Source organism: Carassius auratus, chromosome 49 (assembly GCF_003368295.1).
Source record: "Carassius auratus strain Wakin chromosome 49, ASM336829v1, whole genome shotgun sequence".
Lineage (NCBI taxonomy): Eukaryota > Metazoa > Chordata > Actinopteri > Cypriniformes > Cyprinidae > Carassius > Carassius auratus.
Window position 1 is genome coordinate 3,610,760 of NC_039291.1, and position 136,478 is coordinate 3,747,237.

The following is a 136,478-nucleotide window of genomic DNA, read 5'->3' on the forward strand; positions in this document are numbered from 1 at the left end:
GAGAAGGCAGCACATGGATGAGTCGAGGAGGAGAACCTTGCCGCTGGGAGACAACCACTCCCACTCCGGTGGTGGAGGCATCCACTTCAACCACGAAAGTGAGTTATAAGTTTGCGAATCCTAGGAAGTGTTGGAGTTCTTTGATGGTAGAGGCCAGGAGGTGATGGCTTCAATCTTCCCCTTGTCCATGTGCATACCAGTTTCATTTATGATGTAACCCAGGAAGTGAACTGAGGACTGATCGAATGTACACTTTTTGGCTTTGAGGAAGAGGTGGAATTCTCTGAGTCTTGAGAGGACGGATCTTACATGCACGCGATGTTCGGCGAGGCTCTGGGAGTAAATAAGGATGTCATCAATATATACGATCTTCTGTAGGAGTCTGATCTTCTGTAAAACATGGACACTGGGACAGAAGGTAAGAGCGAGTTAGTTTATTTGAGGTTTTTGAGTAGAGTACAGGAGAGATGCAGAGGATATGGTGAACTATTGCAGCTGGTTCTGGCAGGACAAACAGGATGTGGATATCCAGAGCTGTCAGTGGGGTGACCAGGGGGACAGACACATTGCACACACTTCAGGGTTCACACAGGAAAGGGGACCTTGGAAAATTGAAAACTGGGACTTGTAAGAGAAGCTGGAGAGACACTGGTGAGACACAGGGATCTAGGAGAGGAATCAATGATAGTAGAAAGTTTTGTAATGAGTCTTTACAGGTAGCCTTACTACAGGAGCAGTTCCACTATGCAGCTACAAGATCAGTTGATGAGAGTGACTGAGGTGTGTGCTTTTCTGTGGAGGTGAGCTGATGGTTTAATGGTGCACAGGTGCAGGTGATTAGAATTCTGGTTAGGGAGTGTGTTGGGATTGACTGATTGGTGAGCCTGACCGACTTGTGATAACTTTCCTTATTTGAATCAATTTCAATGGGACTATTTTCCGGACTATAAGTTGCACTTTTTTCATAGTTTGGCTGGTCCTGCGACTTATAGTCAGATTATTTTTTTTTCAAAATTAATATGACATGAACAAAGAGAAATGAACCAAGAGAAAACATTACCCTCTACAGCTGCGAGAGGGTGCTCTATGCTGCTCAGTGCTCCTGTAGTCTACCACTGAAAACATAGAGCGCCCTCTCGCGGCTGTAGAGGGTAATGTTTTATCTTGGTTCTTGGTTCTAAATAAATGCGACTTATAGTCCAGTGCGACTTATATATGTTTTTTTCCTCATCATGACGTATTTTTGGACTGATGCAACTTATACTTAGGTGCGACTTATAGTCCTAAAAAAATACGGTAGTCAAATACTATTACTCTTTTTGAATTGTAGAGTTATTCAGATTATACTCATATTATTTGAATCATGTTCAATGATTCAAGTGCTTCTTTCCTCATATGAATTAAGTGCAATTAGTAATTTTTTATTCATTCATTTCTTTTACTTTGTGATTCATGTTTAATTACCCAAATTCTATGACTCCTTTTTGAGACGTTCAATGGTTCAACTACCATTCCCACTATATGAATCATTTTCAAAGATTCATAATTCACTTCCCAGATTTAAATCTACTAAAAAACTAAGGTAATCTAAGATACAAAAATAAACTAATCTTACTATTTAAATTGTGTTAAATCATTCAAACACTACCTCCTGAATCAATTTCAAGTAGTTATTTTTTTTTTTTCAGATTCCGTTCATACTATTTGAATTAAACTGAATGAATCAGGTGCTATTGTATGCTTAGTAAGTTAAATTATTACACTACTATTTTTACTTTTTGAATCATGTTTAAAGATTTAGATTATGCTTCCCCTTTTTGAGTCAAGTTAAACAAACTCAAATACAATTCCCATTATTTGAATCATGCTCAAAAATTCGAAAATCTATTGCATTAGGATCAAATATATCTCAATCAAAAGCTGCTTGCCTTTTTGAATAAAGTATGATTCAACAACTAAGCTACTCAAACAATTTGAATCATGTTCAGTGATTCATATGCTTCCTTCTGCATTTGATCAATTCAGTGAATTAGATAATAATATTATCCACATCTCTATGTTCATACCTGAAGCTTGCAGAAACATTGCTGTATCCTGTATTGATGGCAGGTTGATATAAAACTGATTGCACATGTCCAAACCCCCAATGGAATCATGCTTAATAATTCAAACGCTACTACATATTTGAATTTGAATTGTTCAAAGTCTTAAGAGTTCCTTTATATTGTCTTAAAGTCCCTTATGTTATCTTTTCAGCAGTGGATTCTGCTCCTGAAATATCATCTCTGTTTTGTTATCACTATGGATTATTAAAGAAATGATAGAGGCAGATGTCATCCGCAGCTCTCACTTGTGCGACCAAGCAGCTGGGGACTTACTGAGCAGAATTTGCTGACAATGACAAGGACCTCATTCTTTGAGTGCAAGCCCCTTGAGGTTTGGAATAAATTTAATTTTCTTTTGCATACATATTCACAGCTCCTCTCCACACTTCATGGTTTAGAGATGCACTCAGGAAATCTGAATACAACAGCATGACCGATAGCAAAAGTTTGGACTGACATGACAGCTGATCATGTTGGAAATGAGAAAGTGTTGTGTGTTCATGACATCTTAAAAACTACACATTGTAAAGCAGGGCTCTTTAAATAATAAGCTTAGCCTTACAGAAAAAAAAAAAAAAGAAAAGAAAAAACGTGTACATTTTGAAACAGGAAAGTTTGACAATGTACTTATTAGAAGAGACATTTGATTTCATTTGATGGTTATGGTAACTAAAAACTACTTTGTGAAAAATAGTTTAATTAATAATTAAGATATAAGAAAGTTGCTAGGTTCAAAGAACAACATGAAATCTGAGCATGCCATCATAATGGAACAAAATACACTGTATGTAAATATAGACTGTTTATGAGAATGCATCCCACAATATGACCCAGCCAACAACTAGTTTTGTTCAAATGAATCAGAAAAGTGAATATATTTTGTGTGATATTTTGTTGTTTTCAAATCATTTACTGGACATTATGCAGTGCTGTTATGAACAGCTTTTAATTACAGGTTAAGTTACAGGTTTTAATTTGCTGTTTTTACCTGTCAACAAGCTCTCGTTATCCTGTTAAGTGGCCATATCAGATGCAGGATGATTCTGCAGAACTAATAGGGCTGCTGTCCTCAAAGTCCTCCTCATTGCTAAACGCTGCTGCTGTAGTGTGTGACTTTCAAGTCTCTGGGAGACCAGTTCAATAAATCTTCCGTCTCAGAGAGAGACTTTAATTTTCTGGACCCCTCTCCATTTCTCTTTTCAGCTCTTGTTTTTCAGATGACACAAGCACAAAACAAATAGCCCAGGAGTACCCGAGAATGAAATACAACAAGAGAGCACTCAGAGAGCGGTGAGAAATAACTTTGTGACATACAAACTGAGTGGTGCGCCAAGCCCTTGAGAGTTTGGAAGATCGGGGCTACAACTCACAAAGGCCCACCTCACACACCTGAAGTGCTATTAAGTCTAGATTCATGAAGGCAAATGCCGACAGAGCGAAGCCTCCTTCAAACATACTGACAAGAGGAGCAATTTTTGAACAAAGAGTGAAGAGCTGAAGACAAGAGTGCATTTCACAAGTCAGACATTTATTTAGATGTTAAATTAGTCCTGCTTATAATCCACATGATATTTAGCTTGGACATGAGTGCCCAAGACTATTAATATACTGTACACTACACTAATATTCAGCCAGCATCATGATTATTGAGTTCACAACATCACTGCAAAGAAAACAAAATTGATGAAAAACAGGACAGTATCAGTTAACTTTACTATGGAAGCCCTTTGAAAATAAATGAAAATAATTGTGACATTTATCTCAGAATTCAGACATTATTTCTCACAATTCTGAGAAGAAGAAACAATATATATATATATATATATATATATATATATATATATATATATATATATATATATATATATATTTATATATATATATATATATATATATATATATATATATATATATATATAGTAGGGGGTGTAACGATACGCGTATTCATATTGAACCGTTCGGTACGAGGCTTTCGGTTCGGAACGCGGTACGCATTATGTACCGAACGGTTCATTGGACTAATTAATTATATTTGTAAAATAAATAAAGAATTTTGAAATATAATGATATGCATTCAACAAGGTAGCCCAATAACCCAAACGACGTAACAGGCAAAGCCCCTGACACCCCCGAAGAAGAAAAAAACACCAACTTATATGTTTATGTTAGGCTACTCAGTCAGGCTCTCGCTCACTCAGTATGAGCTGAAGGCTCGTGCAAAATGGCCAATGCGTTTAACAGACCAGAAATAGAAGATCCTCCAATAACCAACCATAGACAGTAAAAGCAACAGGTCTGGGGTCTCATCTATCAACCTTGTGTACGCACAAAAACTTTGCGTACGCCAGCTTTCACGCTCACGGTCGGATGTACTAATAGTGAAATTAACGCAAGAATGTGCGTTCCTCCAAGCCAATTTCATGTCTGGCGTACGTTCATTTCTCATTGTTTTTGTCCGTTGGCGACTCTTACAGGCATTGAAGTGAAGTTGCAAACATTACACAACAAATTGTTCTACAAGTTTCGCACCACCACCTGTGGGAAGCATTGCAATTAATTTGCAATTTATAAAATAATTTACATATATTGTCTCACGAGCCTTATTATAATTATAATTAATATTATATAAATTATGCAATTAAATAAGAACATATAAAAGCATGACGGTATGCAAATTGATACAACCCTTAGTCTATGGCAATGGCAGCTTTGGCCTTATAAGAGGACATTGCTAATGGCATAATCCGACGAGAACGAGTTTTTAGGGACCACAATGATTTTCTGGCCCAGGATGATGACTGGCTTATCATCCGTTTCAGATTTCCAAGGGCTATCCTCTTGGAGCTCTGTACTGAATTGGGTCCGAATCTAGAGAGAGAGACAATGAGGAGCCACGCAATACCCGTTCCCTTGCAGGTGCTGATAACACTCAGGAATAAGACCGCTCAGGAATAAGGCAGTCGTCTTTGAGCCGGGCAATGCCAGCGGTATGGGACGGGATCATCCGCATGTCTACCAGGTATATCAGGTTCCCATATGATGCAGTTGACCAGCCAAACATTAAAATGCAATTTGCAGCAATAGCCGGTTTTCCTAATGTTATCGGAGCGATCGACTGCACACACATTGCTATAAAGGCGCAATCTGAAGAAGAATTTGCATATGTGAATCGGAAACATTTCCATTCAATAAATGTGCAGATAATATGTGATGCACAAATGCGCCTAACAAATATTGTGGCAAGGTGGTCAACCCATGATTCATACATCCTTACAAACAGCATGGTTGGGATGAGGCTCCAAGCTGGCAGGGTGCGTGATGGGTGGCTTCTTGGTAAGTGCATTTAAAGTTATGATTCTATCTAATTGTAGTTTTTTTTTGCATATAATTATTAATTAACCCTTCAGGAGACTGCGGTTATCCACTAAAGACGTGGCTTTTAACCCCCCTCACCAACCGACAAACTGACCGAGAGTGCAGATACAATGATGACCGTTCTCGCACTTGTTCAGTTGTAGAGCGGGCGATTGGGCAGCTGAAGTGTCGGTGGCGCTGCCTTGACAGGACTGGGGGGGATGTTGTTATACCGCCCTGACAAGGTGTGCCGCATTGTGCTGGCCTGTGGTGTGCTGCACAATGTTGCGCACAGGCATGGCATACCACTTGGTGAGGTGGCAGCACTGCCAGATGACCTCGACCCAGGACCAATTTATGTGCAGGCAAACCAACATGTGATTGCGACAATATAAATGGTAATTAGAGACAATAGTTAACTTTTTGACCAATTCCTTTAATGAGTGGCTTATGTCTGTGAGTGCGTCAGTGATATTTTTCAGGTGACTGTTAATTTCCCCGATGGCCATAATGATTTGCTGTTGTGACTCCAAAACAGCATGTGTCAAGACACGACCAGATGGACGGGCGTCAGCACTGGGAATAGCACTGGAAACGCTGGGCACAGTGGGCGCTGGCTGCTCAGGAGGGGTGGACTCCGAGTGCCCCTCTTGGGCAGTGGATGTTTCGGCTGTTGCGCCATATGGGTCTAAATAAAAAGGCAAATGTTAACTGTAATTTAAGTACGTTCCATTTTTAAGGGGCACACACATTTGCAATAAATGAAATGGATCCGTAAAATCTCTGGTGTACTTTTGGTCCGCTACACTGAATGCATTTGACAATGAAATATAGGTACGCTATGTACCAAAGTAAAAACAAATGAGAAAGTGGTTACCTTTGTCGCAATCCTGTAAATCGGAGTCTCCCACAGCAGCAGATACTCCAGAGAGTAAAGTGTCACCCATAATTGAGGCAACTCTCTGCTCAAAGGGTGTAAGTTCATCGACCCCTTTACCACTGCCTGTTCTGCCCACACTTTGTCGGTGCGCAGCAGTTCTCCGTTTAACGTCCACCTTTATATCAGACCATTTCTTTTTAAGCTCATTTACAGTGCGACTTTCAGATCCCACCGCATTGACGGCTTCAGCCAAACTCTCCCACTCATATTTTTTCCTTTTGTTATTAATTCCAGAGGACAACGTTCATAACAGTGTTAATTTCGTTGACTAAATATTTTCGTCATTATTTTCGTCACGAATATATTTTTGCAGACGAAAACGAAACGAAAACTAAAATAGAAGGCACTGATGGAGACTAAAACTATGACTAAATTGATTGACATTATCGTCAACGAATAAAGGACGAGACGAAAATAGACTGTGACGAAAATCAAATCAGCAGACGGGAGAGATGCGAGGAATGAGCAAAAGAACCGGCAAAACAGAACAGACTGCATGAGAGAAGAGAACCAATCAGAGCCTGACTTATTGAGACGTGAAGCGAAGGTTTTCAGTTTTTATGAGCTCCCGGGAAGTCGGCATTCGAAGAGGTGATCCCTATCAGGGACTTTAAGCAACAGCCTCTGGTGGAACGGCAACGCCATTCTGGCGTTGTATTGCGCCTGCGCGAATTTAACTGCTACTTTGTGACGTTCTAATTTAACGGTCTACTAGGGGAGAACAGCTGATTTGCCGGAGTCGCTACAACGTGAGAGGTTAGGTAAATAAATGTTATGTTTTTAGACTTATTTACATCATACAATATTAAAAACTCCTCTTCTGACAAAAGATTGTCATTTAACGCCAAAAGCAATCCTTCTCTTGCTTTTTTAAATTATATATTTTTTTGGATCTCAATAAATGAATTAATGCTACGTTGCGCTGTTCTGTTTTACCGTTGCTTAGTGACTTTTACGTTCTTGGCTACAGCGGTGTGACGGCAAACTTCCGGTCGCTGTAGCCGTTCCATTCGCAGCTGTTGCTTAAAGTCCCTACTGTCTAAAAGAGCGACAAAATGTCCACAGCTCACTTCACGTTTGACGACGAACAAAACAAAACAAAGTGTAAAGCACGCAGAGCGCTCATTCGTGGCAAGAACACAACCAATTTGAAAAGACATTTACAGACGAGCCACCCAGACATTTTCTCAAATGTAATTTTACAACGATGTTCTTTTGTTTATTGAGCTAAGCAAAATTGGAATAGTGCAGTGCGTAGATGTTGTAGCATTAAATATTACGAACTGAAAAGTACTGTAAAATAGCCCCTTCTTCAAATTAGATGCGAGCACAATACTAATACGTAATATCATGATAAATACATTTGATTAATACTAATGTTTAGTATATTTTATAATGTTCTACTTGTTGACAATATCACAAATATTTCTATATTAGTCATGTGAAACATGAATGTTCACATCCTATCATCATTATACATACAAATCTAGCAATATTGTAGTATTTAAAACATACAATATTGCTAGACAAATGAATACCTTATAAAATCTTGTTACTTTTTTTATCCACCTAGCTGCCAACTTATTAAATATTTACTTTAAATGTATGCACTTATTGTTCAGCTCAGCTGTAAGCTTTAAGGTCCTGGACCTAACGTTATTTTTATTTTATTGATGGTCAATTGGCAGCTAGTTATTGTTTACATTATCATGACAGTGTTTGTTGCTGCATAAAAGCTTTTGTATCGAAATAAAGACACAGTTGTGTTGAAATAAAGTTGAATTTGTGTTTTATATATTTTGGTTAAGTTTGTTTCCTATACCAGCTGTAAAAAATTGTCTAGTAAATCTGTTATTGATTTTAGTCTTATTTTAGTCGACTAAAATACCAAGCAATTTTAGTCGACTAAAATACCAAGCAATTTTAGTCGACTAAAATAAGACTAAAATTAAAACAAATCAGATGACTAAAACTTGACTAAAACTAAAAAGAATTATAGTCAAAAGACTAAGACTAAAACTAAATTAAAATTTTGTGTCAAAATTAACACTGGTTCATAATAAAATATGTTTTCTAGTCTCTACCTCCGATAGTAGCACCTCCAATTCACTTTCCGTAAAGTTTTGTTTCTTGCCGCTTGCCTTAGCCATTTTCTTACTGCTATCTTTTGCCAAAGTGGACTCATTACCATATTCAAATTGATTTAATTAGGGGAGGAGACTGGGTGGGGCGTTGTGCTCATGCATGTGCGCTCAATTTTACGTTAATTGGGATGTACAAAGAGAATATGCGTGGAATCCTTTGTACGCAGAGATTCATCTGTTTTTTTTTGTGCGTACGCACATTTACAGCTTTGTCCGTACGCAATGTTTTAGTATGAATTCAACGCAAGTCTTTGTACATGAGGCCCCTGGTGTTTGGGTGCACCTTACCAATCGATCGGGGCATCCAAACAGGCACGGCAATCAAAATGGACTAGTACTGTACTGTGTCGGAATTTCCTGAGCAGTACGATACAATTAACAGGCCTGCACGTTACTAGATAGAAGAACTGTTATAAATAGAACGTATGCACGGGCAGTTTTGAAAACTCCACCTACTTTGCTCTTGGCATAGTGCAGCGCAAATCGCGTTGTATCTGAAGGGCAATGCTTAGCCCAGGGTCCAGCGCCACGCATACAGCGTCCTGTGTGAAAGACCCTTTAGCCACTTTGCAACGAGCCTTCAGCGCGTACTGAGTGAGCGAGTGCCTATAGTGGAAAACGCAGGTTTTAAGAACATTCGTAATTGAGTCCCGTTACAATATTCCTTCACGAGCCCATTTCAGCCAGACTGTAATTCCTGCTTTGTTCCAAAAAACATAAGCCCTGTAGAGAACCAATTGAGTAAAAACACACAACTCAATATAAAGAGTTATAGAGTTCCATATAAAAAGTTACATCTTTGTATTTGTTCATAACTACTACAACAATATAACATTTTCATTTTTTATATAAGGAGCTGTTTTTGTTTTATGCAGTATGCTGCTAAGAAAACACCATAGAAGATGGGTAAAGAATAGCTCCATCATTGTTCAATGAAAAAAAAAAAACATACTTTGTTAGTATTAATAAATATAAAAACTTTTAAAAATCAAGGAAATTTATTTGCCAATTTTTTCTTTTTGCTGTATCTAAAACGTACCGAACCGTACCGAACCGTGACACCAGTGTATCGTATCGAACCGTGAATTTTGTGAACTGTTACACCCCTAATATATAGTCACGTGGTGAAGAATCACTCGACAAGGGGTACGTGAAATCAAAAGCCCCGGAGGGTGGATTTATTGAATACAGTGATGCCTGGTAAAAGGTGATGCTCCGCTTTATGGTGGCCGGTGCTTCCCGTGTGCTCTTTGTGCTCTTCTGTGCCAGTTAAGGTGAAAGTGGGTGTCCAGACGTGCTCCAAAATGGCTGGGCTGTCGGTCGAGACCGTCGTTTGAGTGCAGCGTGTGCTCCTTAAGAGTGTGCTGGCTGATGGGGAGCAGCTGTGACCGATCAGCCAGTGACGAGGACGTGACTTTTAAGTCACGATTAGTAACTTTTTCTTCTCCCCACTATGCTGGGCGACACAATACAGCAGGCCATTCTCTATAACAAAATGTGGGAGAGGGTGGGGCCGGGGGAGGATGTCCTCTCCATCTACAACTAGCACCTGGCTCCAACAGTGCTTGAGTCGGTCGTCCTCCCGCTGTTCCTTGGCGCACAGCCGTGACTGGATGAGGGTGACCGCACTGCCTGAGTCCAACAGGGCCCAGAATCGTCTTCCATCCACCTTCACCTCTGCTTCGGGGGCTCCCGCCGGCACTCGCTGGTGAAGGATGCAGCCTGCCAGCCAGGCTCGCGGAGGCGATGGTGGATCTGCACTTGGCATGGGCTCATCTCGCGGTGGGGGAACCGTCGTCCTGCTGACTGGTCACGCAGTGCCTTCGAGCGGGCGTCGCTCCTGGACCACCCTCCGGGGGAATGGCGGCAGCCGGTCCCCTGCCCCGCTGTGATGGACAGCATCCGCCAGCTCAATTGCCTCCACTAGTTCCCGGATGTCACGTGGGTTCCTCACGGGCTGGCACCCGGGGCTTGTATTCCCACTCGTGGAACTGTTGGGCGGCGCTCACAGGGGAAAGGCCCAGTCTCGCCAGGATCCCTCGCTTAACTTCGGCATAACTGTCGGCACTCGTCAAGGGAAGCGAGAAGTAAGCCCTCTGTGCTTCACCGGTGAGGAAGGGTTGCCAGCGCACGTGCCCACTCATCCTCGGGCCAACCCTGTCGGTGGGCGGTGTTTTCGAAGACCTGAAGGAAGGCTTCCACATCGTCATTGGCTGTCATCTTGGGTAACAGGCGGGTGGCTTGTGCCCGAGGCTCAGGTAGCGGAATGCGCTGGGCTGCGGCCGCCCGGACAGCGGCGAGTTCATCCTCCGTCCTGCCCAGGCATGTGGCAAGGTGTTCCACTATTTGCTGCTGGCCGATGCTTACTTCAGCGAGGCGTTGTAAGACGTCCTCCATCGCGGGGACGCGCGTGCCACCTTCCGTGGTGCTGGTGACACAAACGGGAAAAGGGAAAAAAATTAGGAGTTGGGGCGGCGGTCTTGTCGGTGATTCCTCACTGTTCTGCCCGCATTCTCAACCATTGTGAAAGTGGGTGTCCAGACGTGCTCCAAAGTGGCTGGGCTGTCGGTCACTCACTGCTTTCTTCACCAGTGTTTGGTTCAAGACCATCGTCTGAGTGCAACGTTTGCTCCTTAAGAGTGTGCTGGCTGATGGGGAGCAGCTGTGACCGATCAGCCAGTGACGAGGACGTGCAGGTGTTTTCCGTTGGTTTCCAGGGCGACGCTGATTCCTCTGGGAGTGCTCGTCACAATAAATAAATAAATAAATAAATATATATATATATATATATATATATATATATATATATATATATATATATATATATATTTACAGTTGTGAGATATAAAATGTACTCAAAATCTATAACATTTTTCACCTTTTTTTTTACTATTGTATTTAAGTGATTCTGGCACAGAAAAAAAAAAAGGTAATTGCATAATTCTCTCTGACAATTGAGTCTTTTTTGTACAATATGGACTTTTCTTCTCAGACTTTTTCAGTTTATATCTCGCAATAAAGGGAAAATTCTGAATTATGCGAAAAAAGTAGAAATTATCTTAATTATTATTATTATTATTTATTTATCACTTTACACAAACAAGCTTCCATGGAGTTTGCATTAATTTCTTTAAAGGGGGGGGGTGAAATGCTCGTTTTCACTCAATATCCTGTTAATCTTGAGTACCTATAGAGTAGTACTGCATCCTTCATAACTCCAACAAGTCTTTAGTTTTATTATATTCATAAGAGAAAGATAGTCTGTACCGATTTATCCCCGAAAAACACGAGCCGCTGGAGGCGTGATGTGTGGGCGGAGTTAAAGAATCACGAGCGCCAGTAGGCTTTTGAGTTGAGAGCGTTTGGAAGCTGTGACGTTACCGTGAGGAAAAAACCATCATCCAAAACAAACCATGGCTAACAGTCAGATTCAGCGTATATTAATGATTCATTGACTCATCGAGACGGTCACTTGTCGTCACCTCCTGGGATAACCATAACCTGCAGTTTTCTCTAAAACCTTCTGCTGGCATGACTCTTTCATGGCTTTTATTATTGAATGTTAAACAACAACCAAAAATAATAGCGATAACCGGTGTTTCAGCAAACCCCAATTCAGTCTGGCTGCAGTTTTTGCAATTATTCATTATTCAATCAAAATCAATCAAATTTTTTTTCCAATTATTGAAAATCTTCATCTACAAGTCACATTTATGGAAATGGAGGTAAAATGGATCGCAAATGGGTGTTCACACTGACTTTTTAAATACCGTTGACGAAGCTTCTTATACTGTACATAATTTTATAGAGGATAAAACCAATATTAATCGTACATTCAGCAGATGCAAATGCTTTAATAGTGAATTTAAAAGCTAGGTCAACTCTAGCTAAGCATAATGTATGTAATGTGATTTTGTTTTATTATTTATTATGAATCCTAGACTGGTTGAAGTCTGGGTCCGTGAGGGGGGAACAAAAGTGAAATCATATTGATTTTGTCTGCATTTAGGTTAGAAGGTTGAGTTACTTTGTTCCATTTTAGAGGCATAGATTTGTGGAAAGCTGCTTTTGTGTATTGAATTAAATACTGGAATAAAGTTTGAAAGCTGATCTCCATCTTTGTAATTCAGGGCAGCTCTTGACTGTCTATCCAGTGAACGCTGCACATTTCTCTCCTCTCTTTCCCCTCAGGCCAATGAGTGTGAAAGTGCATCCTGGGAGTTTTCCTGGACGGGCGGCAGCAGCACAGTGTGATTAATATGGGTGTCACCTGGCAGCTCCATCGTACCTCATAACAGCATCCGATCTGAATAACCCCTCGGCTAAATGCCCCCTCCCCACTGCCAGCAGCTGCTACGTTAATGCCATTATTAACCCTTTTTTCCACCTGCATCAGACATTCTTACTTACTCCCAGTGACACAAGCTTGATATATGACACAATATGGCTCTGATAGAAACTCTTATATCACAATAGGAGCACGAAGGCAATGCCTCGCAGCTGGAGAGATGCAGACAATGGAAATTCAAAATCTCGATAAAAAGAAACAAGTATAATGCATCTAAAATGTATATATATATATATATATATATATATATATATATATATATATATATATATATATATATATATATACAATATTGGGATAGCAATATAAATTGGCAAATCAGTTTGATCAGATCTTGTTGATATGAAAGATTGACTGAATAATATTAACCCTCTAGTGCTGTTCGAGTTGTGGTAAAATTTTACATATAATTTAACTAAATTAATGTACTAATTTTTAGTTCTATAATGTTTTATTATTATTATTATTATTATTATTATTATTATTTAATATTTTGCATTTTTAGATTTGATGGTACTAAATTATATTTATGATCCAATTATTACGTTAAACACTTTTTGAGCAGAAAAAAAAAAAGTGAAAATGAAATTTCCAACTTAAACTGTTGTAAATATTGAATACTTTGGAGTACCCTTACGTGGCAGATTATTGCTGAATTGAAAAATAAAAAAATAAAATAAATTACAGAAGTCTATTTTGATGATAATTTATAAAGGTGTGTCCCAAATTTTGAGGCTCATATCTCAAAAATGTATAGCTTTCAGTAAGATTTTGTTTGGGCGCAGTAACAAATGTTTCGACTAGATTAAATTTGCTTCTTCAGGACAATTTAATCTGGTCAACTCATGTCCAAGATTTATTTATTAATTTATTTATTGATTTAATGGTGTGTGTGTGTGTGTGTGTTCATATAGCAAGTGCCACATGCATGTTTTGCATCAATTGGATAAAGTAAAATAAATAAATAAATAAATAAAACAATTATAATATAAAAAATAAAAACTTAAAATGTTTTTACGAAATAATAAAATAATGACTGAACAGCACCAGAAAGTTAATGGTGAATTCAGGATAATTGGGACAATAATAGACAAATGGCAAAAACTGTCCCAGTTCATGTAGCCACCATATTAAGTTGTCCGTCAATGTACAATTTATACGGTCTCTGACATGACATGGTTTTATTAACACATGTCCATAGAAATCTTGTAAAAAATATAGGGAGTAAATCTAATGCTTGTTTAGGTCACACTTCTAAAGTCATGACAGATGCAAGTCTGTGTGGATGAAATTTGCTCTGCTCTATGATTGCATCTGATTTCAAACATTTACTGGCCAGCCCAATGACACTGTAACTTCATCATCAGAAAAACAACATACAATCACAGATGTCAAAAGAATCAAACCATGTTAGTTAATACATTACATCTTTGACTATCCAAAATTATTTTTTCCTTGTTTGACCACTTAATGAGCTCCATAGCTCATTCATTATTTAAACAACGAGACTCTTAAAAAGGTTGTGCGATCCTGTGGAAGAGAAAATTGCATTTCCTTTGCAAGAAAATTGGCTGTAAAGAGCACCAACATGAATTCCCAGCTGAGCTGTTGCACTTTGCCTGATAGGAAACAATAAAAAGGGATTTAAAATGTATCATATCAGATATGATGTATTTGTTGCCGTGTTTGAGTATAAATAATGGTTATAAATAAGTACCTGCACTTTGGCACTTTCTTAACACTTTCTCTTGGTTTCATGATGCTCTACTGATGAATAGAAACAGACAGATATAAAAAAAATGAGCATCCCACAAACCAAAAAAGATGAGCATAGACAATAAAAAAAAAAAATGAAATTGAAAACGCTTTTGGTAAAACAAATGGTAAAAATGTAATGCTAATGACTTTGAACTCTGGATCTCAGAGTTTCTCAGAAGTGAGTTCTTGTGTCGGTTTGAGCACAAGTTAAGGGCCAAATAAAATTTTGCTCTATTTTTAGAAAAGCATTGATATTTCAAACAGAATCGATCCAAATTTTGATCTCAGTGTTGAAAACTGATCAAAAAATCTCTCCAAAACTCAATGGAAGTAGTTCTCTGGCCATATACTTATTCCTAACTAAGAGGGTGACAAATTGCCTTTTTCATTTTTCCTTCTTCTAATTCTCCTTGATTGATTGGGTCCATTTGTATGGTGTTTGTCAGCCTCTGGTGACAGATCGATCTGTCTAAAACATCCTGGAAAATCAGGAATTTCTCAAATTAAGTTGTTCATTTTCAGCCCAGAGGAATAGGAATATCAGGTTCAGTTTCACATTCTCCAAATTGGTACAAGGCCAAGAAGAGGTGAACTTTAAATTAACTTCAACATGTATGTCACATTGCTGAAAGGAGAATTACTTTATGTTGCAGGAATGAAACAAAAATAGTTTTCATAGATCTACTGGGATTTCTATAGGGACCACAACATTCAGTACATCAATATTCCTATAAATATATAATATGCTTTATAAATGTACACAACTGTGTACATGGGGTATATATATATATATATATATATATATATATATATATATATATATATATATATATATATATATATATATATATATATATATATATAGTTTAGAGTCTAGCCGCTGTGATTTTCAAGTCTTCTGTCTCCGTCCCATTTTCCTAAATATTTTTGTGGAGACTGTTTGTCTGCCGGTGAGTGCAGTTTCTGTATGAGGCAGATTAAGAATGAAAAAATATGGAAAATGCTCCCCTCAACGAAATTTGTCCTAAGGATTATACAAGCCTGCCAAGAATCTCAGGCCATGGTGGAGGACTCGATCCCTGCTTAGAAAGTTTTTTTCTGCTGGATGGTCAGTAGGTGCAGATCCCTTTTATTGTATTTTAATTTTTCATCCACCTGATCCAAATAGCTCCTTCTGAAATTATATATTTTTATTTTATTTTTTTAATCATCTGTTCTTAAGCTCTCTAGAACTGATTGTTGGTGATTTCAACATAATCTGGTTCCACTCATATAAAAGGGCACATTTTAGATCTTGTTTATATATTTGGCTTAAATATTGTTTCTGTTCTGTCTGAGGATCTTTTTATTTCAGATCATAATTGTATTTTATTTGACATATCTTTCAATTTTGATTCATCACCATATAGTCGGGTAATTAATTCTGGCATCTTAAGAAACCTTTCTAAAGAAAATGTTTGTGCTGCGAAGATAAATATTCTCTGATAACACTAGAAGATCTCACTAAACTAGTTAGCTCTATGAAAATCTCCACTATTTCACTGGATGTCCTACCCACTACTTTGTTTAAAATTGTATTGACACCGTTGGTCCCTGTGTGCTTGCCCTAATTCAAAAACATCTGGTCAAGTTCCAGTTTATTTTAAATAAGTTGTTGTTCAACCTATTCTCAAGAAAATATTATTGAGCTGTATTTCTAAGCTATATTTTATGGCTAAGGTCCTGAAAAAAGTAGACGTTAATCAACTTGCAGCTGTTTTAGATGGGTATAATTTGTTTGATAAATTCCAGTCTGGTTTTTCGGCATTTGCACTCCACTGAAACTGCTCTTCTAAGAGTTTTTAATGATTTGTTAATGCAAGGTGATGCAGGGGAATGCTCTGTTCTGGTTCTATTAGATCTTACTGCTGCTTTTGATACTGTTGATCACTGTATATTAGTTGAGATGCTCAGACAGTATGCTGGTATCCCTGGAACAGCCTTGACTTGGTTCTCATCTTACTTGTCAGATAGATCTTTTGTCAGTTAGCGTTCACAATTATGCCTCATCAACAGCATCTCTCTCCTGTGGGGTTCCCCAGGGTTCTGTTTTGGCACCACTGCTTTTGCTTTGTATTTGTTGCCTTTGGGGCAATTAATAAGGACTTTTCAAGGTATATACCATCATTGTAATTCAGTAATTCAAAGTTGAAACTATTACTAGTGGTCCAAAATGCTGCTGTTTAAGTTTAAGTTTTGAGTTTAAACTTGCTTTTTTATTGTTCGTCATTATTTTTTAGTTGTGTGTGTGTGTGTGTGTGTTCCAAATTATTATTTTTTTTGTACTAAGTAAAATATTTTATTTTGCACACATGATTTAAACATCATGAGCATTTTGTTCTAAACACTGGCATTTAAATAAGCGATCAAATCCTATCTTGCATAAATCAGCAGAAACGCATTAACACATGAGAAGTAGCCCCACCGGACTGTCTCATGCTCTGCAAAGAGTGTCCCATTCATTCAGTATCTGATTGCAGCACATCAAAAATTCATTACTGGGATTCTAATTGAGCTTGTTCCCCAAAGGAAGATCCCTGTATTCTTTAGCCACTCCTCGGAAACAAGAGTGCGACACATGGATCACACCATAAGGGCTCATTAGGATGCAGAGGAGTCTCTGTTCTGCTCCAACAAATGCCATACCGGTTGGGGTCAGTTTTTCCAATCTGTCTCTGTATACATATGATGTAGGGCCTGGATAATGGGGATGTATTGTTCATGTTGGATTCAAAAGGTTGATCTGGAGATGAATAATATATCACAATCTAAAAACAAACATGACATCTAACAAACAAAAGTATGGACAGACAATACAAGTAAAAGATTGTTTGATAAGCAAACAGTACATACAGATTCTTCAAAATTCACCAATTCAGATTAAGACAAACATGATGTTGAGTAAATAATGACATTATTTTCATGTTTGGGTGAAGTGTTCCTTAAGAAATGGAGTCTCCAACAAGTGCAGTTGTTGCTGAGAGTTTCCACGGTTTATTTACCACCACAGAGATGTGACTACATCTGTGAATCTCATCAAGGGAGGAGGAAGATCATGATGGTTGTAGGGAGAGCTCAGTATCTTCCTTGCACTCCAAGCTCTTTTTGGGGAGCCTGCTCAATGACTCCATTGATGATACGCACTTCTTCCTGTGTCAGGGTCCTCTCCATGTGACGACACACCACACGGTGACAGTGACTCACTCTCTTCTTCCTAGGAGAGTAGAAAAAGTGAAAAAGATTATTTAACAACAGTTCTATAGACCTCAAAATTGCTCACCAAAATGTTCTTTACAAGTAGCTGCTATATTCAACATCTTCTGAAGTCATACATCAGTTTTGTGTGATGAACGGATTGAAGTCGTTACTGGGTGATAATCTTCAACCTCAGTGAGCTGTTCAACACCAAAACTGGATCTTTGTGTCAGCAAGTTATGAACTTGAGAACCGGATCAGAGTGATTCATGAACCAGTCATTCAGATCAGTTTTGTAAACTCAAATCAACAATAGCTTTTATTTATTTGGCTCCCAAGTTCAACTCACTGGCTCATTATTCTGGTCACAGCAATTATGGAGTTAATTGCTCAAAGGAGCGGAACATTATCAATGATAATAATAATAATAATAATAATAATAATAATAATAACATTTCAATCTGTTTTTAATGTAAGTTGAAACCCAGGTTCATTGGAAACTGGAAACAAACTGCCTGTTGTTTAATTTGTGCAAAATTATATTACATTGTTTCTTGCGCATTTCATTGCACTTTCAAAGTGAAAGTCCAGTAAATGGTGCTAAAACTATGTTCAGAAAGTGAATCTGGCAACATTTTATTACACTACATGGTGTATCTCGGCAATTTGGATATTAAATGCCTGCTGAGTGGCGCTGAAGAGTTTGCTGTACCACGTTTGAAAATAACGCACCACTTACACTAAATGTAGCCGACATTGTTAGTGAAAGCAAACTTGAGATAAAAAACATTTACTGAAGCAAGCAATCCATTTTAGTTTGCTTTTACACGTTGTTATACACTTTTATTGTGACTTATGTTTCACTGAACTTGTACCTGAGCGCTTCACATCATAAGAGCAATGCTCTACTAGGTGCGCTATTGAGCAAGTTTACAATATCAGAAAAGCCAATAATATGGAGCTGGTTAAGTGATGCAAAGAACAAATGTATTAGTTTGCAAATCATGCATCATGGTAAAAGTTTTTCAGGGCTTAACATAGTACTGTGCAAGGAACCATGCAAAAATAAGTTTTTATTAACCGATATTCTGTCCCTGGAATCATCATTTGTGTGAAAAGGAATACACATTTTTGTTGTTTGACTGCCTCTAGTCAAGTCAAGTCACCTTTATTTATATAGCGCTTTAAACAAAATGCATTGCGTCAAAGCAACAGAACAACATTCATTAGGAATACAGTGTGTCAATAATGCAAAATGATAGTTAAAGGCAGTTCATCATTGAATTCAGTGATGTCATCTCTGTTCAGTTTAAATAGTGTCTGTGCATTCATTTGCAATGAAGTCAACAATATAGCTTTAGATGAAGTGACCCCAACTAAGCAAACCAGAGACGACAGCGGCAAGGAACCGAAACTCCATCGGTGACAGAATGGAGAAAAAAACCTTGGAAGAAACCAGGCTCAGAAACCAGTTCTCCTCTGACCAGACAAAACCAGTAGTTCAATTCCAGGCTGCAGCAAAGTCAGATTGTGCAGGAGAATCATCTGTTTCCTGTGGTCTTGTCCTGGTGCTCCTCTGAGACAAGGTCTTTACAGGGGATCTGTATCTGGGGCTCTAGTTGTCCTGGTCTCCACTGTCTTTCAGGGATGTAGAGGTCCTTTCTACACATTTTAGCTAAAAACGTCAGTGAATTGAAGGTAGAGGCATGTTTTTCCAGTGAGCCTATGTTTGTAAGTTGTCTTTATATGGCTTCAAATTCTAAAGATTACTTTAATGTTGTTTTTTTTTTTGTTTTGTTTTGTTTTTTTCATTTTTGGAGAGTTACAGCTGTCATTAGATGCAGTGTTGTATGAAGATTCTTCAGAATATCTTCTGCAGGAGTCATACAGGTTTGGAACGACTTGATGGTGTGTAAATGATGGCAGAATTTAGATTTTTGACTGAACTGTGCCAATAATGTTAGTTTAGTTGTTGCAGTGCAGATATTTATGCACAAATAAGTTATACAACAGTGTATGTGAGGTCAAGCTAATACACAGATCAAACTTGTTCAGCGAGCTGCCAGTCAACAAACTCTCATTCTCTCACACATGCAGTGTGCCTCGTCTCAGGGGAGCAGCTGGATTTACAAAGAACAAGAAACTACAAAGTTTTAACTTACACAGTGCTCTCCAGGGAGAAGACCAAAGTCAAGCATGATTCTCTCTTTATTGTGCATGCTGTATGTAAGCAAGACTGCAGAAGACTGAGGAAAAAAAGCCAAGGGTTTGGAATCTTTACAAAGCAAACTTAGTGAAACAAAATGGCTAACAGGCAACTGCAGTAAAGCAGCTGCTGGGATTCCAGTGCAGACCAACAGGGAGTTACGAGGCTACATCGGATTCAGTTTGCCCATATTGGATTTGCAGTCAGAAGGCCCGGTGCCCATCCGGATGTAAACTGACAGAATCCAAATCCAGAATCCAAATCCCAAATCCCATTTCATAAAATATTGTGTTCAATGAAATAATAAATATATTTTTATTTTATCTAATCAATGAGATTAATAATAATAAAAAAAATGCTCAATGTCATATTTATTTAATGCATTTACCTTATGTGAAATTTCATTTCTGCGTGAATTCTGGTGCTGTAACCAACTCGAAATCATCACTTTACTCAAACTTAAACTTTAAGGTGTCAAAATGAATTACAAATCATCATCATTTAATCGATTATTCATTAAATTAGTAAAATATCTATGCAAATAACTACATAATAGTATAAATATAATTATTTTCACTGTACAGCAGCATTTTCACAGTTTTTCATGATTCATTTATTATTATTGTATATGTGAGGATTTCCAGTCAGGATTTAGACCGTATCATAGTACTGAAACTGCTCTCCTTAGAGTTACAAATGATCTGCTCTTATCATCTGATCGTGGGTGTATCTCTCTATTAGTTTTATTGGATTTTAGTGCTGCGTTTGACACAATTGACCACAACATTCTTTTGCATAGACTTGAACACTTTGTTGGCATCAGTGGAAGTGCATTAGCATGGTTTAAATCGTACTTATATGACCGCCATCAGTTCGTAGCAGTGAATGAAGATGTATCATATCGATCACAAGTGCAGTATGGAGTACCTCAAGGCTCAGTTCTAGGGCCGCTACTCTTCACGCTTTATATGTTACCCTTGGGAGATATCATCAGGAAACATGGTGTTAGCTTTCACTGTTATGCTGATGATACGCAGCTCTATATTTCCTCGCAGCCCGGTGAAACACACCAATTTGAAAAACTAATGGAATGCATAGTCGATATAAAAAATTGGATGACGAGTAATTTCTTACTGCTAAATTCAGAAAAAACAGAGGTGTTAATCATAGGGCCTAAAAACTCTACTTGTAATAACCTAGAACACTGTCTAAGACTTGATGGTTGCTCTGTCAATTCTTCGTCATCAGTTAGGAACCTAGGTGTGCTACTTGATCACAATCTTTCCTTAGAAAGCCACGTTTCTAGCATTTGTAAAACTGCATTTTTCCATCTCAAAAATATATCTAAATTACGGCCTATGCTCTCAATGTCAAATGCAGAAATGTTAATCCATGCATTTATGACTTCAAGGTTAGACTATTGTAATGCTTTATTGGGTGGTTGTTCTGCACGCTTGGTAAACAAACTACAGCTAGTCCAAAATGCAGCAGCAAGAGTTCTTACTAGAACCAGGAAGTATGACCATATTAGCCCGGTCCTGTCCACACTGCACTGGCTCCCTATCAAACATCGTATAGATTTTAAAATATTGCTTATTACTTATAAAGCCCTGAATGGTTTAGCACCTCAGTATTTGAATGAGCTCCTTTTACATTATACTCCTCTACGTCCGCTACGTTCTCAAAACTCAGGCAATTTGATAATACCTAGAATATCAAAATCAACTGCGGGCGGCAGATCCTTTTCCTATTTGGCGCCTAAACTCTGGAATAACCTACCTAACATTGTTCGGGAGGCAGACACACTCTTGCAGTTTAAATCTAGATTAAAGACCCATCTCTTTAACCTGGCATACACATAACATACTAATATGCTTTTAATATCCAAATCCGTTAAAGGATTTTTAGGCTGCATTAATTAGGTAAACTGGAACCGGAACACTTCACATAACACCGTACTTTCTACATCATTAGAAGAATGGCATCTACGCTAATATTTGTCTGTTTCTCTCTTGTTCCGAGGTCACCTTGGCCACCAGATCCAGTCTGTGTCCAGATCAGAGGGTCACTGCAGTCACCCGGATCCAGTACGTATCCAGACCAGATGGTCGATCAGCACCTAGAAAGGACCTCTACTGCCCTGAAAGACAGCGGAGACCAGGACAACTAGAGCCCCAGATACAGATCCCCTGTAAAGACCTTGTCTCAGAGGACCACCAGGACAAGACCACAGGAAACAGATGATTCTTCTGCACAATCTGACTTTGCTGCAGCCTGGAATTGAACTACTGGTTTCGTCTGGTCAGAGGAGAACTGGCCCCCCAACTGAGCCTGGTTTCTCCCAAGGTTTTTTTTCTCCATTCTGTCACCGATGGAGTTTCGGTTCCTTGCCGCTGTCGCCTCTGGCTTGCTTAGTTGGGGTCACTTCATCTACAGCGATATCATTGACTTGATTACAAATTAAAACAGACACTATTTCAACTGAACAGAGATGACATAACTAAATTCAATGATGAACTGCCTTTAACGATCATTTTGCATTATTGAGACACTGTTTTCCAAATGAATGTTGTTCAGTGCTTTGGCGCAATGTATTTTGTTTAAAGCACTATATAAATAAAGGTGATTGATTGATTGATTATTATTATTATTATTATTATTATTATTATTATTATTATTATTATTATTAATGTACTGTTGAAGTGTTTTAGTAGTGATTTAGTAGGAATGGAGTTCTGAAATATCACACAGTACCGTTTAAACGTTTGGGATCTGTAAAATGTTTTAGGCTGCAGTTATTTTATCAAAAATACAAATAAAAATATTTAAAATATTATCAACAATTTTAAAAACTTTCTATTTGAATATATTTTCAAAATAATAATAATAACAATAATACAAATACATACATCTAGAAAAGCTTGTCATCACAATGATCTGTTTCTATAAGAAGAAATATGTATCTTGATCTTTAAACACCTCGCTACATAAAAAAGTAAACGGTTGAAGTGTAAATGCTTTTGCACATCTTGTGTCTTTATACCAATAGAGTCTCTCTCGATAAACAGCATGCTCACAGTAAAGAAGCTAAAAATATCTAGCAGATGAGTGTGATCCCTGGGGAAGCTCGTCCATGACTGATCGACACATAAGGAATGATCATACCTGCTGCTGTGTGAGGAGAGAATGATAACTCATCAACCACTGTTAGTGTGAACAAAGACAGCTACGTGGAAAGCAATTAAAGTACACCCCAGACCAAACTGAAAAAAAAAGAAAAAAAAAAACCATAAATATACAGCTGTAAAAAAAGGCAGCTAAGAATAAATATGTGAAACATGATGGCTTTCTACCCACACATGCTGTAGAAAGGGTTTCTGCGAACTTGTGGAGCTGACGGCTGGCACACACATTCCGTCTAGCAGCCAGAGATCGACTGCGAGAGATGCGCAAACCAGCCTGACAATTGTAGGATATCACAGGCTGCCACTGGGACATGTACGCTTTCACGCATCTCAAAGAGCCAAAGCAGATAATTGGATAAAGTGATTTTTGTCTAGAATTGAAATATCTTTCTTTCTTTTTTTCAGTTGTTCCCTTTTTATTTCTCACATCAGAATTATAGAAAGAATGCAGTGCTAATTTGGGAACCTGAACTAAACTAACTACAACTAGAAAACACCCTGATTCGAGCAAAATATTTCACTACAAAAGAAGATGAAAATGCAGTGCAAGGACTTCTGCTTGGGGACTCCAAGGAATGGAGTCATTTTTGAACCATTCGAATGACACAATTATGTAAAACGAATCATCCTTCTCAATGTTTCATACCAGAGAGAGGGCAGATTTTAAGAGTATTTCATTATATTCTCTCAGCTAAAGCTGCAGGCGCAATGCAATCTGATATGTCACAGATGTGTCACGTCAAGTGGCTACTTGTCGGAAAATGTGGGTTGTTACTGGACGAGCTGCATTATTATGAAAACTGAAGTTAGTAGCATTGCTATTTTTAGCTAGTTACAGCGGAGAACATGACAATGTGCAGCTAGCAAAGTTAACAAGACCCAGAAGAGAGGCAACCATGCTGAACATTTCACCATCACATCGCAAAATCGCATCTAAAACCTTTTTTTCATGATTTCAACTTCAAAACTATGTATATAATAAATCAATTAAGATTATATTTAAAGCTGGCATGTTATTTCCATTGAGGATCATTTCAGCCTTGGTAAAAAAAAAACAGCTGCCATTTTCAGTGAACACACAGGTGTTCAATAATTCAGTGGCCACAGAAGGTGAACAGTGATCCAAACACACACAACAATTCCATTTTATTGGAGCTGACTCTGTTTTATTGCTTGGCAAAATTTGGTGTGGGAGTCGGAGGGTGCAGTTATTCATACAGGCTTTGCCACGAAAGAAAAGGTGTGTGTGACAAACTGCAATGAGGCACATAAGAGAGAGAAAATTAAATAAATAAGACAACAACAGAGCACAGATATGAAATCTGTTCTGAGTGACAGAAGAAGTACTGAACCTTAGAGATAGAGAGAGCGCAGACGTTTGTTAGCTGTTTGTGATCAAATTACCGGAAACCAATTCGACTTGACACTGACTGAGAATTTGTTTTATCAAAGAAACTCTAAACAACTTCTCCATGCAAGAGAGGGCAGAAACCTCATCTCTAGTCTCTTTTGCCAAAGCTGGCATTATAATATATTTTCTTGATTAATTTGCCCAAGTTGCGCTGAAAATTTGAGTTTGAGCTTGTGGTACAAAGAAAAAACATAGGTTTATTGTCTGTGGTGAATACTTCACCAGGTAATTCCAACCTTCAATTATGGATGTTATTAAAGCTCAGTGCAAACATACCACAAAGCCTCATTAAACAGCTTTGGTAATGTGATAAATTAAGCACTTGCTAATTTTCAGCCCACAGTCTTAATGTGAAAATGTAATGTACATAACTGAAAATACTATATAGAACTGAACAGATTTAGCGTTTGCTTGCTTTTCACAGTTGTAATTGAAAATCTTCAGCGCTTTCTAGAAACACTTACAATTTAATATGAAGGTCACATCCTATAAGCTTTTACTTTGGAAAGCTGGACCAGACAATGTTTCATACTATTATTGTCACAATACCGAATTTTCAGCAGTCATAACAAATACAAGTAGGGGTATGTTTACACAACAGCAATATAGTGTTTCTGAAAAGTTTCACATATAAATGACACCATTGTCAAAACGGTCCCCGTTCACACAGATTCACGAAAACGACTAAAACACTGTAGAATGCATGTCAGGCCAGTAGTTGGCGATGTCATTTTACAAAGAAACGCTACGTCTGCACACACACCTATAGACTGAACATGTAATTTGCATACGCATGACTACACAACGTGATACTGGCATCATTTTCAATAAAATGCAAGTCAGTGGGTACCAGCACTTGAGTGTCAGACAAAGCATATACAGCCAGGATGGTCTTAAGAAGAGAAACGATTGGTCTGTGCAAGAAACTGAGCATTATTACCAAAGTGTTGGGGGTAACACATAACAAGTAACACAATGCGAGTTACGTAATCAGATAACGTTTTTCAAGTAACTAGTAAAGTAACACATTACTCTTAAATTCACAATTAAATATCTTAGTTACGTTTTCAAATAGGTAATGCTAGTTACTTTGTTTTCCTGTGTATTGACTGACAGTTCTCCTGTCCTCATTTTGAGAGAAATCAGAGACACCTCCTTCAGCCGGAAGGTAACTGATTTCACTGTTGGATGAAAGCATGTTTGCAGTTGCCAAAAAAAATATAACTTTTGGGTTTTTTGTTATTAGAAATAAGCAAGCCAATTCCAGGTAAAAGAAACTAATGCAAAAGTAACATACTTTCCAGAAAAAGTAACCAAGTAATGCAATGAGTTAATTTTTATGGAGTAACGTAATTATGGTAATGCATTACTTAAAAGTAGCTTTCCCCAACACTGGTTATTACCTGTAATCTAGGGTCTCCAGAGTAAACAAACTAATCATTCTTCTGAACTGTGAACTGGATGAGCCAATTCACTTGACTTAACTGTCTGAATCAGTTTGCCACTCGAGCAGCAGAGATCTACGAGTTATTCAATCAAAACTCACTTTTGGACGCCTGAAGGCACAAGTAACTGTACACTTGCATATGTGCAGTCACACGTAAAGTAAGTGTAAATAAAAGTATAGTCCATTTGAGGTGTATGCAAATGCAGGTGCTCTACACATGCACTCTAGAAAGCTTCATCTTTATTCAGTGTCTGCACTGTTTTTTTCTCCAAAAGTTATGAGTGATAAAATGTCTTTGTAGACATGTAGCTCTTCTCAGCTATAGTCAATGCAGCTGACTGTTGTTGCAGTCTCCACTATTTTGTTGTTGTTCCGTCTCTTTAGTTTCATTTTCTACTGTGAAACAAGAGCCTGGGCCACTTGCCACAACAACTGATTAGTGCAAAACCAAGTCAATAAGCATGTGGATCCACCACACACAAGCCCAATGTATGCTTTGCTCATCAGCATTCTGTGACAATTTTGTCCATGCAGCCCAATTTTTGTGACCATGTGGATGGTCCACATACTGTACAACAGCCCAGACGTAAGGTGAATACTGAGACTGAACGAGTCGACTAAGTGGTACTGCATGCATCGAGGCTGTCCATCCACGGTTGAGTATACTACTGTATGAAAGCTGAGCAGATGCAGATGTGTGCGAGACGGAACAGAATGTGGAAAGTGAAGTATACATGGACCTAAAAAGTACGTTTAGAAAAATGAGATGGTGTGCATACAGTACACACGTATTATTCTGGTGTTGCAATTTGCAATCACGCGCACTCTACATGGACCTTTTTTATAGTTTTCTTTCAATAAAAATGTAGTCTTGCCTGATATGTTTTTTACTCAAATGCTGACTTGCATTTTATGAATCACTGAGGACCAAGGTCTCAGCTAAAAATCTTCATTACTATTCTGCTGAAGAAAGACAGGCCTGAAGGTGAAAAAATTAACATCAAATTATTTTCTTTTCCGGGAGAACTATTCCTTTAATTATTAGCCAACAAATGGACATGACAACAGTTAAGTTACAAAACAGATAAAGCAAGATTAAGTTTAAAGCACAACATTTCAGAGGTGTCTCAAAACATGCATTTCAGAATATCCATTGCTGTGACAGTGGACGCGAAAACAAAAGCACATTGATATGCCAAAATGAAAAAGCACGCTTCGCATCCTCAGAGCCCTGCAGAAAACTAAAGGCAGTGGCACACAGCGCTAAAGGCCATGGTGACAGTGAGTAGTGCTTTTCCATGTCTTCTAGGCTCGCAGGTTCTGTCACTGTAAGGAGCTGTAATATCAGGGCCTCATTTTTGTGAAGGTTTCAGCCTGGCTTTTGCCTCTCCATCCAGTAATTGGGAGCAGTATTCCAGTATAATGACTACACGGTGCAATTTAAGAGACATAGGACAGACACGGCATGACTTTCTGTTCTAAGATATAAAACCATGGCAGCTTTTGTTAAGACATCTAAAGACAAAGGTAAAAAGTATGCTTTTCCTTTATTTGTTTATTTTATTATGCAGCTAATTCATTTGAATGGATTTGGATTAGAGGCCTCTGTGGTCTCAGACCTACCGTTTGATAAATAACGATTCAGTCCAAACACCACATTTGCATATATTTGCATCTTATATTTGTTTTCAGTTGTCTCTTTGTTCCAGCCTTTTCATTTATTTTTCCAATACCATTTTCATAAATATAAAGTCTGTTGTAAATTGACTGAAAATACAGTTTGTATAAGAAGAAAAGCTTCATGTCCTGATTTATTAGTCTCCAACATGGCAGTAACAACATATGCTGGAATATTTAGGTCATATCAGAGTCTATAACGTTTCCTTTGTCTCTTGGGGAGCCATCGGTCCCTTTGCATACATCCTATATATACAGTCACAGATCACGGTCCATATACAGCTCTTTTCGTGCCATTTTATTTTGTGGCTTTTGGAACTAAAACAATCAGCTGTCATGTCTAGGCGGTTTGATGGTTTTAACTGAAGCATTATATTTTGAAGCAGCTGTTTTTGCACTGATGCAAGACTTAAAATTAATTTGTTATGCAAAATCTTGTCATTTGATTTCAGTTAATCAAGATATAAATAAATAGAGCAAATAATCAAAAGAGATTAAGAAACTTACTTGTGTATTTAATTCACTGGATCCTCAAAAAAAGACATTATCACGTTTATATATATGCATGTGTGTTTTATATACACACACACACACACACACACACATACATATATATATATATATATATATATATATATATATATATATATATATATATATATATATATATATAAACAACTAGTTTAGGCTTAGTATTTATTATTATTATTATTATTATTATTATTATTATTATTATTATTATTATTGTTATTATTGTTATTATTATTATTATTCAGCAATGATGCATCAAACTGATCAAGAGTGACAGAAGTATTTTACATTGAAATATATTCTTTCAAACTTTCTATTCATCAAAGAATCCTGAAAAGAAAGAAAAAATCTAATAATTATTTCCGCAAACAAACGTATACTAGTAGAACTGAGAAATGACTGCATGTGTGGTTTATCAAGTCCATGGATACAAACACTTGCTGCATGGAAAGGATCCATAAGTGGAAGCCATTTCAGCTCAAGTAATGGCAATATACAGGAGGAGGGTTTACTAGACCAAAGCCATTTCTGGAAGCACGTCCACAGAAAATCCCATGATAATCAGTTGATTTTCAGAAAGCCTGATATTCTGAAACATGACACTTCCCACTGGTTAAAGCTCTCAGAAGAGAGGAGAGGAGCAGACAGAAAATCCAGTCAATGGGCTGCTAATGACTTTAACCAGTGAGTGCTGTGAACAGGCTAACAGCACTAAAGCAAAGTGTCTTCTCACGGAAAAAAGAGATAATGTTTTAACAAATGTGCAAGTTTTCTCCATTATCACTACCCCCCCCCCCCCCCCCCCCAAATAAATAAATAAATAAATAAATAAATGAATAAATTAGAATACTTCATAAGACCAATAAAAAAATAAAATAAAATAAAATAAATAAATAAACAAACAAACAAATAAATAAATAAAAAGTTTTAGTGAATTGTTGGCCTTCTGGAAAGTATTTTCATTTACTGTACATTTACTCAATAATTGGTAGGGGCTCATTTTGTTTTAATTACTGACTCAATTCAGCGTGGCATGGAGGTGATCAGTTTGTGGCACTGCTGCGGTGGTCTGGAAGCCCAGGTTTCTTTGACAGTGGCCTTCAGCTCCTCTGCATTGTTTGGTCTCTTGTTTCTCATCTTCCTCTTGACAATAGCCCATAGTTTCTCTCTGGGGTTCAGGTCTGGTGAGTTTGCTGACCAGTCAAGCACACCAACACCATGGTCATTTAACCAACTTTTGCTGCTTTTGGCAGTGTGGGCAGGTGCCAAATCCTGCTGGAAAATAAATCAGCATCTTCAAAAAGCTGGTCAGCAGAAGGAAGCATGGAGTGCTCCAAAATGTATTGGTAAAGGGGTGCAGTGACTTTGGTTTTCAAAAAACACATGGATCAACACCAGCAGATGATACAGCAACCCAAATCATCACAGACTGTGGAAACTTAACACTGGGCTTCAAGCAACTTGGGCTATGAGCTTCTCCGCCCTTCCTCCAGACTCTAGGACCTTGATTTCCAAATGAAATACAAAACTTGCTGAAAAGAGGACTTTGAACCACTGGGCAACAGTCCAGTTCTTCTTCTCCTTAGTCGATGTAAAATGCCTCTGACATTGACCGTAGTTCAGCAAATTCCTTGACACTTCTGTGTGTGGTGGCTCTTGATGCCTTGACCCCAGCCTCAGTCCATTCCTTGTGAAGTTCACTCAAACTCTTGAATCTATTTTGCATGACAATCCTCACAATCCTCTTCCACACTTTTTCCTTCCACTCAACTTTCTGTTAACATGCTTAGATACAGCACTCTGTGAACAGCCAGCTTCTTTGGCAATGAATGTTTGTGGCTAACCCTCCTTGTGAAGGGTGTCAATGATTGTCTTCTGGACAACTGTCAGATCAGCAGTCTTCCCCATGATTGTGTAGCCTAGTGAACTAAACTGAGAGACCATTTTGAAGGCTCAGGAAATCTTTGCAGGTGTTTTATTTGATTAGCTGACTGGCATGTCACCATATTCTAATTTGTTGTGATAGTGAATTGGTGGGTTTTTGTTTAATGTGTGCCAATATCATCACTATTAAAAGAACCAAAGACTACTTCATTCTGTGTACAATTAATTTATTTAATACACGAGTTTCTAAATTTGTGTTGAATTCCTGTAATAAATGAACTTTTCCACGACATTCTAATTTGTTGAGATGCACCTGTGTATGCTGTAATACAATAAGTATATGTAATTATAAAATGTATAAATTTACATTTTATAAATTTATAAAATAAATTATTGTATATAATTTAATAATTAAAAGGATAAAAATGTGATTTATTAATTAAAATGTAATGCTAAAATATATGTTTATTAATTTGAATACATTTTAAAGTACAATATTAGTTGGATTATAACACATCACAACACAGTAATTTTCCAGAGGTATTTCATTTCTACCACCCATTAACTTTGCAAAATATATTAGTTAGAAGTTACAAAACAAGATTTACACACACACACACACACACACACACACACACACACACACACACACACACACACACACACACACACACACACACACAGACACATGGTCATATGGTATGACAAATATGTTTTTATAGTATTCCACATAGTCTTGATCCAATTATATTTAATAATTAATATTAATTTAATGGCTATTATTTTTTATGTATTGAACTATATAATTTTAAATAAGTATCTAATAGTTTTTTATATTATTTTCTAATTACAATAGACTGTCATAAAACTGTTTAAGTATTTAAATAAATTACTACCCATTAATAGCTTAACTTAAATTAGTGTACATAACAAGCTGTACATACTGATGACTAAAAAAGCAAAATCCAAAAGCAAAATACTAAATTAAACAGTTTGAGAACAGATTTGATTACTGTGGATATAGTCACTACTGACAAGCCACCTTTAGAAACACTTCCATAAACACAGTGCCATTACTAGGATTGGCCGCTAAGAGGATTTAGCATCGACTTTCATAGTCTCTTATTATAAGGTTGACTATGAAAGAAACAAGAAGATATTCTTTCCATTAAAGGCATGGCAGCATTTCTCTCCAGCAGCATTGAAGGACTGAAGAATTGAAGAAATTAATTTACATTCCATTAAGAGTTCCAGACTTCGGCATCCAGACCCGCAGCAGACAAGCCTCTTATCTGTATCAATCCAACACCTAATTTATTTCCTAATCATACCTGACAACGGCGATGGTTACGTAGAGTACCTCTTGTTCTATGTATCGAGAAACCAGACATGCGGACGGATGAGGGCTATTTCAAGGATACTTGTGAGGTCATGTTTAGTTGACTGTTACATAAACACAAATAGGGGCAGCACTTCACTTCGCAGAGAAGAACAATAGTCTTGAGCTGGCCCGTCCCTGTTATATCAGTATAGAGTTTACAACAGACAACTGAAGGGAGAGATATTCAGTTATTATTAAAGGAACAGATCACCAAATAATAAACATTTGCTGAAAATGTACTTACCCTCAGGCCATCAAAGATTTTGTATCTTTAATTTAAAAAGAGATTTGGAGAAATGTAGCATTGCATCAGTGTCTCTTAAATGGATCATCTGCAATGAATGGGTGCCGTCAGAATGAGAGTCCAAACAGCTGATAAAAACATCACAATAATCCACAAGTAATCCACATCACTCCAGTCCAGCAATTAATGTCTTGTGAAGACAAAAGCTGCATGTAAGAAACAAATCCATCATTAAGACTTTAACTTCAAACTTTCTGGCACAAATTTGAGTCCACTATCCATAATTTTGTTTTGTATTGTGTAAAAGTCATCTCATCTGAATAAGGGGAGAAATATGCCCACATAAAGCATGGTTTACAGGTGTAAACAGTCCAATATAGTTCTAAAAGAATATGTGAGTGGACTTTGATGTTTTTTCACTGGAGGAAGCATTAGCATGGAGTACATTTCTTACTCTTACTATTATTATTTTTCCTATTATTATTATACACAGATTTTCAGTAGCCACTCCGAAAAAAAAGAAAAAAGGACTATAGTCAAAATATAGTCAAAAACAGGTGTTGGTCATATCATTAGAATATTTATATATATATAAGTTGATTTATTTCACTAATACCATTCACAAAGTTAAACTTGTTTATTATATTAATTAATTACACACACACTGATATATTTCAAATGTTTAATTTTGATGATTCTAACTGACAACTAAGAAAAATCACAAACTCAGTATCTCAGAAAATTAGAATATTGTGAAAAGGTTCAATATTGAAGACACCTGGTGTCACATTCTAATCAGCTAATCAACTCAAAACACCTGCAAAGCCTTTTAATGTTCTCTCAGTCTAGTTATGTAGGCTACAGAATCATGGGGTAGACTGCTGACTTGACAGTTGTCCAAAAGACAACCATTGAAACATTGCACAAGGAGGGCAAGACACAAAAGGTCATTGCAAAAGAGGCTTGCTGTTCACAGTTTTTTTTTTTTTTTTTTTTTTTTTTTTTTTTTTTATGGTCACATGACAAAAACCTCCCAGTTTACAAGTTTAAACTGGGAGTGGCACATCTTACCCACTGGCACAACTTACCCCACCCTCACCTACTTATGATTTACTCAGAATTACAGGTTTTTAGCGCACTCAGTTCACCACAAGAACACACAAACCTGATGCTCTGCTCCAGTTCTGCGCTCTGCTCGAAATACGCTCCCTTCCACATCAGGGGGGACACATAAAAAAAGAGACAATGTTCATGAGAAAATAATGAACCTAATTAAAAGGAAAGTGCCTCTGATGATGAAGAAAAAACTTTGGGGAGATCAAATTAAAATTCCAGCTCAGAGGGAAGTCTACAGGCATAGAAGAAGTCACTGAATTATTAAGATCTGTCATTAAAGTGGGGAAGCACCTCGATCAGGAAGGGTGACGGGACGGCATCTTCAGCGCACCTAACGGCTGGTCTAAAATAGGAATAAAAAGTGCTACTGTTGAAAAAGAGTGGATTTGAGCCACAAAATGCAGCTCTGTGACGTTCAGTATTGTCACAGATTGACTGCAACAGAAAACATCACAAACACATAATGTTCAAGCACATCTGAGACTTTGTACACAAAGCATTAGAATCTGAACACTGATGTATGCTGATTTGTTTGGCTGTTTACATGCATTTCATTTCTGAACCCAAAGGATTGTGTCATAATAATTAGGTAGACGTTACCTTTTTAAAATAATTTATATCATGGCATGAACAGCAAGTGCATGTGAAGTCTTCATCAATGAAGCTGAATTAAAGATTGATTAGAAGAAGGGCAACATGAAAAAAATCCTCAATGGATATTTCATGTTTCATATTTCAGGGATAGTATGAGTAAGACAGACCTAGTCGGATAAAAAGCCAGTTTGTATTCTACTGATTACAACGGATAAAGTTTTAATCAAGAGGATCCTTTTCAATCTTTAATAGGGTAAAGGCTGTGAAACACATGAATTATTAACGTAGTGTAATTCTGCATATGTATGGCCCCCGCTCTTCAGTGACTATCAGATCAGATACGCTCTTTTAATATAGATCCAGAGTCAAGTTTGTGCATGCATTAAAATGAACAATAATGAGAAACAAATCAGTCAATAGCCACATGCTATTTAGGAAATAGAACACAAGAAGACGTAAGAAGAAACAAACTAACATTCAGTTGAAAGTAAAGAAGTAATGTAACCCTCGTAAGGACCAGCCACCTTCTATACATTGATCATCTGACACATACTGTAAGACCTGACTGTCTGGCTTTACAGGGAAAAGTCATATTCCAGTGGTACTGCACTTAAAGTGAGCGCTAATAAAATTATTACCTCTAAAAACAGTTAAAAAAATTAAATAATAAATTACTAAATCACTAAATATTTATATTTAACCCATGTTTTGTTCAAAACACTATAACACATTTGGTGTTCCCGGACAAAAATGTCCTGCCTTTTAAAATGGCTTTTAATAATTTTTTTGTAATAAAATTAAAAACAAAAATTGCAAGAAAAATTACACTTAAAAAAAAAAAAAATAGTGTATATATCTCTTGTCATGTTTTATCATCAAATATTTGATTCAATCTTATTTACACACACACACACACACACACACACACATACATATACATATATATATATATATATAAAAACATAAAGACTTTGTCTTCGCAAGGCATTTACTGATGGACTGGAGGGGTGTGGATTACTTGTGGATTATTTATCATATTATTATTATTTATTTATTATTTATCAGGTTTTTATCAGCTGTTTGGATTCTCACTCTGACGGCACCCATTCACTACAAAGCATTCATTGCGGAGCAAGTGATCTAATGATACATTTCTCCAAATCTATTCCCATGAAAAAACAAACTCATACAGGTTAGATTACCTGAGGACTTTTTTCAGCAATGCATGAAATAGCTTTCTGAAAACACGGTGCTCTAGTTAACAGAAATTCAACTCCTATTTTCCTATATTTTTTTACTATTCCACTGCCCGCTTCACATCTTTGTCAAAAAAAAATAAAATAAATAAATTGGGTGCACTATTTCTTAAATTCAGATTTAAAATATAAGGATAAATATATACCACATAATAAATGAATGCATACTTTTTAAATGCAGCATTCAAATTTTATAAAGCATTTACAAAATGTTTTTCCTTAGCAAGTAAAAAAAAAAAAAAAAAAAATGGTGGCACACAATTTTATATTTCAAAATTACACAGGTGAAGTCAGCAGTATTTTGGTAAGATATAAATTCAGACCTACAGCAAAAACTACTAAGCATGCACACATCAATATAGCACAATTCTTCTTACACTGTACAACAATAATTATTATATTTATCCTTATATTTTAAATCTGAATTTAAGAAATAGTGCACCCAATTTTTTTTTTTTTTTTTTTTTTTTTTTTGACAAAGATGTGAAGCGGGCAGTGGAATAGTAAAAAATATAGGAAAATAGGAGTTGGATTTCTGTTAACTAGAGCACCGTGTTTTCAGAAAGCTATTTCATGCATGAGACGCAACAGGAAACGCGAGCACAACAGTCAAACACTTCCATCTTTACATAGAAATAACAGTGGAAAAGCAGCGCAATCAAATAAAAACCGGTAGCACTTTATTTTACAGTCCTGTTCCTCATGTACATACTATGTACATATTTTAGTAATTGCAATAACTATGTAATAACGAGGTATTAACCCTGAACCTACCCCTAAACCTAACCCTACCCCATGTAGTTACCTTGTATTACCAGAACTTTCTTAGATAAATACACTGTAAGTACACTATAACGGTTAGTATAAAGGTTAGTACTAACCCTAACAGTTTTTAATCCATGAAACACAGGATACATCCACATTGGAGATGGCAGGAAACACTCAAACATAACAAGTAGAACCAACAAACACAGAACGCAAAAGGCAAGGACTTAAATACTGGGGATAATTAACAAACACAGGTGCCAGGAATCATAATTAGACTAAACGAGGACAGGAAAAAAAAAGACCATTTAAGGAAATCCACGAACAAAGATGGGCAAAACACAACAAAACAGGTCCATGATACTGACAACATGTGGTGCACTTAAAATAGAAATTTCGGTAGCACTTTATTTTACAGTCCTGTTCTTATTATAGTAATTACAATAACTATGTAATAACTAGGTACTAACCCTGAACCTACCCCTAAACCTAACCCTACCCCATGTAGTTACCTTGTGTTACCAGAACTTTCTAAGATAAATACACTGTAAGTACACTATAAGTACATGTTAGTACACGTACTGTAAAATAAAGTGTAACTGAAATTTCCTAACTAGAGGGTTAATAAAGAAAAAGTTACTTGAATCATGTTCGAGATACATTTTCAAGTTGACTAGTTAAAAATCATTCTGAAAGAAATCGAGACCTTGACGAGAACAAAAAAGTTGTGTGCGGTGCATGTTGGTCAGAAAGACTCTTCCTATCGAAGTGGGCCAGATATCATGCCAGAAGTCAAAAGTCTGGCTAAGCAAGATAAAAAGAAACATAAACCAAAGGAAACTCAGAGTATTATTCAAAATATATGTTTTAGCATCTATAATTCCTTTTTTCCAAGTAGATTTGTTCCTATGCAGCATTTTCCACAGGTCCAGAGAAATAATCCGTATGACAGACTAATGGGTAAAAACAGTGCTGTATCATAAATAATTATGACAAGAAGAACAAAGCACTAGAAGAACAAATGACTTATTTACCAGCTGAAAAGAAATGCAAGGATGGAATGGACTGCAGGCCTAAGGGAAACATTAGCATGGATATATGCACACAGATCTAGTACATTTGTATGGGACCAACGGGAAACAAGCAAACTTGGTCACATAAACATAAGCTCATTTGTTCCCAAATGGATATGAGTGGAGAGCCAGCAGTATTTTGCTCTGGTCATGCCCACTGTGGTGTGACACTGAAAGGCTATCAATTCTTTGTCAATATGAAGCAGATCCACTGAGTGTGTGACAGTCGCCTACTCACAATCTGCTTAGCCAGCGAGTGGCTGATAAATCAGTGAATCATGTGAACGTAAGCACTGTGTGGCCATCCATGTCCATCATAGAATATCATCATGTCAGGGCCTAGTCTTATGATCATGCCTTTAGAGCTTCACCTTGACATGGTCACAAAATAATAAAATTTAGTTCCTTTTCTAATCCCAATGAAGGATAAGTTTAATGCAATCTTCTTGAGTCATGAACTAACCAGAAATGTTTAAGACAGTGTTTCCTTGCCATTGACATAATTTAACACAGCTTTCCGTGTTTAACTGTTATAGGAGGCACTATTACACATCTTCTGATAGAGTACTGAATATCTGGATCAAAACACAGTGAAGAAGAAACAGAAACAGATCACGAATGTAAGCAGATACATATGAAAAATGATGCATTCACCAAATATTTATGAATGAAATGTTGACCCAGGAAGTGCTATATGACTGTGCAAGCTTTAGTGTTGATGGAAGCGATCTGCTCTCTCTGTGTTTTGACAGAGACAATTTATAAGAGACATGCCACTTTCTCAATTCTCAATAAAACTATATAATTAAAACTCGTAACGGCAAAGATGTCGGTTGTATGCACATGTCCAGCCCCTCCCGCTGGAAAGCCAATCATCTGCTTTTAACAGTCAAGCCGGGAAACATTTAAGCCTATCGTCTGGTTCCACTGACGCATACGCACAGTTGAGGTTTTGCGACAGTGGAGATGATTTGGCGACAACTAACGTTAATGGTTAAAATATTTAAGAAGTTACCTTTTATTCTCCTTTGGGAAGGCGAAAAAGGATCGCCCACATCCCACTCTGTTATTCCACCCATAGAAGGCAAATAAACGTGGCATATGTATTTATATTTTACTTTAAAGTAACGGAGTAACCTTAGAAATTTACTAATCTCTGTCTTGATGCTAACGTTATTTTTGTCCACCAAAACAAGTTACTGTTTGAAAAGGCAGCAGATTTGATATGCAGTGTATGTGTGGGTTGTGTAAATATAGATGGTAACGTTATATAAATTGTCTCTGGTTATATGCTGACTGTATCCCTAACGTCAATGAGCACAGCATTTCTTCAAGAGTTTTTAAAAAATATATTTGTTTCACAGAATACATAACATTATATAATGAGATTACAGGAAAATATGTCTGTATCAGGGGTAGACAAGGCAAAGAAAAAGTGAGACAAGAAGAACAAGACACAAGAAAATAATAATTCAAAATATTGTACTGTACACTGATAAAACAAATAACATTAAGCATTTGTTTAAGTGCTCCGCACAACACCGGCATTCTGGATAGTGATGTAAATGAAGTTGGTGTCGTGAACTCTTGCACATTCGTAGTAAAAGTACAACCTGTGGGGAAAAAGGCATTTTAAACCTTATTTTGGGGCAAAGTCTTCAAACCTTTTCAGCGATTTTTTCAGTTTCTATACATACAGTTTTTATGTTCCTGTGACCCGTGAAAGTGCAGTTCTGACTCTCTGCCCATTCATTTAGATAGGAGCCTGGTCTTGTAAATCTGAAATAGCTGCCCGGAGCCATTTCCAAGATGGCAGCCGAGTGGCACGACTTGCCTAAAAGGACTTTGGTTTTGATCATCGATCTAGATCTGATCCGGATGAAATCTTAGAGAAAAACATGATTTTCCCAGCTTTTTAAATAGGAGTTGGTCTGGATGAACTGGCTGAACTTTGATATATTTGAATAACTTACACTATTTGGCACTGTATCAGGTGTTAAAGTGAGTCTCATTGTACTGACATTGTATTAAATTTACCCAACCCGATGTTAAATAAATGAACTCCTTCTGTGTTCAAAAGAAAGAAAGAAAGAAAGAAAGAAGTTAGGAACGACAATGTCAAGAGCAACAGCAGGTGTTGTTGATACAACTTCATCTTGATGCAAATGTCCACTAATGGGATGCACTGCCTGATACAGATGCATATTCCAGACAAGTATCTTGTAGCAACTAACAATATAGCAACTTCCAGAAATTTCATCACTGTCATTGTGGACAGGGTTTTTAAATGCCATAACCAATAGCCATAGCACAACACCCTCTTTCTTCGGGAAGAGCTGCATGTGCATCTAATATAATAAGTGTAAGATATAGGTTCATGAAACATTTGTCAGTGGACTTGTTTGCTGTGCAGGGGGTTAAATTGCTGCTTGGTTTCCTGTATCGATCCAGTTCATGCAACAATATAATGAATAAGTTACCGTGAATTTGTGCTCGGGGAGGCCAGATTTTCATGGATTTACCTTTATGGACCATTTCTCTAGCAGGACCCAAAGAAACAAAGACATACAATATATGAGCTATGTAATCTGCTCCTCTTTTCAGAGTTTAAGAGATATCTGTAGTGCCAGAGCCAACAGATATTGATAAAGTGGGGATCTTGGGATTTGATGGCATATTTCAGGCTGAGACTATTTTAAGAAACAACAAATGAAAGTATTGGTTTCATACATTGATGAAAACATATTGGTACTTGGTGACCATATGTCTTTTTTTTTCTGGACAAGACCTGGCTGGGATTTCTAAATTGCCTGAAATGTCCAGGTTTGTCTCTTATTGTTTTCATACTTGCTGAAGCTATATAATTGTCCAATCAAGATGGTGGGATCTACAGAGAACAGTCAAAGCTATGCATATACTTAGTGTAAAAACATGATAATACCATGGAATTTTATGTTACTGTAGCTGATAAACATAAACAGCATATCAATATATATTTATTATATCTGAATATAATAATTTATTCAAATAATAAAGCATAATAACTGCAACTGGGTCTCCTTTCAAGAATCTGGATTGAATGCCTTGATATGGATTTTCATAAAATTTTCATTAGGATATATTACTGCAGCATATACCAATGTTCTACCTCTGAGATTAAGTTTGGGTCAATCTGGTTTGAACTAAAGGTTTAAAAGTGAAGAGTTTTATTTCTACAGTCAGCCAACACAATAGTTAGGTCAACTTTATTTATATAGCACTTAATACAACTTCAATAATGAGACAATGGTGTCATTATTCAGCTCGGTGTATTGTTGTGTTCAATAATATGAAAAAAAAAAAAAAAAAAAAAACATTCAGCAATAAAGCACATCTACAGAGAAGAAGGAAAAAAAGTTTTATTTCAAACAGTTTCCCATAACACCTGTGATCGGTTAATCAAACAGATGTTAGCTAGATGCCTGGAATATGAAGCCAAATATTGTAAAAACTTGTCAAAGATGTCCTACATGTTCAGAAATAATTTCAATTGAAGACATAATGAAGACATACAGTTTTAGAGGTCAACTCAGAAAGTCAAGGCGATTCAAATTCAAAACAACTAAATCCTGCCACCATCATGCAAACATGAAATATCAAACATACAGTAATAGTGCATTTTACTGCTTTTCCATTGGCCGATGGGTATGATCTTGCATGTTATGCATTGTCTTATTTATAAACCGCCAAACCCAGATCTAATGTTAAAAGAAGTTATACTTGCATTTGAAAGGAGTGATGGGAAGTTCGATTCTTTTCCGCGAACCGGTTCTTTCGGACGGTTCGATTCAATAAACCGGTTGAAAAAAACGGTTCAGCGATTCTTTTACGCTCAACGTAATGACGTCATTGGCGATGAAGTAATGGCGTCCCGTCTATCAAACATTCAAATATATAAAGTCAGTAATCATAACTTTAGTCGGTTAAAAACCTCATAATCATGAAAAGTTTATATTTGAATTTTGCAACAACATCCAAATACAGTAACAGCAATAATGTGCATATGAGGATTTAAGTCTTGAAGATATAAAGTAAATAAATTAGCTGTCATCAGCGCAGAAACCATTATCCACTTACTAAACATAATCCATTGCGATGTATTTGTTATTAAATGAACTTACATTTCGCCAGATTGCCCTTCATCCAAGCCCTCGAAATACCCGCGCTCATAAAATTAGTACAGAATCAAAATCAATCACCAAAAGAATCACGTTGGTTCAGACATGCTGTGAGTCAGTTGGCTTCACGCTGAATCGCGCATGCGCAGTATCATCAGTTCATCGGTTCTCAATTCGGACGCGTCCGACAGAAACGATTCTCGGTTGAGTGTACTGATGATCCGAAAACCGATGCAACCGGTTCTTGACTCGAGAACGAGAATCGCTCTAACCAGCACGTGCTGCAGTTCAGTTTCATCAGCTGCTATACTCGTGTTCATTTTCTGTTTACTACAAACTCAATTTGTGAATGTGTCATCATTAACTATAAATACAGTACATATATATCATAAATCATCCCTTATTCCTATTAAAATTAAGAGTCTTAGAGTCTTAATTATTGTCCAACTTCCCTGAAAACCCATTTGGCCTATACATTATATACAATATACAGATTGGAAACATTCATCAAAAAAAAAAAAAAAAAAAAAAAAATATATAGTTATTTTATCACACTTTCCGGCGTTTAACAAAATACTTACAAAATTACACGCATGCGCAGTATCATCAGTTCATCGGACGCGTCCGACAGAAACGATTCTCGGTTGAGTGTACTAGTGATCCGAAAACCGAAGCAACCGGTTCTTGACTCGAGAACGAGAACTGCTCCAGCAGTGGGCGTGTTTGTCATTATCTGGCTCGGCTCGGTGTTCATCTTCAGTTCGGTCTTCACTGCATTTCATTCAGTGTACTGTTTGAGTAAATGGATTACCCCGGGATATTGGTTTATTCTGACTCAGAGGGAGTGTCAGTCACGTTAAACAAAGTTAACAGCTTAAGTAATTTGTGGATTAATGCTTATTGGAGACGTGAACCGTTTCAAACGATTCAGTTCGATTTGGTGAACTGGTTCAACCGTTTCACTAAGAAGAACCGGTCAAATTGAAAGATTCGTTCCATCACTATTTGAAAGGCCTTTGAAATGGGACAGCCTTCGTCAAGCGGCTGTGATGCATGCGCTCTTTGAAGGATGCAGCCTCTGAATTGAAACACAGCTACTGGTGTACTGTCAACGAGTCACATGTAACATTTGCTAATAACCACAATTCCTCAGTTTAAAAACATAAAACTGTACCAAAACATTGCAATCAAATGAACCAATAAAAGGACCCCGGCCCTACCTTTAATGTCTAGCACCAACCATTCAGACTTTTGTGAGCAGCTCCAGTGATTAGCAAGAGGGAATCTATCTCATGGGTGTCAGTGAATATGCAACAGCACTAGGGTGTGTGCATGTCAGGAGGGGCAGTGGAGTCTTTGTGCTTTCAGCTGAATCTGATTGAATTCCCTCAGTCACTGAGTGAAAGGCATTACTGAATGGCAGCAGACGTGAGCGGGGTCACCACCGTCTGCCTGCCTTTAATCCAGCAAACGCTCTCCATGCACTGCCTCCTCATTACTGCACCAGACCCGGTGACAGTGCTATTGGAAACACACACACACACACACACACACACACACACACACACACACACACACAGTGTCATACGGCAGTACCTTTCTTCTTTTTTTCATATATTATGCTTCTGTTGTGAGTTTTGTTCTCATAATGGAGTGCTGCCCATAAATCACAGAGATAGTTCTGTAGTACAGTATGAACACCTGTGATTTTCAATAGTTAGTTTAATGAGGGGTTCTCAGATGTATAATTAATTGTCTAAACATTATAATAATTAGTCCATCTATCAAAATGGGGAAAATTGTGCCACCAAATCAAGCCCTAAATGAATCCAAAATGCTATATAAAAATAAATAAAACCACTTCCATAAATCACATTAATGTTTTGACGTGAATTGCAAGAAAGTCTTTACTGCGATAGGCATAATGAACTGTCAATGCAGGGTGTAGCGGAGTAATCATGTTTTCATTTTTATTTTATTTTTTTAAAGCCTGTGACTGTTTCAAGGTCAGTTAGTCTCTTAAAATATTGAACAATTAGACTTTTGTTCTGACATGGCATGGTAAATATAATGTAAATATATATATATATATATATATATATATATATATATATATATATATATATATATATATATATATATATATATATCAGAAATTCAGGAAGCTTATAGGTGCTGGAACCTTCTGTAAAGAGTTTTTTAAGTAAAACACAATACTTTCAATTACATTCAGAACATTGGAAACACTGACTATTAGAAAACATCTCTCTGTTGCTTCAGAGGCCATAACATACTAAGTCCAACTCTCAATAACCTTGGCTAAAACAATAAAGAGTTCAACATGAACTGTTGCACCAACAAAATAATACATAGTTCAACATAAAGTGTAAAGTCCACGCTAGCTGCTATATGTTTTGTGTTGAGGTGATACTTGAGGCTCGATGTGTGCTGCGGTGATGTGCGAACCATAGACAGTAAAAGAAATGGACACAGCGACCCCATTGGAATTCAATTGAGACAAATGAAGCCCAGTTTTAGCGTTTTTTAGCACTTCCGTTCCGCGCAGACTCAAACGAAGCTTGACGACGTCAGCAACCTGTCTGACGGATGTAAATCTTCTAAATGGCTGTGCGTGCAAACTGCCATCGTTAATCTTGCAGAGACGGCGAGCTTGAGCGGGGAGTTCTTTGGCGTGAGTGAGCAGGAGTAAGTATTCTGATTAATTATTTTGTATAGTATTTTAAAATGTAATGCCAGTACGCCATATCAAGTTAATTGCCTGCGAGCTTCTCCACCTGTCTGTACGGTAATGCGACAGAGAGCCTATTTTTTACAAAAACTGTTTATATGGGGCCATAATGTAACATAGAAGGTAATGGAGCCCTTTATACATTGTCGTGTATCTTTAGAAATAAATAATGGACAAACAGAGTCTTTAAACGCCTCAGATGTAAAGTTATTCGCTGTCAAAGTGACGCCAAAATGAATGGGAGTCAATGGGAATGCTAACGCAAGTGAAGTTCTGCTAAAAGATGGCAGCCCCCACCCGACTTCAACTTCCGGTCGAGTTCCTTGCCCCTTGGTGCGAACGCTAGCTGGTGCTCCAGTATAATTGGTTATATATATATAATAAAATCTGGTGCAGCCCAAATATATATATATATATATATACATATATCCATGTTTCACACAAACACACACACACACACACACACACACACACACACACACACTTTAACATATAGCATCATACCTGTCCTTTTTATTGATTATGTTAGGAATTACAAACATTTTTTGTATTTCAAGTCTTCTGAAATCTTATGTTTAAATATGCAAATAAGGCATTCCTAAGTAAATGTGCACTGATCTGCATACAAAACAGAAATCTGAATAAGCTCGCTATATTCTTGTTCACTTTGTTAACATATCAGAGAAAAAGGTTTTTAAATTGGGGACTTTTATATCTCTTTTTATCACTCTATAAATCAGAAAACACTGTCAACAGCCAGAAATTATTTATGAACAAACCCCTCCATAAAACCCTTCAGAAAAAAAGATATAGGAATAAAACTGTAAAGTTTGATGTATTTAAGTGTTGTCGTAATGGAGATTCCTGGATCGGTGTATGAGAAAAATAAAAATAAAAATGAAAAGCCAGCCTTTTACGATATGTATGTAATTGGAATCTACAGATGTAAATGGATAAAGTGCAATAAAATAAACACTTAAAAGTGTATTCTGGATGTTTTCTTTCCACTGACCAGTGCATAATAAAAAAGTTTTCACCTCTAATGTCTTGCTTTAAACCCATTTGAAACCAACATGAATACAAAGAGTACATTTCTAAGAGCATTTAAACTATATTTGAAACTTTTTTTTTATTCCTTTTCCTTCTCTTGGATGCTCTCAGTCACCAGATGATTACCATAAGCCACAAACACATGGTCAAATCACTGAATCATAATACAATCCTGCACTAATGCCTCGGATAACAGAGAACACAAAAAAGAAAGAGAAAAAAGCAGAAAGAGTAATTGATGATTGGCTTCCAGTTACATTTGCTCTGTGAGAGGGGCTCTTGGGAGCCAGGCTCTCAGTGGGATCTATCACATACATTAGTAGCAGAGGCTCTCTCGGTAATGAATGACTCTGAACACTTTGAGAGCGAGAGAGACAGCTGACATTAGCCCAGCAATCCACCCAGAGCTTTATTCCCTTCTCCTTCCTGTTATTCCCCTTAATTATTTATGCCAATTTATTTTACAGTTGCCAATTGCCAGATGGCATTTCCTCTTCTTAATTGCTTGTTAAATGTTTCACTTGACCTTTTTTAAGGGGATAAAATCTCACTTACCAATTAATACTCCTTTTAAAAATAGTTTTTACTTGGGGAGATTATTGCTCCAGCGTTCTCTGACTTTTTGATTACCAGACAGCACATGCTGCTGATTTTACTTGAGATTTCAGCTAACAGCATCTGACGACAGATGTTGCGTAAAATTTGGACCAATCTTATCAGATTTTGGTTTGACCCGCCCTTGCGGTCTCGCGCTGCCAAACCCCCTGAGATGTCAAAGTGTCGGTATTCACAGACATGAATGTTTAATACTGCTATTGTGTTTTCACCCAATCAATAATCGGCAGCGTGCTGTCGGGTCTCCGCAGTGTCAGACAGCAGTTATAGAGGTCTGATGGTGTCAGGTAGTGAGATGGAGGAAGTGGTGGGGTGTGATTATTTTTCCTGTGTTGTACAACCGGCAATAGCGTGCCCACATCTACATAAACAATGGAGAGGTCAATCAGATGCAATGCACATTTTATTGTGTGTTGCTCAGTTATCGAATGGGTCAATCACATGGTCTGGTGACCATATACTTGCAGCCTGTCTCCATGTACGGCAATCATAAAATCGGTCAGCCTAACCGGTAAAGCAGAGGAGCGGTGCTCTAATGCCACCTATAAACAATGATTTCCAACTTCTGCATTGCTGGGAGATGATATTAAAAATCCCTAAGCAGGTAACAGCACTTGACTGAGAGAGTCTGAAACAGCCATCTTGGATCTATATACATTAAAGAGATGTAAGCATTTATTGGCTGTGAAACCTGAATCAACACAACCTAACACAACAGCTTTTTTTTTTTTTTTTTTTTTTATAATTATGCTAGGAAGCAATTTAATTAAGAAAAAATAAGATGATGGTAATCTATTGCATTTCAGTCTTTACTTGCCGTACAGAGTAATTTACAAACTGCACGCGCAAAGCTGCTTCAACACTGCCAAATGACAGAAGATATTTTCAAGGTTTGTTTTCTACATGATATTACATGATTCAGGTTTGACATAATTCTTACATGTAAAGTACATTTAAGCATTTAGCAGATGCCTTTATCCAAAACAACTTAAAGTGCTTTGAGGCTATACATATTTTTACCAGTATGTGTGTTCCCTGGGAATCGAACCAACAACCTTTTGTACTGCTAACACAATGTTCATCACATGCTGGTGATGAAAATAACATCACATCACACCTGTGCATAAAAACCAAAGCATACTTTGGACTTTAGAAAGCAGTTGTCTTTGTGGGGAGTAGACAGCAAAGCAGCCTGCTAGGGTCTGGTAAACAGCTAACGTATCAACTTTGAGATATTTTCAAAAATGTGTTTTCTCAAACGGTTTACTTTTGGAAGGAGTGTTGCCTCTGATCAAAAGAACAAACACTCAATGGTGTGTTTGCAATTTGTATTACAGTAATACTTCATAATGGATTTTTAATCATCAACTATAATATTTGCTCAAAGATGGTGGTCAATTAAGACTATTAAATAAACAATGTTAAACAATGCATTCATCTCCACTGATTGCATAGTTTGGTATATTAAAATTGTATCATGTTTATTCAAGTAACATGTAAATAATTGAAGAGGTAATTATAAAGAGGACTACAATACACTACACTCAAGTGGCAGACATATTACAAAACAATCGCTCGGATTATGAACATTATGTTCACTCAGTAGTGCTACCTGACTGTGTATAAGACGTTGGAACTTAGCGCCTGCTTACTTCTGATGCAACTGTATATTAAAGGATTCCTAATATTTCATGATATATCTGGCTATTTTTTTATTTATTTGTAACATAACTCTAAAAATGTAATGATCATTTCACTCAAAATAGGTGGGCTAGCCTAGAATTATCTACATTTTACATACAATGGTTCCATTAGTACCAATTTCTGAAGTTAATTCTAGTTTAGCAGGACAAGAGGAAAATGTCTCCGTTACGTATGTAACCCTCGTTCCGTGACGTCGAGAGTGACCAACTGAAAGGAACAACAAGATTACAGGCTAAGCCTATCACAAACATCCTCTCAGCATATTGGCTCCTTGCTAATTAGAAAAAGGTGCACATGGAGACTTATTTTTTCCTGCAAGGCCCCATGGGGTCAGGAGCTGGACATGAAGGCTCGGCTGTCTAACCTGTTTAACAGTATCTGGAGTTGCAGGTAAAACAGGAAGATGCAGCTGATGTACATCAGCCCTCAAGTGTCCTGAAACATACTGACATTTATGAACATAGACCCTGCAATACGTGTTTTTTTTTTTTTTTGTTTTTTTTTGCATTGTTTAATTAAATTTAGTTTGTTTCGTCATCTAAACAGATTTGAAGAAATGTAGCATTAGATCACTTCCTCTGCAGTGAATGGGTGCCGTCAGAATTGTAAAAACACCACAATAATCCACAAGTAACCCCCCCCCCCCCCCAGTCCATCAACAAATGACTGGAGCATTGAACAGCTTTGTGTTTGTAAGAAACACATCTATCATTATGTTGTTTTGTTTTAAAGAAGGCAATATTATCGATAGATGACACACTTTTATCAGAAAGCAATATTTATGGATGGATTACATGTGGATTATTGTGATGTTTTTATAAACAGTTTGGACTCTCATTCTGATGGCACCCATTCACTGCAGAACGTCCTTTGCTGAACAAGTGATGAAATGCTAAATTTCCCCAAATCTGATGAAGAAACAAACTCATCTACATCTCGAATGGCCTTTGGGTGAGTGACAGTTCAGCAAATGTACATTTTTGGGTGCACTACTTCTGTAAGAATTGCATTTGAATATTAATTTTAAGCGATGATCCATGAAAAAAAAAAAAAAAAAAAAAAAAAAGAAGCTATTTAAAGATGACCAGCAAAGAGAATAAGATATTTATGGCCAAGGGATGCAAGCATGCTGTCTTATTGGAGGCTGAAAAAGAAAAACTCTCAAAATCACTAGAGACAGTATGGCGCCAGGGCCTGTTGGTCAGTTTTTGCTGGAAGCCATTAATCGGTGCATCTCCAAGCTAATTACAGCCACTCAAATATCTATCCACTTCCCGCTTTTTCCAAAGGCATATAAAAATCTATTCATCCCACTCACATTCTTCTCTTACATTTGGGTTTGTTAGTATAACATCTGCAATGCTGTAAGTTTTCCATTTGGCCCACTCTAAAGGTCTCGGTTTGGCTGAATGGAGCCATATCGATTGGATTTGGTCTGGTCGGGCTCCAGGTAAGGATGAGATGTGCAGGGATAGGGATTACTGTACGGTTTCTGCCAGAACGCACTGAAAGCACCTCGTGTAAGGTGATCCAGACACAGGGAGAGGAAAAATGCCCTGCAGCGTGTGATATGAGGAAACCTCCTCTGAGAGGAAAATGGATAAGGCGTGAGGTTTGCAGGAGGAGTTTTTAGCAAAGGGAGAACATCTTTCCACAGCCACTCAAAGTTTCATGCAAAAACCTGGTTGAAGCTGCGGTAGGGAACTTTTGACCTACAGATAAACAGAACTGCTTGCATCTTGCTGAAGAACATTGTATCCGGAACTACTTCTCTCTGTTTATGTCTATGAAGAATCACAAAGGTACTGGGTTACTCCGCCGCGGTACCCCCGAAGCAATCTAAAATAGTCTGAATGTAAACACTTATTATAGGTGCACCCTAGTGATTCAGGACAAGCTAAAAACACGTTTTGGAAAATGGATTCATGGTGTACTCGCTTATTATATACATTTTTCTACATTTTGAACACAAACAAAGTTACGGACCGCAGCTCTGATTGGTTGTTTCTTACCGGGAGCGATGGAGTTTCTGCAAATGGCAATAGGACTACTGGGAGGAGCCAGAGGAGCTTGATTTTTTTCACAGATTATCTTTCTCATATTCTACTGTCAGGACATAATGACAGGTTTAACAAATATGTAAAAAAATATTTTTTTTTACAAAAGTTCCCTACAGCACCTTTAATTCTAAACCAACATGATTACATTTTATTTTCAGTACAGAATTAATGTTTAATTAATGTTAATAATGCAAATTAATGTTTAACACTATACTAAAACCACAAAATACATTCTTGGGTATATGTCCTGTAATTTCAAAATAGCAATGAGCTATATTGTTCAACCAATGTTCACACAAAGAAAGCAGATGTGGTTTCAGTTACACAGGTAGTCAGCTATGCATTTTATGGATGACAGTTTTATGAACCGAGGAGAGGAGGTCATTCTGACTTTGATACGACAAACTGGTGCTTCTGAATCAGCCTCTTTAAATATGTTTTGTTATAAGTTAAGTGTTTGCTATTGACTGTTGACAAGTTTTGTGCATTGCATGTGTGTGTGCACGCGTGCATACGTGTGTAAGAGAGAGAGAGAGAGAGAAAAGAGAGAGAAAAAGAGAGAGAGAGAGAGAGAGTCACATCACAGTGGAGTCAGCTGTCTTAACCGTCTGTGGTTTGTGTACTGCAAACACGAGCTTCATCACTGTGCCTGTCACGCCACTCTGTTACTCTTTCAGGCTTAAACTGATGGGAAAACTAAGGACATTATTAACTGTCTTTATACATTTATTTTGAAAGATGAAGCTCATGATTACAGAAAGAGGTGTTACATTTCTGACGAATTCTTGCAGTGTTTAGCCAATCACAATGCACTGGGTCAGTTGGCCAATCAGAGCAGATTGCTCTTGTCAGAAGGAGTGACTTTGCAGAAAACAACTCAGAGAGGCGGGGCATAGAGGACCTACAATAATGTACAATACTTGAAAAATAATGTGTTTTTTGAACATTAAAGCATTTCAACATATTCTGTTACACCACACTGTTACAGCAAAAAAAGAAAATAAATATATGACCCCTTTAAAAAGTCAACTTGATGCTTCCATATTTTTAGGTTCTCTCAAATAATGTCTTAACATTGTCCTAAGTAAAACTGAAATGGAAATTATTAGTTCTCTAAATGCTACATAAATCAATATAGGCAACTATATATTTCTTGTTCAGGAAATGTTCAGTTAGTAAAACAATAAATTGATCTACCATATTAACTAACATTAATGACTAAAAAGTAAACAGCAAACAATAGTCCTAGAACAGTAACCACATAATTTAATCATGCTACTAGGCAGTTTGCTTACAGTCATCAGACTGCTTAATATGAGAATCTGAACTGGACTTAAAAGACTACACCTTTTTTTTTTTTTTTTTTTTTTTGTTTATTTATTAGTGTTCTTAGTTATTAGCTATTTAATCTATATTTTTGCAATGAATTACTGTGTGAATCCCCATCGGTCATGTAGTGAAGGCCTCCTGTTCTCTTCTAATTACTGGGATTCAGTCAGTCAATAAAGCTTGTACAGACTCTGAGACACTTAAGGAGCATCTAAAGGATTAGCACGTCAAAATATCTTAACCACAACAATACATGCCTAACCAAACGGGTACCTTCTTAACGGCAGAATTTCTGCCAGACTCCTTCATCACTCTCAAAAACGGTTTTAACCTGGGTGTGTTGAGCAAGGTTTACTGCAGCTGGTGCAGGCAATCTGAGAATTCTACGCTTCTCTGAGGGAACTCATCAATATCTCTAATGCTGGGTTAAGTTAATCTACCCCGTACATTACAGCACAATGTAAAAATAAATTCACTCAAAGAACTCAAGTGCAGGATCTACAAGAGCATCGGAATGGAGAATGATAAAACCGCTGCAGTAACCAAGTGTCTCATTTGTAACTTAAATCTCTGAGTCTCAGCTTCTGGGGCTCAATGTATCGGAATATTTAACAGACATGTCCTGGATCAACCTTTGATGTTACTGCCACTCGTAAGGCTAACACTAACCTGATCACTAATCCCAACCATTAACTACCCCCCAAATCTGAGGGAATGGTTCAGCTCTATTGGTTGTTATACACATTCCAGACCTACACAAATTTGACCCAAGTTTTTTCCTTACATGGTTATCACAAATTAAACATTCAAAATTAATGTCCAGAACTGTGTAATCCTGCACAGTTTATTTTTTTTCAATATCAATGCTGAATGGAAATGTCAAAATTGTAATACAATTTTGAAAATTCACTTTAAAAATGTTCACACTGAGTGCGCTAAATTGCAGATAATTTATTATATAAAATAAAAGCATCAAGGTGGCTACAACATAAATTCCTTTTCTTTCTTTTTTTTCTAGAAGTGACCATTTTGTCTTCTGGGACAAATAGCTTAGTTTACAAATTGTTTGCACAATATAATGAAAAAATATGAAAATATTGAATATACATATAGTGTATGTAAAAATACATGGACATACACTACAACACACAGATACCAAATAAACGTCTCAGGTTAAGAATGTAACCATGGTTCCCCGAGTAGGGAATGAGACAATGCATCCTCTACGGGTCGCTATGGGGAACACCTCGTCATGACCAGTGTCTGAAGCAAAGGCCTAAGCTACATACCAGTGTTAATTTTGTCAGCAAATTCGGATTTAGTCTTAGTCTTTTGAATAACACACCATTTAGTTTTAGTCACATTTTAGTCATCTGAAATGTTTTAGTCTTAGTCTAGTTTTAGTCGACTAAATATCATAAGAGTTTTAGTCTTAGTCTAGTTTTTTTTTTAGTAGAACAAAGTCAACTTAGTTGACTTGACTAAATGTTTCCATCAGTCTGTTATGGAATGGTATTTATAAAATAAACATAAGGCCTGCTCTCAATGAAAAATATACATGCTCTCTGAAAAAGATATGCATTCGTCCTAAATGATATGCAATGCATATGACATTCTTTCAAGATGAAGTACAGTATTATTGAAATAGACAACCACCTATATTATATTTGTATTGTATGTTCATTATATTTCTTTATTTGTGATATTTACACAGTTTACATTTTTTTAAGTTTGTTTTTGTTCATTTAAAATAGCACTGCATAGTTTTCACTGTAAAATAAAATACACAATCAAACCAAAATGTATTCAGACACCTTCATCATTTCTTACAATATCACAGTTTATTTGCTGTAGTTTAGAAATTGGTAATAAAATATGACAATAACTCAGGGTTAAACTGTGTCAGAACAACAAATTCATCTTGATAATGTCTGATGCAATGCTTAATTTGGTTCAGTCTGTGGTGTGAAAAGGTTGCATTAGCAATTAAAGAAATAAACACTTAAGTAAAACATGCTCAGGTCCCTAATTTTTTTTTTTTTGTTTTTGGTATTTTTTAGTCACTAGTAAAACAATATAATCTATTCTATCTGATTTTTGGATTGACTTTGGATAAATTCTTGTTAAAACTACAAAGTAATTTAATCAAGAGCAGTGAGTGATTTACTTTCATTTTCATACATTAAAGACACTGACAGCAGAGCTAGTAAATTAAGAGACACTTTAAGAGACAAATGCATCCATTATAAAGATACACATCCGATTTCTTTCCAACTCTTTACTTTCACTGAAGACATAACTACAGACCTTTTCGAACACACTTTCCAAGACGGGTATTTCGACATATTTAGTATGTATTTGTTGTCGGTACAAAAGCAAGAAGACTTTGAGACGCGTCTCTGCTTGCTCCCTGAACACCAGAACACCGCGCTGCTGAATTGAGCTCTTTCACTTTTCGCTCTTTTTCGTATGTTTATTTACAATGCGATTTGTATTTGTTCGTTCAGGTGCAGGAGGACGCAAACGTCCTGAAGGAGAGCTCGGTTCAGTCTTGCGCGAGTAACCAGCTGCTCAGTTCAACTGTCCCGCATCGCGGGGCTGAAGCCAACTTGATGTGTTCAATGCTCGGAGCACGTTATAAAACGTATTCTTAAAATACACATTTCTGTTTTAATAAATGCTCATATTAAAACATAGCATTACACATAAGTAGGTACAAAAATAATCAGTGATACATTTACGACCCCATAAAAATTTGGGTCGCAATGGCATTTCAAAAGGTCGCAGTGTAGTTCCCTGTGTAAACAACTTAACTGTTATGAAAACGTCCTCGAAACTGTGCGAATTTCTGCAAACTCATATTTGTTCTCTTTTCTGTGTAACTGCTGCTGCGTTTGTTTAGCTGTTGCGCTTGCATTTGCCGTGGCTTTTTAAAATGGATCGGCTGCTTCTGCATAGATCAACCTACCCTCAAAGATTCGCTCTGATTGGATCTCTTCTCCATTCGTCCCTCCCATATATTTTCGTCTCATTTTTATTCGTTGACTAAAGTGTCAGTTATATTTTGTCACGTTTTTCGTCATCATATCTGACTTTTTATTTAGTTTTTATTTAGTTTTCGTCCATGAAAAAGGTTAGTTGACGAATATTTTTCGTCATAGAGTAGGGAATGAGACAATGCATCCTCTACGGGTCGCTATGGGGAACACCTCGTCATGACCAGTGTCTGAAGCAAAGGCCTAAGCTACATACCAGTGTTAATTTTGTCAGCAAATTCGGATTTAGTCTTAGTCTTTTGAATAACACACCATTTAGTTTTAGTCACATTTTAGTCATCTGAAATGTTTTAGTCTTAGTCTAGTTTTAGTCGACTAAATATCATAAGAGTTTTAGTCTTAGTCTAGTCTTAAGTCTTTTAGTCTTAGTCTAGTTTTTTTTTTAGTAGAACAAAGTCAACTTAGTTGACTTGACTAAATGTTTCCATCAGTCTGTTATGGAATGGTATTTATAAAATAAACATAAGGCCTGCTCTCAATGAAAAATATACATGCTCTCTGAAAAAGATATGCATTCGTCCTAAATGATATGCAATGCATATGACATTCTTTCAAGATGAAGTACAGTATTATTAAAATAGACAACCACCTATATTATATTTGTATTGTATGTTCATTATATTTCTTTATTTGTGATATTTACACAAAGTTTACATTTTTTTAAGTTTGTTTTTGTTCATTTAAAATAGCACTGCATAGTCTTCACTGTAAAATAAAATACACAATCAAACCAAAATGTATTCAGACACCTTCATCATTTCTTACAATATCACAGTTTATTTGCTGTAGTTTAGAAATTGGTAATAAAATATGACAATAACTCAGGGTTAAACTGTGTCAGAACAACAAATTCATCTTGATAATGTCTGATGCAATGCTTAATTTGGTTCAGTCTGTGGTGTGAAAAGGTTGCATTAGCAATTAAAGAAAGAAACACTTAAGTAAAACATGCTCAGGTCCCTAATTTTTTTTGGTATTTTTTAGTCACTAGTAAAACAATATAATCTATTCTATCTGATTTTTGGATTGACTTTGGATAAATTCTTGTTAAAACTACAAAGTAATTTAATCAAGAGCAGTGAGTGATTTACTTTCATTTTCATACATTAAAGACACTGACAGCAGAGCTAGTAAATTAAGAGACACTTTAAGAGACAAATGCATCCATTATAAAGATACACATCCGATTTCTTTCCAACTCTTTACTTTCACTGAAGACATAACTACAGACCTTTTCGAACACACTTTCCAAGACGGGTATTTCGACATATTTAGTATGTATTTGTTGTCGGTACAAAAGCAAGAAGACTTTGAGACGCGTCTCTGCTTGCTCCCTGAACACCAGAACACCGCGCTGCTGAATTGAGCTCTTTCACTTTTCGCTCTTTTTCGTATGTTTATTTACAATGCGATTTGTATTTGTTCGTTCAGGTGCAGGAGGACGCAAACGTCCTGAAGGAGAGCTCGGTTCAGTCTTGCGCGAGTAACCAGCTGCTCAGTTCAACTGTCCCGCATCGCGGGGCTGAAGCCAACTTGATGTGTTCAATGCTCGGAGCACGTTATAAAACGTATTCTTAAAATACACATTTCTGTTTTAATAAATGCTCATATTAAAACATAGCATTACACATAAGTAGGTACAAAAATAATCAGTGATACATTTACGACCCCATAAAAATTTGGGTCGCAATGGCATTTCAAATGGTCGCAGTGTAGTTCCCTGTGTAAACAACTTAACTGTTATGAAAACGTCCTCGAAACTGTGCGAATTTCTGCAAACTCATATTTGTTCTCTTTTCTGTGTAACTGCTGCTGCGTTTGTTTAGCTGTTGCGCTTGCATTTGCCGCGGCTTTTTAAAATGGATCGGCTGCTTCTGCATAGATCAACCTACCCTCAAAGATTCGCTCTGATTGGATCTCTTCTCCATTCGTCCCTCCCATATATTTTCGTCTCATTTTTATTCGTTGACTAAAGTGTCAGTTATATTTCGTCACGTTTTTCGTCATCATATCTGACTTTATATTTAGTTTTTATTTAGTTTTCGTCCATGAAAAAGGTTAGTTGACGAATATTTTTCATCATAGTCTTCGTCAACGAAGTTGCTACATACCCAACTTAATCGTTATGGCCTCGGCCCGGGGTAGAGCTGAAGGCTTGAAATCAGGAAAGATTCCTTTAAAGGGACGCTACTAAGAACCTAGCATTTTATACCAAGCCTGTCACACAGGGGCTACCGCTTGCTTTTGCATAAGCTTGCTGAAAGAGCTGTCTCGAAAGATCCCAGTAGTAACAACCCATTTAGATATGAATCTGAGGACACATAGGTGGAGTGGCGCCCAAGATGAACGGGGCTTTTACCAACTCAAGAAAGGGCATGAAGCAACCAGGCGAAGCCATCACCATATAGGATTTTAGAAAGAATGCAGAATACTAGTGTGTAAACTTAGCACAGTGTGGATTTCAGAAAGTGCACAAAGACTTGCTAGAAGTGTATAAACCAATACATAAGGAACCAAGGCCTAATAATCTCAAGAAAGGGAACGAGGCAGAGTGTGTAACCCTTACCGTACATGATTTCAGAGTCTGGCGTGCACATTTACCACTTTAGAAAGTTTAGCATGTTCACGTGCACACCAACCACCCTGTGGTTTTCAGAAAGTACACAGAGCTTAGCGTGTGTACCTAAAGGTTCCTAAGCATCGCAGAGGCGCTGAACTGCACAGGAGAGGCAAACTCAAATTTTACAAACATCTGGCAAAATTTTACAAACCCCTAAGACTTCTGTAACTGGCACCTCCACTTCCCGCTGGATGCGACAGCACAACTAAATGGCTGGCTGGTACTGACGAGTGTTTAGTAAACACTGTAACTGAACACTGCAAAAGAAACTCACAGGGCCCTATTTTAACGATCTGAAACGCAAGTGTCAAAGCGCGAAGCGCAAGTAACTTTGTGGGCGGGTCTCGGCGCTGTTGCTATTTTCCCGGCGGGATAAATGGCTCTTGCGCCCGGCGCAAATCTAAAATGGGTTGGCCTGAAGTAGCTTCATTATTCATAGGTGTGGTTTGGGCGTAACGTGAAATAAACCAATCAGAGCGTCATCCAACATTCCCTTTAAAAGCAGGTGCGCAAGTTCCATTATGGATTGCTATTATTATGGCGTATTTACCAGGCGCATGCCAGGAGCGGTTCACAGCCGAGGAGACTGATGTTCTTGTAAGAGCAGTGAAAGACAGAGAAGTTGTGTTGTATGGGGATGGGAGAATAATTAGCCTGAATAATTGGTGAGCTAGTTTTATGCCTATTTTTTTCACATCTTCGTGGCACACCACAATGATTTCCGTCATCTCATGTGTTAATATTTTTTTAGTGTAACAATTTATGATTTGCAAAAATAACTGTTGCATCTGTGTAGATTACATGAGCAAAGTGTATGCGCGTTGTGCACGCTATACATTATGGCCAAGCATGCGCCCTTAAAATAGCATAATGAACAACGCGCAACGCGCCACTGACTTTAGACTAGGTTTTTTTCTGGTCAGTGGCGCAATTGTTTAATGGAACAACAAAATAGCACCAGGGATCGTTTGCGCCGGAACACGCCTCCTTTTTTGCGCTGAACCGCCCAGGGAGCGCAAGTTCATTCACTAGTTTAGCGACGTGCTTCTGTGGAGGGAAAAGCGCGCTTTGCGCGGGTGCAAAATAGGAATGACACATGCGTCGGTGTACAAAGTCAATTGCGCTGGGTGCAAGATAGGGCCCACAGAGTTTATTAGTAGACACATAACCACCAGCAATTTAATACACATAAGTATATACAGAAAGTGTTACATACTCACCCACCCTATTGCGCTGGAGCCCCGCTCAAAGGGCGCCTCCTTTTAGTCCGGACCATCAGTAAGGTGGTTGCTAACATAGAACCAGCCAAAAACACCAGCATAGGAGATTGTTATGTGAGAGGTTTCCACCTAACCTCGAGCTGGTGGTTACAGGGTAGTTAGAAAGGGGGGAATAAAAGCAGAAGTTAAAAATCCCCAAAGGGAACGAGTAGATACCTAGGTATCGCTCTGATTCGGAAGAGAACGCTGCCTCATCTGCTATCACATACCTTAGGCTCTGCTTACCTTCTTGTGACTCACGATTCCTCTTACCCCTGCCCCCAGGTGGGGGAGGAGCGCGAGTTGCGACACTAGCCTTCTGTGCCCATCTTTGATCCTCAGATTGAGATAGGCCAGGACCCCTATGTTGTTCGGCTTGGACCTGGACTCCACCATGGGCAGGACTATGGCGGCCATGGTTGTTGCGGAGAGACATCTGTGGATGAACTCAATGCTCATGTTTAGCCTTCTGAACTTTACAGTATTTCCGTTGAGACGGTGATCAGGAGGTTCGGTGATCTGAAAGCAGCGGAGCACGCCTTCGTCTCCCTGAACTTCTCGATCACCATCTCAACGGAAATACTGTAAAGTTCAGAAGGCAAAACGTGAGCATCATGTTCATCCACAGATGTCTCTCCGCAACAACCATGGCCGCCATAGTCCTGCCCATGGCGGAAGCAGCCTGCTTGGTAGCATGGAAAGAGATCTGTGGTGCGGTGCGGCTCGGCTACCTGATCAGGAGAAAGGCCCTTGCCTATATCCAGGTTTCTTAACAGATCTGTCTGATATGCTTAAAGCACCACCATCGTGTGTAATAAAGCCACAGCCTGACCTGCTGCTGAGTGTGCCTTGCCATTTAAGCGAGATGTATTTCTTGATGGGGCTTAGATGGCAAGGAGGGAGATTAAGAGAGGACGTCTCCCCCACAGAAAGAACGCTCTCTTTACTCACATTTCACTGCTAGTTATATATGCTCTATATAATTGTGTTTGTGACAAATAAAAATCTTGAAACCACTGGGGGCATCCTCTCATAGCCGCTCTCACGCATCGCCTTGATGTCTGCACAACTCTAATACTGAAACTGATGGATGCAAGAAGAAAACTGCCTCTTTCATTTATTTTCGATCTCTGTACGGAGACCAGTCAGAAATGGAAGGTTCACCTGAGCTGGAGGGCTATGGTGAGAAAGAATATGCTTATCGAGGCGGCCTCACGGTGTCACCTTGTTAGCGCACTTTTATGGCAAGTCCAACTGTGCCGTGCCGCGACCCATAACCTCCAACAACTCTACATTTGCAGGGCAGGAGGATTGAGAAGGCTCAGCCTCAGCTCACAATGCACGCAGATTGCCTCTTTAAAGACATTGCGTGCGTGCTCTTGACCCAAACAAATGACGCAAAGATCGTGTGTATCATTGTATGCACACATTATCAAACATTGCTAGCCATGTCGCCATGATAGACAGAGAAAGATTGCTCCAGTTCTTTCAGATGCACTCTTCAAACAGAACAGCCAGTGAAGACGAAGAAGAGAATGACGTGTTCTCCCAGTGCTTGTTTATAGTCACGCCGGTAGTGACATCAGAGGCTGTCGCATGCCAACTATTTTTTTTATGAATGCTTCAGACACGGGTCACGACGAGGTGTTCCCCATAGCAACCCTTAGAGGACGCAGTTTGAAGTTCCCTTGAACTCCTAGATGCACCCCCCCCCCCCCCCCCCAATAAAATAAAAATAAAAATAATGTCATGTGACTAAGCATCAAGACATATGACTGAATAATTTGGTCAAATAAAAAAAAAGTATCTCTGGTCTAAAATACCACAACCTCATCTGTGTGCTCAAAACTGCAACTAATTTATTATATTTAATAAAATCACAACAGGTGCTTTTTTTTTCTCTGGACGATTTTAATCTCTTAGATACATGTGACTGAAATATTGCTTTATTCGTAAACTGTTTAAAAATAGCTGGAAATATTTCTAGTGACACAACAATCTGTGTGCATTGAACTACACATTTAATTATTTGTTAGACATGATGTAGTGTAATTTATTTACTGTTTTACCTTGAATGATCTTTTCACAGACAAATGTAACTCCAGAAATGGTAAGTGTCTGTCCAGACATTTAACATTTATAGGGCCACGAATGTATTGCACAGGCGTGCTTTACTATTTACCTAACCCAAACAGCAGATGGATGCAGTGAAGAAACCAACAGACACAGAAGCAAACGCTGGCTAATTAGTCGAAACCATTCAGCATAATGTTTCAGTTTCTATTATCGGATCCATTAAGGTTGCATATGGGTTGGTGGTTTGGATACCTTGAGAGACAATGAAAGCTACGGATAGAAATGCAAACAAAACTTCCTGCTAACATTTTGATAGCTTTAGACTGAGCCTGGGATCTATAATGCTTTCATGCATTCTTCCAAAGGGAACAGCTCTGTTTCATGAACACTAAAAAACTGTTTCCAATGCAATACAAAACTCTTGGAGGTTGCAAAGTGTCTGCTTGATTATTGAGGTGTAAACATCCAATTCAATCATATTTGTTGTATTGTTCGGTGTGAGAAGAATCTCATTTCCATAAGCGAGGCCTTTTGTTTACCACACACTGCACATTTTCCTCCATCTGTTGAAAAGAAAATTAATTAAATTCAACCAGGAACTGTTGTGCATTCACATTTAAATTGCGGACAGTTGTTTTCCTCGCAAAAGAGTTTGCTTGTGGATTGTGGCATCAAAAATCTCATAATGAGTATTGTGTTTCCTACGTGAACGGATGGTGTTTATTTCAGAGGGAAATTGAGGACAATCAGCTGCATCAATGTTTTCCCATTTTTTGAGGCCTCTGGTGGCACACATCAGGGATGCAAATTGTTCCCCCTCCCCATACCTGTAACTTGTTTACGCAATCCACTGTAATGAAGCCCAAATGCTTTTTAATGGGAGTCTGAGACAGTGGAAAGCAATAGCATCCTGAGACAATGCAGCCGCTGTCACAGGCCGATGGGGTTAGAAATTGACCCAAATCACTGGGCAATCAATCCGTCAGTGTCTCTCGCCCACCACAAACACATCCTCCACCTCTATTTTCTCTCTTTCTCTCCCCCATCGGCCTGTATCCTGCTGTCGGATGAGGCTTTGGCACCAGCCAAATCACCGGTGTGTAGGCCTATCTGCTATCATTATTACCTGGTTTATGATGTGAGCTGATAATATTCTTCCTGCTCCTGCTCTCCAATCTCCTCCACTGGACTCATTCATCACTACAGCCAGGTTATTTCATTCCTTTGCTGTTTTCATTACTGGCTGCTCTCCACTGGAAATCTTTAGCTGATTTGTTACTTGTCCAATGTGATACACCAGTCCTAATCATACTGACCAGGGGTGCGTTTCCCAAAAGCATAGTTAGCTAACCATGGTCGTTAATTCCAATGAACGTAGCGAAGGAACTTACGACCATATAGTTGCTTTTGGGAAACACTCAAGTTCCAATTAGGGCTTTGATTTCTTAACAATATAGGACTGTTGTTAATGACGTCATGGGCAGGTGGTGGAGTAATCACTCAAACTAATCAATCGATTGAAGATCTATTTAATGACCATGGCACCTGATGACTATTTTATTGGTTTTTGTTCCCTGTTATTTTGCATCATTGTGGGTTCCCTCTTACGTCACACTTCCCCTATTCATTTGAATACATGCGCACACTTCCGGCGCTGACTGTTGACACACCAAAATATATAAACTGAAACATATATACTGAAATGGAAGGAACGATATAGATTGTACTGCATGTTCATTTTGCTCATTGTGTCCAAATGCATGATCTACTGAAGTCCAAGTAACTATGCTTTCAACCACAGTTCGAGAGATGTAGCTCCAACCACACACGTTTGCAATGCTGTTTGCACATGTACTTTTGAATTATGATTTCAGGAAACACCAAATCATTTGGGAAACGCACACAATTAATGGATCATACAATTAATAAACCCTGTAAAGGTGAGGTCACATTAGTGAAAGTTTGGAAAAGTTAATTGTTGGTCAATATGACATGGCAGATGACTACTAAAAAAGAAAAAGTAATAATAAAACAATAAATTATATATATATATATATATATATATATATATATATATATATATATATATATATATTAATAATGCATTATTAAATGTTAAAATTAACATGAACAGTATATATAGTATATATTTTGACCTCTAAAGGGACTGACATTGGTGATGCAACGCTAGTTTGTTTAGCTCCAACCAACAGAGGCTCTGAGGTGATATAGTGTGTGATTTATATTGTGTGTGTGTTTGGATGTGCTTATGCATTTTTCTCAGTTGTTTGTTAACGAGAACTGCAATCAAAGCCCATCCTAAACTGCTTGTTCTGTTTGGCAAATCTGTTGTAAGAGATGCTCTGATAGATTCCGGCTGATCTTTTGACCTCTCCTGTAAGGAAATAACAAGCGGCGCCCGGTCAAACTCCCTGACCTTTCCCCTAGCTGCTCACCCAGCTCCATGTCTGAGAGTGACACCTAACAAATCATAGAGACACCGAGCAGCACGAGGGCTCTCAGGCCCACATGTCTGAACATGCGCACGCACACCTTCAGAGAGGACATTGAGAGTGTTTATAGCGTATTCCTGTGTGGCAGGATGCTCTTCTTCACTGGCTCTGCCTCGAGTGGCGGCTCTAATTACTGTATTGATCCAATCGAAGTTCACACTAGCCCCCAACTAATTTGCACAACCTCTTGCACATTTCCCCTCTTCAGTCAAGTATATCCAGAGGTCAACTGAGAATCATCATGTTAGTAAACAGGTGGTGTGAAATTGTAAATGAACAGTCCTTTTGATAAAACTACTAGTAGTGACACAACATATACTTTCATACATACTGTACATTATGAGTATGATATACATTTATAAACCATTTTCATGAATTATATAATACGAGATTACACACAATCAGTAGCTTCGTTTACATACACCCTACTAATCTGATCGTAATAGGACTACAGGCACAATCAGAATAAAAAAGTCACATATAAACACGTCAGTCAGATTGAATTTGCCAGATTTGACTAAAATTTTGATTGGATTGCAAGGAGTGGTTTATTCATTTTGTAATCCGATCGAGAGAACATGTAAACATTTGCTTGGATTGAAAACTGAAACTAGAAAGTTCTGTGTATGCGCAGTGGCGTAGAAATAGCGTAATGACGTATGACGCGCAGATTGAGCTGTTCTTCCTGGCGAATAAAGTGTCATAAATAAGTATCCTGTCATCATAAAACTCCCCTTTCACTAAGCATCTGTAAAGTAGAGCTCGACAACATTCCACCAGAGTCCTTGTTTAAGACTCTCATCAACAAAGGACTGGTTTTGGGTGTGGGAACGGTCACTTTTACTATTATTATTATTTTTTTTAAGTAAGCAGCACTGCACAACAGTTCATGTGCTGGTGGTTGCCTAATTAGAATCTGAAGTACATAAATATCATGTGTGTTTTTTTAAAAATAGCATGCGAAAAAAGCGTGAAACTCTGTATATTCATGCAGTGTGTGCATGTCACGGTAAATCCTATCAGAAGCTTGTGACATATGAATGTGCATATCAACCCGATCACTTTACTTAGCGTCCATGTAAACACTACATTCAGATTCGTCAATCAGAATGAATTAATTCGGATGAAAGCAAAGAGTGTCCATGTAAACGTACCTAGTGCGGGGTAAATACTTACAAATTGTATTACATTACTGATTACAAATTAAATGATGAAAATTGTAGTTGGTAACACATTAGGTAATGCATTTTGACTGCTTTTTGATTACCTTTAGTTTACTTTTGCTAAATTAATAAAAGACTATAAAACAGATGACCGAAGGGCCATGCTCACTTTCCCTTAGACACATTCAGTTCGGTAATAATGGACTCATTACAGTGAAAAGAAAACAGTAATCAATAATATTTTTTGCGTTTGGGATTGAAAGAGTTTCCTCCTGCCCAGGTGAAAGTCTTTAGCCACAGCGCAGCTCATTGATCTGACCTCAAGTGCTTTCAACACATTTCCCATTGTGTTTCCGCTTCTGTGTTACTGACAGCATACATGATACCACCTGATGTCTACATGTGGTCTGTGAAAGCTTGTCATATCTGATATGCATTCAGAAATACAGTCAATGCAGTTACAGTTCCATACATCCAAAAATACATTGAGGTGGGAATATATATACCTAACAAGTGTGTGGGTAGACAATTATCCACAGCAGATGGCCTCTGAAAGAAGGCACCTCATACAAAATCTCCAGAGAAAAAAATAATTTAAGCAAGAATGCATTAACCTTTCAGACCTCCCATGAGCTTGTTAAGAAATGTATATCCTTGCTAGTGTGACTTCAACTTTAAATGAGCATTCATTTTTAAAGGTGAAGTATGTAATGTTTTCAGCATTAAAGTATAATGTTAGCTGTGCACGTTTAATTCCCAGTGAAGTACTATTTTAGCATTGCATCACTCACTCACCAATGGGTGTTCTGCAGTGAATGGGTGCCAGTGAATGAAACTCCAAACAGCTGATAAAAATAATCCACAAGTAATCCAATCAACTAACACCGCTCCAATCCATTTATTAACATCTTGTGAAGACAAAAGCTGCGTGTTTGTAAGAAACAAAACCATCAAGGCGTTTTAACTTTAAATCACTGCTTCTGGATAAAATACCATAGAGTCCTTTTTTTTTTTTTTTTTTTTTTTTTTTTTATGTTGCTGAGATTCATCTTAGAAGAAACAAACTAATTTATATTTTGGGTGGCCTTATGGGTAGTATACATTTTAGCTAATTTCCATTTTGGTGAACTGTTCCTTTTAGGGAAAGGCAGTTTTTGTTTTTCTTTCTTTCTTTCTTTCTTTCGTTCTTTCTTTCTTTCGTTCTTTCTTTCTACATTGCTGATATGTCTTTGAGCTGATGCACTGTTAAAAAAAAAATAATAATAATATTTTTAACCATAAAATACTGTAACAACTTGTAAATTAGCTAACAGTAAATTCCCTTACTTGAACGGTGAAAAACTGTAAAGATCTAATGGAATATGTCATGTAATTTATTTTCTCATCTATTATGTACATTAGGGTTTATGTTGTAAATGTTATCTTATGTTGTTAAATCTGTTTATTGAAGATTTTTAATGTCGTGTGTTACCACATGGAGTTTTGTATTTGTGTATATGACACAAAGTTCCAATATTAAAGGGGGGGGGGGGGATGCTCGTTTTCACTCAATATCCTGTTAATCTTGAGTACCTATAGAGTAGTACTGCATCCTTCATAACTCCAAAAAGTCTTTAGTTTTATTATATTCATAAGAGAAAGATAGTCTGTACCGATTTTTCCCGGAAAAACAGGACCGGCTGGAGGCGTGACGTGTGGGCGGAGCTAAAGAATCACGAGCGGCAGTAGGCTTTTGCTTTGAGCGCGTTTGGAAGCTGTGACACCGTGAGGACAAAACCAACCAAAACAAACCATGGCTAACAGTCAGATTCAGCGTATATTTATGATCCAGAATCAGATCCAGAGGCTGAAATTGAACAAGAGCAGCATCAGCAGTCAGTCTCTATGTGGTATGTGCTGAAACTGTATATATTTGCTTAGCGGTTTTGGAAAATGACTAAGTTCCAAAAAAGATTCTACATGTGGGATTCTCTAAATCATCTTTGTTTTTATAGTGGTGTTCAGAGTATTATGAAGATAAAAATAGATGATTTAATACTATGAGTTTATTAAGTAATTTATTTACTTTGGCAGATATAAGTTTGATCTGTAAATCCTAGAATTTTGTTACAGTATTTTTTTATGGTCAAAATCTGGCAACCACAGCGGTGGTTTTATTGTTGTTGTTGTTTTTTTATACAGTATAGGTTTGGTTCAAGACTTACAAGTATTCACTGAATAATTGTTTAAAATGCCTTTAGAGAAAATGAATGGGAAAAATATCAAGGCTGCTGAAAAAGTGGCCAGTCACTGTCGCAGTCTATTTATGAACTGAGACAATAGTCTGGCAGCAAATGATGAAAGCCTCAGAAAGTCTTTGTTCCATCTGTCCTAGTATTCATCTCGTCTGACCTGAGGAAATGTGTGAGATATCTCTCTCTCTATCTCTCCCCACGGCGTCAAACACCAGCAGTACACTCAGAGTATTTCCAGCTCATCAGCTGAGTTTCGCTGTAGCAATGGCAATGTGTGGTTTTGACAGGTGGACTCTCTCCATCCTCTCTTTCCCTGTCTCTTTCCTTCAAAGTGATAAAGTGACAGCTACATTTAAACGGGTCCACTCTGACAGGACGGCAACTGGTTTCGAGCTGACTGCTTGTCTGGGACGACTCGCACCTGTTTCATCTGTGAGACTGCTGAATCCCAGGTAGCGTGACGACGGCACACCTGCACATGGGAAATTTCAACATTGCCACAGACTCTGGAGGCCTGAGTTGACGTCAAATCGGTATATGCAGGGTTATCTTAAAAAAAAAAAAAACACCACTTATTTCCTAAAGCATTTTGTTTATGCATTCAGACTGTGGTAAATCATGTCATTCCATCACACACAAAGCATGGCCAAAAGTATGTGGAGAACTCCAGATGTGATGCGCTTGCTGAATGCAGAATAGTCGAACTGAAAGGATTTTAGCACTGGGCTCTTTCCACTCTTTAGTCAGGAAAGCATTTTACTGGTGGAATCCAATAATAGTGCTGCGGTGACAGCAACATATTTGTCTGCAGGTATTTTGTAGCTGAATGATTGATTTTATGCACCTGTTAGTAATTTAGCTGAAACAGCTAATTGTGTTACTTAGATTAAGTGTCAACATATGTTTTGGCCCTATAGTGTATAATGATGAATAGAATATCTGATAAACATATATATCCAAAGTTTGGGCTTAAGTACAATTTTTTTTATGCTTCTGCTCACCAAGGCTGACTTTATTTGATCAAAAATAAAGTAATATTGTCAAAAAATATTACAATTTAAATGTAACTATTTACTATTGTAATATGTTGTACATTTAAATTATTCTTGTGATCGAAGCTGAATTTTCAACATCAATACTCCAGTCTTAAGAATCACATGATCCCTCAGAATATATAAATAGGAGAATAAATAATAAATGCATAATAATATTCATAATAGTTATAACAAAAATGCAACAACATTATTATTATTAATAATACAACAAACAAAATTATAAACACAACACTTTTGTTTTTGCCCCCATTTTTCATGAGGTGAATTCAAAGATCTAAGACTTTTTCTATGTATCGTTCCTGTAGCTCAAAATTGATAGAGCATTGCGTTAACAATGGTTGTGGGTTTGATTCCTAGGGAGTACATGTTAGGTAAAAAATGTTAGCCTGAATGCACTGTAAGTCACTTTTTTTCACAAATCTGTCTAAATCTGTGTTAGTGAGCACTTCTCTTTTGCTGAGACAATCCATCCATCTCACAGGTGTGACATATCAAGATGCTGATTAGACAGTCAGTATCTGGTGTGACCACCATTTGCCTCACGCAGTGCAACACATCTCCTTCACATAGAGTTGATCAGGTTGTTGATTGTGGCCTGTGGGATGTTGGTCCACTCCTCTTCAATGGCTGTGTGAAGTTGCTGGATATTGGCAGGAACTGGAACACTCTGTCATATACGCCTATCCAGAGCATCCCAAGCATGCTCAATGAGTGAGTATGCTCCAGTGAGTCTGCTGGCCATGCAAGAACTGGGATGTTTTCAGCTTCCAAGAATTGTTCCTTGCAACATCGTACCGTGCATTACATGTTGCAACATGAGGTGATGATCATGGATGAATGGCACAATAATGGGCCTCAGGATCTCGTCACGGTCTCTCTGTGCATTCAAAATGTCATCAATAAAATGGACCTGGGTTCGTTTGTTCATAACATACACCTGCCCATACCATAACCCCACCGCCACCATGGGCTACTGGATCCACAATGCTGACATCAGCAAAGAACTCACCCACATGACTCCATACACACTGTCTGCCATCTGCCTTGTACAGTGAGAACCGGGATTCATCCATGAAGAGAACACCTCTCCAAAGTGCCAGACACCATCGAATGTGAGTATTTGCCCACTCAAGTTGGTTACAACGATGAACTGCAGTCAGGTTGAGAACCCTATGAGGATGACTTGTATGCAGATAAGCTTCCCTGAGATGATGTCTGACAGTTTCTGCAGAAATCCTTTGGTTATGCAAACCAATTGTTTTTAGCAGCTGTCCAGGTGGCTGGTCTCAGATGATCTTGGAGGTGAAGAAGATGCAGGATGTGGAGGTCCTGGGCTGGTGTGGTTACATGTGGTCTGTGGTTGTGAGGCCAGTTGGATGTACTGCCAAATTCTCTGAAACTCCTTTGGACATGGCTTATGGTAGGGAAATGAACAGTTAATTCATGGGCAACAGCTCTGGTGGACATTCCTGCGGTCAGCTTGCCAATTGCACGCTCCCTCAAAACTTGCGAAATCTGTGGCATTGTGCTGTGTGATAAAACTGCACATTTTAGAGCTGCCTTTTATTGTGGCCAGCCTAAGGAACACCTGTGTAATAACCATGCTGTCTAATCAGCATCTTGATATGTCACACATGTGAGGTGGATGGATTATCTCAGCAAAGGAGAAGTGCTCACTAACGCAGATTTAGACAGATTTGTGAACAATATTTGAGAGAAATAGTAGTTCTGTTTACATAGGAAAATTTCTTAGATCTTTGAGTGCAGCTTATGAAAAATGGGGGCAAAAACAAAAGTGTTGCGTTTGTAATTTTGTTCAGTATAATAATAATAATAATATATTTTTTTCTTCACTGATCTGCAGTCCTACTATAGTGTTCACACGAACATTTAGCTTGATATTACACTTGAGCTTTGATGATAATTATATCCCACCGTATGATGAATGTGACTGACTTAAACATCTTATTTGTCTTTAATTTGCAAATGCATTATCATTATATTATTTTATCTTTCTCCATTAGCTGAGAAGCAAATGCTCTGCTAGCAGTTCCAAACAAACCAATCAGTTTGTAGTCATCACACAGAACAACAATCTGCACAGTGATGCATGGTTCTGACTGAATAAATGTGTATTTCGCAGAATTAAACATATTTATAGCTTTGACAGCCATAATGTACAGAACGGAGATAATGATTAGTAAGAAGAAAGGACCTTTCAGCTGAAAGAATGTTGACCTCTTCTTTATACAGAGCTTGATATTTCTTTTATGTTTTGTATAATAAGGCCATATTTTTTACACTACTGTAATTTGTAAAGTGATGAGCACTGCAAACACGGTCTCGTAGTAGTTACAGACACACAAGGGCCTGTGGGATTTGGCGGGACAGTGCCGTTTCCCACCGGTGACCTCCACTCTCAATTACACAGAGATTACCCAGCAGCCCCGGCCAAGACTTGTCAGCCTCTATAAATTTAGAGGCAGCACAATTATGCTCACTCCTGCCTGCTAACGCCATTAAACACTGCCTGCTCTCATACACACAGGACGAGTGAGTGGAGAGTTGATACAGACGTCAGAGAAAGACAGACACAGACAGATACAGATGCAGCCTTGCTCACACTGCTGCTCAAGAACAACCAATTTGTTCTCCTACATCTGACGAAATCATCGCTCTGCTACGGAAAAACACTCCTGGGTTCATGGCTTATGGTTAGATAATTGATATTTTACCATTCATTTTACCATTAATGTGTCTGTAGCATTTCTCGGATATATTTTTCATTGACTCACCTTTTGTTTTTTGTTAATACATTTTCCTGGTGTTCACAATTATCAGTATCAGTTTTCATAATCTTCCATCAAAATATAATGACGTTTTCCACTCTGAAATGGGTTTTCTATTCTGCTGATGTAACCGAGGGAAAGATGATATTATCCTAACCTTTTCTCACCCAAAACATCCATTCAAATCCTGATGAATAAAATCAATTCATTTTTTTTTTTTTTTTTTTTTTTTTTATTAGGGCTGTCGGTCGATTTTAATCTTATTATAATCTTGTATCTCATTTAATTTTTAAAACTATTATGTTAAATGAGTATATACTGAATATAAACACACACACACACACACACATGTTTGTTTTTGTGTAAAGTGTGTTCATCCCATAGGCATAATGGTTTTTATACTGTACAAACTGTATATTCTATCGCCCTTCACCAACCCTACCCCTACCCCTAACCCTCACAGGAAACTTTGTGCATTTTTACTTTCACAAAAAAAAAAAAAAACTAATTCTGCATGATTTATAAGCGTTTTGAAAAATGGGGACATGGGTTATGTCCTCATAAGTCACCCTCTCCTTGTGATACCTGTGTCATACCCATGTCATTATACAGAGTTGTGTCCTGATATGTCACAAAAAACATGCCCACACACACACACGCATAATCTTACATTTTAATTAATTTATTAAATATTTATACATATTGTATAATTTAATTTTTTTTTTTTTTTTACAAAATTATATTCATTGAGATGCTATCTATTAAGAATAATAATTTATTATATATTAATACATATTTTGTAATTTATGTGAATTAAAAATAAAAACAAAATAAATGTTAAATTCATCAAGTGCCATCTTTGGCTCAGATCAATAAAAACTCAGCTTTTATGGGTACGGTGTAGACTCACACAGAATCTGGCAAACACTCATAGCTGATAGTATAATGTGTATTTACATCAATTTTATTGACCAATCAGCCTCCAGGAGCAGAAATATCTGCTTTGTGAGTCACATTATTGTGAATGCTGTTTCATGTTGACTATCAGTGTATGGATTATGTAATAAAACATTTGCCCACGATAGCACAGCACATAAAATCAGTTCTCTAAAATGCTAATCGCAGCATAGTGATGCAGTATGTGGTGTGATCTCTGTTTTTTGTTCATCACTGATTGCTCCATGAACAAATCTGCTGTAAAGCGGCGTTTAATTAACCCCACAGCTGAGCGACTAGACCTCTTAAAGTCCTCATCTCAGTCCGACCGCCGAGTTAAAGCTGACAAAACAGCAGTCAAAGTGAAGTGAGTCAGCCTGTGATTCATTCATCTCTCCTTGCTTTGGCTGAGCATCAGTGTTCATAATGAGAACGCCCAGGAGTGAGGAGAGTGAGTCAGGCCTGAGAGTGAGCAGTTGTAAAATTTGTATACTGCAGTGTAATGCCTCTCTTTGGAGGAAATGTCAAGACATTTACAGGGCTCATCTGTAAGGACTTTTTCTTTTACTGTAGATCCGATTTTTAGATTTGTATTGGCCTCACCACCAAATGATACATTGCTGATTAATAAAATGCATCATTTAAATATTTTGTCATAAAGTGGAGGTTTTTTTTTTTCTGTCACAGTAAATGACAGTTGCATGAACTCACTCAAAGTCCCTCACACTGATCCTCACACCGTATTTATTGTTCAAACCGGATTTATAGCTCAGCTGTCTGGTCTAATTACACAAAACACCATAAACGCATTACTTCCACAGCAGCATAGCAGTTTAAATGATTAATTTATGTAAAAATGAAAATTCTGTCTTTATTTACTCACACTAATATCGGAACAAAGCTGTATGACTTTATTAACTGCAAAATGGATTTCATTTGTGTAGGAAAATTAACAGATATTCTTTAGCATTTTTTTTCTCATTTGACAATGGCAGTCACTCATTTTGAAAGATTTGTTTTTAAGAAGTTCATTTGATTGATATTTACTCAATTCTAAACATTGTTTTGTTTAATTATTAATACTGTTGTTTAATCTATTGCCATTATTTTAATGAATACATACACTGTATAGGTTGTACAGCTAATTCTTATAGGGAAAAAAAATGTTAATTTGAGTATATATTTCTTTACAGAATTTTTTGTTATGTGGAACTAACCCTTAAATCTTCATTATTCTTGAAAAGACATTAATCTACTTTATTTAATATTTATTATTTCATAATTTATTGCAATTCCATATCTTTTCATTTTATCCTAATCCAGTTTTTCCCTCCCCTCTGTAATTTTCTCCCTTCAACAGATTCAACACTTTTATGAATCTTGTCCATTTTTTTCCTCACTTTATTCCAAAATAGATTCAGTCTCTGGCTGGACACTTTCCAGAACTCTAATATGCTTTATTTCAAGGCTTATTTCATATTTTGAAAACAGCTACTTATGCTTGACGGTCAAGTGCGGTCATTAAAATAGGAATCCGCATGATTGGGAATTTTGCATGAGGGGAAAAAAATCCCCATGTGGTTTTGCAATCAGTTTGAGTTGGTCTTGTGGCTTTACTTTGACGTCCATCAGAAATCTGCTTGGTTTGAAAGTGTCTTTTGTGTGAGTTGTGCTTCAGTCATCACCACATTACTGACAGCAGATATGAGCCATGGGCCAAATTTTGCTAATATGACCGCACATTAAGCATGATGCTGAATGGGCTTTATATTCTTCTAAAAGTTTTCAGATTTCTTCACAAGGCTTCTGTTGCAAACTCCAGGAAAGTCTTCAGATTTCTCAGAAGTGTCATTCCCTCTGGTCACTGTCCCAAAGCGACTGAATCTGTGAACTTCAGATCAGACTGATATTGTCTGGAGAGTTTCTGGCATGCCAGCCTTCGACCTGCAACTCTTACTGGCCTCCTGGTCACTTCTTTGACAACCGCTGTTCTGGCTCAGTTATTCTAATTTGATTGGATGGTGTCTGGGTCAAGAAGGTTTATATAAACTAGAGAAACTACAGTATCTGTTAGCATTCCCATTCATCTCAATTGCTGCTTATGTGGCATCTGACAGTTTTTACTTCATTGAGCTACTGCAACTTGGCTGAGTGCAGCTAAAGTTTGATGAAAAATTACAAAGAAAACACATATATTTAGAACATTCATCAGTGAGTCACTGCACAATAATAGTAACCTGTTTTTGCTTGTTTTTAGTTTCTATTTCTTGAAACTGTAATTTTATATAATATATATATATATATATATAATTCTGGCTTTATTTAATTTCACCTGTGACTTAAAATTTTACAATTGCGACTTTATTTATTGTATTTTATATTTATATATCGTTATTTATTCAAATTAATTTCTTCTGTGATTTTAAATCTTACAAATTATGATATTATTTCTTGTAACTGTGACTTTATATTTCACAACTCCAACTTTATTTCTTATAATTGTTGCTTAATATCTTCCAACTGTGACTTTACATCTTAATCTACTTATGATCTCACACTTGTGAGACGGATTTCTTATTTTTATACCTCACAAATCTAATTTTATCTTCATATCTTTTCAAATGCGCTTCTACTCCTCGTTCCCTGGTCTTATTGTGCTATGACTCTTGGGTGTGAGAAAAAAAAAAAAAGTTGAAATGTGCTTAAATTTGAGACAAGAATACAATTATTAATGTGTTGCATATATAGGCCTAAATGCAACATTTATTCAAATATAACTTAACATTTGAAATCATCATCTCTTTTTTAACATTATTCACTCTACAGGTGTAAGATATAAATGTGCCAGTATGTGTGTGTATGAGCGTAAGCATGATTGTGAGGTGTAATGTGATGCATAGCATCTTCCTCTCCACAGTTTTGCATCGTCAACAACACCCCATTATTCATAAGGTTATAGATGATGTTCTCTGAGCCATGGGCCATTAAATACACTCTGCTCTCTCTCTTTCTCTCTCTCACACACTCACACACACACACACACACACACACCCTCTCTCTCTCCTGTGTTTCCTGCACTGTGGCTCATTTATGGTGGCAGACATTACCATGCTGGCTTGTAGCACTTTCCGGAAGGATCACCCCCGGGCTTCCGACAAAGAGGGCAGATTTTTAACAAGTCTAGCTCTTCTAGAAGCCTGCTGATGAGGACAGCCATTTGCTAGCAATACCTCCCTTACACCTATCACTGTCTCCCAACCTGACCGGCCGAGCTTAGCTGCAACTGCAGTCACGTACATTCACACTCTTTGACACCGATCTTCTCTCCCTCCCTCACGCTCTGTCGTTCAGCCAGAAAAACCCTTTTTTTTTAAACAACTGGATTCCATTATTTCCATTGTAAGAAGAGTGTAGCAAGTGTAGACAGATTTTCATCAAGAGTTCACGTGAAAGAAACTTCCAGTAAAAATAAAAATAGAATGAAGAACCCATTTGAATATAAAAATGCATATATAGTTATTATTTATTGGTTTTATATGTTATATAGTTTTATATATATTTATATATTCCAAAAAAGTTCGGACACTACAAATTGTGAGTAAAAAAATAATGGAATAATTTACAAATATCATAAACTTATATTTTATTCATGATAGAATATAGATAACATATCAAATGTTGAAAGTAAGACATTTTGAAATGTCATGACAAATATTGGCTCATTTTGGATTTCATGAGAGCTACACATTCCAAAAATGTTGGGACAAGTAACAATAAGAGCCGGAAAAGTTGAATGTACCTATAAAGAACAGCTGGAGGACCAATTTGCAATGCATTAGGTCAATTGGGAACATGATTGGGTATAAAAGAGCCTCTCAGAGTAGCAGTCTATCTCAGAAGTCAAGATGGGCAGAGGATCACCAATTCCCCCAATGCTGCGGAGAAAAATAGTTGAGCAAAATCAGAAAGGAGTTTCTCAGAGAAAAATAGCAGAGTTTGAAGTTATCATCATCTACAGTGCATAATATCATCCAAAGATTCAAAGAATCTGGAACAATCTCTGTGAGTAAGGGTCAAGGCCAGAAAACCATACTGGATGCCCGTGATCTTCGGCCCTTAGACAGCACTGCATCACATACAGGAATGATAGTGTAATGGTCCAGAAGGAATGATAGTGTAATGGTCCAGAAGCGCAGGTGTTTTCTCTGGGTGAAGGCTCATTTAAAATGGACTGTGGCAAAGTGGAAAACTGTTCTGTGGTCAGAAGAATCAAAATTTGAAGTTCTTTTTGGGAAAATTTGACACCGTGTAATCCAAACTAAAGAGGACAAGGACAAGCCAAGTTGTTATCCGCGCTCAGTTCAGAAGCATTTCTGATGGTATGGGGTTGCATGAGTGTGTGGCATGGGCAGCTAACACATCTGTAAAGGCACCATCAATGCGGAAAGGTATATCCAAGTTCTAGAACAACATATGCTCCCATCCAGATGTCGTCTCTTTCAGGGAAGACCTTGCATTTTCCAACATGACAATGCCAGACCACATACTGAATCAATTACAACATCATGGCTGTGTAGAAGAAGGATCCGGGTACTGAAATGACCAGCCTGCAGTCCAGATCTTTCACCCATAGAAAACATTTGGTGCATCACAAAGAGGAAGATGTGACAAAGAAGACCTAAGACAGTTGAGCAACTAGAAGCCTGTATTAGACAAGAATGGGGCAACATTCCTATTCCTAAACTTGAGACACTTGTCTCCTCAGTCCCCAGACGTTTGCAGACTGTTATAAAAAGAAGAGGGGATGACACACAGTGGTAAACATGGTCTTGTCCCAACTTTTTTGAGATGTTTTGATACCATGAAATTTTAAATCAACTTATTTTTCCCTGACAATTATACATTTTCTCAGTTTAAACATTTGATATATCATCTATACACACAAACACACACACACACACACACACATGTATATTGATATAATATTTTAGTAGTATATAATCTGACACACACATTTATGTATAAACTAACATACCTAGCTATTACTTTTAGCAGTGCTAAGATGAAAATCTCTCAATCGCACACACCTTTTCAGCTTGACAGCAAAACAAATGTTGATCAAGCATGACATAAATCCTGATGAAGCATTTTTGATTTGATGCTTCCAAAATATAAATACACAACCACGAGGGCCTCAGAAAGCTAGTCTCGTCATTGCAGCCGATGCTGATGCTCTCAAATGTGATACTACTACAGGTGGCGTCACATATCCCATAATCAAACCTCACAATAACCCACCAGCCAGCAGAACATATACATATATCAGCACTGTATCACACCACAGAGAGTGTAAATCAGAGAGTGCTTTGAAGAGCTCAGTCGAGCTAAATCCGGCAGTTCTCCATCAGGTCTCCTGTCCACAGCTGTCAGATATATTGACAGCCCTGTCAACTTTCCAAATTAATTCTGCTTGTTTACACCTGACAGCGTTACGTGCCAATAAATGCAGATTTGTGTTGGATTATAGTGGCCATCTGGTTAGATTTGTTATTGATGTCAGACAAACAAATCCACGGTGAAAGAGAGTAAAGGAGCGAGAGCGTGACTTTTACTCTCTTAGTTCTTAGTCTAAAATTAAATTAACAGAAAAATGTTATTTATAGCTTTTTTTAGTTTTTTATACGTTTTTATTACCTGTTTAGCTCAATTGCACATCTTTAAAAATACAGTATATATTGTATTTTATAATGTGCAAATTTTCCTCTTTATTTATTAGTATATTTTTTTTCATAATTTGCATACGGTTAACTTAAAATATCTTTGCTATCCATAATATTATCTTTTTTTTTTTTTTTCTCTTCAAAGATCAAGCACCGTGTACAAGCCAAAACAGTCTAAAACAGATCTAAACAAATCTTTGGGTATATTCTGATGTGAGACGACAATAACAGATTGTTTTTATGGATCGTGGACTCGTATTTTAAACACACAGCTTTTCGGTTTACAAGACATTTACAGAAGGACTTGGGTGCTGTGAATTACTTGTGGATTACTGTATGTTTTAATCCGCTGTTTGGACTCTCATTCTGACGGCACCCATTCACTGCAGAGGATCCATTGGTGAGCAAGTGATGTAATGCTACATTTGAATAAATAGCAGCCTGAATAAACAATTTCTGTCATGCCATCAATGCACACAATTGAACTGAAAGAGACCAAGAGCATTTCTTTACTCAACATTTGCATTGCCTCCTTGTCCTCTCAATACTGAAAGCTCCCAGTGATATTTTAATTCTTTAAATATACTGCTGCACAGTTGGAAAAGATCACGATTTGAATGTCAGGTGCTACAAATCATCAGAAATCTTTATTGCTGGACAGCTTCCATGCAATACCTTGACATTTCTGAGGGATATAGACATCTATCATATAATGGACGAATAAAGTTCAATGTGAATGTGGCATTTGGCCCTTTTTAACATTCAGAAGACTATTTCACTGCACATATTCTTATAAAAATGTAACTTGCCTCTTCTTTAACAGTCTCAGTTAAAACATTAATATTGTATTTGTTATGAGGCCAACACAGCCTTGAAAAACTTCGACAAACATGTTTCCATTAACATTTTTGGAAACAGAATAAATGATAGACACACCTGAATCTTTCAAACTATCTCAAGCAGAGGATGTGTGTATCACAAATATATTTAATTAAAACACGCTGCTGTATCTCAGCTTACTGTACATGACTTCCCACCTTTGGGTTTTACATTTCAGTCGTTTTTCAGTAAAAGCTTCCATACAAACAATAAATACTGCAACAAATAGCATGTAGAATTTACCTACTGTCAGCAGATATAGCTTTGAATTACAGCACAAATAAATTATGTGCTGATGAATACACTGGGATGTTCAAAGGTGTATTGGGTTATGCAATGATTTTGCTCTTTTGGTTTCATTCGTTGCCTTCGCTCACATGGCAATATAGAGCAAAATAATTTTAGTAGCGCTCGCTAAGGCAAACATCACTATAGAAGTTTAGAAGTTTGCAAAGCAAAAGTATTAAGAAATTTACTGGATGATTAATGGACTAGTCAACCATCCTGACCCAACCCTTATAACTGAAAGTCCACTGAAAACCACACACAGCACCCTAGCATGTGTTTAAATGTTAAGAAATTGCATTGTCCCGTCCCAAGCTACATTATTACATTTGTAGGAACATGCATTAATTACACCTTCAGAAAGGTAACAGGGTTGTGTAACGTCTGTTTTGGCTTTTGTTTCATGTTTTGGCTTTTGTTTCTTGTTCACCATTTTCATGTCTCTTATTTTGTAGTTTGTTTCATGCTGTTTGTGTCATGCTTCCCTTGCCCTCATGTATCTCTGTCTTGTGTATGTGTCATGTTCTCATTGGTTGTCTTGTCATGTGATTTATCAGTTCTGGTAGTTCATTGGTTGTTTTAGTCATGTGCCTTGTTCCCCATTGGTTTGTTCTGTTTATTGTTTGGATGTTTGGATTATGCACCGCTGTAAATAAACTGCACTTGGGTTCATCTATGCTCGCCTTCAGTGGACTGATTGTTACAGAATACACGACCGAACCATGAACCCAGCAGTTGCCCTCCTTGGCCTACGCCAGGGGACTCGTCCCATTGAGGATTATGTGGAGGATTTCTGTTCTTCGTGCCACTTAGTGGACTTCAATGATGTGGCCCTCAAAGACATTTTCCGTTTTGGACTCACAAAGGAAATCTCTTTGTTAATGCCACGACACATACCTCACTGGACTCTGACTAGCTATCTTGACTTTGCACTCCGGTTGAGTGGTTCCTCATTTACTGTGGGGATTGCGGATGAGAGACCCTGCTATCCTTCAGTACCTACCACACCGGAGCATTGTGATGTCCCGCCTGTCATGCCTGCCAAACCACAGCCGATTCACGTCATGCCCGCCACGCCTGAGCCCCCGGCCGAGATGGCCGCCACGCCTGAGCCCCCGGCCGAGATGGCCGCCACGCCTGAGCCCCCGGCCGAGATGGCCGCCACGCCCGAGTCCCCGGCCGAGATGGTCGTGTATTAACGTATGTAACCTGCTGTCGGTGAGTCTAGTCTGTTCATGCCACGTCAAGTCTGTTTCTGTCAAGTCAAGTCAAGTCTCTGTTTATTGTTTGGATGTTTGGATTATGCACCACTGTAAATAAACTGCACTTGGGTTCATCTATGCTCGCCTTCAGTGGACTGATTGTTACAGGTTGATGGTAAAATAGTAGACCATTTTACAATTTACACAATGCCTTGTGTTCAAGGTTGTGAAACTATAAAGTACTTTCTAGAAAGAGAATTTAGCGCTTATTGCTTATTCACGTTTAAATGATCAGTTATTTACTATACAAAATGATGGCAACAGAACAGATTGACAGTAACAGTATTGCCATTTTGCTGCTTAATTTGTAAGGTGTGAAAATATTAAGTACTTTTTGAAAAGGGAATTTAATGCTGACATTTTCATTCAGTTCACTTTTATATTATCTGTTGTTTATTTGACAAAAAACAGGGAAAAAGGGTGGACCGTTTAAATGGACATTACAAATGTTATTATCAAGGTGTGAAACTATTAAGTCCTTTTTGGAAAATAGAATTTAATGATATTGAACGTTATCACTGTTCACTGTTAGGTTATCAGCTGTTTACTGTTTACTTTAAAAAATGATGGTAACAGGGTTAATGGTAACTTCACTTCCTGAAAATAAATAAATAAATAAATAAATAAAAATTGATGATGCCATTATGAGAAATCCATAATGATATGATTGATTTATCTTAAATTATTATATCTGCTATTTATGCTAAGGGGAAAAAATGCACCCGCACGATAAAAATTAGAGGGCGGCGTGTTTAGGAAACACACAGTTGGATTCTTGGATATGCCCTGTTTTGCAAAATGAGAAACCACTCAAATTTATGTGAGTCACATATAAAAATCGAGTCATTTTTGAAGGAAAGCCCTGCTGTGTTAGTGTCATAAGTAAAACAGCGAGCACAAAGGAAAAGCATTAGGTTTCAGATGGCTCTTTGAGGGCACGTCTGATGCCAGAATCTTCCTCACCACACTGAAGAAGAGCATGATGGGAGACATGCTGCCAATCTCATCATATTACCAGCTCTCAAAACAGCCAGAGTCAGCAGTAAATTGATTAGGAAATTGATTAGGACAATATTGTGAATGTGACATTTCTGACGGACGGAGATGGTTGGAGGCTAGATGAGCTGTGATTGGCTGTCCTCTCACTGTAATTAGTGATTGGAAGTTGGTGAACAGGTTAAAGTATTGATGTCTCTCTTGCCCTTTCCCTTTCACTTACCCTCTCTCTCTCTCTCTCTCTCTCTCTCTCTCTCTCTCTCTCTCTCTCTCTCTTTCACTCTGGTTGTAGAAAGTATGAAGCAGAGCTCACAGGCATTGACGCAACTGCAGCAAAATGATCATAAAGAGGAAATTAGCTGCAGGACACACACACACACACACAATACATTACGGCTACTTAGAAAAGTACTTCTGCAGCTACGATACACGTATACTGTGAAAAAACACAAACTATTCTAGAAATTATTCAACTAAAATATTTGGTTTCGAAGAAACATGTGCACAAACATAGATCTGGCCTGAATCAAATTAGAAAAAGAGGAAAAACACCAATCTCTTTCAATTTCTAACTGCCCTATGGGCTATTACACCCCTGCAGCACCTCATGATGTCATCTTGTCTACGGATGTCATTAGGAGAAGGGGAGGGAAAAGGTTGCTATTTAAAAAAAGATTAAGAACAGGGACAGAGATTAATGTTTGCGGCTCTTTTTACGCACTGCAGGTCCTCGTTGTATCATTTAACACACACACATACAGTACAGTCTTTTCCAGTAGAGGGGACTTGGGACAGTCAGACCGCTGTGCCCGCAGGTGAACTTCTCATCCTCTTTAAACATTAATTATTGATGTCACAGGGCGAGGAAACAGGAAAAGGGCAATCAGAGCACAGCCTCTGCAGTCCACAAAAGCAGACCTGCTCAGGAATAGTTGTGTGTGATCAAGTGGATCATTCTGTGGTTTGTGAATGGATACTGGAAGAGAGAGATAATGAGTTTGAAGAGCCTGACAAACACGGGCCAACGTGAAATGGAGCCTAATAGTGGAGAGTTCAAAACTGTGCCATTAGGCATCGTTGACCTCTGCTCCTCCGTCAATAGATGAACGCCGCACTGCCAACAACCCCGCGCAATAACATTAGTGTGCTCTCCCGCGAAAGCCATTAGCTCTCAGAATGATGGCAAAGACTGACAAATACAAATGAACAAAATGAATGACAGAACACAGCAACTTCCTAAAATCTTCATGTTGTATTAACAGCTGCAATAAAATAAAAAAATCAATACAATAAATTAGCATCCATTCTGTGATGAGGAATAGACTTTTGGACACATTCAATAATGTAATTAAATCTAACTCTACTGTATGTTGGCATTTTAACTCATAATTTAACTCATTTTCTGAATTGATAATTTAGGAAAAAGCATTGTTTAAATAAATAAATAAACATTGTTTTAAAGCTTTTTTTTTAATATCTTTTACTGAAATAAAGTAAAAGTCGTTTATTTATTTATTTATTTATTTATCTTTTAATAGTACATTTCACAGTAAATAAAATATTTTTATATATTTTTCATATTTGGTGTTGTGCTACTGGCATGCTTATCTAGTGATGGGTTCAGGTTCTGCATCTGACACTATGGACTTCTTACTTTGGATGTGTGAACTTGTCCTCCACTGTGACCTTATCCACTAGGTCTTGCGCACCAGGTCATAGAAGTCATTTTCTGTGTAACCTTTGGCCGGCAGCCAAGAAATGTCACTGAAGAGCGGTGGGTACTTACTGAGAGGCTACGAAAAAGAAGAGAAGAAGAAATCCATTTGTACACAAGACATCAATGCACGTAAAAATGGATGTATATATATATATATATATATATATATATATATATATATATATATATATGTGTGTGTGTGTGTGTGTGTGTGTGTGTGTGTGTGTGTGTGTGTGTGTGTGTGTGTGTGTGTGTGTGTGTTTTATGATGCTTATTCAAATACCTCACTATGTCAAGCACTCAGCACACACACTCAAAACACACCAAAACACACACACATACACACACACAGGAGGATGTTGGTGTGAGCAAGGTGTCTCTTCAGCCGGAGGTTAAATCTACAGTCACACCCTGAGGCCATCATACCTACAAGGGCTGGTATCCTCACAACAGCAGGCATCTCCTGGCCTTCAGAAAACCTTGAACACTCATGAAATACTGGTGCTGCAGAAGCAACAGAAAAGCTGTGTGGTAAAATATGATCAGCTACCTCAAACCAACCTCCTTTTTTCCAAGAGTATGAAGCAAAAACGTAGAATATATAGAGTATAAAAACCATATAATTGAATATTTGAATAGAGTAAAGGCCGTTTGGTTAACAGTCTATTCAGCAGTCTATTTGGTTAGTGGTAGTAGTATGCTAATTTAGTAAAAAAAAAAAAAAATACATTTAAAGTTTAATTTCACAATCTATAGTATTATATATTGTATTAGATATATAACGCAATTTAAAAAAGACACTAATTAATGTATTTTTTAAGCCAATAGAATAGGTTTGGGGTGCTCATGACACAGCAATTTCATATACCGCATAAATACACTCAATGCTGTGCGTCATATTGATTGTATCAGTTAAGGGGATTTTTTTCCTCAGCTGAAAATGCATTTTCATCCAGGCTAAGGTTCTCCTGCTCTTAAAAAGGCACCAAGCTGATTTTCATTGTTCAGGCTGGTCTGGTTTGGTGGTTTTAGAAAGCTTTTAGAAACTTGTCAGCTGATCAGGGGTGTGTCTCTTCTAGAACAACAGTATGATGCATGATTGGAGAAATTAACTAGCTAGTCATGACTGTGTCCTGAAACTGTAGTAATGTATATCATTAACTGTTGTTAATGTTGTCCACTGAAGATTAAATAATCTATTGTGACTAATGAAAATTGCATATCCGTTTGCTGTTTAAATGGGACTTATTATGCTTTTTCACTTTTTACATTTTTGTCAGTGTGTATGTTTGGGCATAAAAAAAGATCTACAAAGTTACATCGGCGACACTTTAACTTACACTTGATTGTAAGATAGCACAACTAAACAGACTTACTTTGTGATAACTCTTTATCAATACAACATAATTCAGAAGTGGGGAATGAAGCACAAGATAATTGAGTGACTTACCAATACAACCCAATAAATGTCTCGGTTACGTATGGAAAACCTTGTTCCCTGAAGGAGGGAATGGAGATGCCATGTCGGTGACATCGGTTTCGATAGACCAATCTACCAATACAGTGGGCCATCCTCTGCATAGAGACGGCATTCCCCTTCTGTTGGCCTTCATAACAGACAAAGAGCTGGTCTGAGGTCCTGAAGCTTTATGTCCAGTCGATGTAGCATCTCAATGCTCGCACAGGACAGATGAAAGCCAGGGCTGGGTCTGCCTCCTCCAGGGGCAGCGCTTGCAGGTTCACGACTTGGTCTTTGATGGGTGTAGTGGGAACCTTGGGCACGTAGCCGGGCCGGGGCATCAGGATTACCTGGAGTCAGCCGGCCCAAACTCTAGGCACAAATTGTCGACCGAAAATGCATGCAGGTCTCCAACCCTCTTAATGGAGGCCAGCGCAAGCAGGAGTTTTCAATGAAAAAAACTTTAGCTCAACTGAATGCAAAGGCTCAAATGGGCCCTGTTGTAGTGATTTAAGCACTAGAGTCAGGTCCCGCATCTACAGGGGTCCTCTCAGCGAGAAGAACACCACTCGACGAAAAGGTTCCACTTCAAGGCATAAGCGTGTGTCGTAGACTGTGCTCTTGCCGAAGTGATGGTGTCCACTACCTCCTTGGATAGGTAACCTCGAACCTCCGCATCCCATAAAGTTTCCAAAGGTCTGGATGCGGGTGCCAAACTTTTCCCCGTGTCTGAGTCAGTAGATCCTTCCTGAGAGGAATCAGCCAAGGAGGGGCTGTTGCGAGGAGCACTAGTTCGGGGAACCAGGTCCGAGTGGGCCAATATGGCGCCACTAGCAAGACTTGCTTCTCTTCCTCCCGGACTTTGCACAGTGTCTGTGCGAGAAGGATCACTGGGATAAACGCATATTTACATAGGCCCCATGGCCAGCTGTGTTCCAGTGGTGGGAAAGTGCAAAGAGTTCAAAATGTTTCATTGCAAACATTTTAACCAAATGCAATTTATGCAATATTACAATTACAATTTTGCTCTTCAACAGATCAGGAGTTCACTGATGTAGCTGTAGCTACTCCCTTCAAATATTGTGCGAGTGATCAAGATATCATGAACTGCAACTGCAATCGCTAATTCAAAGGGATTTAATTACCCCATCCATGGATATCGGCGCCCTGATACGCGAAAACTATATATAATATTAGAATGTTTGTGGGAGCCCATACAAAAATTGTGGGAGCGGATGGGAGTATGCGGTAATGGTCAGAAATTTAGCAAGAGTGGGATGACGCAGCGGTGCAGTCAGTCAGTGAGTGTAACAGATGATGTCAATCTTGCGGGTTTCCATAAATAAACTACACAGAACCCCACTATTCAGACAAATATACATAATGAAAAGATGATACAAAATGTAATACCTTGGGGGTGGGGAGGGGGAGGGGGAGGGGAAAGGTTGTGGTTAGAATGCTTGGTTGATTGCATCAGACAAGACAAGATGAAGAATAAATTCCTTTATGTTTTGTAATACGTAAAGTCATTCATAAATAACTATTAAAATTGACAGCATTGTATGTTTACTGTACCTTTTGAATTTCTGATTTTTTAAAATAAACATAATACATATTATTGTTGCACTTATCTGTACATAGTAAATGCAGTTAATTTTTCAGCGGGTGGAGGGTGTGCCCGCAGCATGAATCCATATTCAGAAAGGCACGTAAAACAAATAAAGTTTGCTAACGATTGCCTGTTACATTAGAGGTACATAAAATTTTACTCACCACATAAACAGATTAAGTAGGAGAGATGACCGAGGATGATGGCAAATGATTTGTAATTTCTGAGCACCACTGACAAAACATCTTATCTTGTAAAATGTGTGGTAAGTACTGCTGCTGAATACAGAGTACGTGCGATCGTGAATCTCTATAACTGGGAAAGAAATATCTGATCATCTCTTCATCTTTACTACTTGTTACAGCATGAAATAAACAGGAATTGAACATAAGAAGGTGTTAAAAGAAACCGTATTGCTTACTGAAATTAATCATGTGTCATGCAATTACTCAGTGTTTCAACCGACAATATTAACCAACTGCAGAGCCGTAAAGCCATTCCATTAACCTCACTGAAATACATTCAGTGTACATAGTTTGATAGTTTCTGTATCTAGAAGAAGAAGAAGAAGAAGAAGAAGAAGAAGAAAAAAAGAAACTAGTGTGGAAATTGGAGTAACTTGCAAGGGACAACTTCTCACTTTGAGCACACGAATGCGTGTGTCGTTTATTTGCAAAAGCAATAAACAGAATACTCGAACAATGGCGCTGACTGGCGTCTGGCGTCATCACGCATTCCGAACATTTAAAGGGACCACAATCCCTGAACAGTTTTGCAAAACACAGTGTACAGAACTACACTTAACAATGGTGAATTATGTCTGTCACATTCACTACACACGTCCCCCCTAGAATTCCCCATATCAGAAAAACCCAACTGTCAATGGGGGGTGGGCGTATCAACCAGCCACAGTGACTGCGCTGTACCGGAGGTCGACCCGGGTCAGGGGCATGGGGTGTGGGAGGCTTGGGTGGGGTGGGAGCACTGGGTGGGGGCAGAGCACGAGGCTGTCCGCGTCGTGGGGGCTGGGCCAGGTCAATGGGCCTGGCCATGTCCAAATGAGCCGGTTTAAGGCGGTCAATGGAGAGTCGCTCCGGTTTGCCAGCCCTGTCCACCACAAAGTGTTTTTCCCCTGTCTCCAGAACCTGTAACGGGCCCTCGTAGGGCGGGTGTAGCGGTCCTCTGTGGGCATCGTGGCAAATGAAAACATAGTTGGCTGTTTGAAGTCCAGCAGGGATGCGCGACTGAGGGAGGCTGTGACAGGAAGTAGGGTCAGGTGCAAAAAACCTTGCATTATCCCGTAGAGCAGACCGCTGGAGAGTGGCACACCAGGGAACCGTGGTGCTAGGGACAAATTCCCCTGGTACTCGCAGCGGCTGTCCATAAACAAGCTCCGCGGATGAGGACTGAAGGTCCTCCTTTGGTGCAGTCCTGATACCCAGCATCAGCCACGGGAGCTTGTCGACCCAGTTGCTCTCTTTGAGGCTGGCACGCAGGGCAGCCTTCATTGATCTATGAAAACGCTCACAGAGTCCGTGAGCCTGCGGGTGATATGCAGTCGTGCGGGGGAGTCTCACTCCAAGGCTCTGTGCGACAGCGTTCCAAAGCTCGGATGTGAACTGTGCACCTCGGTCAGAGGAAATGTCTGAAGGGGTTCCAAAACGGGCAATCCAGGTGCCATTAAATGCCCGTGCCATCTCGACAAATGCCACCGATGTCAGTGGCACAGCCTCAGGCCAGCGGGTGGTCCTGTCAACTGTGGTTAGCAAATATGTGAAACCTTGAGAGGAGGGCAGAGGACCAACCAGGTCCAAGATTACATGGTCAAAACGCCTCTCAGGAACCGGGAATGTTTCTAACGGGGCTTTAGTGTGGCGGTGTACTTTGGCCCGTTGGCACTCAACACAGGTGTTAGCCCAGTCCCTAACATCCTTCTTGAGGCCGTGCAACACACTTTGCTGAAACAAGCCTCTGTGAAGCTTTCGCACCTGGGTGGGAGAGACCATGGATGGCATCAAAAAATTGACGCCTCCAACCCGAGGGAACGATAGGTTGAGGACTACCTGTGGAGATGTCACACAGGAGTGTTGTGCCGGCATTGCCAAAAACCACGTCCTTGATCTGCAACCCTGTAGTCAAGGTTTTGAGATGTTGCACGTCTGGGTCTGTGGTCTGAATCGCGGCCATGCGGTTGTAATCCAAACCAAAATGGACTGCCCCTGCCAGAGCCCGTGATAGGCAATCCGCCATGTGGTAGCTCTTACCGGCAATGTGCTGTAAGTCTGTGGTGAACTCTGAAATGTAAGACAGATGCCGTTGCTGGCGGTCGGACCACGGCTCAGCCACCTTGGCCATGGCAAAAGTCAGCAGCTTGTGGTCCACAAAAGCAGTGAAGTGTCGGCCTTCCAGCAGGGAATGAAGGTGTCTAATGGCGAGGTAGATACCCAGCAGCTCCTGGTCGAAAGTGCTGTACTTCCGCTCACAAAGGTGCAGCTGACGTCTAAAGAAAGCCAGCGGCTGCCAGGCCCCACCTACCCACTGCTTGTAAACCGCATCGACAGCATAATCAGAGGCGTCCGAGGTGATGGCAATGGGGGCTGTCGGAGAAGGATGTGCCAACATGGTGGCGTTCGCTATCTGCTTTAGTGGCATCAAAAGCCTTGACTCTGCTCTCAGTCCAGTCCACAGCGTGTTTGGGTTTACCTTTTAAGGCCTCATGGAAGGGCCCCATGAGCTGAGCGGCTCGAGGGATGAAGCGGTGATAAAAATTCACCATGCCGAGGAACTCCTGCAGGGATTTGACAGTGAGTGGGCGTGGGAACTGTATGACTGCCTCCACCTTTGATGGGAGAGGAACTGCCCCATCCTTAGTGACTCTGTGTCCTAGGAAGTCGATGGTGGAGAGACCAAACTGGCACCTGGCAGGGTTGACAATTAGTCCATGGTGGCTAAGCCGCTCAAAAAGGGTTCAGAGGTGCGCCAGGTGCTAAGACTTGGACATGCTTGCTACCAGGATATCATCCAAGTACACAAAAAGGAAAGGAAGGTCCGCAAAACAGAGTCCATGAGGTGCTGGAAAGATTGGGCGGCATTTTTAAGGCCGAACGGCATGCGCAGGAACTCAAACAGACCAAACGACGTGATCACTGCTGTTTTGAGAGGGGAACGGCAACTTTTGCAGTAAAAGTGCTCCTGTGTCGCACAGAAGACGGCGTCCGGAGATGCTATCACAGATGAAAAGCAGCCTGCCTATGCGGCTGAACGCATGGCTACTACTGAGCGCCGGCCCTGGCATTTCCCGAAACACTGAAACTGCATGGTGGACAGCATTTGTTAGCCTTAGTTCCAAACTTCGCATGGTAGAAACACAACCCCGAGGGCTGTTGGGTGCCACGACGTGAAGTGGTCGCAGCAATGAGTGTGGCGTCGTCCCGCAACACTGAAGAGATGTGCATGGGAAAAAGTGCGGCAGCAAAATTTCCCTGACTTGCCAGGAAAAATGTATCAGCCTCTTCAGCTAGTCTGCGACATTCAGTGATTGTGGTGTTGGCTAATGCAGCTCTCACTTAGGAAGGCAGCTGACGCAAGAAAAGCTGGATGAAAAGAAAATCAGGTCTGTGTTCACCCAAAAAATCCAGCATACAGTCCATGAGCTCGGACGATTTGCTGTCACCCAGTCCTTGAAGTGAGAAAAGCCTGCTAGCTCTCTCAGTGTCTGACAGTTCAAACATTTTCAACAGGTGGGCTTTAAGTGCCGTATACTTTTCATTTTCGGGAGGATTCGTAAGAAGGCTCACCACTCAGGATGCTGTTGAATTTCCGAGAGCAGACACAAAGTAGTAATATTTTGTCGTATCCACGGTGATCTCATGCAATGCGAACTGCGCTTCAGTCTAGGCGAACCATGCCGATGCTGACGATTCCCAGAATTCAGGGAGTTTGAGGTTAACAGCCATGATCATGATCACGTCGGGGTCACCAGTGTGGAAATTGCAAAAATTTGCAAGGGACAACTTCTCACTTTGAGCACACGAATGCGTGTGTCGTTTATTTGTAAAAGCAAAAAACAAAATACTCGAACAATGGTGCTGACCGGCGTCTGACATCATCACGCATTCCGAATATTTAAAGGGACCACGATCCCTGAACAGTTAGGCCTATGCAAAAAACAGTGTACAGAACTACACTTAACAATGGTGAATTATGTCTGTCACATTCACGACACTAGCTTGATATCTAACTTGATATCTTTACAAATTTTAATAAATATGTTGTAAAAACAAGCTTTTATTACAGATTCTGTATGTTTCAATTTCTATAAACAAATGAAAGTATTTATATAATCATTTTATAACAGTTATATCATAAAAACTTGAGTTATATATCAACTTTCCTTGTGTGCGAAGTAAATGCTTGTAAAATACTCAGTGTGTTGATTATTAAATACATTAGATAAATTAGTTATATTAGTTTTTTTAGCTAGGATTTCGCTTTTGGGCTAACTAAAAACTTTAATTATGTAACAACTTGAAACTCTAATTGTAGGTTAATGATGCTTCAGGGAAAATAATATGCCCTTAAAATCTTATCATATCATATCATATCATATCATATCTTAGTCATATCTTATTGTGCTTGATGTGAATGTAAATTCAGTACAGAGATCATGTAAACATGCCGTTAGTGTTTGTGAGGTTATTAAAGTGAGGACCTGCATTGTGCTTCTTGTTCGGGAGTATGTGTCTGTGTGTGTCTGTGTGTGTCTGTGTGTGTGTGTGTGTGTGTGTGTAGTCCATATGTGTGTTGTACAGCATGTCTTATTGTGTGCGGTGATTTATAGTGTGCACTTGTGTGTATGTCATGGATGTTGCTCTCACAGGACAAGACAAAACACACAAGGGCGGATGAGAGCACTGACCCCTCGGTCATACCTCATTACCAGCACAGAGAGGGAGACAGACAGAGAGACTGATAGAGCATCAGGCAAACTGACAAGCAAATCTCTCTCTCTCTCTCTCTCTCTCTCTCTCTCTCTCTCTCTCTCTCTCTGAGTAATGGACAGTGGGCAGAGAGGGAGATGGGCTGAGAAATGACCTACAGCCAGAGAGCACAGGTAATCACTCACACACACACATTCCCTGCAGGACGACCATCCAGCCTGCCTGCTTCTACACACACACACACACACACACACTCATCTATAGGAGGCCAAGTTCAGTGTCAAACCTTTAACAGACCAAGGTCCCTCAACAATATACTGTAGGCCATGTGAGACCAACAGGAGGTCACATGTGCAGAGAAGATCACATACAGTCCTCATAACACATCTCCTATGGTCTGTGCAAAAGTTTAACTGCTAATTAACACTCATTCATGTGATTAATGTGCTACAGCAATAAAGAAAAAAAAATATGTAGATTGCCCGTGTCACACGGCACTGGCTCTGTGAGTCGGGGGAGGTGCTGCATGCTTGTCTGACCAATAGCAAATCTGGAGTGTTTGGGAAACCTGTTAGAAAACAAATAACAACTGTTTTTTTTTTTTTTTTTTTTTTTTTTTTTTTTTTTTTTTTGCTGAAACTACAGTACACTTCACCTTTAAGTGGATTTTTTTTCTGGATCAGAAAGTTTATCTGCTCTGCTGACCATTTTTGATAAAGATTCAATAACTCAGTCAGTACAAATACACTATAAGTTTAGGGTGATTATGTTTTATGTATTTACATATTGTACACAATCAAATACTTTTTTTATTCAGCAAGCACACATTCATTTTGCTCAAATGTGACAGTAAAAACATTTAAAACATTACAAAAGATTTTCTGTTTTAAATAAACGCTGTACTTTTGAACTTTCTATTCTTTAAATACTCCAGAGAAATGAAATGCATCACAGTTTTCATACTTTTTTTATTTTATTTTTCTCAGCATCGATAATAATCAGAAATATTTATTGAGGAAAAACAATCAGCATATTAGAATTAATTCTGCATCATGTGGCACTATGGACTGGAGTAATGATGGTGAAAATTCAGCTTTGCAACACAATAATAAATTAAAGTTTAAAATATATTCAAATATAATTAAGTTCTTTTAAATTCTAATAATATTTCACAATATTCACATTATTATATATAAATACCAAGATGCCTGATCATCTGGAAAATCAGGTTTAATGGGATTCTCATTTTACCAGCCACTGCATGCCTTATCTTTCTGCTGGTTTATTAGAAGTTCCACATACTTAGAAACAGCATTATTCCCAGCTCAACATCGATCTAGATGGCTGATTTTGGAAACAACATGCACACATTCTTTTTTCATACTGGTTGCACCTAAGTGGTACAAAAACAAATCATCATCACATTGATTCAGATGTTTTTTTTTTCAGAACAGCTGTTTTGATTCAGCTTGCAAAGCTGTGGTCATCACGGTATGTGCGCCTGCAGTTATACTTATGCCTATTATGGGATAGCATACTGAGTGTTTTTTTTTTTTTTTGACCCTTAGAATAATAACAATGAGCAAAAAAAAGATAGAGAGGTCGATGCAGAAAGAGAGTTGCAGAATATGAATTTGATGCATCGGCACTGCAGACCTTAGTGACATCACAAGAGAAATGCACACTGGGAAAAATGATGAACCTGTTGAGATCTGCTCAGCTGAGCCTGGATCCTTTTATATGCTGGTGATTTAAACATGAATGAACAGAATGAAACTGATAGCCTTGCACCCAAACTCTTGACACAGGCTGAATCAGAAGATGATATCTCAGGTTTCTTGGTCAAACAGAGTGATATATTGAAAGCAAAACTGAATTGTAGTGATAACACTCTTTAGGAAGTCAACCAACAAATGTTTTGGTTGCATTTTATTTTACAGTACGTGTACTAACATGTACTTACAGTGTACTTACAGTGTATTTATCTAAGAAAGTTCTGGTAACACAAGGTAACTACATGGGGTAGGGTTAGGTTTAGGGGTAGGTTCAGGGTTAGTACCTAGTTATTACATAGTTATTGTAATTACTATAATAAGTACATACCGCACAATAACTGAGACTAGAGATGTAAGATGTTTTTGATATTTATTATTATGTGAAAACCTGGACATACTTTCTTTCTTTTTTTGAAATATATAATTGTTTTGTAACATTATAAATGTTTTATTATTATTATAATTTTTTTCTGTCACTTTAAATAAATAAATAAATATCAACCAAACAAATAAATTGAATAGTAGCGTTTCACAGTTTCCCAATATATTAGAATGATTTCTGTAGGATCATGTGACATGATCTTTGACATCACAGACTAAGAAAAAAAGAGAAGAAAAAGAAAAATACATTAAAAAAAAGAACAGTCATCTTAATTTGTAATAATAATGAAATATGACTGTTTTCTCTGCATTTTTGATCAAATAAATGCAGCCTTGGTGAGCAGAAGATGCTTAAAAGAAATTACAAAAAAATAAAAATAAAAACAATAACATAAAACTAATGAACTTTTTGACCGGTACAGTAGAATAATTATTATTAAAATGTTATAGTTATTGTGAACGGCCCTCATAGTTACTAGGTGAGATCTTTATTTTAGAGAAAGGCTGTAAACCTTACCTGGAAGGTGACGGGCTGATAGATAGGTGGAACTGCTTCATTCTCGCAGCAGAAAAGTCAGATATCAGGGATGCCGAACAGAACCATGGCCAGCCTCTCCAGCCCTAGACCAAACGCCCAGGCAATCTTATTCTCAGCACCAGCTGCAGAAGAACAGAACAACTGAGTGTTAAACCTACTCATTTTATTAGTTGCTCCTCAGAGTGAGATATTCTGTCATGAGAAGACAAATGCTTCAACAAGGATGAATGCAACTAGTCAAAACAAATCCACGCAAATCCAAATCCTTGACGTTCTTCTGTTGTGTTGCAGCATATAAATATAAAACCCTTAAAGTCAACCTGAAGCTAAACCCACCTTTCAGGGAACGTTTTGATTATACTGTGCATGATTCATCGGTTCATGTTATTCCAAATAAAAACTAAAATGCTCCATAATCTTTCCTGAAAACACAATAAACTTTACCTCTACTTTGGCTCCTCTCCATTTTACACTTATTTTTCACCAGCCAATCAATTCCCAAATATATTGCTTGTCAATGAATATTCAGTTTCACTCATTCAAACATTAGATGAAGTCATATACAATAGAATGAGTTAAAATTGCATGCTAACAGTGTTGGGTATAACGCATTACTAAATAATTAATTACTTTTCCCTTGAACCATGTTTTTAATGTAACCTTCTCTCTTTGAATACTTGGTCAGTTCAAAAATAATTAATGCAATTTTGTATTTTTAATTTAAGGGAGAATTAAAGAGCAGTTTCATGTCTATCCTTGTATCGATCAACTGGTCGAGGCTGATTTGGGATTCAGAAAGTAATTAGTAAGAAGTAATGTGGTACAATTTGTAATTTGTAGTTCGTAATTAATTATCTTTTTAGAGTAACTGCGAATAACTTTTCACGCTGACTTCAACTCATACGACAGCATTAAGTGCATCTAATTGTGTTTTACATTTATGCATTTAGCAAATACTTTTATCAGAAGCAATTTTTCAAGCAATCAACGATATTTGCCATAAGCAATGCCATGTTTATTAATGAACAGATTACAAAGCAAGCATGAGAAGAGGAGTAATCCAGAGATGAAAAGTTTTTTATTATTATTATTTAAGATCCACAGTCAGCGCTGCAGTCAGCGACAAGGCTGTGTGGCTCTCCGGCGATCAGTCCTGAAAGTAGTGCTGCTATTTCTGATGTGATTATAGTCATTATGAATTTTTATTTTCTTGGCAACCTTACATGACCTATGGTGAGTGGAAGAGGGGAACAAACAGAATTTTCTTCTCTTTTCCATTATCTCTCTCTCTCTCTCTCTCTCTCTCTCTCTCTCTCTCTCTCTCTCTCTCTTCTCTCTCTCTCTCTCTCTCTCTGTCGCGTCACTTATTAACCCAGTGAGGCATTCTTTCCGATGTGAGGGAAATGTGCTTTATATGTTAATGAAGGGAATGCTCAGGGGTCAAAGTGCTCAGCCATACGTGACAAAAACCGGAATAAATCTGCCTTCACAAGTACAAATCAATCAACTCTCCCTTCCTTTCCCAAGTGGAGACTTTAACAAATCTGACCTCTCTCTAGACCACCGACTTTAAAATTTTGTTTCAAATACTCTTTTAACCAATTGCAATATATATATATATATATATATATATATATATATATATATATATATATATATATATATATATATATATGTATGTGTATTAATATATATATAAATATATATATATATATATATATATATATATATATATATACTGTATATATATATATATATATATATATACAGTATATATATATATATATATATATATATATATATATATATATATATATATATATATGAAAACTGCTCGTTTTAATTGTCTCCAAGCTTGAATAAGCATGACCTGATTTTAGTGCAAGCTTGAATTTGATTTAAATACACGATTTCTCTGAAGAAAATGCCAGTGGTGTTTGCCCATGCAAAAATATGCCAAAATACTTGGGTGTTGTAGAGTTGCTAAGTGGTCGTTCTTGGTGTTTAGGGTTAGGGTTAGTCAACTTAAACTTATTTTGGACCAGTTCAGTTTGGACTGAACCATCTGAAACAGTTTGTGACTCGAGCAGCACAGATCTATGAGTTACCCAATCAAAAACTCACTTTCGGACACCTGACAGTCACTCAGACTGGAAATGAGTCAAAATACTTCCGTATTTGATCCTATTAAGGAATCAATGAATTGGTTCTTGCGAGACTAGCATATTCACATCAGAGTTTACACTACATCATCTGCCAGATGCTACTCTTTAGTGAACGCTTGTGTAACAGTTAGCAGAAACTAGAGATTAGTTAATAAAGCTTTAAATATGGATATTTTTCTTACAGAAATGCATCACTTTGCTTTGCTTCAGAAGGCCTTTATTAACCACCCGAAGCCATGTGGAGAACTTTTTATGATCAATGGATGCAATATATTTTGCTTCAAAATCTTGAGCTCCATTCACTGCGGTTTTAAAGCTTGGAAGAGCCAGGATATTTTTTTAATAAAACTCTGAATGTATTCATCTGAAAGATAAAGCCGTAGACACCTGAGGATGGCCTGAGGGTGAGTAAATTATGGGATAATTTTCATTTTTGAGTGAACTATCCCTTTAATTTTGTCTTGCATGTACATGCTTTTTTGACTCTCAAAATCCTGTTAAATACTGTTCTACTGACGAAGAAAAAGTGCCTATATCATGGAATGGTGAGGGTGAGTAAATGCCAAATTTTGCATAAAACTAATTTTCATTTTTGGGCAAACTATCCCTTTACATTCTGTGAAAATAAATAAATAAATAAATCTTTTAACTGTTGACTGAATTTCATCATGTGATTTTCTGTTATTTGTTGTGCAACAAGTTGTTAGGTCAGACGACTAAAATAAGTTTGGATTTTTAATAGATTTCAATACTAGCCCAGTGTATTGGGGAAATGTAAAGCTACATGCTATGAAAACAAATAAGAAATGTTTCCTGAGCAGCAAATCAGCATATCGTAATGATTTCTGAAGGATCATGTGACACTGAAAAGACACTGTGATGCTGAAAATGCAGCTTTGCATCACAGCAATAAATTACATTCTTAAAATTGAGCAGTTTCTGAGTTTTTTGTACATTACATCAATGGCTATATGAAAATGGAAGCCTTCTGCACATTTTGAGGCATCATTCACATCCACAGCATGCTCGTAGCGTGACATGAATGCTGTATGAGCAATAGTCGCACTGATGCCTGCTTTAGCAAGCACATCTAATTACATGGATGATGATGTTAAGGGAAGGAAGACTCCACTAGAGTCGCTGCGGCGCTGAGCTTTGGATTGATGGTCGCGCTGATTGCTATCACTCGTCTGTTGGTGGAAATCACGAGCACATCCAGGGAGATAAAAGAGAGGTGTAAAGCATTGTGACATGGCTAACAGTGAAGCGGAGGCTGAGCGGATGGGTGCCAACACACACATCGTGAACACCAGAGAAGTCAGCCTCTGAATCTGAATGACCTCAGATAAATGCCACAGCTCCCTTCTTGAGTCGATGATGTCAGATGCACTCGTAGCCAATCGGAGCACGGGGGCGGGGACGTCGAGCATGGCCTGCGTTTGACGGAATTCGCCTCCTGATGACATCAGCGGGGCTAACTGTCTTGGAAGCTTTGACTCACATCTTTGCCAATCCCACATTCTCTTCCTACATCTCTCTCATCCTTTCTCCTACATCGTTCCAAAACTCCTTCATATCTTCCGTTGTCTCTTCCCTATTACTCACTTTTCGCCCTTTCATCACCCCGTCCCAACTTTTTTGCCAATTACTCAGTTTAATCAGTTTACTTCTAGATTTTCCCTTGATTCTTTAGTCTCTCAGCACTTTTTTTTCTGATGCTGATGTTGTTTTGCACTAGTCACCCCTCAACAGGGGCCTGTTTCATGATGGTGGCTGAACAAACTCAAGGTTACAGGATTAGTTTTGAGTTGACAAAACCAAACCAGTCCAGTCCGAGTTTGTTGAATGAAGCTGATCATCAACTTTCTCTGTCTTGATCTTGAGTTAATGGAGCATGTGCACATGAAAGTGTGTTATCAGTAATAAACAGCCAATCACATGCCTTGAAACTCTCACTTCTCGTGAGAGAATAGGTGTGATTCACTACCCAAAATTAAAAGAATGAACAAGATGAAGACTTTAAGCACATTTACATGAGATAAAATGATATTTCCTTGAAAGAGGGAAACTTTAAGAAAACATCTTGCTATATAAGTGAAAGTAAAAGTTGCAAAGTTAGTTAGTAGAGTTGATAATATTTATAGGTATAAAATCTAAACTTATATGAAGTCATGTATAAAGCGATTGCTTCTAAAACGTGTTTATATTGCATATTATACATCCTTTATATTTGGTAGAAGAAAAAAAAAACAACATCAAATAAATACATAAGTAAATAAATTAGAACAAAGAAACAAATAAACAAATGGGCTTTTGGACTGCAGACAAAAAATGAAAAGAAAAAAAAAGCTACTCTAAAAACTACTGCATCTTTATCTAGTACAGCACGTTCTTTTATTTCAAAGATCAAGATATTTTTTTTTTTTTTTTACAAAATATGTAACTAGAAAATAACATATATGACAAAACATGCATGTATTCATTCATTCATTCATTCATTCATTCATTCGTTCGTTCATTCATTCGTTCGTTCATTCATTCATTCATACTGTATATATAACATAAAAAAGAAACCAGCGTCAAATTAAGATTAAGATTAAGAAGATAAAATGGATAAAATGAGATGAGATGAGATGAGATGAGATGAGATGAGATGAGATTAGATTAGATATGATACGATACGATACAATACAACATAAATATTTTTGGTAGGAAAGAAACCAGCATCGAAATAAGGTTAAGTTTAAGATTAAGATTAAGATGATAAAATAAGACAAGTTTAAATAAGATAAGATGATACGATAAGATGCTAAAATAAGATAAAATCAACCTGCATCAAATATACAAACAAAATCTAGCTTTTATCTCAAAGACGCACACACACACACAAAAAAAAAATAATAATAATTCCCCCATTAAACACAAATCTGTATTTTATTAGAAAGCAACGTCTATGCTCACAAGTCTTTACTTCCTATACAGACACACTGATGTAAGAGAAATTGAAGTTATAATGGAAAGAATGATTATTTGAGATTGATAGGTAGCAGATGGGAAATATACACACTAAACACAAAAAATACTTAAAGAGCCAGTAAGATGAAAATTCTAAGCTTCCTATCACTGTTTATAAGTATTGTACATTAGGTTTAAATCCATCCAAGGTTAAAAAACATTGTCATTTTGTCAAAATATCATTTTAAAATTACTTCAATTCTCAGAGATCCCCAAACGGTTCACGCGAAGCTGTTCAAAAGATTCAGTTTCCTTAAACCCCACCTTTCGGTAGCATACTGTGTTCTGATTGGTCAACAAACATAGTCAGGTTTGATTGGTTGTTCCGCACACACCTCTACGGTAAACTATGCGTTAGCATCTGTTTGGGGTGAATTATGTCTTATTCCTCTCATCGCAAATCAAACAGTAAAATAAAAAACTTGAACAGTCTCGCTGCTTTTTCTTCTGTGTGTGTGAATTCAAGCCGCGCGCTTCAGTTTGAATCTGAATAGCGTGTTCAGAGCGGGGGCGTGGTTATTATGCAAAGTGCTCCTAGTGACATACATAGAGATGGGCAAAAGATTAGAAATCTATAACGACTCGTTTTAGCGATTCAGAGTCGACTCCTTACTTTAGAAGCCAATAACTTTATAAATCGTGTACTTTTTGGTTTAATTACTTTGCACATTGTTTACACTGATGGACAGCTACATCATACACTGCAATACAGATAATTTTTGATTTCCCATCTGTGTGGCTCTTTAATGTTGAAAACATATATTTGTTGAACAAAAAAGCAATCAATACTGTGCTTTGAAAGGTCTGTAAATATGGTCAAAGTGATGTGAAATTCTAAAGTGTGGAAAACTTTGTGTCTTTCACTGGAGAAAAACAAGTTTGATCACGTCTCTGAAATGCTAAATATAGCTCACTCCAAATGAAAATGCCACTTCAAACATACTGGGATAACACAGATTTCCACAGACTTCAAGTCGCGTAAAAGAGCCACGATAAATCAAAATCACTTTTAGAATATTATATATTATATATATTATATATAGAATATAAATTTTTCTGTACAGCACTTTGGTCTACTGTGGTTGTTGTCAAGTGCTTAACAAATAAAGTTGGTATGGTATGGTATATGTCTGTTAGCTTTGAAATCACCTAATATGCTCATTTACTTCTTAAAGAAAGCAAATAAACCATGATTCGCATTAGCAATTGGGAAATTAAGATTCATGACTATGATGGAAAGGTTTTTAAATAAAATAAACAAGCCCTTTGATGTGTCCTTTGATGAGTGATGTGTCCAGACTTCCCGCTTCAATATGAAAATGTCAACAAAGCAAAGAAAGTTATTTCATGGGGTTTTACGTTAAACCCATGGCAAAGTGGTTGGCCAAAAAAAATTGCATTCCTATAGCACTCAATAGCATTCGCTAGATGACTAAAAAATGTCACCCATTTTTACCTTTTTTTTTTTTTAATTTCCATTCCTGGTATAAAATATACACTTGACATTTTACCTGCGATCTGTGTTTGGAAAAAGAAAAGTTAATTTGAGCTGACGGACTCCCTCGGATGACCGTGTTTTTTAATCCTCTCTGGTGTATTTTGACTTTTTCACACAGCTGTTTGTTTTAATCCTTCTTTCCACTTCAATAATCACAGTGCAAATGCTTTTAATCATTAACCCGACTAACAAGCCACACTATTTATCTTCCGCTGCCGAGTCAGACAGACCAAACAGAGGAGGAGAGCACTTAAAGATGAAGACTCCCTCCTGCTAATGAACGAGTCTCAATTTGGAGATGTTGAACCAAAACGCTCTAAAAATACACCAATCTTGTCCTCTCGTTGTTGCAACTGTAAACTAATTGGCTAATACTCTCCATTGTTTTAGCATTTCACAAAAAGTATAAGATATTGCGATGTAAAAACGTGGCATGTGAAGCAGTCCGATTTTGAGAGCCATTAATTTCACGCTGATAGAAAGAAAAACAGATTACAAAACCTAATCATCAGGTATGTCACTTAAATTACCATTAGGTGAAAACAGACACATGCAGTCCAAGCAGAGACAGAGAGCCTCATTTACTCTGTTATGAACACAAAATTACATTTGCATAGTGAAATTAAAATGGATTTTGAAGGGGGAATATTTGCTCACGCTGCTCCTTACTGAACCATTATCATATATTAACACTATAGGTTATTAACTACTGTGGCTGGCTTCATAATGAAGTGCTTTTGTTACTTAGTGTCGATATATGGACAGTTAAATATTACCCGAGAGTGAAAGGGTTTGAAAGTTGTTGGAAATTAAAATTTTACATGGATGGAATTGGGAAAATATCACTTGGATTCTGGCAAAATAGTACCATGATAGCTATACTTTATGGCAAAAACACCAACAACCATTGCAATGCAACTACTGGAATACACCGGCAAAAAAAAAAAAAAAAGGCAAAATTTGCTTGCAGGAGGTTAAGGGTCAGGTTTTGTTTTAGAGTTAGCTATTTTTTTAATTGTGCATAATTTACTTTCATTACTGTTGTATAACTACATTTAACGTGTAACAAGAGCGGATTCAAATTTTGTTACAAACTAAATAAGTAAATAAATAAATTCAGAAATTATGTTTATTGTGTTATTCTTAAAAATTAAAAATACGGATCCACTTTATATTAATTGGCCTTAACTACTATGTACTTATATTTTAATTAATTATTTAGTACAATGTACTTATTGTGTACATACATGTTTTTACATTGTACTTATATTTAAAAAAAAAAAACTAAATGAAATTACATCTGTATTTAATTTCTGTAATTACGTTTATAATTACACTGTTGACCCATACTTTACACCTTAACCCACCCTTAAACTTACCCATACCTCCAACCCTCTCCCTAACCTTACCCCTATCCCACCTCAATAGCAGCAAGTGTTTTACAATACAATATGAACACAATAAGTACATTGTACTTATTTTTTTTTATGTAAGTACATAGTAGTTAAAAGGCCACCTAATATAAAGTGGGACCAAAAATACAAATAAATCCTGCATATCTTTTTCATATCTTTAGCTTATTCAGATTTATCTTCACCACTAACACAGGTCGGGTGCTGTATACTATATCTTTATATATGTGCTCAATAACAGAGCTGACAAATCAACCTGGAGAATCACCGGTCAGAAAAACAGAGATGAAGAAAAGGGGTGGCGCTTTCATGCATTATTGAATGCTCTAATCATATGATTGAGGACAAATAACTTTGTAGCAAGTGTTTTATTAATAGAGATGATAATAGGAAGTTGTCCCTTTCCCGTGTCTTAGAGTATCATAGATTTGCCGAGGAGATGCGGTCATGGGAAAAGCCCAGAGGAGATTGGAGGCCACGGACGCAGCATCAGGATCTCCCCGGTCTGAGGGTCAGCCCCGTGTGTAATGAAAGCAGCAGTGATGTGTGAGACAGAATACAAAAATCACCGCCTACGACTAGAATGAAAAGAAGGCCTTCAGTGTGACCGTCAAAGCATTAGCAGCAGGTACACACACGGCCATTGGTGATTATATGAAAATGTGTTTTTAAATAATGATATCAATGCCTGAGAACCTGATACTGCTTAGCGCAATTATAAAGTTGCATTGTAATTATATCATAATCTGATGCACTCGTGATAATGATTATGTGTTTTCATCTTTCATTTTTTATTATGAAATACTTTGCAATTCAATAGTATTACACTGATTTAATTAGAGTAATAATATAGGGATTAAATAATAATACATATTTCAAAAAAAAAAAAATAATATTTTAATGGTTAGATGTTGCAGAATGTTAGTTTTAGGATAGTTTTGGGAATAGAAAACACCTGACTGAAATTTGATTGTGAATTCTGGCTGGATTTTAGCAGGCTTATGGATTGTTATAAACACAAATGTTACAAACACAAGTAGAAACAGTTGTAAACCATATACACCTTGCAGTGTGAAAGTCTTCTTTCACACTGGTCACATTTAAATCTAGATTAAAAACAGTTTTATGTGTCTAATAGCAAGACAATATGTTTTGGGCATATATAGGGCTTTTATTTGCATGTTTTATAATGCTTTATAAGTTTGTTCTTTGCTAATTCTATATCAATCTGCTATTTACGTTTTTTTTTTATATATATTTTTATTTTTTTCTTGACTGTAGCACTTTAGTACAACGTGTTGTTTTCAAAGGGGTGTTTGATTATGATTTCACTTCCATAACTTTAGTTAGTGCATAATGTTGCTGTTAGAGCATAAACAGTGTATATGAAGCTGAAAATTCAATGCAAAGGGATATATTGTCCTTGAAAGAAATAGCTGTTTAAGGACTACGAAAAAAAAAAAAAAAAGAAAGAATTGTAGGGACCAGCAAACTAGCCACAATGTTTACATTAACCCCGCCCCTGGGAACATACAACTACTTGTAATTGTAAGGGGGCGTGACATTTCCAGACAATGTGCACAAGGTGCTTAGCGAATCACAAACACACTGGGCACAGTAACCAATCAGAGACAGATTGTGTATTTCTGAGGGAGGGGCTTCAGAGAACCAGGAACTCATTAGACCATTTTGACAAGAACAGAAACAGCGGAAAAACTATGAAAAAAGCTGATCAACCAACTCTTTAAATGTGCTTTAGTAATAAACTTTTTGTTTTTGTTTTGTTTTTAAGATCTTTAAAAATCTTTCAGCACATAACTAATTCAATGGTTCTGTAATTCAGTGTTAGTATCGCTTCGCTTAATGCTGTTTTCTGCTTGTCCTGGTCTTTTCAACTAGGACTAAACTTAGAATAATCCAATAAATTAACCTGTTAAATGACCAAATGACTCAATTAGCATTGGGTGCCCAGCGGCGTTTAATCTGCTCTGAAGTTCTCTGAACTCGAACATTGCCCTGCGCTCAAATCTTGGATGACAGCGTCCTCATTTATCTCCATCTCTTTCTGCCGTCCTCTAGAGTCGTTTTTGTTGTGCCAAGCTTATTTTGTCCTCTACTTAGAGGACGATGACAACCAAGTTCCTTTTATAAACCACCGCAACAAGTACAGCTAATTATTCATGCGAGGTTGACAATGTGGCTTAACCTCCTCTAAACGCTGGATAAAAACTAAGCCATGTTGAGTTCCACTTTCAGGAGAACTTCCTCCGTTGCCATTTGCATTTGATCCTCTCCAAATTAAAGGTTGTTTTTTTTTTGGCATTGTGCACATGATTAGTGCGTCGATACACGTGGCTAATTCTTCACATGACCTGGCATGGTATTATAAAGTGTGGTACCTGTCATAGAAGGGCTTTGGTTTTAATACACTAAATTAACAGTCGCACCTCTCTGAGACTCAACCGAAACCTCATACCGATAAACAGATATTTTTGCATGCTTATTACATCTCAATTAGCGTGTCTTGGCTGTGCAGGGATGATTGCTCTCTGGTCCCACTGCAGCAGATGCCTGGGGACATGAAAGCCCAACACTCACGGTGACATATTCATTCTCGTTTCTGTCTTGGAGCTCCACAGTTAGTCTCTGTCTTCCAAACTCTGAAAAAGAGCAGTGAACCAGCCAAATTTAGACTAGGTCACGGTCTCGGTCATGACCTAAGCAACGGTTCACTTTAAGCTGTGAAAATTCCTGCTAAAGCTGCGATATATTGCGTAAGATGAGGAGGACTTGCACGGATAGAGTATCCAGTATGTTAGACAACAGCTTTGTTGAGTTATTGATGCTGATCACTTAGCACATTTATTGTATTGTATTGATTATTTTTCAGCAACTGGTACTTTTCATAAAGAGGCTACAAAACTCAAAAGCAATTTCAACAATGGTAAGTTAAAGGTGGTTCTTAAAGGAATAGTTTACCTGAAAATTTGACATTTCTGAACATTTACTCTCCATCAGCTCATCCAAGATGTAGATAGGTTTGTTTCTTCATCAGAAAAGATTTGGAGAAATGTAGCATTGCATAACTTGCTCAGCAATGGATGCTCTGCAATGAATGGGTCCCGTCAGAATGAGAGTCCAAACAGGTGATAAAAACATCACAACAGTCCACAAGTAATACACAGAATTCCAGTCCTTCAGTTAACTTTTTATGATGCCAAAAGCTGTGTTTGTAAGAAACAAATCCATCAATGAGGCCTTTTAACTTAAAACTATTGCCTTTGGCCAAAGTAGGAGTCCATAATAACACTTTCTCTCACAGCAGAACACCCCCACATATTTGTTTAGAGCTGATTTGACTTGTAAATGGCGTTTGATCTTTTTCAGATTTTTCTACTGATTTAGACCAGATTACATTTTTACTGGAGAAAGCTATTTTATGGATAGTAGACTTAATGATGGATGTGTTTCTTACAAACACACAGCTTTTCACTTCACAAGACATTCATTGATGGACTGGAGTGATGTGGATTACTTGTGGATTATTGTGATGTTGTTATCAGCTGGTTGGACTCATGTTCACTGCAGAGGATCCATTGCAGAGCAAGTGATGCAATGCTACATTTCTCCAAATATTCCCAGAAATATTGTTTCAAATTAAATGAATTTCACGAAATCGGTATGGCATACATACATATACCAGAGGAAAAGAAAAATACAACTGAAGAGTTTCCAAACTCAAAACTGAGCAGTGAACCAGGTCACAGTCTAGGACATTTTCTGCTCAACTGGGTGAAAATTTCCTGCAAACGCCATGTGACAAGCTGCATACAATGGATCATCTCTTTCAGAAACACAACCATATCCAATATCATGTTTTGAATCTAAATGTGAAAATGACAATTCACTTAAATGAGTGACTGTTCTGAATTTGAGCACATCAAATTGTGATTAATTTACCTTGCTTTACTTGTTAAAAGCTGGTCCATACACTGAACACAATGTATGGTCTCAATCCACATATAATACATGCTAAGGGAAATCTCCAGCACATCAAGAGATTATTCTAATTTCATTTAGGCCTTTATTCTAAATAGCATTGTTTTATGTCTGAAAAGTTGGAAGGGGCACAAGGGTGATAAAAGACCACAATTACAAGACTGCTGATCACATTTAATCATTATGTACATTAATTAAATCTCCAGGCTTGAGGAATACAAACTGTATACTCTCACTCCACTTGGTTGGGCATCTTAGCATTCCATTAGCATGTATTTCCAACAACTACAATGAATTCCTAATTACCCACTGATATTGCATTGTATGTCGAGAAGAATCTGGCCACAATAATGACCACTGGACATAAATCTGCAGATAAAATCAATAAGGGGGTGACCAATATGACTTAACATTCAATTTCTTCATAAAAGATGAAATGTATGTAGGTATTGTCTTTGATAATAAAGTTAAGGACTTCTGTCTGTCCATAAATTCAAATTGCATGTCGTAAACACTAAATATGCAAAGTCACCACCTGGTCGCATGAATATTAGATGGAGATGTTCTGATGTGAAGGGAATTAACATGTCAGCCCACCTAACTAAGCAAGCAAATGAGTCTGCACTCATCCCTGAAGCATTAAAAAAGAGGATGCAACAAATTCATCTAAACAGCTCTCATTAAGAGTGGTTCAATAGAGGAAACGGCTAAAAATCCCAGCATAAGGTTGTACTTGGACTGTTGCTATGATACAAACCTTGCATATTGCTCTAGTAATCGAAGAAATTGCAGTGAGATGGAAATGATTGATTTGTTCAGTCTTCCGTTAGTTCAAACAATCCCGGCTCATAAATATGCAGCAAAGCCAAATAACTGGATCGATGGGTGTTATAATTATATAGCAGGGCGAGAGTGAAACAGTGATATCAAGTAGACAATCAGACACTGAGCACATTGTTTACAGAATCAACAAATGCCTACATAGTCATATATATCTATCTAATTCATACATTATTCATTGTTCCCAAAGAGTGAGCTTACAAATTCTCCATCAACCAATACAATAATGTCACTGCAAGCAGCAAGCAGTGGGTCCAGAAGCAAATGGGAACACAAAATGGATTTAAATGGGACATTTGGCACAGTAGATGCTGTGGATACTGTCTCTGTTCACACTATTCACAATTCTACAAGATTTAGCAGAGATGTTCGAAGCATGTTATGTTCATCCTGATGTTGCATTGAAAATACAAAACCTCAAAGAGTGTCCTAATCAAAAATGGAAAAGCATTCAGAATGTACTCTAGTTCATAGAGTTAAAAGCTCACGTGAACATACACACTTAAGATCTCAGATGCTTTTCCAAAAACCTTTCCGCTTGGCATCACTCAGAAAAAATAAAAAACCTTGTGGTTTCTGCAATGCCCCAGTGACATGAAACACAAAATGATGCAATTACATGTTGCGACTAATTATCACATGGATATTCATAAAGACAGGGCATCTACATTAGCAATGAGCTGTTTCTCTAACCACAGGCATGCAGCAGTGGCTGCCTTACATCCTGAGGTGTCATGGCAGCCGTAACCTAGTGGTTTCTCTAATCAGAAGGTTGCTGGCTTGATCCACACAAAGCAACAGCAAGGCACTTAACCCAGGGTTGCTTCAGAGAGCTTGTTCCAGTAACTAATGTAACCATGATGCTCCGGATAAAAGCATTTTCTAAGTGACTACATGTTTTTAAAACCAAAGACACAATGCATTGAAAATACACAATTAATGAAGCTGTAAACAGCAAAGCTTTATTTCTATTAAAAAAAAATAAATAATAATAATAACTAAATCCCAGATTAAACTTCACACAAGAAAGCTGGAAGCTACAGTAGAATACTGAACAGGGTGTCTGCTTCCACTCAAAATAGGAATTTTCTTAATTATATAATAAATAATCTTTTGGGTATTTTGAGCTGAAACTTAAGACAAATTCTGTGGACACCTGAGACTTATATTATCTTGTAAAACTAAGCATACTAGGTCTCCTCTAAGGCATATTATTCTTAATACATTACACAATATTTGGTAGCACTTTATTTTCCAGTTCTGTTCCTCATGTAGATACTATGTACTTATTATAGTAATTACAATAACTATGTAATAACTAGGTACTAACCCTGAACCTACCCCTAAACCTAACCCTACCCCATGTAGTTACCTTGTTTTACCAGAACTTTCTTAGATAAATACACTGTAAGTACACTATAAGTACATGTTAGTACACGTACTGTAAAATAAAGAATAGAAAATCCATGTTCCTTGTAAGCATCAGTGACAATAGCTTTCTTTCTGAAAGGCCCTCTCTTCCCCAAGAGTGCTGCTGATCAGTCCTGAGGTTGAAGACAGCCTCAGGTGGGACGTGTGCCAGTTGTTAGCACACCTGTTTGTCATTCAAGCAGTATTGGCCCCAATGACTGCTGAGTCAGACTGAGCCGTAGCTGTGTATTCACTGTGCTAACATGTGCAGCTCCCACACACACCCACTCAAACTTAGTGCACAGAGTTCAGATGTGAAGACATGCATAGCAACCGTGCAGGGAAGCAATACACGGTTTGACACTAACAAGATGCTAGAAATTATGCAATGTAGATTCATGCAGATTGCTACTTTGACTCTTCAAATTACAAGGTTGATATGTCTCGAATACATAAAACTGCTTAAAGGGATAGTTCACCCTAAAAAATAATTATTATTCTGATAAATAGTTTACTCATCCTTACTCATCTTTCTTCAGCAGAACACAAAAGAAGATTTTCGATAAACGTTTCAACTTCTCGTCCATATTATGAAAGGCAATGGAGTTCAAAATATAAGTTCGAAAAAAAAATGAAAAAATTAAATTAATTAATGAGACACTTATCACAGCACATTTCTGAATTCAATATGAAATATAAATTTACCTTATCTATTGTCAATCACCTAAAAAAATATGAACAAATCATCCATGTTTTATCTATCTATTTATTTATTTATGTTCACTGAGGCGCATTACTCCTCATTCGGAAATCCTGGAGTGTGACTTGAGGGGATCCCCAGTAATTATGGATGTAAAATTATGACTTATGTCTTTGAAAAAAAAAAAAACATGTTGAATAGCTCTAACTGAAAAAAAAAATAATGCATCGCATTAACAGTGCTTGCATTTTAATGCCTTGTATTTCCACGGCTTGCATTTTTTAGGTCTTGAAATTTAACATAGTTGTTCATTTAATCTGTGAATATTTACATTAAAAATATTTCAGTGGTTAAAATTCGGCAGATAATTCCCCATTTAACATCTGGGAGCTGCAGGAATAGCAGTAGAGCACTGATGCATGATTTCCAGCTGCTGTCAGTCACTCACCAGCAGGTGGTGCAAGCAGCTGTTGATTGAGACCAAAGCAACAGGTGGATTAAGTCATTTATTTACAAAAACTGATCTGCAGAAATGGAGCAAGCACTAAGTAGTTTTTTAATTATCGGGGAATGTGGAAAAGCTGATTGTGTCTTTGCTGTCCCAATATATGCCTTCCTTAGATGTAATGTTAGTTCTGTACTTCAGCATTGGGTTAAACTGCATTGCAATCTCCTTTATGGTAGAGAAAGCTGCATACATGTAGGCAACGGGAAACAGGTTAAGATGTTGATTTAAACATACACACAGTCAGCTTTCCACATTATTGCCCCGATAATCAAAACTACTTAGTGCGTGCTCCATTTCTGCAACTCAGTTTTTTTTTAAATAAATGACTTAAGCCACCTATTTTCTTCATCAACAGCCGCTTGCGCCACCTGCTGGTGAGTGACTGACAGCAGCTGGAGATCATGCATCAGTGCTCTACTGCTATTCCTTGAGGAAGCAAATTTGGAAAGTGAAATAAATGGACAACATTTTGGACGTGAATTCTAGAAGGGGAAGGGGAACATAAATTACATTTTTAATTCTGAAATTCAATTTTTTTCAGTTAGTGATATTCAACATGCTTTTTATTTTTTGTTTCAAAGACATATGGCATCATTTTACTTCCATACAGGTCTTTCTCCATTCAGTCAACAACTGATTAATGCTTTCCTTTTTCCTTATTTGTTTTACTCAGTGGACGTCATAACATGGAATAAAAGCTGCCACTATCTCTGATACATCATGGTAGGCTAAAAACTGTTTGTCTAGGTTTGTAGACCAGCTAAACCAGTTTAAAGCAGCATTTATTCCCTTAGGGGTTGTTTTTTTAGCAGGAAATCAGATGGTAATACCATAGTACACAAAGCTAACCCCATTTTCATGTACAATGGTTCTCAAAACACTGCTGTTGTATTTCTACTGTATGTACATTTCCAAAAACCAATCCAGGTTGACTTTTCTGCAAAATGATATTATGACGTTTCTTGCACGTTTTGGATACAATTAAAAAGTGAAATGTCCAGTGAGTGATGCAAAAAAATACTTGACATAATGTTCCGACTGCTCTAAACTTAACTCATTGTAAACAAAAGCAAACATGAGATAAAAATGCTGAAGCAACCATACCATTTTAGTTTGCTTCAAGTCTAGTGTTCATTTCAGCTTGAAACTGCAGTGAATTTTATGTATAGGTTTTTGCAAAAATTCTGGTAAATTTACATTTTTCTAATGAGCATAGGTTGCCAAAAACTATGAAATGCAGAAAATTGCAGAGACACATATATCTGCTGATTTAAAGATAAAAAAATAAAATAAAAAAATTGACTTGTCCAAAAATAAGGCACTTCCAAAGTACAATGATAAGAGTGTGTTATTTGATATATGTAAAACCCAAATATTTTAGCTGAATGATTTGCTTCCTATGACCATAAGCTGTTGCATACAAAACAGCCACATGCATATTACATAACACATATCCACACAACCGGCCTGAGTAAGATGAACTTGATTATCCCGGCTGAAACTGAACATGCTACATATCACTAGTAGCGGTGGGAGCTTGTCTAAATGGGATGTAATTTAGTCCTCATTACTCAATGCAAGCCTTAGGCGCTATGGCAAACCCTTAATTTCAGTAAATAGGCCAGAGACATACAGAACACAACTAGGGGAAACATAGATAAGATCTCATTCACTCATTTTTCCTTTGTTCCTTGTTTCCCTTTCTGTCCTTTCGATGACTCTATCTGCTAAAGCATCCAGGGCTATTTGTCCCCCTCTCTCGGGTGTGATGGCTGAAATGGAACAGTGCACAAGCAAATGTTTGCACTAACAGTGCAAACCCAAGAGACCAGACATGAAGGAGGCAACTGTGACTGAGTATGTGTGTTTGGCTTTCTGGAGGAACAGAAAGCAATGGGGTTATGTACGAATGTAAGATAGACAGAATCATAGAATGATAAAAAAGACATATAAACTGACGGAAATAGAGAAATACAGGTTATAGATAGACAGACAGACAGATAGACTAAAAAAATGCTGTGTTCAGCTTGTTGGATCATTAAATTAGGTTATTTTTCGTATATTTTACCCAGTTGCTGGATATTTTTTTCTGCTGGGTGATTCTACTGTCAATACAAATGATGATCCCCCTCACGTACCTACCCAGACCTGGGTCAGTGTTACCCAATGTTGGAAAATCTGTACCTGTCACATTCTGTGTAGAGAGTAATGAGGAGATGTGGAATACACAAAAACAACCTTTAATGGAGTCCAAAAACAGTGTAATAGCAGGAAACACATATAGCAACAAGTAGACACGACAAACATGAATTGAATGGACTAAGACTTTTAAACAAAGGATAATTAGGGAAGAACGAGACACACCTGGAATCAAATAAATAAAATCAATGGGAGACGGAAACTGGGTCACAGGGAGCAAAAACACACACAGAAACAGTCCAGGGGTGTAACATTACTCAACCCTCCCGGGAGGTGCATCCTCGCACTGTAGAACAACAGAGTGGGGGAACTGGGTGGGAAGCCAGGGGGATGCCGAGGATCCGGGGGACAGGGTGGAGCCGAAGTCTCTGGCGACCGAGGCAGAAATCCGGAGACCAGAGGCAGAGCCAGAGCAACTGAGGACCAAAGTGGAGCTGGCAGGAAGAAGGAGCCCAATGGAGCCAGAGGGATGGAACGATGAGGCTCAACCAGAGGAGAGGAGTCCAGAGGCGATGGCGGATTGACGCCCGACCAAAGCATAGCAGGAGGGACGACGGAGCCTGGTGGAGCTGATATATCGAAGGGTGAGTATAAATGCGAGGGAGCTAGGAGCCAAGGTGGAGCCACTGGGATTACGGGCCAAGGTGGAGTCTGGGCCTCAGAGGCTGGAGGTGGAGGTAAGGGATCCTCTGACCACAGCGACGCTGAAGGATGGCAGTCCTGCGGGGCTTGCACCATAATGATGTTGGGCTGAGGGCAAGCAGAGTGGCAGTCAGATGACAGCAGTGGAGAAGTGGTTGGGAGTGGGCACTGGAGGGCACTTTGGAGGAGCGGGCACTAGAGGATCAGAAGCCCCCTCAGGGCTGGACAAGGGAGCCAAGGATGAAGGAGAGCCGGATGGGACCAGTGGGGATGATGGAGAGAGGAGAGGGGGCAGTTCAATCTCCAGATCAGACTCCCAGTCTATTAGATCCCCCTCAAGGTCCAGCAGTCCCAGCTGTATAATCAGCTCACCCTCAGCCACGGTGCAGGGGCGGAGCTCCACTCTGTCGCTCATACCATCCACAGCTTGCTCCCTCGTGGTGGACCCTGTAGCTGGTCTGGCAGATTACACTGGGAATCGTCTCTCCATCATTGGTGGGCTCAGGTTGATGCTCCGTACTATGGGGAGATGGTGGGCTGCGCTCTGGGTCAGAAGTGGCACTGGCGATAAACTCCTTGGCACCGGTGGGGAACAGAGATCCATTTCTCACCAGTGTCTACTCCACAAAGGCGGCTAAATTCGGTCCGGACGACGGAAACAAAACAGAGGGTCCAAACGGAGGTAACTGTGTAGGTGGGGTCTTCTGTAACACTCTGTGTATAGAGGAATGAAGAGACGTGGAATATACAAAACAAACTTCCACTTTAATGGAGTCCAGAAACAGGATACATCCAACAGAGGTAATAGCAGGAAACACACATAGCAACAAGTAGATCCAGCAAACATGAACTTAGTGGAATAGGTCTTTTAAACACAGGATAATTAGGGAAGAACGAGACACACCTGGAATAAAATTAACAGAAACCGGGTCACAGGGAGCAAAAACACACCGAAACATTACAAAACCAATTAAAACTGGATACATTTTTCAGCTGTCATTTTGTACTCTGTCCTGAAAGAAAACCTGACTGACGAGAAACTTTGAAACTGAAACCTTGAAAATCAAGGTATCTATTATATTGTATAGAGGAAGAGAGAGTACACAGCTTCATTACTTGAGTAAAAGTACAGATACCCCTTGCTAAATTTTACTCAAGTACAAGTAAAAGTACTACAGTCTGATGTCTACTTAAGTAAAAGTACTGAAGTACTTATTTTTAAAAATACTTGAGTATCAAGTGTAAATTTTCTAAATAGTGTATTACTACTGCCACAGTGCTTACATTTATTTACAGAAACGTCCTACATAGTTATGAAAAAAATTAATGTTAATACCTTGGAGAATGTAAAAGGAATTGAAAGTAAAATCAAGTCATTTTCATCTTTTTACCATGTTGCTTTATTTAACATTTCTCACTTGCCTACAAGGCAATGGCACAATGGCAACGCTCTGACAAATCTCAGCTAGAGTTTTAATGGATTTTTTGCATCCACATTTGAACCTGTGTTAAACACACAGCATACCCAAGAACATCAAATCAAATGCTCAGCTTACATTAATGTGTAATATCATAAATGAAAATTCAGCTAACAATTGTGTTTACATGTGAGTTTTTTTTTCATCAATCAAATCAATAAACCTACAGTAAACTAGCCAAGAAGGGAATATAGCAATGTTCTGACACACCTCTGAACTTTACTGTGTTATACATGCAGCATAGAAGTATTAAGCCCCTTTCTCTCACACTGACATACAGGCAAAGGCAGGAGAAAATACTTTCAGCTGAAGAAAACCATTTTCACACACACAATCTATGGGCCCTATCATACACCCAGCGCAAGTGTGTTTGTTAGTTTCAGTCCGGCGCCGTTCGCATTTTCCCGTCCAGCACCACGTCGTTTAATTAGCAAAAGCATTTGCCCTAATTTGTGTGCCCATGTACGTGCTGGTCTTAAAAAAAGAGGTGTGTTTAGGCGCATTACTGGTGCATTGCTATTTTAAGGAGCTGAAAATAGACTGCGCCACAGACCAACTCAAACCTGGTCTAAAGTAAATGGCGCAATATTTTTGTGTTATTTAAAGAGTGCGTTAGTAGAAAATGTGCCTCTTGGAGGATCCACAGTGCGTGTTGACTTTGCTTATTACACACAGGGATGAGCATCACACAAACATGCCAAATATTAAAAACAAAAGGATTACAGTTTAAAAGAATATAATTGTGTAGGCTACATAAATATAAAAATGTAATGATGGATAGTCATTGCGTGTATTAGAAGTAGGCTACCTATTTTTAATGATAAATGAAATTGGCTAATTAATTGAACAATTGTGCCGATACAGACACACATATATTAACTGACTCATCGTGCGGAGCTATTTGAAAGCATGCACTGCTACTTCATCCCACGCCTTCTTCACCTCTGGAAGCTTTGGTGGATTCCTGCATGTCCCTTTAACTTCGTGCACGAGCAGATTGGTTTCTTTGATTGAGAAGCGTTAAATTTTTCCGCCAACAAATTCAGCCATGTAAATAACGATCCGCCATGACGGGAGCACATCTAGCTATTAAAGGGAATGGGAGATGAACGTTACGCCCATTACTTATTAAGAGAACAGGGACAACCCATTCCAAAAATGCTCCCCTGTGCATGGACCATTTTTCTGTCGTTAAAATAGCAAAAGTGGATTTGGACAGGCCCTGAGTGCACCTGCGCCGTGTGCAGTTGTGTGTGTGTGATAGTACTGTACTTCAGTTCAATCAAATGTCATGAAGTCTTTGGCAGAAAGCTGAAGGTGATTGCTGATAGGCTGTCCCAATCAGTGGCGCCAGCACACAATCCAATCACGTTTGAGAGGGAAACAACAAATTGAGGGTTTCCGAGATTTTTCTAGTAATGGGTATTATGGTTATGGATACAAATGTAACGGAGCGATATTTTTCTCTCAAATGTACTTGAGTAAAGTCATGAGTACTCCCTAAAAATGATACTCGAGTAAAGTACAGATCCCTGAAAATTGTACTTAAGTACTGTACCCAAGTAAATGTACTCCCTTACTGTCTGGCTCTAATATTTTATTCCTATCAAATTATTACTGTATAACTCGGAAAATGTCTATAATCTCACATTTTCCTTTTTTATTTAAATATGCATTGCAGATAACATCTGCTTGGAATGCTAGCCTTCTACAAAGTGTCAGCATCACCATGGAAGTTTTATGTCCTACCAAACAAATACAAGACCATTGATCTAGTGCACCATTGTTGCAGCTGTGGTCGCACTATGCATTTGACGGGTTGAAACCTAAATGTCTGAAAGACAAGGTAAAGCTGTTTTTGATGTTACTTTTCAAACATGAATATAAGATAAGCCATGATTATTTCATTAAATGAACTGGAACTGTACTGATAGCAGTGTTCTTCCCAGAGATTCCCACTTTCTGCTGCTCTTGCTGCATTTTTATTATTTAAATTAGATCAAGCACTATGTCAAAAAAAAAAAAAAAAAACACTGAAAATGGGATACCAGTGATGGGTTGCCAAATAACCCAGAAATGGATGGTTATAAGAGTATAACTATGGTTCAATGTTGTTGTTGTTGTTGTGAATTTAAGTCTGCAAAACCTAAAATGTTGTTACATGTTTTTTTGTTTTTTTTATAGTGAAGGTCTGGCAACCAACAGCTGTCTGTATTTTACCGTAAATGTCACTTTTTTATTACAGTGCAAATAGACAGACAGAAAGACAGACAAATCAATCCTCAGACAGGATGGTTTCTGATATATAAAAATGATTTAAAAGAGATTTCTAAAATAAAAATAAAAATAAAAAAGCTTAATTGCACTGCAAAAAAAAAAAATCTTCCTAAATTTCCTTTTCCGTTTAATATTTTCTTCTTTTTTGGGATGAAATATGACCTGAACATTTCTTTGTGAGATTCACTCATTTATTTTTCCCTGTTGTACATTCTATACTTTGTTTAACTTGCTACTGATTTTGTAATACAAAAGGAACATTGTTTATCAGGCCAATAAAGCACTAAAATACACTGCAACTGAGAAAGACAAAGGATGATGGATATAATAGAGGAAGCAGAGTCTGTCTGACTGAAGGAAGGCTGACTGATTAAAAATCTGCCAGCTTGTCAAAAATGAAATATCCTGACAGAAGCCCTGTAATGAGGCCAAAGAAACATGTGCGTATAAAAGAGAGAGCTTTAAAGCAAAGCCGGTCACAACTGGCGCATGATTTATTCAGTGCGGGAGGGCGGGCGTATTAAGGATTAACTCTAAGATTGAAAGCGCCACCTGAACCAGAAAGAGAGCTCAGCTGGTACTTTCCCCACCTACCAGCCGGCCCCCGCTCTCCTGCCGTCCCAGAGGCCCCAGGGCGTGTGACTTGAAGGGCCGTTAATTGTCACCAAACACGGCTTTAATCACATTCCCCAGGCCCCCCGCCCTCTGGGGCGTGACTAAACCTCAACCATGCCGCTGACGCGTGCAGTCATTAACACTGGGTCCCATATGTTGCGGACAGTCCTGGCGAGGTCCCACAGGGCTCTGTCCTGGGCCGGCTTCAGAATTGATGTGTCCGGGGATTACACGTCACGCTCTAATGAATAACTAAGTGGATCTACCAACAAACCGGTGCCGCACTGTTACCCCTCCTCCCCTTTCATTAGTGAAGCTCCGCCCCTAAACCAAACACACCACCTCAGGCACACTTATGCCACGCTTAGCATATGGCGGTCACACTCAGAGGCGAATAAATAACTCTTCAACCTCCCAGGATGTCCCGTTCCTGTTTTTCCTCCTCCTGGTCTCATTTGTCCCCATACCCCCAGTGGCCACCACACATTTAATGCTGTCTTGCTGGCAGATTTTTATTGTCCTACCGCTCTGAAGAAAAGAGGGAATGTGTGAGTGTGGATGGGTGTGTGAAATAAGGGGGGTGCGAGAAGACTGAATGAGAAGTTGCCATAGCAACGGAGCCACACTGCTCTGCCGCAGTGAAGAAAGACAGAAAGAGAGAGTTGGAAGAGTGAAAATGAGAATGGAGGGGGGAGTGAAGGAGAACAGCATAGAGGATTTGACAAAATCCCTGCAGTCCGATGAGGAAGCAGGGAAGGAGAGGGCTGGGACATTGAGAGAAGTCAAAGAGGAAACTGAGTGAGAGTGAGTTTGTGTTTGCGTACGTATGACGACAGTTGATGCAGAGGAGGGTCACTTTGTCAGCAGTTGTGGAAAAACTCTGAGACACCAGCAGTTAAGGGGGAAAAAACTGGTTTCTCTTTCTTTTTCAACAAAACTGACAGTGCTGAATGTCACTGTTGTTTACGTCAATTCATAACTTCGCCGGGGGGAATGAGAAAAGTTACACTTGGTTATTATGCTGCATTTTTACTGTTCTGATAGCTATCCAATAATGAAAAGACCAAATGTAAACGTCTTCCAATGTGCATTCGATATTAACTAAATCACTCAAATCACTTTCTGAAGATGCAGCTAGATCAAATGTAAATGTGCCTGGTTGTTCGGGTAACATTTGTTTTTCGGGTAACTTTTCCCCCAAACCACACATGAGGGAACAATCACAAATAAGACATGGATGAAGTAAGCAAAATTTTAGTTGTAACGTGGGGTAAAATGAACAAAATTCCGCTGTTAGTATTAGCGTCATCGCAGACGCTAACATTTACATATACCATGGGAACAGGGATCAAATTAATATCAGTATTGCAGGGACATATTTACATGGCCAAGTGTAAATTAGATGTGCATATGCAATCAGACTCCAATCTTATTCCAAATATGTTTGTGTTTGTAATCTTCCATTAAAATGTTGCAAGTCATTCCATCTCTGAAGCATTTTTACCTAAAAATGTATACCTATAGCATACCTAAAATGTACATATTAGTACCTAAATGGTAAATAATGTGGATAGACTGACACCCCGAAAGCTTTAAAGACATCTATTTGTATTGATATGAATATATTTGTATTGATATTAATAACTGATATTAATAATTGACTACATGTCTTAAATTTGAGCTCCAGCATAAAACGACCTAACTACTATGGTTCATCTATAGTACCATTACCATCCATCATCTGTGGCTACTGTACTTAGTCCTTAGACACTAGCAGCAGGTCCTGACAGATATTTAGTTAATAAGACATTTTATTTGACACAAATTGTGTGGATTTGTCAAATGTTTGTGGGTAATGCAGCTTCTACATTACGGTGAAAACTTTGATTAAACAAGCCCCGTAACCCAGACAGGAAGGCACGCTTTGCCTAAACACTGCCAGAATGACACCCATGAGCACATTCATCTGAGCAGCAAAGCCTCGAGGATGGGAGCAAGGCCTGCTGACAGCTGTCTGGAGACACGAGGGCTTTGTTTACCCAGTTGTGAATACGCATTGCCACTCGAGAGGGTGTAAACAGGGATAAAGCAGTGATTTAGTACAACCAGACAGAAAAGGAGCAGAGACGCACAGTCAGTAATCTGTACTCCTGTCAGGCACAGCACTGCAAAAGACACAAACTTTCTACTAAAGTCCAATCAAAGCAGGATTACTGGTGTAATCATACTAGACTCTAATTTTAATGAAAAGTGGTATACAACTCTCTGTAAAACACTATATTTGGTCTATAATTGCACTGACTGACCTCTATGAATCATATGAATCTAATAAAACCTGTGTACGAAGATGTGAGGACCAGAAATAGAAAGCTCTTTACAAGAAACACTATTTTTCTACCAAAACAATGCTGGGGAGCTGTAGCCTTCTAGCACAACGGAAGAGATGCGCTTGACCACGAGTGGTTTCAAAGAGAGAGAGATGATGGTAAGGGTAGAATGGAGAATGAACAATAAAGTGAGAGAGAGAGAGAGAGAGAGAGAGAGGTGCTCTTAAGTACTTGCCTTCAGCTTTCAATTATTGATGGATTCAAAATGGCAGAACACACAAGAGGAACTAAAGATAAAATGCAGAAAAACATTCTTTGTTGGGGAGGGATCACCTACTGAATACACCGACTTCATTTACATAAATCAGAACACTAAACTGTAATTTGGCCTTATTCTGATTATGCATGCATAATCCAATCACAAATATCCCTTTTAGCAACATTCATATTACAATAAATATGAATAAAAGATCCAAAACATGCCTCCATAAATCTGAATTTTGGATCATGTAAACACCTTATTCTGAATATCCACTGTCATGGAATATTGATTTATATCTGCGTATGAGCAAACAACAGTAACCGGGGGTGTGTGTGTATATATATATATATATATATATATATATATATATTTATATATATATATATATATATATATATATTTATATATTATATTATATTATATTGTAAAGTGTAATGTATTCCTGTGATGCGCAGCTGTATTTTCAGCATCATTATTGCAGTCACAGTACTTCAGTGTCACATGATCTTCAGAAATCATTCTATTATACTGATTGGCTTCTCAAGAAACTTTTTTTATTATCATCAGTTTTGAAAACTGTTGCACTGATTAATATTCTTGTGGAAACCATGATTTTTTTCTTTATTTGTGTGTTTTTTTTTTTTTTTTTTTGGTTTGTTTGATGAATATAAAGTTCAAAAGAATCTGAAGCATTTATTTGAAATTAATATTTTGTTAAATCATAAATGTCTTTATTGTAAATAAAATAAAAATGTACTGTAAAAAAAAAAAAAAAAAAAAAAAGCCAGATTTGCATAGCAGATGCATAAACTTCTTGTCAGAATAAAGACGGACCTTAATTGTAAATATCAGGCAAAACATTAAGTCAAATGTAGAGTGTGAAACTGCAGTGAGAAAAAAGTGATCACTGGCTGTTGAGTGGCACAGTTGTTAATTGGCCGTTGCATGTTGCACATGTCTGTGGTGCAGAGAGCGGGGGACGATGTGCTGTTTAACACAGACAGGATCGATGAAGAGAGCAGATGAGATTGAAGTATTAAGTGGTAGTGAGGAGTGAGACGACAGGGCTGGTTGAGAGGGAGGACCGGTCATACAGGTCCATCCCCAGGGAGGAAAGCCATGTCTCTGCAGTCATGCATGTCCTTCCCCTCCCCCTTTACTGGAGCACTTGGATCTTCCTCATGAGGGACTATCCCATCCACTTTATGAGGATGGTTGCATCACACAGCACTGCACAATACCGCCATCTACTGGCAGAGGCAGAACGCCATTCTCTCCAGAGACTGCTCTCCAGGCACAGGGCGGCTGGAAAACATTCGAAGCATCTTCAATTTTAGTCATCTCACAATCACTATGTAAAGGCTGTTCCTAACAGCAAGCAGCGAAATGTATGCTGTTTGGATTTGCTTTTGAAATTTTGGATTTCATTTAGAAAACAACAAAAAACCTCAATGGTAGCATCTCATGCATCTTTTGCTGATATGGAAAGCCCAGAATGCCTTGTGACAAGCTCATCTGATGGTGATTGGAGTCGATGGAAATGCTACAGTGTATATAAGTACATTATATTGATGACTGGTTGTTCAGCAACAAGCTAAAATCAGACTCAGATGCAATCAACGGTGAGCAACACCATTGATTGTGTGCTTCCTTTGACATGCAGTGTTCAATAACAGGTTCTTGATGTAATTTCATTGCTTTATCTTTTTACTAATTTACTTAATGGAGACCATAAGACTACATCAGTCACCCAAATCAATCAAATAATTTGGTGACAGAAATAGTTCAGCCTCTAAATTCAAAAGACAAGTTATTCCTTTTTAATGATTTGTTTGGGACACAGGTCTGTACTTTTTTAACAAGTACAGAAGCCCATTACTGCTGCATAAGGAAAATGCTTTGGTAATTCATAACTATTTGACATGTATTTTCATAAAGAAAGTCAAAATTATATAATACATAAAACATTACTAAGTCAAAATGACAAGACAATTTACAAAATGTAAAAATTATGTCAATCATCTCAAAATTTTGTAAAATGGAAATGTAATGGAAAGTAAAAAATTAAGAGATGTTAAGAAAGTTTGAAATTATGAGATGAGACGAAAAAAAAAAAAAAAAAACATAAATCACCCTGTATTTTGTAATTATGACTTTTCGGCATTGATTTAATAAAAAAATAAAAAAATAATAAATAAAATAATAAGTTATTAAATTATGAGATAAAGTCAAAATTATTAAATAAAAAGGTAAGATACTAATTCATAATATGATTATAATTTTGGCATGACTTTGTATGTCAGTTTTACCTTTTTATCTCAAAAGTTGGACTTTTGATTTCATGATTATGACTGCGTTTTCGTAGTTTAGTTTCAGCATTTTATGCCACAATTATGATTTGCCAAAGCATTTTTATGTTTAGATAACTGAAAACAGTTTTGGCTACAGACAGTAGTGCAAATATACTTATTGTGACGGCTAAGTTTCTACGGTTGTGCAGTATGTCCAGTCACGACGTCATCCCTTGTGCTCATGTTTAGGATCAGTAATTCCAGGTTCCATGTCTCTGCGTGTTGCCTAATGGCACGTTTACACTGACAGCAATTAAATCTCTGGAGGTCGACATCTCGATGGTCTGTTATTTGCTAATTGTCGTTTCTACGTGATTGCTGTCTTAAACTGTGTATAGATCATGACAGCTGCCCTGTCTGCACTCCCATTGGTGGTTGCTCTATCATTTCTGTGTGTATCTGCATAAAATTTCATTCTGCCCAACTTTCCATTTGATATTTATGCGTCAACAGCTCTTTGCTTAAGTAGACAGTAGACAGCATTATGTGTGTGTAATGATAAACTTCCTAATCATCGGGAAGAAGGAGGCGGGAACCGGCGGACAATCAAATAACATTCTAATAATTAAAAATAAACAAAACAGCGCACCAGCCCCTCACGGACGACTGGTGCGCTCAAATAAAAACCAAACATAAAATAAGGCCCAGGCCTGGTCCTCTCTCGTCCTTCACTAGCGTCGCTCCAGTTATATATCCTTCCATCTCCTACGTGGGACTCGAGACCGGCGGTGGGGCGCAGGTGTCGCTGATTTCCCAATCGTTGGCCTCACTCCTTGTTCCCACGTCCCTCGGCCCCGCCCCACTCACCACAATATGAGTTTATTTGCATGGGCGTACCTGAGCAGACCAGTTCCTGCTCCATCACCACACAGCCCAGCACCTCCAACCAATCACCCTGGAAGCGCACCTCAATCTCAAAGGAGGGATGTGTGTCTCCAAATCTGCAAGACAGAAACAAACAGATGGAGGAAAGCTAGACAGAGGAAGTGCGAACATCATTGGTTTCTTACCTTCCCTGTGTATATTTAATTGCATTCAGAAAGATTACGTTAAGATTTCAGCATGACTTCTTTGACAATTGTACTTCATTACAGACTGGATGCTTTAAATGACCAGCTGGTTTTGGCAGGTACAGTATGAACTATAGAGGACTGCTTGAAAGGTGAAGTTTTCATACTTAAATACTTTCTTCTATCTCAGTTTAAGAAAAAAATATCTTCAAATCAACAACACAACTAGAATAAAAAAATATATATAAATGCAGTTAACTTATTTTAAATGTACACTTAACATTGATTCATTTAGCAGACGCTTTTATCCAAAGCAGCTTACAGATGAAGACAGAGGAAGCAATCAAGAACAACAAAAAGAGCAATGATATATAAGTGCTATTACAAGTCTCAGTTAGGTTAACACAGTACACGTAGCATGGGATTTTAAATAATAAAAAAATAAAAATAAAAAACAGAAAAAAAAAATGAAAAAATAAAAGGTTTGAATGTTTTATTTTGAAAGGAATTCGTTGAAATTTCAAATTAAAAAAAGAGGGAATTTGAACATATCAATACATAAAATTCACAAGATCATATTATCTGAGAATTACCAATATTAACCTATTAATATTTTATTATTCATTTATTTATTGTTTATTAAATTATACAATTTAATAGATTAGCATTTTGACACCTAAACGTACTCCATTCAAACATCTACACCTTTTTTTTTTTTTGGCCTTTTCCTCATTAAGGACACCATTTTCACCTCATCGTTTGAGAAAAGCTGCACTCCCTCCATCTGATGGAAGACAGGATAGTGGTTGGAGTTAATCTCATCTCGTCTGAACCCATCTCCAGCCAGCAGGAAGTGGTCCAGACCTGAGCGCACCAGCTCCTTCTGATGGGCGGAGGTGTGGGCCTGCAGCATGTGTGTGTGTGGATCAGGTAGTAATTGTCTCCTTTTTTCCCGACTGGGACGGTCTGGAGGAATAAGCAGACTGTCGAAGTTCTGCTCCACCGTTACCACTGGACTGAGGTTGTCATGTACAGAGAAGAGCGGGTTCTCTATGCGTCCGATATAGGAGCGGTAGAAATGGTCTTTGATGCGTGGGGTGGTGCGGCCGGATGTGAAGCTGGCACCCAACTTTGGACAAGATTTTAGCTGTCACATTGGTCATGTCATCTCGCTGGTAGACATGGCTGAAAACTTCTATCGAGTCTTCACTAATCCATGGCCAAGGAGCGGAGCCATCCATCGATAGACCCCTGCAGGGGGACATGGCCAGGGAACACGTCCATTGGCAGTTGACCAACTCTGTTTGAGAAAAGTGTGGGAAATATTGTAAAATGCCATAGTAGCTAATTCATTAGTCTGTAAGTGAAGAGAGAGACAAATAGTTCAGTGAAATCTCTATTCACCTGTTTCAAAGTGAATAATAAACAATACTAATTAGGAATGGGAAAGCATCAGACAAGGGACTTAACCTAAGAAACCTCTGGTGAAATGTGCGGTGCTGTTCTAACTTGTGACATAGGAAGAGAGGCTCTGTGAGAGAGCTGATGGAAATAGCAGGTGAGAGCTCATGCCCTCACAAATGTACAGACAGATAAACAGACGCTCACGTCATTGTCTTTGCTGCCAGCACAGGACACATTAAAGCAGGATCTGATATCCGTCACACAGCGGGCTCAATCCGGGGTGTCACAATACACTGTGGATGTGATTTATGGGGAGTGCAGTGTAACTGAATTATGGGTGGTTCAGTCATCATCACCCCCCTTTGATTTCCTCATTTTGTCTGGTTTTCTCTGTTCCCGACAATCTCTGTCTGTTTTTATAGTTTGTAGCCTCTAAATGAAGTAATGTGGTGGTACAGTGAAGGTTTCAGATATAATATCATAGTATTGGGTGATTGCCTTAATCATGTACCATAGTATTTACATGGTACAGATCTACTGCCATTGCATACATTATCTACAAAATGTCATAACCAGAACCCTATAATGCCAAGACCCTTTGGCATGTGCCATTGCTGCACCATATTATTCCTCATGGTGCAACTATGGCACATGCTATTCCAGTGATATATATTGAAAATAAAACAAAGTTATACTATGGCACCTTAAAGTAATTAAAGTACATGGTACTTTATCTCCCTCATCCCTCTCTTTTTCTCTCTCAGAGAGCATTTAGCGGGCTGCAGGTTTGGCTCAGGTGCGGGATGTTCTGAGGACACAAGAGAGCAGGGCTGTATTTATCCCAGAATAACAGTTCTTATTTCTCTCGGCCCAGTGCAAATATTCTCTTTGACCAAGCAATATTTTATGAGGCTGAAATAAAAGACAGACTAATATTTTCCTCCCATCTCATCACTCATTTTCTCTGGATCCAGTGAGTGGCACTAAATAGAGGCAATGTCACTCTGAGAGACTTATGCACTCTCAGACGCAAGCATACTGTCAAGACTAAGAGCATAAGGAGAAGCTGCAGGTACAAAGAGAGTGTGTAGCACTGCAGTGTCATCGCAGTACGCCAGTGCTCAAGATGCTGTTCCAATTAAGACCTCGCTTTTACACCATGATTCAGGGAATGTATCAGTGGTCCTTCCACTGAATAAAAAAGAAATAAGGTAATTGTGACTTTTTATCTCACAATTCGGACTTTTTTTCTCACTAATTTTTCCAATTAGAACTCTCAGAACTGCGTGATGTAAACTCAAAATTGTGAGAAATAAAGTCGAAATTGCAAGATGTTAACTTGCAATTTTGAGAAATAAAGTCACTATTTTGAAAAATAATGTCAGAATAGCAAAAATGTAAACTCGCAATTTCGAGAAATAAAGTCGCAATTCTGAGAATACAAATGCTTGTTATTAAGTCAGAAATCACAATTGTAAGAAAATAGTCTCTCACACAATTGGAAGAAAACTAATTCTGAATTGCAAGATTAAAACTTAATCTCAGAACTACGAGTTTATATCTCTCAATTCTGACTTTATTTCTCGCAAATGCAAGTTTAAATTTTTGCTATTCTGACATTATTTCTCTGAATTGCAACTTTGTTTCTAGCAATTGCGAGTCTACATTTTTGCAATTCTGACTTTAGAACTCTAAATACTAAGAAAAATTAGTCAGAATTGCAAGTTTATTTCATGCATTTCTGAGGTGGAAAAAGTCAGAAGTGCGAAAAATAAACTCGCAAGTGTGAGGGAAAAAGGCCTGTGAGATAAAAAGTTTCAATTCTATTTTTTTTTTTTTTTCAGTGGCGGAAACGGCTTCCATATAAGTCTGTGTTAAATAAAACTTTGCATTATACAATTTTAATTATAACATCTAGATCGTTCAACCTAGACAAAGAGTGGAGCTTTGAGGACATAGTACCGTTGTACTAACATGGTATTCTTGGAAGAACTGTGGAGTATGTCAGGTAAATACATTTCCCAAGTTTATGTGAAATGAGGCATCATTTCACATTTCGCATGACACAAGTTTAAGCTGAAACCTTATTCGCATTTAAATTTGTCAGATGTGTAACAGGTTGTTGAAAAGACATCATTACATAAAGCCTGGGAAATATGGCATGAAAAAGGTAAAAATAAAAACACTCAGAAGATGTGTCTCTACTGGTTAAATACACATGCAGTAATTTTTGACATTGACTGAGTAAATAAAAGCCAGAAGGCACAGCAGTGCTCACTGGGTCTCATTATATAACTGACGGTCATGTTTTTGGTCTTGTAGTTCTCACTGCAGTTTTACTTTAACAGCTAAATTCATCTATTTGTGACTTCAGGGTTTGTGCAGTGCCTTAGTGAAATGCAAATGTACCAACAACAGCTGCGGGGCAATCATGATTTATTAGAGCAGAGGCGAAAATGATGACCGGGGTCTGAGAATTATCATAAATGATATGAAATCCTGGGTTTGTCCTGATCCTTTGATAATGTTGCTAACCTGAAGTCTCAGTGCGTCTGTGAGTCAGCCCACACAAAGCTCGTTTCCAACATGAAGAAGGCAAAAGTGCCGCCACCAAGCGTTTGTTTGTACACAGTAATTACCAACTTAGTGTGGTGGCAAAATGGAACAGTGTGGCTTTTTGCTGAACAACAACAAAAAAGGTTTCACACAGTGTCCATGCGTCAAAGGAATAGTTAACCCTAAAGCCCTCAGGGAATCCAAAATGTAGATTAATCTGTTTTGAAGGAATGTAACTTTTCATCACTTGCTTACCAGTGGATCCTCTGCAGTGAATGGGTGCCGTCAGAATGAGAGTCCAAACAGCTGATAAAAACATCACAATAGCCCACAAGTAACCCACACCACTCCTGTTCATCAGTTAACATCTTGAGAAGTGAAAAGCAGTGGGTTTGTAAGAAACAAATCCATCAATGCATTTTTAACTTTAAACAGTTGCTTCCAGTTGAGTCTATAATCTTTATAATAATGCTTCCTCCATTGAAAAAGTCCATCTCTTGTTGTCTCTCACATCAAAATACACCCACATATTTGTTCAGAGCTGTTTTGACTTGAAAACAGTGCTTGATCTGTGCAGATTTCTCTCCTGATTCAGACAAGGCAACTTTTTTCAACAGAGAAAGCAATATTATGGATATAAGACTAATATTTTAGCTCGAAGCAAAGGTTTGAAGTGAAAACATTTTAATGATGGATGTGTTTCTTACAAATGCACAGCTTTTGGATTACTTGTGGATTATTGCGATGTTTTTAGCAGCTTGTTTGGACTCTCATTCTGATGGCACCCATTCAATGCAAAGCATCCATTGCTGGGAAAGTGAAAGAATGCTACATTTCTTCAGTTCTGTCCTGTCCTACATATTGCAGATTTTCATTTATGGGTGAACTATTCCTATTTTTAAGGCCAAAAACATAAATTTGTCTTCTCACTAGTTATTTTGGTTTGATAAGACAGGGAAACCTGTAGATCTGGCCAACATCGTGTTCTTAATACTACAGCAACAGTCTGAGTGGGCGTGTGAGAACATGGAACAGTCTTCTAGCATACTGTAGAAGACAAACGCCCATATTAATTAAACCTGGCGAGCTAGCGCAGAGGTTAATGAAGTCAGTCTCATGTTCTTCTCTCTGGTCACATCTGCAGCTCAGTGTGTGCTGAAGTGTCAAAGGTCATTCATCCACCTGCGACAACTCAGCATGCATTCAGAAAGATATAATAGTAACACGTATCTGAAAGACTCAAGAATTCCAACTTTGCTGCAAAGTCGAAAACTGGAGAACCTTGTCATACTCCAGTTTGATGAGTTTATGGTTCCTCTGGCACATACGGTAAACTTGAAATAACTTGTGTGTAGGGAATGCACCGAAATTGGAAATATTAACATAAAACTAAAATTCTGGACACTGTATATATGAAATCATATATCTATTAACATGTTAAAATGAGGTCTCTCAGACTGTATTTCAGTTAATTTAAACAATGTGACTCAATTGCAAAAGTCACTGAAATCTTAGTGACCATGGATGTTTTATATTTTGGATGAGACCTGATTTTATTTTAGAATTTGTGGTGGCTGAAATGTTGCTGCATGATGCATCCCTATTGGAACTGATCAAATCATCTCAACTTTATTAATGTCCCTCAAGGGGCAATTCGTTTTTCAGCAAGACATACAAACAGACATTAAAAAAAGCATATGAACATATGGAAACACAAGCCTAATAATACAAATTACAACCTCACCCACCCCACCAAAAATAAATAAATATTTACCACAAACCATTACCTACATATAGCATGAACATTGCAGCAGGAATAAATGAGCATCTGTAACGATTACTCTTCACTAAAGGAAATCTAAGCCTCAAACCAGAAGGTAAAAACTCAAACTCAGAGTACAGATCACTGGCTGCTAAAATAGAGTCAGCTTTCTGCTTTCCATAAGACTACTCTGATCAGTACCTAAAACTTTACTACTAACCTTTATTATCCTGGACAAAGCATTTTTAGCCTTAACACTAACAAACAGACATTTTATGGAAAATGTTAAAATGGACTCGATGTAAGATTTATAAAAAAGGGACAGTGTTATCCACATTAAATTTTGTCAATCTTCGAAGACAATATAGTCGTTTTTGTGATCTCTTACCAATTATCTCCGCATTGGCTACAAATTTCTATTTATTATCAATCAAACTGCCAAGTTAATTATAAGATTGCACACCTTAAATTGCCTGTCCCTTAATAACTGCATTCTGAATAACAGAAGATTTGTGTCTAAAATCAATGAGCATTTCTTTTGTCTTTGCAGCATTTAGTTGCAGGAACGCTCCATCACACCAATGAACAAAATCATTGACTACAGGACCGTGACCATTTTTCTCAGAATGAAGAAGACTAACTATCGCAGAATCATTGCCGTATTTTAAAATAAACCTGTTATCATGTTGCCTACGACAATCATCAGTATAAAGAAGGTAAAGAAAGGGAGAATGGACACATCCATGAGGAGACCCCACCAATGATGACATTTTTCAGACAAATTTCCATTCAACCTTACTCACTGTGTCCAGTGTATTAAAAATTCCCAAATCCACCCAACTCTATTAAGATCAAGACCAACAGTTAAAAGCTTGTCAACTAAAATGTGGGGTTCAATGGTATTAAACACAGATGAAAAGTCTGGCATGTGTTTTACTTCCTTCTAAGTGTTTTAAAATCACATTTAGCAAAGTTACAGTGGCATCCTCTACCCCTCTTCGAGCCATATATGCAAACTGTAAAGGGTCTAGAAGACTCCCTGTTTTTGATATGATTTCTTTTTATCATTCATCTTTCAAAACACTTCATAAATAAAGAAGTCAAAGCAACAGGCCTAAAATCATTTAACTCTTGCGGGTGATTATGTTTAGGAACTGGAATAACTGTAGACTGTTTCCAAATTTTTGTCATTCTCTTGATATTGAGTGACAGCTGGAAAATATAAGAAAAAAGGGAGCCCAGCTGCTCAGCACAGGCAATAAGTACATTACTACGTATATTATCAGGACCAGGGCTTTTCCTAGCTTTAGAGTGTTTGAACATACAGTATTAACCACATCACATAAATACATTTCTCCACTTGTGAGTTTCAAACCTCAGATAAAACTCATTAAACTCTTGTGCAAGCTGCCTGTCACAAGTATATGTGTCACCTTTAGATTTCTATTGTTCTTTATGTCTGCGATGGTTTTCATGGCATCCCAGGCAGAATCTAAATGTTTATCTGCCAGCTGCCTCTCAATCTTCCCAGTATAACACAGTTTAGATTTCTGGATGTTTTGCACTAGTTCAGTAGACTGAATAAAATAAAACAGTGGCGATGCTTATCTGAAATGCTCAGATGATGTCATGCTGCCAAACAAGCTGATGTAAAGGGGTGTAGACACAAAAACAGAACTGAACTAGACACAAAATGCAGGAGTCTAAAGATGTGTTTTTTTAGCGCCCAGGCTTGTCACTACTCACCAGAGATTCCAGATCACAGACACATTTCTTCTTAAACTCTTTATAGAGAAAAAAAACAACAACAGCTCCTCTACCATTACAACCAATCAAAAATGCTTCCCATTCATTACATTTATTTTATACCAAACACAACCAAAACATAAATAAATAAATTAATCTATTTAATCTGGATTATGTAATTAGATTAACAAAAACAAAATAACTGCTTGTAATTACATTATGTTTTAAAATGCTCATAATCACATTACAGTTAACATTTTTGTGGATTACATGATTACAAATTATTCATAAATACATATTTATCCTTCCTAATCCTTTCTTTTTCTTTTCTTTTCTTTTTCTGATCATGTGATGCAGGCATTCCCAAACGTTTTATCAGTCAAATCCCCAGAATATTCACCCACTGAGATACAAAGTAATTACTTCAATAATTTCACAAGACAATTGCATGTTCTCTGATTTTGGTTAGTGGTCATACATTGTATTCTATTTAATTCTCTACTAATCCAAAATGAGTCAGAATACACTGCCTAAAATGAATAATTTTGGTTGTATTGCTGACTACACCAACTTTCAATATGTCATTTATAACAAGTAACAGACTACATACAGTTTGTAAGTAATCTACCTAGCACTATACATATTTCTATTTATAAAATGCCTTATAAACTGATTTTTCTGTCATGGCCTATGGACCCCTCCGCCACTGTGCTCTGGGTGACACAGCTGACTCTCACATTCAGACAGCGGATGCCACCACAGCACTCAAGCAGCACCCCAAGCCCTATCAGACACCCTGCCAAACACACTCACACATGACCTAGCACGCACACACACACGCTCACTTGCAGGCATCAGCCAGTGTCACCTGCTTTGGGAATAGTGTGTATGGCAAGCGATTTTAATTAGTGGAGAAAACCAAAGAGAAAGAGAGAGTGCACTACAGCAAAACCCATCTAAACACTGCGTAGCATTGTAAGACCAGCCCAGGTTACTAGGGTGCTCCAAACATCACATGTGCTCCTACTTTTGGATCAATTTCGTAAAGCAGACACTGCAGTGTCAGAAATATGAATCCAGCGATACCTCAATCTCTTCTTTCATGACATATTTCAGAGGGAACTATAGAATCAGGCTTTCTGTACGATGACCCTTGTCACTGAGCTTGTCCCTGTTCATAAATTCTCAGCTCAGTGTGTAGTAATTCTCAGATGGTGACGCTGCTTGGTGTCTAATTGTCATATATTGTACTCATTATCCATATGCAAAGTTTAAGGTCCAATTGTGTGACGATGCATGGGTCCAAAATCACATACTGTCTGAATAGGTACTAAATTTGCACTCATTTTCCAACTGTTGAAAATTATGTCATATACAGTAAGAATATGGGAAGTATTAAGAAAAATAATAGATCCACCATGTTGTTACTGTCACCTGAATGTCACCAGACTCGGGAACAGGAGGTCAATGAGAGTACAGTTTATTTTAAAACAGGAATATAAGCAAGCAAGATGAGATTCAGGGGAGTAGATCCGCAGAAGGCTTGAATTATGGTTTTGATGACTGGAATTGACATGGGATATCTTTGTACCGACAGTCGGGACACCAGGATGAAGGAATCGTTGCACACACCTGGGGGGTATCACTGAAGAGGACAACTTGGAAGAGGGATCACTGGAGGAACACAGGAGGCATGATGGAGGAAGACAGGAGTCTAGGAGAATCAGGCTAACAAATTGGTAAGTAGCAAGGTTAGTTTGAGAGTCAATGGGAAGTAGCTTGAGACTGGAGAGGTTCCATATTAAAGCTACGAGATCAGACAAAGGAAGTGACTGAGGTGTGTGCTTTCATGTGGTGGTGAGATCAGGTGTGGGTGTTTAAATGATTGGATTGTGAACAGGTACTGGTGATTAATGCTCGAGTGAGGGAATGCGCTGTGGGTGATGAGCCTGACGAACTTGTGACACTGACCTTCACTGCCATTCATATATCCCTTCCTGTGGCTTCATGGAAAAGACTGTGCATTTCAGAATCTGGGCGGAACTAGTAGGTCATCCAGATACTTTTTGAATACTGTGAATTCGACATACTACTCTTTTGACGTGCTGTTTTTCACCTACTATAAGTAGGGAAGTATTTGATTTCAGATGAAGCAAATAAAAAAATGAAACTCGTATATTATATTCATTAATTACTTACAGACTGATATGTTTCATATGTTTATTTATTTTAATTTGGATGATTATAACTGACAACTAAGGAAAAACACAAATTCAGTATCTCAGAAAATTAGAATATACATTAAGACCAATACAAAGAAAGGATTTGTAGAAATCGTGGCCAAATAAAAAGTATGAATATGAAAAGTATGAGCATGTACAGCACTCAATACTTAGCTGGGGCTACTCTTGCCTGAATTGCTGCAGTAATGCGGCGTGGCATGGAGTGGATCAGTCTGTGGCACTGTTCAGGTGTTATGAGAGCCCAGGTTGCTCTGATAGTGGCCTTCAGCTCTTCTGCATTCTTGGGTCTGGCATATCGCATCTTACTCTTCCCAATACCCCATAGATTTTCTATGGGGTTAAGGTCAGGCGAGGTTGCAGGCCAATTAAGAACAGGGATAAAATGGTCCTTAAACAGGTACTGGAAGCTTTGGCACTGTGTGCTGGGGCCAAGTCTCGTTGGAAACTGAAATCTGCATCTCCATAAAGTTGGTCAGCAGCAGGAAACATGAAGTGCTCTAAAACTTCCTGGTATACGGCTGTGTTGACCTTTGACCTCAGAAAACACAGTGGACCAACACCAGCAGATAACATGACACCCCAAACCATCACTGCCTGTGGAAACTTTACACAAGACCTCAAGCAACGTGGATTGTGTGCCTCTCTTCTCTTCCTCCAGACTCTGGGACCCTGATTTCCAAAGGAAATGTTAAATTTACTTTCAGCAGAGAACATAACTTTGGACCACTCAGCAGCAGTCCAGTCCTTTTTGAATCAAGACTCTTCTGACGCTGTCTGTTGTTCAAAAGTGGCTTGACACAAGGAATGTGAAGCTGAAACCCATGTCTTGCATACGTCTGTGTGTAGTGGTTCTTGAAGCACTGACTCCAGCTGTAGTCCACTGTTTGTGAATCTCCCCCACATTTTTGAATGGGTTTTGTTTCACTATCCTCTCCAGGGTGCGGTTATCCCTATTACTTGTACCCTTTTCCTTCCCTTCGCCCTCTCTATTAATGTGCTTGGACACAGAGCTCTGTGAATAGCCAGCCTCTTTTGCAATGGTCTTCTCCGTGATTGTGTAGCCTACAGAACTAGACTGAGAGACCATTTAATCACTTTGCAGGTGTTTTGAGTTAATTAACTGATTAGAGTGTGGCACCAAGTGTCTTCAATATTGAACCTTTTCACAATATTCTAATTTTCTGAGATACAGAATTTGGGATTTTCCTTAGTTGTCAGTTGTAAACATAAAAATTAAAATAAATAAACATTTCAAATATATCAGTCTATCATACCATACATACAAACATACATACACCCATATAAATGTGTGTGTGTGTGTGTGTGTGTATATATATATATATATATATATATATATATATATATATATATATATATATATGTGTGTGTGTGTGTGTGTGTGTGAGTGTGTGTGTGTGTGTTGTGTGTGTGTGTGTGTGTGTGTGTGTGTGTAAACATTGGGTAACCTACTGATTTGGTACAGGTGCCTTGCTTTCATGACACTGGATTATAATTCCAGTGGCATTGAGAATCAGATGACATGACATTTATTTTCCCCCCTGCTTTGGTTCCCATGCTATTTTGAGAGAGCCGAGCTGGCGTGGACATAGTGCCATTTGCCTGTGCCCGGGCCTGATTGGCCTGCGTGTGTCGAGTCGCTGTGGGCACCAGTGGATCCATGCAGAGCCAGGTCACCCTCAAATGAGCTGGCATCACAGAAAGGTCCAATGGGCAGCAAACAGAATCACTAATGTGAGAGAGTATACAACAGGTCATACTGAGAGAACTGCTGCCAGTGGCATATTCTGCATCTGCTGACTGCTGTCTAAAACCTAGCAGAATGTTCCAGCTCCTTGGAATGTTACTTTTAAAAGCAACATGTTACAGTACATTATTATGTTACTTCTAACAAGTAACGAAACACATTTACACTAGTGCTGTCAAAATTAGTGTGTTATGCATGCAATTAATTTTTTGAGTAGTTAAAAAATATTTAATACAATGAACGCAGGGGCAAGCTAGGGTTAGCCACCCCACTCACAACTGCTGTTTTAGTGTCTTTTTTTCTTGACAGGAATTGCATTTATTTATACACAGAATGTCTTTACGACAACATCAAACACCCGGCACTAGTCAAAAAGCACGGAAAAGTTACAGGTTACAAGGCGCTTCAGTAGAATAGCAGTGAACTGCGGGAAAATAAGATGTTGTCAGGCCATATGTCAGTGAGAACAAGTTCTCCTGTCAGCCGTTATACTGTGCTCATAGCACATACTCTTCAATTGAGGCGGTGTGCTGTATATAATTTCATATTAAAATGCAAAGGAAACTACGATCATGCAATGTCGCAGTTATTAAAGCTGCCTTAAAACTGTGCATGCATGTAAGTACAGGTGCATCTCAATGAATGTCGTGGAAAAGTTCATTTATTTCAGTAATTCAACTCAAATTCTGAAACTTTGGTATTAAAGTCAATGGTCACAGACTAAAGTAGTTTAATTATTTGGTTATTTTAATTGTGATGATTTTGGCTCACATTTAACAAAAATCCACCAATTCACTATGTCAAAAAATTAGAATATGGTGACATGCCAATCAGCTAATCAACTCAAAACACCTACAAAGGTTTCCTGAGCCTTCAAAATGGTCTCTCAGTTTGGTTCACTAGGCTACATAATCATGAGGAAGACTGCTGATCTGACAGTTGTCCAGAAGACAATGACTGACACCCTTCACAAGGAGGATAAGCCACAAACATTCATTGCCAAAGAAGCTGGCTGTTCACAGAGTGCTGTATCCGAGCATGTTAACAGAAAGTTGAGTGGAAGGAAGAAGTGTGGAAGAAAAAGATGCACAACCCAACCGAGAAAACCACAGCTTTATGAGGATTGTCAAGCAAAATCAATTCAAGAATTTGAGTGAACTTCACAAGAAATGCACTGAGGCTGGGGTCAAGGCATACAGACGTGTCAAGGAATTTGGCTACAGTCGTATTCCTCTTGTTAAGGCACTCCTGAACCACATACAACATTGGAGGAATCTTACCTGTGCTAAGGAGAAGAAGAACTGGACTGTTGCCCAGTGGTCCAAAGTCCTCTTTTCAGATGAGTATTTTATTTGTATTTTATCCTAGAGTCTGGAGGAAGGGTGGAGAAGCTCATAGCCCAAGTTGCTTGAAGTTCAGTGTTATGTTTCCACAGTCTATGAGGATTTGGGGTGCAATTTCATTTGCCGCTGTTGGTCCATTGTTGGTCCATTGTGATTGGTCCATTGTGATTTTTGTGATTTTTTGAAAACCAAAGTCACTGCACCCATTTACCAAGAAATTTTGGAGCACTTCACGCTTCCTTCTGCTGACCAGCATTTTGAAAATGCTGATTTCTTTTTCCAGCAGGATTTGGCACCTGCACACACTGCCAAAAGCACCAAAAGTTTGTTAAATGACCATGGTGTTGGTGTGCTTGACTGGCCAGTAAACTCACCAGACCTGAACCCCAGAGAGACTATGGACTATTGTCAAGAGGAAGATGAGAAACAAGAGACCAAACAATGCAGAGGAGCTGAAGACCACTGTCAAAGAAAGAAACCACCTCAGCAGTGCCTCAAAATGATCACCTCCATGCCATGCTGAATTGAGGCAATAATTAAAGCAAAAGGAGCACCTACCAAGTATTGAGTACATGTACAGTTAATGAACATACTTTCCAGAATGAAAAAAATGCACTAAAAAGTTTTTTTTTTTTTTTTTTTTTTTTTTTTTTTTTTTTTTATGAAGTATTCTGAATTGTTGAGATCGTGAATCGGTGGGTTTTTGTTGAATGTGAGCCAAAATCAAAATAATCACATACTTAAACTTCATCAGTCTGTGTGCATTAACTTTATTTAATACATGAGTTTCACAATTTGATGAATTACTGAAATAAATGAACTTTTCCATAACATTGTAATTTATTAAGGTGCACCTGTATTTGTTACATATGAGTTCATTTTAAGAACATGTCTCTGAAATGCAGTGGTTTTCAAAACTGTCCTAGAGCAGCCCAGCACTGTTTCCCTCATTTAACACACCCGATTCAACTACTCAGCTTATAGAGACTTTAAGAGCTGAAGTGAATCAGAAAAGATAAAGAGTTGTGAGAAAATAGGATGTGTGTCAGATCTGTGTCATGTTAAGCAGCAACAGCTCTTAAAGCAGCCAAATAAAACTAATAACTACTTGCTCTGATGAACAAAAGAAAAAAGATCTATGTCTATAATCTATATAAAAAAATAAAATAAAAAAATAAAAACTTTTTTCCTAGAGACATCAGTATTGCTAACAGTGATACTTGGACATATAATAATAATAATAATAATAAATATAGCTGCAAGCAGCAATAACGGGCCAAGCACTACAGAAGCAAGCTTCAGACGAATGGCAGGAATGAGTAATTAAGACAGTTTTAAGATTATTTAGGCAAAATGGCTTAAAAACAATGAACACAACAACTAGTAATAGGATTTATTGGCTTATCACATGTAACCAATAGGTGGCGCTGTTACCAAATTAGTTTGGAATGGTCAGTGTGAGGTGACGATGACACATACAAAGTTTGGTGCAAATATGTCAAAGCTTTGCAGAGATACAGCCTCAAATGAATGTTGGCATCATTCCAGCAAATTCGTTGATGCGCTAAATGAGAACCGTTTCGTATATCGACATGAAATCCATAACATTTTGCCAGCATGGTCTGAAGATGATCCACGTCCAATTTGGTGAAAATCTGAATTAACGGTCTAGGAGGAGTTCGAAAAAGTAGGTTTTCAACATTAATCAAAATGGCGGACAGGAAGTTCAGCCAAATAAGGAAAACTTGATATCTATGTTCTCGGCTTGACCCAAGGAATCTATTAAGATCAGCGTCATGTCAATAGCCAGATCTTTTCAAAAGTTATTAGCCTTTATGTAAATTGAGTTATAACTTTGACCACTAGGTGGCTCTGTTTCAAAATATTTTGAGTACCTTCAGGGGATGATGTTGTTGGCACATCTGAGTTGTGGAATATAACACCAATGCATTTGTTTAGTATAGCCTTTTATTTCACAAAAACTGTATTGAAGTCAATGAGAATTTCATGTTTTGTTCTATTATAGCGCCACCAAGAGGCTCAGTCCCCACCATTTCTTTTATGTGTCATCAGAGTGAGCCCATACATATGCGTGTCAATTTTGGTGAAAATATCTCAATTCACTTCAGAGTTATAGACATTTACATGAAAAAAACACGTAAAAATTGACTGACTCTTGACTTTGATTGAATATTACTACCCCTTACTATCAATATTTTTGCATTGGCAATTGGCGTATAGCTATCGACCTATGTTTCCGAACTTCTGACGGTGGTTTCGTCTCGATCAGACAAGCGGTTTCGAAGATATAGCCAAATGTTTTTAAGCGCTAAATCACACGCTACACAACCGTAAGGCAAAACCTAGCATGTTTGGTATTGTAGGACTCTGTAAGGTTTTCAGGAGTCCAATTTGATGAGTCTGGTGAAAATACGTCGACCACACCCAAAGTTATAAGCAATTTAAAAATAGAAGATCACACTAGGTGGTGCTGTTTCGAAACTTCTCATACTCCTTCAGGACATTGGGCTGATGACCCATACCATGTTTCGTAACAATCCGTTGATGTGTTCAGAAAATACAGCAATTTTAAGCGACAAAATTCAAAATGGCCGTACAGTCAAAATGGCCCGCAAATGGTCAAATTGGATATCAGTCCGACTCGGCAATGTTGCCCTGAATCAACAAGACCAATGTTATGAATTTTTTGGACAAACTGTTCAGGAAGTTATAAAGCAAACAATAGCCAGTTTTTCATATCTCCCGGATCCAGTAGGTTGGCGCTGCGCCCAATCGACAGCATGTTGCCTCAGTTCAATACTTGTTATGACCATAGTCCAAGTTTTGGGTCTGAATAGGATAAGTCCGTTGCCGAGATACAGCCTTACGACTGTTTTTTGTAAGCACTACATAAAATTTGTTAGAGCGTTTATCGAAAACGGTTTGACGAATCAATTTGATTTGCATAACTTTTGGTCAGCACTGCCTGAGGATGATATGGTTTAATTTTCGTGTGAATCGGACAAACCGTCTAGGACGAGTTCGAAAAAGTAGGTTTTTAAAGAAATTCAAAATGGCGGTCATGTTTCTATGACGGAAATGACTTCGTAGGGTGCAATCGAATCGGCATGAGCTCAGAAATCAGAGGAAAAAAGAATTTCGTTGATTGGCCTTAGGGTTAAAAAGTTATTAACAAAATTAAAGTGAAATTTTGGACAGTTGGTGGCGCTAGAGGGATTGACTTAGACACACCAAAATTGGTGTACTTAATGTTGGCACTGTCCTCTATCAGAATGTCAAACCATTACAACTTTCCGCATTCGGTTCTATGGGCTGCCATAGACGCCCAGTCGGAAGAAAATAATAATAAAT

The 136,478-nt window shown here is 38.0% G+C and overlaps 1 pseudogene; it reads right to left on the minus strand.

The window, feature by feature from the left end:
* Positions 1 to 17,763: 17,763 nt before the first annotated feature.
* Positions 17,764 to 121,552, minus strand: LOC113065899 (phenylalanine--tRNA ligase, mitochondrial-like; annotated as a pseudogene).
* Positions 121,553 to 136,478: the final 14,926 nt, after the last annotated feature.